The sequence below is a fragment of the Apis cerana genome, linkage group LG6 (genome assembly GCF_029169275.1).
Source record: "Apis cerana isolate GH-2021 linkage group LG6, AcerK_1.0, whole genome shotgun sequence".
Classification (NCBI taxonomy): domain Eukaryota; kingdom Metazoa; phylum Arthropoda; class Insecta; order Hymenoptera; family Apidae; genus Apis; species Apis cerana.
Window position 1 is genome coordinate 8,316,363 of NC_083857.1, and position 122,037 is coordinate 8,438,399.

Here is a 122,037-nt window from a genome sequence, read left to right on the forward strand (position 1 = left end):
ACTTTTTATCAGGAACTCGTTAAAACCCGTGCAACACTTCGTCGGGCTATTAATCTTTCGTAATTGATAACGATCTACGACCCATCGAAGAACCGGTGGATACATTTCTGCATACGATCTGTTTGTTCGAAGTTCATCGATCAGAATCGTGAAAAAAAAAAAAGAAAGGAATCGAAATCCTTATTCCCATCGTATCAACCAGTTTTGGATTTCGAAGCTGGATGGATGGATGGCCGGTGGATGGATGGATGGTTTCGCACGCATATTATGGTTCTTTCATTAGCAGTTGGGGGAGGGGGACGCTTGTCGACGATCGTACTCGAGCCGCTCGTTTTTCCACTTGAGTAAGGGGATTGATAACGAGAACGCTCTTGATATGTTGAATTGAAAGAGTAATGTAAGCGATATAACGGTTAGATAAGTGAACACTGTATAGGAAATTATTGCACCGATCAGAGAATTTATTAAATAAATACCAACGGGGAAGAGAAAGAGCCGATTTACTTTTTTATTTATCTAATCGCATGTAAAGTTGCAATATCTATCATTGCTTATCTTCGTTAATTCTTATTGCCTATACAAAGTATTGCATAATTGACGATTAAATTCAAATCCATTTATATATATATATGTGTGTGTGTGTGTGTATGTATGTATGTTTGTATATTTATACAAACGTCCGTAATAAAATTCCTTATAAAGATAAGGACCAATATCATAAAAACGCGATATCACTAGTAACACGTACGATTGGCTAATATCAACGCTTTCTAAAATGATTCATCTCCCACTCTTATTACCTATAATTTTTCGCGCCTGATAAATCTCATATCTTCGAATAAAACGTAACGGACATTGATAAATCAAGCTATATACGACTCTAATCCAAATGCACGTCCATTATAATAACCAACTGCGAGAAGAACCTTTAACCACCGAGAGCCGAGAGCTCATTACGTCCGATTTCACCGAGCCCCCCGCCTCCTTACCGACTCCTCGTATCCTTTGAACACAACGTTATCGATGAATCGTTCGACCATCGATACGATCGATATCCCATCCGATAATCGTTAGTAGCGTCTCGGACAGTTGGACCGCGATATCGTGAGAAACGCGTCCAACAGCCACGAGGAGCGGGAGAAGGAGGAGAGGGGAGAGGCTGGCTCGTTTTCGCTCGCGTGCGCTCGCGTTACTCCTTCCCCGTGGCGCGGCGGTAATTAAGGGAAGAGAAAGAAGGTTATTAACGAGATCGGCCGATAAGAGTGGACGGTTCGATCGAATTAACGATGTTACACCGACGTGCCGTGAACGTGCACGCGAGAGATCAAGCGGCCACGGGATAGGAACGAGTGAGACGGGGAGAGGCGAGTGCGACGAGGACAAAGAAGGCGAAGGCTTAGAACGCGATGAACGGAGAAAGAAAGAGAGGAAGAAGCGTGTGGACGTACATACGTGTGTGTGTGCACAGACGAGACCACCTACGTGTTAAACTTTCCTCCGTGCAAAAGTCGACACGAATCGGTTTACACGCACGGTATCGCGGCTAGTATTAATGCTTGCGTATGCTCGCGGCTCGGTGGTGCAGCAGGCTCGTTATCTGGCGCATAACGCCGCCGGTTCGCATGCAAATCGCAATGTGTGCAGCGAGAGAATTGCGCCCAGGATACGAGGCGGTGGCACTCATCGCACAGGAAAATATAGTAATCCACCGTGCCACCTGATAAATTGCGCCACGAAGGCAACGCTGTAATCGCCGGAGGGTGACCGGTGGACGTGGATAGGGGTGAGCGTGGGGGGCGGATGCATAGGGAGGGGGCAGGAAGGAGGAAATAATTAATGCCGCCACTTAGGTTACGGGCAAATTCGAGCGGAAAAGTCGGAGTCTGGAAAAAAAAGAAAGAAAAAGAAAAAGAAAAAAGAAAAAGGAGGACGCGAAATTAATAGGTCTGGAGCGGCAACACGCGTAAACACCGCGTGTCCGCGTGGAAAGATGCGGGATGAGATACGAATTAACGCGTCGCCTCCCTCTGCCTGAACGGGCGTCTTGAAACCTCTGTCCCGGATCCTGGAAAAACGATGCAATCAACCGGTGTTTGTTCCGTTTCGTTCTCCTTCTTTTCCTCATTTTTTGCCAAGAGATGGAGTGGAAGATGATGGAGCGGTGTCGTTACGTGCTTATATACGTTGTGTGGTATATCATCGAGTGTTTCTTTTTTTTTTTTTTGAAAGCGTTTCCCACGAATGAATTATGTTAATCGTGACGCGACATGCTTTTCCTTTCATTTACGTTACGAATTTTTTGAGTTGAAGTAATTAGAAGAGAGGCGAATTTGTTCGTTTTCCTTGATTCGTTTCTCGAAAACATTGGTATGGATACCAAACTCTTGAGCCCTTGTATCATATTTGTTCAAGATTATAAAAATTAAATAATAATAACTATTCGAATAACTATTTGCGTTTTATTATAATCTGAAAGTAACGATATAATTGAAAATGGTTGCTTTTTGTGGAAAAATGTGTTTGAATGTGTTTGCAAATAAACCTGCTGTTTCAAAGACTCGTTAACTGCATATATTTACGGATATTTATAAAGAAATGAGGAAACGTGTATTTCATTGACTGAAACATAAAAATCAACAAATCATGTTTCGCTCAATTACACTCACGATTCATATTTTGAATTATTAATTTATATGTTTTCAATCGCTGCAAACTATGTCAAGCCCGTGAACCAACATTTATTCAATTATTGTTCGAATGAAATTAGGAATTTTTAATAAATTAATAATAAAACTAATAAGTATTTAACAATTAATAATTATATTTATTACTGAATCTGTATAAACACGTGCATCTAATTTTTCCGTTAAAAGAGAGAAAAATGATATTTGTAGAATTAATTGTTGAAAAACAATAATTATTACCGATTTAAAATAAAAAAAAATATATATAAATATATTTTTTATAGATATATCAAAATCGTTTTTTCCCAATTTATATACGTGCACACATTTTATGTAATTGTGATAAATTCTTTTACTAACAAACCGTTTATATATAAATTCCAACTCCATTAATTTTCGCTAATTTTCATTTCATCGAACTCTCGCGTAAATTCAAAACACGATATCGAATAGAAATAAATATTGGCCCTCCCACGATTACACGAGAACTTTTTAATGGAAGAATTGATAAAATTTCAGATCAACGAAAAATGGTACAATTCCCCAACGAGATCTTGGATATCTCTATTAAGACGGGTAAAGGGTTGATAAAGACAAATCGGCTCGTCAGCCGCGTTTCTCCGTTAAACCTCGTTACAAGCGCATTCTCTCGCATACGTCATTTCTTCGCAATCGGATGCGCGACGCACAGACACTCCCGTAATGAATTCCTCTGGTGGCGGGACGTTAAGAAACGGTCGGAAAAACGGTCGCGAGTGCTGGAATGCTGAACGCGAAAGGGGATGATGGTATGAGAGGAGAGGAGAGGAGAGGAGAAAAGGATAGACGAACAGCAGAAAGTCTTGTCGCCTCGATGGAAATGAATTTTTCATTTCGCGCTAAACTCGCGAAACGGTTGGTGGCTTAAAGCGAAGATTAAAGGGCGGCAGCGTGAGCTTCTCCTTTTTCTACTTCATGAAGTATAAGAGGAAACGACGGGGGTGGTGCCGCCCCATTATTTTTCATTGCTCGCAAGCACGATCTTTTCCCATTTTCCCCTCGTTTCTTCCTTCCTTCTTTCCTTCCTTCCTTCCTTCCTTCCTCGTTTGCTTCTTACTCTTTTTATCCATCCCCCTCCTCCTTTTCCTTTGCGCTTTCCATAGACTTCATTGAGAAGTCCTGCTCAACCGTATCCTTAAACTTGTATTACCGGGTGAATTACGAAGAACGAAGCTGCCGCTGAAGAACACGATCCTCGTGGATTATTCAATCGGACCGCGCAATTTGTTTCGCTGGTTTGGTCGCCTCCCTTTCTCAATATCGCGGTCGTCGGCTTTCGAGGTAAAGGTACAGAAAGAGAGAGAGGAGAAAGGAGCGCGTGTTTGCCAGGTATTGTGCCAAGTCCAGCGGAAAACGCGTGGAATCGGTGTGCAACCTTTATGGGGCAGGAAAGTAACGTTAGATTCGATAAACATCGAGCGGAGAACGAGAATACAAACGTTTTCCCGTCGGCGGTTACGTTCCGCCGCCGGTGCTCGTGCTTCAAAGGAAGTTATTCGAGTCGCGCTAAAAGGACACGCAGTCTCGCGTACAATACGAGAAAAAAATATAACCGCGGGGAAAAATGCGGTCAACGAGTATCGTCGAACGAAAAACTCCGGTAAACAGTCGGGTACGGTGTTCAAGGCGAAAAGAAAAATCGCTTTTAGCAATAGCGCGCTTCTTTTTCTTTATTTTTAGATTAAAAGACGTTGGTCGTTTGAACGAGAGAAATACAGGGGCGACAACTCGCTAATTGAAATACCGACTGGGTAATCGGCGGATTCGTCGTTTATATTGGATGGTGGTTCGACCGCTATCGAACGATATCCATAAGCGTGGAATTACGGCGTTGTATTTCTCCGGAACTGGCTTTGCACACGTCCTTTCGCCAGATGCCGTCTTCCCGATATCGTCTTCCCTTTGACCGGAGTTATTACTTATACCACGAGGGTATCGGCGGTTTATTTTGTCGACGACGTAAGAGACGTCGGCGGCTGAGGTGAGCAAAAGGAACGACGAAAAGAGAGTAGTAGCAGTGCAAAGAGTGAAAGAGACAAGCCAAGTGAAAGAGTAAGAGAGTGGAGGAGGAACGGATGGAAGGGAGGGCGAAGGATCTCTCCGCAGATTAGAGCGCGAATCAATATTGGGCAGCGAGGCGAGGCTTTTATCGGCGCTGAAAGAAATCCCCTCGCTTCCTTCTTCGAGTGGGCACCGACTTGGAATGGAAACCAGTGGTAGAGAACCGGGCAAGGAAAAACGAAGGAGACGGAACGAGAGTATGGATAGAGAGATACGCGTATATAGGAGAGTAGTTCGGGGGACGGAGATGGAAAAAAGAGACAGAATGGAGAGTGACGGAAAGAGACACGAAAGATGAAGAGGGGAGCGACGATGGAGACGAAGGATAAGCACGAAGGGTATGAGGAGAACTGAAGAGCCCATGGAAGGAGGAACTCAGCGGAGAAAGGGAGAAGTAAGAGGACGAGGATTCCGTTCGAGCAACTTACCGGACTTCTACGTTCTCTCCACGGTCGAGGATTTACAGATTACGCGCTGGTAGACCGAGCTCCTGAGTGCGACCGAGAGAGAAACCTATCGAGAGTGGCGACGCGCGAACGAGCAAGGGAGAGAACGCGAGAATCGGCACGAGCGAGAAGGATGGTATAAAGGAATGACACGGAGAGGGAGTCAAGGACCATTCGGCGCGATGAGTGCGACGAAAACGGAGCTATCGAGTCCGCGCGGACTCGAACGGGTGCCGGTGACTCGACCAATCAGAGACTAGCGTTCTGACCAGCCGACCAATCCGATGGCGCTGCGAACATTACACGTTTATTATCACGCGGGAAAAAGAAATGACTGTTTATAAATAATTAGAGAGGTTTTAATTAACCCTCGGGAAGCTCTCGGACCGCCGGTATCCATCGCTGTTTTAATCGCTCGGTCGGTTTTACCATGGACGACGACACCGCCTCCGCCACCGCCAGCACCACCACCGTCTGTTCAATCTATCCCTACTCATAACGAAACCGCGTTATATTTGTAAAACTAAACCATCGATCGGCATCGGTCATTAAAGGCAACCCTTGTTCTCGTTTTCTTCGCTGCCAGACGTCTTGTGTCAAGGTGTCTTTGATGCATATGTACGCGTATACATGTATATACTTGCAACAGTATAGAGTATATTTACCTACACGATTTATCTTTTCCCACTTTCTTTTTTCTTTTCTCGATGACAAGAATTTTGCTTTTTTCCTTTCTTTTCGGTATCTGCGCGGTACACGTCGAAACGAAACATGGGAACGCACGCTATATTATTAGAAAATGTTGTGTTCTGGTCCTCTCTGAGCGTATACGTCGACTCGTGAATTCGTATGCACTATTTTCCCGTCAAAAATTCATCTGACCGTTTTTGACTGCATCACGTTATCCAACAGGCAATTGCCTTCCGATGGATAGAATCGCGGCCTCTAAAACCTTTCCAAAAGGCCTCCAATGGCGCGGACACGACAAAAGGGAAATCAAAGCATCGTCGAAGAGTTTTTACGATCGAACGCCCCGCTTTCGTGGCGAGGGGTTCTTCAGTTTAGCTTCCTCGCTGCTTTTGGCTGCCACCGTCTCGAATATTTTATTCTCCTCTCTCGTTCACCGTATCTTTTCCACGCTGGATAAAAGATGCTCCGTAAGATCCTTCTTCGGTTGGTTGGCCACGTTCGTGCAAATTCACATATACGCATACACATAGCGCTTACCACACACACACACATACACATACACACAACGCGTGCACATACACAGAGAATAAACTTTCGCACCTTCTTCTCTGTGAGTAAGATTTATCGGGAAGAAAGTTGCCACGACAAAGGGGTAAATGACTTTCGAATATCTCAGCTTTTCGAACGCGTCAGCTGTGAGTCAGAATCTCGAGCGTGAGGGCGCTGCGAGCGACGCCAACGATAGTTCCAACGATGTTCATAGAGCTTGTCCTATTTCGAAACGAGTCTTCCTAATCTGAGAAGAGTGGTTTCAAAGAGAAGGAGAGGTCGAGATTTTCATTCGAAAAGCATCACGTAATCCACACACGGTCTCGTCAACTCCATGAAATCGTCCAAGTTCACTCACGGTATTTCCTAGACGAATTTAACGACGACACATCAGAGAGTTCGTGTATGCGCTACCAACCGTTTGTACCACTAAAGAGGTCGCTGCGGAAACTCGATCTTTCCGGAAAGTTCTACGAGTTTGTTCGAAAGAATCATAAGATTTTCAACTGTTGTGTTATCGAAAATAGAATTTCCGATTGTTTTGCATTGTTCAATACTTGTTAAATGGATACTAAGTGATTTTGAAGAAAATTTGGTTAAAATTACTTTTCCTTATGTACCAGGTATGTAATATATGTAATATAATTTAGGTTATGTTGCAAATATATAGTATTCGATACAACAAATTTTTGAAATGAAAATTAATTAAAATCAGAATTAATTTTTATATTATAAATATGTTATAAATATATTATAAATATTTTATTATAAAAGATCGAGCGTTATTTTTGTTAATAAATTGTGCTTTGTGAAATTTTATAAAATATTTAAGAAGAAAATATTTAGAAAGAATTAGAAACGTTATAGTATCGAGATATAAAAATATCGTTATGAAGTACATTAAATTATGTTTTTAAACAAATATTACAAAGTTTATATTACGATCGACGTAAACCAACATCAATGACTCGTTATGTATTTCAAGAATAATTGTTTCGGTCACGTAACACGGTTGTTTTTCCTGTGCGAAGTAAACTCGCGAATTGCATAAACGTTTCTGTATACGGAATACTCGTATTTCGTGATTAGCATTGTATCGTGAGATACTTACATTTTAGGCGTTATTTAACTAATGTTATTTATCTATCTTGAAGAATATCATTTCTAATTCTTCAATATCAAACTTCTAAAATGAAGCTCTAATATCTAACCTCTTAGTATTTCACTAATTACCTTAACAAAGTATCGTTTATCGTTAATTAGTGATTAAATAGTCCTAAGTCAACAATTAACACGAAACAGTTTTGAAAGCTAAATTTAACACGTTCTTTCGAAAAATATCGATAAATATGTTACTTTTCTTTCTTTTTTTTTTTTTTTTTAAATATACAACATATTTACATATAGAAGTATTTACGAATAATTATAATTTCAAATCGATTTTCGGCGAATATAAATCATCGTCGGGAAAAATTTGTTTAAAATCGTATCCTCTAACATATTTAAAGATCATGAAAACTCACGTTAGATCGGCATATATAGATAGATCGATTTTATTTCTTATTATTATCATAATTACGAAGAATTAAATTGCGCAATACTCGTTTCTATAAACTTTCTGTAATACATGTAATATCAAATTTTTTAAAAATTCGAACAAAATTTTCATAAACGCGTATCACGATATCTTCTCTTTTAACGATTCCAATTATATACTCATTAGAGAGATTACACTTATATACCTTCGAAAACTTATCTAACACGCAACACACGTACAAACTTTATCGCTAATACGTTTGCGAACTCTAGCCAAAACTCGAGTTTAGAGTCCACGCTATCCAGTCACGCAATCGAACCCGTTCATCGACGTCTCCCGCGATCGTTGCCGCCGATGACAGGGGACGAACGGAGCGTACAAAATCCGTTTCCGGTCGAGCGGTTCCGCGAAATGATTTATTATGCCGTCGAGCGTGCACCGAGAGAGGAACCGAGCGGAGCGTGACCTGCGGTGAGCGCATTGTAGACACGGTGAATCGGCACCGAGAAGAATATGAACCTACCCCCCTCTATCTCTCCTCCCTCCCTCCCCTTCAAACCCTCCCCCAGGAAGCCCTCATTGTTTATTTTATTGGAACACCCCGGGTGAATAGGGACGGGCATCAGGGAGGGAGGGAGGAGGGGACCAAGACCGATGGAGCATAGAAAAGGGGGTAATTATATGGGCGCCACTCGGCGCACCAGCAATCACGCGATCGTAATCCATCCTTTCAGATAGAGGCGAGGCCGACGTGTCGGTAAGGGCCAGATGCGCATCGCTCGTGGTCCGCTTTTTATACGGCCTCGTTCGGGATCGTATTTACACGGCCGATCCTCGAGAGATCGACCCGACCCGATCCGCTCCGCTGCACGTATAATTGGCCACGATGTTAAATAGATCGCTCGACCAATTGCTTTTCCACCGTACTCCTGTCAGCGGCCTATCTCCAGAGAAAATTTTGTTATCCGTTGGTATCTTTTTTAGATTGATGACACGACCGTTTTATTAGATGTCTCCATTGTATCCGTAGAAAACACGTTTGCCTGCAGGGAAACGTGTCGTTATCGATATAATTTTAACTGATACAAGAATACAGGGGATTATGAGGTAGGCAAAAAAAAAAAAGAGAGAACTTTTTTTGAACGATAATACAAACGATAAGAAATTGAAACAATCGATATAAAATTCCTCGAAGATAATACGAATTGTATTCCAATATAGGATTAATTTATACATTTTCCCACGACAAATCCTCTTGGCCACTTGGTACACAGTGTGATTTCGATTCGAATGTGCAACAAGCGTCCGGTCGGGCGAGCACACGCTGTTTTTGGTCGCGCTGTCATCGATCCTCCTCCCCCACGTTATTCCAACGTTTGTCCATGGTGACAGGGAGGGGGGATGGGGGCGGGAGGAGGAGGTCAACGAAGTCGTCACCGCCGCCGCATTGAACGAGGCTTTTGCTTCCGGTCGGTGCGCCTTTTCCCCGACGGAATCGCGTTAACGAAGCGTGGAAAAACGGTTTATACCGGCGGACCGATGCGTCAGCGCGAATCCGATGTCGCCGTTATTAGCAAAGAACGAAAACGGCGGTGTCGCTACGGCGGGGAGGAGCGGGGCGCACAGAGGCGTGCGTGCCAGTCCCTATAAAAGGACGCGGGCACGGAACAAGCCGGTTAAATGGGGGTAGCGTTAGGGAGGGAAGTTACGTTGACGTTTCGGGGTGGCAACAGCGGCAGACTTCTCAATGAGTTCCTAAATCGAAAGGGCTTTCGCCCCTCGTTCGTTCACCCCCTGCGGCTCGGGATGGCACCCTCATATAGATGGTGGAGAGAATCGGCGTGTTTGGAGAGCGAGAGGGGCGGCGGTGGTAAAGAGGGAAGAAAATAACAGATTTCCCAGACGCGCCTCATTCGAACCCCCTTGCCACGTAGACTCTGCACCACCGGTGAGAGGCTGCCGCGAAGAGAGAGGAGAGAAGAAGAAGGAATTATTTTCCTCTTCCTCCATCTTTTCTCATTCCACGCTCGTCTTTCCACCATCTTCTAGGCCTTTCTGTTTTTTTTCTCTCTCTCTCTCTCAACTTACTCCGTAGAGTTGCTTCCTAACGAGAGGCAAGAAAGTTCTTACCCGACGATATCCTTCCCCCATCTTGGGCCGAGAAGAGCTCCCTCCGCCACCCGCGCTTCTTTCTTTCCTCTCTCTCTTTCTCTCTCTTCTCCCTCGTCTACTTTCTGCTCGCGTCCTGCTCCTTTGTCGTATGTATATAAGGGAAGCGATGGAAGTTCCTCGTGGGCAGCCCATTGCGTCGGGGAGGACCCTTCAACCCCGGGCCTCCGCTGCTGATTAAGGCATAAAAGGCATAAAAGGTGGAGGGATATATATATGTGTGTGTATGTGTGTGTGTATACATATATATATATATATGTATACACAGAGCCCCTGGTAAAAGTGAGGGGAAAAGAAATTTGTTCGCCCGAGGGGGATAGACTGTGCGGGGCGATGAAGAGACCCGGGGCAAATACAACGGGACGGGATACCTAATTGTAAGTACATTATACCTTCGGTCCGCGCGGGATTATACAGCTGCTTCTTTATTGCTGACAGTGGCGTCTTTTATCCGTAATCCCCGCTGCTTCGTTCCGATTATAGCTCCCGCGAATCCCCCCCTCGTTGTCCAGGCGACGAGCTCTCGTCCGTATCGCGAAAAAAAGTATATCCTTTTGTTTTTCTCGCGAATCGCATAAATCGCCAATTCCAAGGGCCGTTGTACGCTTTTCAATGTACGCCCTTGTCAGGGACTTTTTATCCCCCCTTGCTTGCGCGCCGCGATACTCAAGTCGGCTGACTTGGTATTTTCGCGGAAAATCAGGCTGCCTTTCTTCATCAACCTCATTCCCTCCCTCGTCCCTCCTCCTCTTCGCTTCATCGGTTCATTTTTGTAAGCTTTCTCTTTTTTCCTCCCCCCATCTTCCTTCCCCCGTTTCGTCATTCGTCGAGAAGAAAGATATCGGTTTACCCGGCATTCGTTGAAATTGGACGAGCGGTGATTAACGCGAGAAAGGGGAAGTAAGAAAAAAAAAGATCGAAAATAATGTGTCCTCGCGCGTCCCCTCTTCTCCCGGAATGGCTGACTCGGTTGAAAACTAGTCGAATCGATATTAATACATCGACGCGTCGAACACTCGTCGGAACGAATAAAGGAAAATACGGAGTGCATGGAGAAAGGGAGGGAGAGGTTACAGTGGATGAGGTTTTGCGGAGGAGGGAATCACGTAGGAACGATCTGCGCGACCCTTTTTATTTCACGATGGAATCCGACCGCAAGGCCAATCTGGCCGAAACCTCGTAATTTATCCGGGAAAGTATAGGGCTCCGTGAGGGGGAAATGGCGATAGTAGGATATCGTGTTTCGTCCATTTTCAATTGGACGATAATTGACATTTCCCTCGGTGGCACAGCGCAATATCGGGATCCGCCAATTTACTTAAAGCACCTAAATTAAGATCGCTGTTTCCCCGATGGAGGGAAGGGGGGAGGAACAAATTTTTTTCGAGCGCGCAGCTTTTTTCGCCCGATCAGCGAATAAAAATGCAATATCGTAAGATATACGCTTTCACGCAGAGCGGAAAGATAAAGTAAGAATAACTCGTTAACCTCGTTTCCAATTTCGAAGCCCGCGGAATAATGGTACTTTTGTATTATGCATTGAAATCGACACCTCGTTCCTGTATTTAAACGAGTTTTCAAAAATATCGTGTCGGATGAAAAGAAAACTAGGATGCGGTGTAGGATTATCTTCGATAATTTCAATATGTTCCATATTTTTAAAATTGTGCAACTGCGAGTAATTTTAAACACGTTTCAATTAATATTAAATTACATGGATAGATCTGTATAATTATGAGAGTCAAACTATTATATATTATTTAATCTTCACGCGTAATTATTAACTAATTATTATTCACGAGGAAAAGACCAATTAACTTATTTTTGTCAACGTTATTATTATTCATAAATCATTATCTATATGTTTATTCAAGATATATTATCAGATATAGATTTGCAGATTCAATTAATATATTATCCGTATCAATTTTTTACTTGTAAAAAAAGTTTCTGATCGAGGAAAGACGCGATTAACGAATTAAACAACTCGTAGAACAACAATTTAATCGTCAACGTGATCTCTAACTGAATTTCAGAAAAGATAAACGCAGAGAGCCCAAACACGCAGAGAAGAGGACGAACGAAGATAAAGGATACAATGAAAGAGGAGGAAAAAAGAAAAAGGCAAGAACTGGTGTCGCGAGGAGCAAGTCGTCGAGACGTCTTCATCGTTCCACGATTCGAAGCCGTTCGTCATTTCCGGTGGGCAAGACTCGCGGCTATCTCTTCGTCTCGCGAGTCGATCGTCGAATTTGTTTTGCAATCCCGGCGCCTCGTTTATCGTTGGTACACATCGTGTACCGTCCGAGAGATAGAAGACCTCGTTCCTCGAGGTCCAGGGTTTCGTCCGGTCGGCGAAAGGGAATGCATCGAACGGCCGGCTCCGGTCCCTTTTTCGCGTTTCCTGACCGGTATCTGCACGTGTAAGGACAGGGCAAAGCAGATAGCGGCGTGGCGAGCGTGTCGATCCGTTTATCGAGCCGTGTATTTACGCGCGGCGTGACTCGTAGACGCGCGTTCGCCAGATAACCGCGATAATATAGAAACGCCAATAATGAAATACGATAAGCCGGGCATAGAATTTGTATACGACGGCCCGTCGTGGATTAAAGAGCTGTTAGCATAATCTGAACGACTCTATACCTATGTCCCAACAAACAGGCGCACGGGGGCAATTAGAAACGCTTCTCGTTCGTCGTACACCGCTGCGTGTATATAATCCACGCACGCGGCCGTATACACTGGGAGTACACATCGAGAGGCATAGAACGGGCTCGATACAATGAAGATCGAGATACGTAAGTATTATGCGCGATTTGCTCGACCGGGATAAACCTTTCGCGCGTTTCCCCGCGAATAAATCACGCGACGATAGATTGACACGCGTTCAATTCTTTTGTTCCCTTTTCGAAATCGAAGATTCCACTCGCTCTCGTTGAACGTCGCTAATCGTCTCGTTTTACGCTTACATCGTGCTTGTCGCTGACTCGACGGGACCCTTCTTCCCTCACCCTTCCCGGTCCCTAGTCCGTATCCCCTCCCCTTTCCATCGTAGTTTTATCTCTGTCCGCCAGGGGGACGGGAACACGCGTCGTCGCAGGACTCAGGTAGGGAGCAAAGTCAATTTCGAGGCGAGATGCCACGGGGTTAATGGGTCTCCTTTGTCGTAAATTCGGGCTTTAGTGTGAAAGCTGCCTAAACCTACCTCCGTTGCTCCTTCCTCGCCAGAGGAGTCCCCTTCGCTTCGTGCCTCTGGGAGCCTTGTAACAAACAGGATACAGGTACTTGGGATTTTTTTTTGCTCTCTCTCTTTCTCTCTCTCTTTCTCCTCCATCCTACCTTCTCCCGTGCACGATTTTTCTTCCTTTTCTTTCACTTCTTCTCCCTTTTTTCCCATTCTGACTTACTCCCGTGTCGCTTGTCTTTGTCGCTCCTCCGAGACCGAGCTGTTCTCTTCCACCTTCCTCGAGCATCCTTTTTTCTCCACTCGATCTTCTTACGCGATCTCTCGTATACATCGCTCTCCGTCCTATCGTTTTCCCTCCTTCCAACCTTACCCGGGCCAGCACGGTCCTTTCTCTTTGTCACGCTTTAACGTCCTTTTCTTCTGTTTTCCAGCTATCTCTCTTCCGCCCCCTCCATCTGTCGGCATCGCCTGCCGCCACATCGTCGAGCGATTTATTATCCGACCGTTCCACCTCGGGCACCGTTCTGCTTAGCCGCTGTTTTTTATTCCTGGTGAATAAGGGGAGTGAGGGAGCCGGGATCAAGCCGGAGTGTGAGCGGTGGAGCGGAGTCAACGGGTGAGGGAAGGAACGGGAAACACGGCGGAAACTGGAGAACCAGAGGAGAGAGGAACTGGTGGAAAAGAAGATAAATCGCGACAGTTGCCAACCTAAGAAGTTTGATTATGTTGGCTCAGCCGAGGCTACGCTCGGTTAGATTTGTATTAAGCTCGCGCCCGCCCAGCGTCGACGGGAATATGCTTTATAAGCGTATCGTGGCGTGCTCGAGCGTTTCGAAATCTTAGATGGTCGAAAACAGGGGAAGAAAAACCTGGTGCGTAAAGAAAAAGTACGTAAAGTATACCCAACGTCCGATGCATTTTCTCGTCTCTCTGATGTTTCAGAGCTTCCTTACCATTTCAGTGTACGTCATTTTCAATATTATAATAATAACAAAATATTGTGTTATTGTAAATAGAAAAACTTTAAAGATAGTTCTTTATCATAAATCATTTTTTCTTTTTTCTTTTTTTATTTCCTTGCTTGAAAGATTGTTAACAGGTTCTTGTTTGATTTGCAGGTTATTAAAATCCAGAAAGAATGAGGAAATAGCAGAGAGATATGAGGTCATTTTTTTTCCTCATCAAAAATCCGCGGAATATCGTTTTTGTTAGGGGAGATTACGTTACAAGATAATTCAAAACATTTGTTACTAGTTACACATAGTTGTTGCGTGGGTGGTGTAGGTGTTTAGTCTGGGGAATGTTTAGATCCCTTCCATGGTTTCACTCTGTGAAGTGGAGTTTATGCGTAAACGATAGGGTCTTGACAGATCGTCTATTCCTGGTATACGAAAGTGTGAACACTTGAAAGCACTTCCCGTTTCTAAGATACGTGTTTTTAAGATTATAGAAACGAAAAAAAAAAAAAAACATACGTATCTTCAATTCGGTTACATATGTTTGTATTCAAATGTACAAATATTCTTTAAAAAATTCTTTTCTCAATCTATATCGAAGTAATCACTCTCTTTATCTTGTTTTTTTAATCAGCATAATAAATATTGACTTTGTGTTCATAAAAATAGTCCAGAAATAGATTCGAGATTCATTAAAATTTTTATCATCAGTTTCATTCTATTCACACTCGTACAATTTCCTTTTAAAATTTTATAATTTTTCGTTGATCTTAACCTTTTGCTTATAAATTATTACCATATCAAGATGTACACTGATATATCAATTTCTTTTATTTTTTTTTCTTCTATTTTTTTTCCACTTCAAAATTAATTTCAAGGAACATTCTCGTAAGCGTAATGAAAATTATCAATTCGATAAACGTCTTTGGCCATCGATGATCTAAGCGAACGCGTTAAACAAGGTTATGGTTCAATTCATGCTACATAAGCGTGCAGATACGCTTATACGCGCGCACACGTATGCAAATCGGTCTGGTTTCCAGTAAACTGGTGTATATCAGTTTCACAATTACGAAACAGGGAGGAATTGCTGGAAGATCAGTTTCCTAAATGAAACAAATTAGCGGCGTAATGGACGGCAAATGCGGCGGGACTACATTTTCACGGAGATCGTTTCACAGAAATACTGGTAGCTGTCGAGAACTTCGGAGATTAAGATAATTTTATTAACGCCGGCCTTTCGCTCTGGCTATGCTATTAGCGGAGAATGTTAATGGCCCGTTGTGTATCGATCGTGCGGAACGAACGATTTCACTCGGCTAGGTGAGCTAAAAATGTTTAATAGACACGAGTTATGTGTGTTTCTCTCGTCTAATGTGCTTTAATCGCGCCGATTAACGGATCTCGCCGATCGTGTCGACCTGTTTTCCATCGCCAACTAGAACTCTCTCGCGCAGAAGTGGGTTTAAAATTATCGTAATTTTATTATTATTATCTCAGGAAAGTATCTATCTCGTTGCGGGAAAGAATAATTTTGTTCTCACATTGATTTAATCGAACTTAGTAATTAAATCTCAAATTGAATTCCGCATTTGTTAACACAACGAGCGGTTATAATATTTCACTCGATTGTTAATCTATTTTATTTTCCAAGGGAAATTCTTAGATCTTATTATTTCCAGAATAGACGCTTTTTTAGAACGAACGGCTATTTAAAGATAACCTAGATTTTACTTCACGGCTTACGGTAAAATTGTTGAAATCGACTTTTGTCCGGTGCTTTTCGGCGCAAATACCCCACGCCTCGTCCCCGAAGAGCGGTACGCCGCGCAAAAACAAATGATCCGCCGCTTCCAGCCGCGATAAAAAACCGGCGTCTGGATTAAACGTGCCTCTTGAATAGAGACGTTTTTCTGTAATGGAAGGTTGGTAGCCCGTAAAGAGAATTCATCCACGACCGATCGAGCACCTGCCCGGGTGAGCGCGCGCGCAAGGGGCCCACAAAGGGCTGCCCGGAACTTGTGAAAATAATTCCTGCCTCCTCGAGGCTTGTGCATGGCTACGCGCCCCATTACAATGACGACGTGTACACTATATACGCGTTCCCCGGCCGCTTTTATTTCCTCCCGTCGTCGTTTTAAACGGGATCGAGGGCAGGTGTCTTTATTCTGAACGATCCTGTATGTCCTTGCCGGCTAGTTGCCATTTAACGCTTGGACAAAGCGCGATCCGGGTTACGGGCAGACAGGCGCGAACGTAATTGCCCGCTAATTATTTTCAAATTGAACGTGGAAAGTTTCGAGGAATTCGACTCGCGGAGAAGTTGTTTGCCTAGCCGAGCGCACTTTTCGATCCGCTACGAGCCTCCATCTCTCTCTCTTCTCGAGCAATGAGCTCGAGTAACGGATCGTTTTAATCGGTTGGCTTAGGTTCGTTGATGGTGCCTGATTGTTTGGTATGTTAATTGCGTTTTACGGGTGGGGAATTTGTGGCCTGTCAAAGGAATTTTAATCTCGTTGCTTGAAAGATACGAGTCATTGTTCGTAACATAACAAATTCGGAATTATATACATGTGTTAGGTCCAAAATGAAATTTCGATATACGTAAGTTCTATTTTATATACGTTGTCTACAAGACAATTGTGCGTTACGTATATTTCTTTAAAATGTGATATTTGACATGTCTCTTGTTTACAAATTTTTTTTGGATTTGTTTTAGATTTGTTTATTTACGGAAGAAGGATTACGAGGCTTTCGAAATGCGTATGCACTTAAGTGTAATAAATACACGTGGAAGGAAAATGTGCACGATCGCTTCGGGTCACCGGTCGAAACGCCCGAGCTCGTCTTCGAATTGACCGCACTCGATTCTAGAGTGGCGTACGAGTGGTTTGGTTCATGGATGGACGAGCACGTTTCATTGTGACCGGGCTATTTGCGAATTATCGCCCCTCAGCCACCGAAACTGCTCTCTTGCACTCTTAACCGTAACGACGGACTCGCAATTCGTTCGTAATGGCGACTCTCTATTAGATGCAGTTTAAGTCTGTTTCGCCGGGACAATTTAGCCGTCGAATTACCAACACGCCCGTAACGAGCCTGTGTGCCTATAAAAAATACTTTAACCACGTACTCGAGATTGTAATCCTCGATCCGTTGAATCCGAAGGATCTTAATCTAATGCTCGCCGCTGGCCTCTTATTCGTCGTTGAAATTTCTTTTCCTTCCTTATTTTTTTTTCTTTCCTTTTTTTTTATAACATTGATAAAAACAAGCAGTTATATAGTTGAGGGACTTGTAATGGGGAGAATTGTATAGCAATGCAGCGAGATAATGTTTTTGCCGATGTTTAATACAGCGAGCAATTCGAGCAGAATGATGAAATTCCCGCAACACGATCGAACTGGATTCTAGGCAATTTTTTTGCCAACGTAGACCGATTATGATATTTTGTGTTTATTCTTGGATTTTTTCTTCTTTCCATCCATTATTTTATTTTACGTTCAAGAAATAATTTTCTTCTGTAAAAATATATATATATAAATTTACATATTATTAACATATATTATAACGAATATTGGATTCTTTCATAATTGAATACATTTTCAAAATTGTTTCCTTAAAAATTTCCTGATGTAACGTGATATAAATAATTAATTATCCGTTAAGCAGATAATATTTTTATGACATTTAATATGTCGTGTTAGAATGAACTTGAACTTTCTCTTTTTGAAATTCGCGCACATTAACAACGAATTAGGCCGCATTTCCTTTGCAGCGGCGCGCGCATAAATTCGCGGTGCGCACAGGCGGGCTTCCTGTTGCGATGTTACGCGACTTCCACATGTTTATTGCCTACAGTCGCGGTCACAAAAACGTAGGGGAGAATTTGGTTAATTAAAACCGCGCAAGCGGCGTGGTCTCTCGCTCAGAGGAAGCACACTGCACCGCACCGGAAACGCGGCCGTCGGGACGCGTTCTCGTGTTAAAGCGTCCTCCCCCTGCTCTGACTCAGGAATTCAATTTTTAATTTCGCCCGTCACGGACGTGGCCGCTTTGTAATTTCGCGCTGTTTGAAATCGTGACGCGTGTTCGCGCCCTTCCACCACATCGACCACGAGAGATTCGCTTCTTCACCGCCACTTCCGTTAATGGAAATGTTTTCTTTGTTACAGATTTTTTCTAACGCGTGAAAAACAATAGATATTCGATTTACAAAAAATAAAAAATGAATAATATAAACCTGAAAGTGAACATTTTTGCAAATAATTTTAAAATTTTTTAAAAATAAATCGTGTTAAAATGTTTTTTTTTATTTGTTGGAGATACACGATAAATTAAGATTTCATCTTAACCTAAAAACTGCCAAGGTTAAATAATACGGAAATAAGAAAAAATAATGTAATGAGAATATAATATTGAAACAGTATATATAAGTATACGTATGCACTTCTGCGCTGTATTTATCGATATAAATATATTGGACACGCTTATAAGAAACCCCCCTTCGCATTACGATAAATGGCGATGATTTTCATTTGTTCATATGCCGATAATGAGACGACGCATCGCATTAAATTTCAAAAGCTAACTTTGCATTCTTTTTCGTTTTTCCCGCCCATTTAAGCTACCTCTACTCATGCTTCTTTCCTTTCGATATATTTTATCGACCGTGAACCAACTTCTCGCCAGTCGATCGAAATTAACGAACACTAGTATAGAGGTTAGATGGTGGTATGAGGTAAAAGAGGCTTGAAGTGGTTTTTGCACGATCGCGGGATCGTTAGTCTCGAAGCGAGAAAACGTGCATTAGTTTCTGGATTGTTAGACGGAATGGGAATATCTGTGCAATGAATTTACTGATTGCATGCTGAGACTTGATGTGTGTGTACGTGTAATTGAGAGTTTGTGAGACGATCGTGTAGGTGGATACGATGGAAGATTGTGGAAATATAAAGCTAAAGAAGTATAAAATACCATGTGCAGCTGTGATGTATTGGAATGTAAGAAAAATTGAGAGGTTAATGGTCAAGAAGGTTATGTTTGGTTAAAATCGAATTACGACAATATGGCGTGTTGCGATGTTTCGCGAGAAATGTGGTAAAATGAGAAGTTCAAACTTGTGCAATGTGTATAATTTTAAAAAATAACTAGAAATGAATCGGACAAAAATACCTAAACTTGACGATAGACCGGTGAATATTTTTTCGTTTTCTCTATTTATCTAATTAGCGAATCGCGCGTCAATCGTTAGATGAACGTGATCTTGCGAATTTTATCGACGACATAAATATTTGTCTTGGATAATTCCTCATTCCGACATCCCTAATTACCTTTGGCGTAATGCTTACACGTATGCCAGTCACGTACAAGTTATAAACATCGTGTACGCCTGCAGGTGACTGTAACAGCTCGAGATAATCAATCCGCGCGCTTGCATTCCACAGGACGAAGCCTCCCGGCCGTGTGCAAGTATCTCGCACATTAATGACTCATTATCGCTGTACCGTTATGGTCTTCGTCCGTGTTCGCGGCCAATGCGTTACAGGTCGCGGAAAATCTTTTCATAGGTGTACATCACGGTGCTGACAAACTCGAGTTCACCATGCGCATTAATCCAAATTTACCGGAACGTATACGCTTTGGATCCTTGGGAAAGATGACGTTGGAACGTTCGTGGTTGTAATTATGACGTGTTCATCTAAAAATGAATGAGTTAGATTAATTGTTGTGAATTCGTGAATTGAGATGATTTTTCACGGAGAAGTATCGAAAGCAGGTTCAGGAAAATATTTCTTCTACGCAGTTAGTAATAGAATCAACAAACAAAAGCGTTTAAACAACTATGCGTTTGTACATACCTTGCCATTAATACCACCGACGCAATGTTTATAAATCGTAAATCAAATAGGAACACACCAATTCATATTTATGTACATACATCGAACAGCATGAAATCCAGTTAATAGTCAAACTACACACGAACTCCACAAATTTCTTAATCAATTTTCCTGAAAATAAATAATTATATAAGAGTCTCCGCATTTCCAATTTATTTTTTCACGAAAAAAAAATCATCTCGTTGTACGATTTTTATCGCTTACACCCTACATAGGGTTACACGCAATCAAGTCAAGTTTATTAGAACCGCGACAGGCGAAATTTCGTGTATCCAGATCGTAAACGAACACGATCTTTACCGATATTTTCTTTCTTTCTCTTTTCCTTTCTTTTTACGATACTTTTCCAAATGGGAATAGCTGAGTGTTCGTCTCTAATCTTGCTTATTTAAGACTGTAATACAGCTGGTAAACGTTATCGGGACAAAATAAAAAGAAAAAGGGAAAAAGAAAGAGAGAGAGAGAGAGGTTAATATTTGCGGGAACGATAATGACAAGCGCGCGCGTGAAAGTACAAGGTACTCATTCAATCGTCGATCGTTACGTAACGCGGGTGAATTCATTTTCGTCCAAGCGTGTCCGTAATTTTGAGCGCGAAACGCGTTTCCCCGTATTGCAAAGCGAAACGTGTAATTCGCAGGCGTTACATCGTTTATAGCGATGATTAAAATGCCCGCCTCGAATTCTCGCTCGCCCCTTATCCGATCGCTTGATCGTAAGGCTCGTTATTTGCTCGGTCTCGCTTGCGTAATGCGCTACCTAGCACGGCAATTCAAGGAGGTGGATATTGCATTCGGTATAGTGTCAACTCTTCAAAATATAAAGGTTTGTAAAAGGATGTAAAAATAAAAAATTTATGTTAAATAATTCATGCTTTCATAATTATAATGTTTATAACTTCATTGTTTTACAAGGAATAAAAGTTCTTACAGCACTGTACAAAGTATTATACAACGTACGATGTTTCGAATAATTAACAACGTTCAAAATATTATAAACAGTGTTTTCAATTTGAACAATAGAATGTATAAACAATATTGTCAGAAATTTCGAACTAAAATTGCAATCATCCTTTTGAAAGAATGATAGACATATTTTAGTTAAAATTATTTACAGCAACAAAATTAATAAAAACGACAGCTAAAGATATAATTACTCTTTTGTTATAATTGTTATAATTTCTGAATACTTGTAGCATCGTAAAATTAATAAATTTGAATAAGTTATACGTATAATACTATCAAGTATAAAATTTTCAAGCAACATTTCTATTTATTATTCTTATTAAAAATTGATTAATAAAAATAACAATTATTAATAATGCTTGTTATTATAATTATTTGTTATTATAAAAACTCTTTCAAAATATTTTTCTTGTTTTATCTTACTTTATTGAATATATCATAAAACTCGATTTTTCAAAAATAAAGCTATTAATGTCACAAATTATTATTGTATATATCATCAATACGGTATAAAAAAAGAAATGCTATAATCTCAGTAATATATATATATATATATATATATATATATATATATAAATTTCTACATCAACCATATTTTGCAAAAAATGCACGTTGTATAATACGTTATACGCATACGCAACTTTCGCTAATAAAGTGTTAAGTAACCGTCGAATTATTTATGTCATCCAACGGCTTCGTAGAACGCGGCATCCTTTTCTGGCATCTCTCAAAGATTCAGTGAAGGTATGGAATCTCCACGTTCGGTTCCGTTCTCATTAACAGTTTCCTTGAGTCAGGATCCTCGTATAAGGTATCTGCACAAGTAACGAACGCGAGAGGGCCATACGGGAATGAAAATCACTGCCATGTCCCGTATTCACGGATTTCGAAATAATATGCAAATCCGACCGACACGTATAACCGTGGTATAGACCGGGGTTGCATATGCATGCCTTTATCTCGTAGCTGCGCACACGTATATGCGCATGGTCGACCGTATTAGAGGGCGCTCGTACACTCTTGACGAATCTTTGTCGAAGATTCGCAAGTTCAAATCCACGTATATGAATATTTCAATTCTCCGTGAAATTCAGTGAACCTTGAAACTGTAGTGCAATGTACCGTAAACAAAGAGGAGATTGATAGACAAAAAGAAGACAGAGAAGAGAGAGAACGAAAAGCGATGAATCGAGGCAAAGATTCGTGTGGTATGGCGTGAAATCGATCTCCGGGGAGGTTATGGAAGTTTTCAAGCTTATCGATCTTTTCATGTTTGCAACACTCGATGAAATCGAACGATCGTTTTTGTCGTTCGTCAGATCACTGGTTGACATGAGAGTATTGTGTATACGAATGAACGATGTGGGGAATCTATCCTCGGGACGGGTTAGATTCGACTTGGGGAGCTCGGGATTTTTGCGGTTCGTCGAAACTCGATGGATTTCGAACGACGAGTAATATGCGAAAATCGTTGAGCTACGCGGCACGCGTTGCGCGCGTCAGAATCCACGGAATTCGTAAAGACATCCCGAGACCGACGAAGAGGCGATAACTCTCGCGCACTTCCGATTCGTTGACGTTTAACAATCTTTTAGGTGGGAAAGGGACAAAGCTTATATGTGTTTTGTGGTAGAATTGTAATATAGGTTATGTATGCGTTGCTGTGGTCAGAATATTAGAGGAGATAGTGATAATATTGAAACCCTGTTGCATAATAATTTACCAATTAATATTTGTGAATTAACAAGTTATAGGTTAAGTAGATTTCTTTTTGATAATTTTATGATTACATTACCTAATGTTTTGTAAATTTTCTTGTAAAATTTTTTATTTTATTAACGAAGTTTTTATTGCTGTGCAATGCAATTTAATTATATATTATATAATTATTTAATTATATGATTTATAAAATATTACAAATATTTTTGATATATAAAAGTTTTTTATATTTTTAAACTTTTATATATAAATCTTGCCTTGATTTAAGTATTTTATTATAAAAATTGTTTTAAAAACCGAATAAGATTCTAGATATATTATCACTTTCTCCTCTATCAAAAAAAATAATTTTAATTTGGAAATGTTAATTCTAATATGGATAGATAATGATGTTACAGTAGATATAAGATAATTAATGCATGAACGGGTTGAAAAGAGATTTTACCTTATATTATCCTTACTTCAAATTACTTTTTTCAACATTTAATATCTTCAATATTATAATTTAGCATTAATAATGTTTATTAAAAAATTCATTAAGAATTTACTAAATTTATATTTTAAAAATATATCGATATCACAAAGAAAACATTTTCTATTATTAAATTATTCTCGAATTTCATAATTATATTATACAAAAAAAAGAAAATTCGATCATGAATTAAGAAATAATTTTTACAATTTCTTTCACATTTTGTGTACATGTTACATGTACAGAATTAGTGATAAAAAGTATATATATACACTATAAAATAATCTATAAATAAAGTTTATAAATAAAGAAACCCTGTTTTTCCCATCAAATATCGTTTATTTCTTGATATTTTTTTTTTATATTTGTTTTTGTTTAAATTCGATAATTTTTGATAAGATCGGAATATTGCATCGGTCTGGCAACAAAACAGCTGTTATTTATTTCGCGTTGGTTTGAACGGCGCGCGAGAAAAAGATCAAATATCGCGGACACTTCGTGTCGGTGGTTTATTGTTAGTCAAATGATCGAGGGCGGCGAACTGATACGCGTTCGATAGCAATTTGTATCTACCCAGAGAGTTATTGCGCAGTGCGCGGCCGAATCAGCTCGAAATTGATGTGCAAGTACACACAAACCCGTGTTGCCTACGTTGTTTGTTTTTAATTTTCCTCCTCAAATACGTGAGTTGCCGTCGCGCCACACGATTTCTACGAGAAATTTGCCGATGCATTTTATCGCGTCTTACCGGTTCGTTACATCGAATCCCGTATCGATTAAAATCACAAGGAAAATGAAACGAAACGTTACGGAATAAGGAAATAAACGGGGAAAGAAATTTTGAGACGGTTCTTGGGTAAATTCTTGGCAAAAATCGCAAATTCGACAGAACGTTGGAAAGAAAGATCAAAAGAGGAAGGAAAAATTCCGTTCCTCCATTGCGTTTAATCTCAAATCTGTAATGTGTCTTCAAAATGACTCCTCGCATTAATTGCTGTAGACTTTTTTCAATTGAATAATTTATCCTTCATAGTAAATATTTATAATTTTATAAAAAGCCAATTGCAGTAAAGAAAAATATGCATTTTTTACGATTTTTTTTATGATTAATTATTCATTATATATAATTATATATAATTATATAATATATATATTATGAAAATTGAATAATAATTATTTAATAATAAAATTGAGTAATAATTATTTAATAATTATTTATTAGTATTTCAATATTATAAGAATTCTAACTGAAGTATTATATAACACTTTAATTTTCGCGCGGTTTACTCAATAAGGAACCATATTATTTCAACCAATTAGAACATCGCTAGAGTCTAGCGATTAGACGAATCGGAAAATATGGCGTCAGTCTATTGTCGAAAATCGCGGTGAAATACGTTACGCCGAAACATGTGCATAATTACATGAAATTGATATTAAAATTTATAATTTATATATTTCCAGTGCAATTATTTTATTAATGTGTGTGTGTTTAATCATTTATTAAGTAAAAATATACCAAAATTAAATAGTTTTTGAACTTCTTTTTTTTTCTTTTTTTTCGTTTCACATTGCTCTTCAATTTGATGTGTGTAGTGTAATTTATATACAAGTTTTGTGTCCAAATTTAATTCAATCGTTGTTTTATTTTAATATTCTTTTAATTTTATACATTTTTTTACGGTTTTAATCTTTATTTGTGTAAATTATCGTTTGATTATTCGAATGACTTCGAAGACGTAATAGGTTATGCATGGTTATGCATAGTTATGCATGATTATGCGTAATTATACATGATAATTAAGAGATAATCCATAATTTTTTTAAAAATATCGTAAGATTTTATTTATTTTAACAAAAAAATGTAATTATAAATTCGGTGATAATTATAATAAAAAGAATAGATCTTTATAATCTTTTATTTTAAATATATCTTTACACGTGTTCTCTATATTGCGTCTGTTCTATTCGAATGTTCGATGTATACTGGATTTCTGTATTTGTTTTGATGACACACTCGAGTCGATAATATTTCTTACAATAATTCTTACTAAGAAATTCGTGTTTATATACATTCGACGTGTTACGATTGTGCCGTCGACAAATTTTGTTTTGAATTTGTAACTGTAAGGTGAAATCGTCGTGCGAGGCGTCACTTTATCGTTGAAAGTCGTAGCGATCGGATCGCTTTCGGTACGCGAGTAATCTATTGCGTATTACGTTATTTTCATATTGCGTATTACGTTATTTTTATAGATTTTTTTTACTTTTTTTAAATATATTATTATTTAATTAATACGCGTTTATTCAATAATTAGTTGAATATATTATAATTTTTTGTATATTTTTTTAATAATTTTTTCTTCATTTTTTCTTATTTTAGGTTATTTTAGGTTAGAATTGTTGGTAGTTCGTATCATGAGTTTCTAAAATGAAATTTTTGCGTAATTATTTTTTTGTTTTAACACATTCGGTTCTAATTTTATATTTAAATATATTTTATATATTTATTTAATTATTTTTTTATGGAAATTAATAGCTAATTAATGAAATAACTTTTCAATATGGTCAATCAGATAATTTACTTTCAAAAATTTTTGTGATCGCGATTACAATAGAGTCAGTGTTTGCTTCGTAACAGTATTTTTTAATGTTTTTAATGTATAATTGTTCTAGTTAAAATTAATTATATGTTTTTTGTAAAATTCGAGTCAGTGTTCGTCGATTAGATATAACTTAAACAATTATGTCGATAGTTTTTTATTTTTTCTTAAATATTCGTTTTCGATACATATTAGAATCAGTGTTTCAAGAAAATGAAGCGATCATCTGCTCGAAAAGGTAATTATCTTATACGTTATATCAGTTTTTAGTTATTCTTACGTCAAAATTATTAAATTTTCAATTTTTTATATTTAAGTTTTTATATTAGAATTATTTTTATCATTATTAATAGAATTTCAAATTTTTAAAAAAAATTTTTAAATTAATAGTGTTAAATTATAATGTTCCATGTTTTGTTACAGATACTTCCCAGTTTCTTCATCTGCGATTACGTCTTGATTTTTTCTAGACCATAGCAGCATGATGATGTCCTTCGCATCTAACGGTGAGTCATACATATATTTTTATTCTTCCAGTCATTCAATCATATAAGATGGAAAACCCGAATCGATTTAAATGACTGGTTGTAATAAATATAGAACATAATGATTCGTAAAGAATATAAAGATAGATGTTTCTTATACGTATGAATATTTTTATTAAATCTTTTCTTGCACATAAAATTTCTGATTAAATATTAACAAAAATTCTCTTTCATATTTCATTTCTTGTTTCACAATAAGTTATGATTTGAAATATAAAAATAATAAAATAATATTAACTTTTATGTGCAAGAAACGAGGCAAATTTCAAAATCAAATCGATAAGTCTTAAATACTATTTTTTTTTTATTTTTTCAAAAACAAACTTTAACGATCAAACCGCTTAATGATTATTTTGTAATATTGCAATTATTTCATTTCGCATTTACTTTTATCGTTGATATTTTTTTTCTTTCTTTTTAATAAACGTGAATAAATTTCTCCGTTCGTTATAAATCAAAAATCGAGAATGAGAATTAAAGGGAGAGGGGAGGGGGGGAAAGCGTAGGAAGGAAACGAAAAAACGCAGAACCGATACGGTTTCGAGCGGATCGCAGCCACTCGATGCGATACACGTTAGGAAGCAATGATTGCCGCTACTGCGAATCACCGCGGCTGCCATTGTCACGTTCTAGAGTCCTTTAACATCCTCTTCAGAGCGGAAGGGTGCTTGGCATTATGTGTAGGCAGCCGCGTCGAGTGCACTCGAGGATTCGTTTGCTCGGAAAAAATTCATTTGCGGCCGTGGCCCCCCCTCTCGTCCGCGCTTCCGCCCTCGACTCCCAACCCTCCACAAGTTTTCAAGCTTCGAACTCGTCAAGTTCGAGCACTCCCGCCTAAATGCGGCTCAGCGACGTCGGCTGATGTGCTTGAAATATTAATAAAAAAAAAAGAGAGAGAGAGAGAAAGACAGATAGACAGACAGACAGAGTAACAAAGAACGGAATTCGCCGCGAAAATACGTCTTGCCTTTCTAGGCAAATGATTCTTTAATTGTTTTTAAAATAAACGATTGATTCATCGTTTATTACGTGGGCTTTTTCATTCGACGTTAATTTTGGACTTTGTTTCGTATTTGTAAAAATTTCTTTTTTCTCGCTTCCCTTGGATTTTTTTTTATTACACGTTTTTGTTGGCGAAATATAAAAAGGAACACGAGAATAATCGATAAAATCACGATCTTCGTATTCCTCTTATTCGCGAAAATAAAATTGTTATTATAAAACGGATAACGTAATAACGTTTTTTTAAGCGAAATTTTTGTAAATGAAAAATAACAAAAATAATCACGCTTTTTTTATTAAGAATATTTTCATTTTTCCCCTCTCGAGAAGAAATTGTTTGAAAAATACGTAACTACGTAAAGTTGGGTGAAAAAGTTTGTAGTTTGTACGTAGGGAAAAATATTCGTTCGAAAAGAAGATCTTATCGACCGTAGCATCCCCCAAAGGCTTATAAGCGTTCTCAAAAAGAAGTTTTCAAAGAGTTAAAACGCCTAATAGTTTGCTTGCCGGCATGCATATTTGAACCCTCTGGCCTCGGCCAAGGTAGAATAAATCTCGTCGTTCCTATAATTGAGAAACTTTTCCTCCCAACGATTAGGTACAAGTTCCTTCATCTGTTATTCAGTTTATACCCGGCGCATGGATTACATCGTACTCTGTAGATAGCGGATATACTTGGCAGACATAACACGTAAGCAAAGGCGTGTACAAGAGAGAAAGGGGCGAGCAGTTTCTCCAGAGGAGGTTCGCTTAATTAGAATTTAGTTAGACGAGAGGGTGGTTCTCGTTCCTCTCTCGCCCTATCTTTCCCCTCTGTTGGCGCCGCGTTAACTGTACAAGATTATTCCCAGATAAACTAATTAGGTATCTTAAATCTGTGTAGATCCGTGTACAGTCCGACCAGACATCGACGCGTTTTGCACGGAACAGAAATCCGGGTATCCCGATCTCTCGTGATCACGGGTCCGATCCAGACGTTTCTTTATCGTCTCTTTACGCTCTTTCGACCCTTTTCCAAGGATAGATAACACGGGGCAATTAGCACGAAAACCGGTTCATTACGACTAATTATATCCTCGACGTCGTTCGTCATAATTGGAGATCGAGCGAGATCGTCGTCGAAATGAAAAGAAGAGGATCGAGATGGGCAAAGGGAGGGGGGGAAAAAAGAAAAGAAAAGAAAAGAGAGGAAATAGGAAGAGAGGGGAGAAAAACGTTGAAAAAACGAGAAATAAGAAAAAAAGAGGAGGGGCAAAGATGAAACGGATAAAAACACGGAGAGCAGCAGACCTCTTGGTGCATTCCGGTCGCGATTGGATCTTGGAACCGATTCGGCTCCCTTTCTCGCGGCGCCACTCGTTTCAATTAGGTTAACGGTAATAAAAGAAGAAGCCGTCTCTCTTTCCACGGTGTCTCCACTGTGTCTCCACGGCGCGCGGCGAGATCCAAAAGGGTGCAAAAATTTATCCCTCTTTCCCTAATTTCTTTAATTAGTGCGCGGAAGTCGCGGCAGCCACGGTAAGATACGGCGTATCTAACCGAGCGAAACGTTTTCAACCCTCGAGACGAGAGCAAAGCCACCCTCGAGCCTTTCTTGCGATCCACCTCTAGCCCCACCCTTGCCTCCACGTTCATACCACCCTCAGCCCTCCTTTCTCGCGTCTCTCTCTCTCTTTCCTCGCCCCCCGACGGCTCTACCTCTTCCTGCCACCAGCTTCCCCCTCCTTCCACTTCGCTCCCCCACGTCGTCGATCCGGTTTCTCGACACCTCATCCCCTCCTCGCCGCTCGACGTGACTGGAGGTATCAATCTCACCCCCGTTCTCGACCCCTGGAAACGCCGTGTTGCCACTTCATTACCTCGTGCACCATAGTGGCAAAGTGAGGGCTGGGAGGGCGAGGGAGAGGTACAGTCTAGCTGGAAAATAAATCGCATCGACCGCGGCTGAATCTCGGCTCTCCTCTCTTCCCTTTCCCTCTTTCTCTCTACACGTTTCTTCCCTCGTTCTTTTTCTTCTCGTTCACGGAATCCTGCCTCGATTCGCCTCGATTCGACGCATTTACGGGGAGACAATCGAGCGGCGTGGCGAGGACGAGGAATCCTGATACGGACGGTGAATTATTCAGAAGAATTTTCGTTCGATATGGTATCGGCCGATCGGAATGTCGCGCACGACGACGGATACCCGTCGCGATAAAACGCGCGCTGCCCGCCAGCTATTGTAAAAGTAAATAGGAAACGGACGAACGAGGCGGCCGGAAGTTGCATACGACGGCCGAACGCTCGGAATTTCGTGGCAAAATATCGCCTCTGGATTGTGCTTGTTTTCGCCGTTTTCTTCTCGCGGATATGACGAAAAAAAATCCCGTCTTCTGCGTCTTGTCGCGATATAATACTTTTATCTCTTCTTCCAAAAATCATCTCTCTTTTTTCTTCCTTATTCCTTCTTCTTTTTTTCTTTCTCTCTCTCTTTCTCTCTCGTTCCTTTTCATCAAATATCCCCGCGTTTTATTGCGTTCCCCGTGAACGTTCATTAACGAGAGCCTTTTACGTTCGACGAGCTCGTTTTTCCGCCGTTATCGACGCGACAAGCGTTGGTCGGAATCCACTCGAATCGATCGAATTAATTCAGTCGGCCGATTTCAATTTAATGCGAACGCGGGCGCGCGATCTCGTAAAATTTAAGGACACGACTCGAAACGGGTGAATTAGTCAATATTGTCGGCGGGCACGGGTATGGATCGTTCCTATCGGAAGAGGCGGTGCAATAATACACTCTCGAAGCGGTATACGCGCCGATAAACGCGGATTCGAGTAATAAAAAGAAGAAAGGGGGACGGGGGGAGCGTTAGGAAAATATGTACGCGTAGACACACGTGCATGAACCGAGAGACGTCGTTAAATCGTCGTTCGAGGCGATCCATTGGCCAGGTTTATCGAGTTCCGCCCTATATATACTCCATTTCCTCTCGTATCCTTTCGTATTTTTCTTTTTTTTTTCACGCTGCTACCGATAATCAACGGATAAATTATTGTTTAAAAAGCTCGATTTCCATCCCGTCGAAACGGAATAATCTCGAAAATTTCCCCATTCTTCCTTCGTTTCGCTCGGATAATCGTTTCCTTTCTAATCGAATGAATAATACAGCTATATGGATAAATTTTTCCAAAGGTATTCGTTCATCTCGCAACTTAAATAGTATTCACCGTATCGCACGTCGATTAATTATCCCAGGAAAAAAAGGAGATGATGTTACTCCTTTACGCTTCGAAGAATAATCTTGAAATTATCCAACATCGTCGCGCTACAAAATCGCGCACAAAAGATCGGGACTCTCGGATCGAAAGGAATTATCGCGATACACCCTTCTCCCCGCAGCCAGCCAGTTCCCAGTTTACTTTTTAATTAAAGTTCGCGTCTCCGGTTTATTATTACTATAACCACCCACCAGAAGCGACGGATCAACAACGACCCATTGCCTAATATACCCCTTCCCCCCTCCCTTCCTTTCCCGTCGAGGAAAGTAATTTACCGTTAATTATCATTCGTGCTCGTGCCGTTTTCCGAGAGGCCGATTCTTGCCCCTTGCTCCCCTCCCTTCCCCTTTCGCTTCGCCACGTATTTTCTTTCGCCTTCGAAGGAGGGGGCTTTCGGTTATGCCTGCCGTGGAAATTAATGAGTCGAGGCACGAACGGAAGCTCGAAAGCTTGTCCCGCTCGAACCCTCGCTCGTTCAACCGACGGAGGGGAGGGGGGCGCCAATCGTCGGGCAATTTGTCGCGCTGCGGCCATTTCCGCTTTCCAGATGGGGAGGGGAGAGGTGGCGTCCCCATCCCCCGTGTATGGTCGCGCTTGGGTCGGATACATATCTGCTGCGGAGAGAAGGAGAGCGTAGGGGGAGGGCGAGGGTGCAATAAAATTCAGGGGATCGCGTTGCGTTGGGTGGGCACTGCGACTCGAGAGTACGTGCTCGAGGGTGCGCATCGACCCCGGCTCGAGTTGTAATGTTTACATTTGATATTAATTTCCCCGATGTTTGCCGGATCGTTCGAAACGCCCGATTCGTTGCGTTATTTTAATTAATTATTTTAATGGATCGCGCCGTTAATGAGGGGCCACGTGGACGGTATATAACAGGTTTTTGCGCGCGGGGATTCTTTTAAATTGATTTTTCGTAAATCTACCGATATCGAGTCGAACGTGCCACCCCGTGGATTCGTTACCTTGGAATTAGATTACGCTCGTGTATATATATATTGTCAGGTTTGTAAGCATATAATAGAATTTTAACGAAACGAAGAGACGTTTTTAGAAAATAGACGTTACAATAATCGGTAGGTAAATTTTTAGAATTTTAAACTCCGAACATATAGCTTATCGGAGAAATTGCAATTGTGATTATAAAATTACCTCATAAAGTCACGTTTTTCGATTACTTTCGCAATGTCTCGAACGTTTCGAACGATTTCACGTAACCTGACACTTTTTCGGATACCACTATAAATACATCTATACTCATGGATCCACCCCTGCCCTCGGTTCCCCTCGAGAAACACTTGCGTCCAATCGCTCCTCTTTCGTTACGGGAAGCAAGGAAGAGAAAAGGAAGGAGGATAGAAAAGAGCAAACGCGACGAGGGAGAGAAGTCAGCGTTCATACAAAATAGAAAGTGAATCTCCATCCCTTGGACGTCCCCTGCCAGCCAAAGGGGGAGGAAGAAAATCAAATGTATAGCGCGACCAGTTCACGTATCCATTACCTTCCTCGGCCCCCCTCCGCATCCGCAAACACGTGGCCCTTTTCCACTCCCCGTGATACGCGCACACCCTTGATGCGCGCTCCCCTCGGCGGATCCCTACTCCCCGCGGCAGCCAATCGCATTAAATGGAACGAGAGGGGTGGTCGTCGAGTCATGTTTTCTTAATTCCATAGTGACGCCACGTAAAGCCGTAGGCGCACCAGACTCACCGTGCACTTTCCGCGATCGAAATCGCGCCTCGCGTGTTCCAATGAATTTTTAATTCCGACCTTTATCGCCGGATCGGCTTCAGAGAACGAGAGAAAGAAAGAGAGAGAGGCTATCGGCCGCCTATCGTCGATCATCATCCTTGAGCTCGTATTATACACCCGAGCCCGGCCAGTTTGAATTTTTTCCCCCCCTCCCTCGAGGCGATGATCCGCCTCGCGACTTTGGATCTCGTTCGGGATTTGCAACGCGTATTATCGTAAATTTTTAACTAGGACGTGGTTTTCTTGATGATATAAACACGTGGCTTTTTTTTAGGGAGAATCGATTTTATTCGGATCAGTTTTTTGAGAAGCGAATATCACGAATTCAGTAAATTTAATTTTGAAAAATCTTTATCGTCCGATCTTTATAATTATATCGTTGGATTTATTTCGATATAGAAGGAACACATCGATTTGAAAAACAAATCCGTCGATCGAGAAAGAAAGAAACGCGAACTCGGATACCCATCTTCTTCTCGCCCCGTCCCGTTCGAGGGTGGATCTTGGAAACGAGGGCGAAGTTCATTATCCACTGTCACTGAGAGGGGAGGGAGAAGCAGTGATCCTTGCCACGAAGGCGGCCAGCTTGACAGTAATTAATAATCGTCGCGCGACGTGGTTGGTTTGCTGGTTGGCTGGTTGGCTGACTGTCGGTGTTCACGGAGGTTAAATTCCGGGGGTTAGAGGGTGAGGTGGAGAAGTAAGGTGGCGGTCGAGAGTCGCGCTAGTTGCGCAGAGAGAGATAGACAGACAGGCAGATAGAGAGAGAGAGAGAGTGTAGCACGAGTTAGACTAGTGAGGGGTTAGAACAAGGGGTTCTAGAGGGAGGGGATGAGCCTGATGAGGCTGTTGATACAATCACGCGGGCGCAGCCGGGGAGAATAAGAGAGAGGGAGAGAGTTGAAGCGTTGCTCTGCTCTCCTCTCCTCTCGTAGCAACGAGAAACCGTAAGCGTGGAAGCCGAGTAGGGTTGGCGCGGTGGCCTATTACCAACCCTTGCCAACATCCGGCAAGCCGACATTACCCCCCCAAGCCCGCGCCTGAGCGCGGCGTTAACCGTGTGTATGTTCAACACGCGATCTCGTGTCACTCCCTACTCCCATCGGTGGACTTGCACACGTATACACACGCACACGTATTATATGCATATATACGTACGTATATACGAGCGTCGTAGCGTGGATGTAGGCGCGTGAAGGAGGAAGAGCGATGGTGAACGGGGAAAGAGAAAGAGAGAGAGAGAGATGTATACACGTGGAATGGGATAACAGACGAGGCACAGACGGAAATGCACAGTGGGGGTGGGTATGAGTGGTGTGGTATACAGTGGCAGGCCGCGTCGGTACTTTCTCTCTCTCTCTCTCTCCCTCGCGCGCGAGATACTGGATCACCCAGCCCTCCCCGTTCCGCGCGCGTAGAACTCGAACATGCTGTCACAGAGGCGTCGAGCACCTGTTTCCTCGAAATTGACACGTTGCCATCCCACGGCCGACACGCCCACCATCGACGTCCACGTCAACCGAGTGAATCGCGATCATCCCCTGTCGGCGATCCATCCTGCTCGTCGTCGTCCTCGTTGTCCTGCTCGTTGTTGTTGTCGTCGACCTCGTCGTCGTCATTGCCCGTCCGCGCCCGTCCGTCCTTTGATCGTGTCCGTCGGTTACAGCGCGGTTTCCGCTGTCGTGTTATGAGCTTTCGAACGGTAAACAAAAATCCTCCCCCTCCCCGCGTCGTTTGCTATTTTCATTCCTCTTTTTATTTTCCTTTCCTCCACCTCCCCCCGACGCGTCCACTTTTTCGTCACTTTTCCCTTCGCGAGAAAATATTATATATCTTGAAAAAACGTGCGCGTATTCTCTTTCTCGCTCTCTCTCTCCCTTTTTTATCGTCTCCTGTTTTTTTCCCGGCCAAGCGGAACCAGATGGAGGAGGGAGGAGAGGATTTGACAGGTGGAGGGGAAGATAGGATCGTTAACGACACCGCGCGATACAACGATAAGTCCCCCCGTCCCTATGCAAATGGTCGTAATTACAAGCGACGAGCGGGCTGCTCGGTTATCATTTTAACGTTTAATTGCTCGATCCCGCGCGACAAATAAATACGTGTACGCCACGGCGGACAGTGGTTGGTGGTGGTGGTCGCTTCGGTAATTATCGTGATCCGAGGTCCTCTGTTTATCGCGGCACGGAGCTTCTTCGAAAATGAATTTCCGGACGGTGTTGGCTGCGCACGGCCATTAATTTGGGATTCGAGCCTACGGTTCGTTCCTACGGACGCGCAATAATTATGCAAATAGACGACGGAACGGCCGCGCGATTGTTTCGTCCGATTCGAGGGGGAGTCGCCCGAATAAGCCGGCGGAGGACACCGGTTTGATAATTTATCTCGCTTCTCGAGGCGGAGGGAAAGAGAGAGGGAGCCGCGTCTTTTCGCGGCGCGCGTGCGTTTGATAAATTCCCGTTAAATAATGCGACCACCCGATCGCGAGTAATTTAATTTGCGAGATAATATCCTCGCATTAACGAGGCCGTCAAAGCGGAAACAGTCGGAGATCCGGGGCTGGCATTTTCGACGCGTCGGGCGGAGAGAGAGAGGGAGGGAGGGAGAGAATCAAACCCATCCCGGTCACGTTCCGTCATAGTCATCGTCGAACGACGCTCGTGTCTCCCCCTCGTCACGAAAGCGATAGAAGTTGGAAAAACGGGCTCGCTAGAGGGAGAGGGAGGGGTTAACGATCGTGTTGAGGTCAGTCGATAAAAATAAAGCGTGTCGCCCCGCGCTCTCTAAAATTAACGACGTGTGGACGTGGAATATGCCAACGGGGCTATGAAACTTTTATGGGGGAGTAAACCTGGATATTCGAAGCGCTCTCTCTTTCTCTCTCTCTCTCTCTCTATCCCTCGTCGAGTGTGCCGTGTGGATCGTCGACTGGGAGGTTGGGGTGGGATGGGAAATCGCGAAACCAACGAGCATCGCGAGACTTCTCGTTTCCAGGTCCTTTTCTTCTCCTCCCTCTCCTCCTTCTCTTCTGTCACGATATCGCGGGGAATTGATGCGACGTTCGAGAAACAAGGGTTTGTGTCATCGATCTTCCCTGAGAATTCTTTATCGTTAATGCGGTTGTAAGAATTTTTTCACGGGTGTCTTCTACTTTTTTCTTTCTTCCATTTTTTTTTTCGCACGTTTTTCGCTTCGTTCGTAACAATAATAATGGAAATTGTAAGACGAATAATGGAGGAGATAATAATTTTGTAATTATATATTTTGTTTCTTTTTTTTTTTTGGATCGTTAAAATGGGACTTTTTTTCAATTCCGTACGGTTGTGTAAAAATTAGAAAAAAAATTCACTTGTACGTTTTCTATCTATTTCTATTGTTGTATATTAACGATAATCAATCTTTCATCAATTCGATCAACCAATTCAACTTTGACATCGCCCTCCTGTAAAAAGTAGAAAATAGGATCGACAATGTTGGTGGAAGCGTCAAAATTTCGAATATCATGTTTACCATGGAATGATTTGTCATCGTTGCAGATCGCAATCAGGTGGAGCAAACGAAGAGGGTAAATTCAATAGGGGTTAGGTTATTTGTACTTGCTCCCCTTGCGGCTGCTGAACAGATGTAGTTACCGTCGCGTGTAATCATGCAGGTTTTCTGCATGGCTTGTCGCGAGCTCGTGAAAGATTAGTGGAAATGCCGATGGAAAAATCGAATTGATGTTTGAAGGCACAGATATACAACGATGGGCAATACACGAGAACGTATAACGAGAAGATTAATATCAATTATCGTGACTAGATTCGATGGATCTGGAGTCTAGCTACGATTGTTACGATTAAAATTAAGTCAATTTCGAGGGATTAATTCGGGTTAATCGCTAAATTCTGATTATACGTTAATTACAATTTTTATAAAATATTTCGTTTAATTAGGATTATAGGATAGGATTTTATGGGCAATTTCTTTGTTAACGTGAATTTTTAATGAATGCTTTATATGCATACGATCAGGAGTAATCTCTGTTTTCGCAATCGTGTCATTATTTTGATTCTTATAAACACGTATAAACGGGGCGTTCAATTTTTTTGTATTTCAATTTCAATTTTGTTCCCCTTTCTAGGATAAATTTAATTTAGAAGATCTCTTCATAAAAAGAAGCTTTTATTTTTTTTTTTAATTCACGGGATCGCTAATTCGTTTTGATTTATAAATTTGTTTAAAAATGCTCATATTTCTTTTTTTTCGATCACTATATCAAAGAGGAAAAGTGGATCGCGCGACAAAATTTTTCGTTTCAATATATTGCGAAACATTAAAATTCGAAAGTTTGAAAATTTATAACAAAATATTTTAATAATAAATACGAGTATCTTCCCTTAAGGTGTTTATTTTTGGAAAGAAAATTTACCACTTTTCTAATTCTAGTAGATTTTTATAGCTTATCATTTTTATATTTAATCTTTCGCAATAAAATTATTCTTATACGAATTTTGACTTCTTCTTACAAATTACACGAAACGAAGAAACAAAAGCAATCGGTTATACATCGTTCTACGATCTGTCCTCACGCAATCCCTATTACGCAAGAGAAAAAACTTGGCGATTACAAAACGTCTCTGGATATTCCCGACACACGACCAACAACCATCTTCCTCGAATCTTGCCTTCGCAGCAATCCGATCTTCCCCAATACGACTTGGGGAATATAACCCGGATTCCATCGTGAAACGAGTTGGACGATTCCCTGTCGAGAGATCCCTGTGACCGCGATCAATCGACCGAACCGAAGACGAACGAAATTTCGTGAAAACGTTGAACACGAGATACGTAACGAGATACAAGATTCTTTTGTCTTAAAGCAAACTTTTTACAAATATCTCATTTTGGATCTTTCATCTTCGATCCAAAAATCCGAGAAAATTTTTTTCCTCGCCCAAATTAATACAGAATTCCTTCCGCTCTTGAATCACAGAGAATCACGTTAACAGTGGAAAAGGAACATCCTTCGTCTCTTCTTTTCTTCCTTTTAAATACCCCGATGATTCTTTTCTTAATCTCTCCAATTCCGTGAACGAGAAAGAGACGAAACACAACGCTGCGACTATCCCTCGTAAATTTCACGAGTCCTTTCCCCGCTTGAATTTTCCACCACGTCGAATATTATCCCGTTATCGGCCTCGAGGTTGGCTCATCGAGGTAGCACATGTTTGGCCGAAATCGGGCCGTAAAACGGCTGTAAAGCCGCCTCCTCCTCCGTATAAGGCTTTTCACGGGTATCAATTCTCGCGGAGGACGATGCTTCTCTCGAAGCTTGGAGCGGAAACGGGTAGGATGCCATTGGGACGCGCGGTCTGGGCCGGCGAGCGCGATAAATCAATCCGGCAGACCATAATCAACGTCGCCGGTGGGTTTGCTTTAATCGTTGATACACGATTGTTCGATATTCCTGTCTCTCTCGTCCCGTCTCGTTTCAACAGCGCGATGATTTTCTCTCGTTCCCTCCCTCGTCGTAGCTTTTCTCGCTCGAGATTGTATAGGGCGAATTTGCATGACACGCACGCGAGAATGCGAAGCGAGCGGCGCCACTGATTGAGAATTAACATAACTGCTACAATTATTGGCAAATTGGTATAACTCGTTTGCGGACCGTGCAACGTATGCGGACGATCGTCTCTTCGGCCCGTCCGCGTCGTGTACAACGCGTTTCAGACGCGATGTTCATCGAAGATGGAGTAAGTTTTTGCGTTCGATTTTAATAAGAAAGGTATTAAACGTTACTTTTCGTTCTAGGATTTCATCGTTTTAACAAGATCTTCGATAAATAGAGAAACCTGTGTAGAGTTTAATCGAATTATTTTAAGAGAAGCTCGCCATCTGGATTACACTAATTTAAAAATTTCAAAAACAAATTTACCATGTCGTTCGAGTTCTCAAGATAACAGGGGCGATAAAGGAAGCTCCTAAAATCGAAAACCATAAAGCCGGTAGTATACATATCCAATTTAAAATCGTGCCATTCACGATTATTTCCATTTAAGAATCGTCAGAATGGATAATTTGGAATTCGGATCCTTCGTTACCACCCTCGAGCTTTGACGCGACCTATATGACGCCACGGGGGTTGGCCGCGAACGATTATGCGGGCAGATCGCAGCGCAAAGTCTTGCACCACGCGAAGCGGAAATGGAACATCGTCGACGAGCGGTCGGGCGGAAAGCGTTATCGACAGGGTGGCTGGGTCGGCCTCGATCCGTGGGCCGGGGTCGAAAGGCGGGCACGAAGAAGAAGATGAAGATAAGATATATCGGCTGGAACTCGGGGCTCGCGTGCTCGTTCCTTTCTTTCTTCCCTACGTGGGCCGTAGATTACCATCGGGGAGATACCGTAGTCGCGTGGGCGTGGAACGCGCGAAATTTTTACTCTCCCTTTCCCTCCCGCCCGATGATCCGCCGACCCTAGCCCCCTCGGCTGTCCGCCGGCCACGGTCGAGGCGAGGGGGCGGCAAACAACTTTCGATATCGGCGTAACGAAGTGAAATAAATCGCGACTACGGAAAGCAATAAAAATGGAGGGGAGAGAGAGAGGGAGAGTGGTTGGATCGAGAGCACCGTTGGTGAACGGCCCCGTGATTTATCGCTAGGCGACGAAGAGGGAGGGTGGGGAAAGAAAGAGAGGAAAAGAAAAAAGAGAGGAGGAGGGGGAAGAGAGGAGAGGAGTATAGGTATAGTATCCGGGCTGAGGCAAAGAGTCGAACGTCTGGAGGCGGTGGGAAGGAGGGAGGGTGAGAAACGATCGAGAAAAGAGGATCACAAGTGGCGCGGAAGGGGCGCGTTCGATTCGAAAGTAGAAACGCGGCGCGGCGCGGCCACGAGTAAAAGAGGCAGGCAAGGCGTTCTGAAAACTTAATTACCTGTGTAGGCTCTATCAATTAATTTTCCTCGATTTTCCTGCCCTTCTTCCTCGCCCTCGTCGATCCGCTAACGCAGCTACCGCCACCCCACGCCTCTACCCACCCTGCCGCCACCCGTGTAATTCCGTCGGCATTATTCCCGGCACGTCTGCCGACGGTCGGAAGGGGAGGGGGAACCACTCCCGTTTCCTTCTTCCTCCTCCGCCCGTCCTTTCTCCCTTCCTCTTCAATCTTCTTTCTCACCGCTACTTTCCTTCTCCCCTTCTCCCGCCCCTATATATTTTCCAACCCCTCCCCCTCGCCCCGCTAAAGGCGGGACCTTTGTTCCTCATTTACTTTTTATCACGACGGCACCAGCAACCTCGGCCATTCCGCAAATCCCCTCCAACCGGCCTCGTTTGCTCGCTCTTTCGCTCCTCTCCAAACCAACCTCCTCCTCTCCTTTATTTTCTTTTCTCCCTTCTCCTTCTCTCCTTCCTTCCTTCCTTCCTTCCTTCTTTCTTTCCTCCTTTTTTATCCCGCTTGCTCTTTTCTCTTCTCCCTTTTTTTCCCTTTTTTGTTTCTTTTTTAATCTCACACCACTTCGTCCCTCCACTCACCCCCCGATTCTGGTATACCTTCTGATCTCGCTCCGACAACTTTCGCAGCCACACACTGTGTCCCTCCACTTCTCTCTCTCTCTCTCTTCGCTTCTCTTCAAACGCGTAGCGTTGTACCCTCGCGCGTATAATCGTGTCGAAACAGCGGTATACGCGTAGCAGCCGCGAACATATATGTATAGATAGATATGTATGTATAGCGTTGTTCCTCGGCTTCATCACCATTCCGCCCGTCCCTTTGCCGAGCCGACCTTTATTTCCCTGAAATCTCCCGGGATTTCAGAGATCGCGCCTCTTCCCCCGGCGCGAGAAGAGAGAATATTACGAGATTGCGTCGCGTGCTTCTTTCGCGACATCTCTTCCCTTCCCCTCTTCTTTTCCCTCCACAAGATCCTCATCCCAGAGAAATAACAAGCGTAGCCAGCCTCCCGTGTATATTACAGGATGAAATTGTTGGGGAGGAGGTATCGCGGAGTGTTGTCGAATCGGCGCGCTTATCGAAGTTCCGCGAAGATAGAGGGATTCTCCTCCTCCTCCTCCTCGGCTGGTATTTTTTCAACGGGTAGAGGGTTTGTTCGTCTGCTTTCCGTTTCCCCTGTCTCTCCCTTTGTATCGGTTCTTTCTTTTTTTGTAATCGGGGCTACGCACGGTTTGATTCGAAGATGAATGTTATTGTCCGTTCCGTGGACGGAGTAATGGGGGAGAGAGAGAGAGAGAGGGGTTGTTGTATTTTTGTAGATCTCGATAGATTTCCTTTGACGAGGCGTGAAATCCCCTTGGAGGGATGGTTTTTTTTTCTTTCGGATCCGTAGAAGTGGATGGATTAATGGAGCGGATATGTGTATGGATGAAATTGATCCTTTGCGAGTTTTTCTTTTCAAGCGTGACGAGACGTTTGGAAAGGAGAAGAATGAAATTCTGACGGAGAGATATTGGGACCTATTTAACTTCTCAGCGGATTTATTATTGCAAAGTATAGTTCTCGGTAACATTGGATAAATACATCGATTTTTCCTTCGTCGCGATAATACTCTCCCCGTATAAATAGAGTCGCGATTTGTTACCAGTTGCGTAAAAGAATTGCGTCGTCCATTAATCGTTGGACTGCTTTCGCGATTAAATTAGAACGAAAACGAATCGAAATGATTTCGTGGAGCTGGAATCGCCCTCTACCTCAAGCTAGAAATATCTAAAATATCATCAACGATGTTTCAGATTCTCAGAAATGGAATATAAATTTTGATCGAACACGAATCAACGACTGCACCCTCCTCCCTAAACGCTTATAATCGCTAATTCGATCGTGGTTCATCCTCCCCCTAAATCGGTAGGAAGACAAGCGGAAATACGATATACGAAAACAAGAGCGCGTGGAGCGGGGCACGATCGAGGGTGCTTCTCGTACGTACGTAAGCTCGCGAGCGCATGCGAGATCGTTAATACCCAGCTCGGTGTCACGAGGCGCTTGGATGGGCGCCGCGAGAGAAGCGCGGACGCGTCGGAGGTGTCGGTGTCGTGGAGTCGGCGCGGGTGTTGGTGGCGACGATGCAGCAGGCAAACTGCGAGACCATCGACATCGGGTGGCTGCGGTGTGGTCGTGCGCCGTATTACGCCGTACACCACCCTATCCCCGTCTTACTCGCTCCCAGCCCTGCTGAAACTTTCAGTAATTACTGTAATTAGTCCAATTAACAGACTCGCTCGGGCGGCGGCCCCTCCGGCTCTCTTTGACCCCACCTTTCCCTCATATCTTCCTCGCCTACCATTCCATACTACGGAGCCGCGTGAACGACAACCAACCAACCAACCAACCAACCAACCAACCAACCAACCCACCTATCCACCCCTCTCTCGCCCTCGTGTTTGCCAGACGATGCGGCTTTCGAGCAACCGCCCCACGCTATTACTGCTATACGATACACTCTCTCTCTCTCCCCCCCTGCGCCCTCTGTGCAACCGTGTGTACACGTTTGAACGCGTTACCGTCAACCATCCCCCTCCTCCGTTGTACATCCGTCGCGATTCTCGCTCTCCTCTCTTCGTCCCACCGCTTCGTTCGCTCTTCGACCCTTCGACTTTGCGCGCGTTAACGCAACAACGTTGGCTCGAGTGACTCGGGCCACTCGTAATCCAACCAGCGGATTCGCCAACGATGCTCGTACGCCCTCGATGTACAGCACGGTGTATACAGAACGCGTTCTCGAGCGAGTTGGCTGACAGTCGGGGGCCGCGCGACTAAGCGATTTTCACAGGACGATGCGTGTGTGCGTGTGTGTGTGCTACGATTTGATTATGCCCGCGATTTTAATTCGTATCCGGCTGGATCGAACAAGATTTAGATTTAGATCTGGATTTATTGGATCTATTTCGAACGAATTTGACGATCGCTCGTTCTCGCGGGAGGGAAAAATTGCAGTTGTCCGTATAGTAGTAAAGATTAAGCAACTTAATTAACAAACTTGTTTGATTATTCTCTATTTTCATATGGCGGTATTTTTTACGGGGGATACCACGCTTCGAATCCTTACAAGAGCGAGAAGTCGACACGGCACGCGATCATTTCACCGCGAAATTGCAGTTTCCGCGGCCAGTTTCCGAATCGCTGGCTTCGAGAGGAGCGATGGATCGATTACCCGCCATGTCGGCTACACGCTTTGGCCCGCGATAACGCTATAAATATGTAACGCGACGTGCGGTCGTCGATGTAATAGTGTTATCACTGTAAATAACGTAATTGCGTACAGTTTCGCGTTGTTAATTAAATTGTTCCCATTGAAATGCAAAACACTGTTGCAAACAGTTATTACCGCGGAAGTCTTTGACGGTTTTAACCCCGATGGAATTACGTAAGTGATAATGCAATTATCTAACAATTTTAGCGATATAGCGGTCGCAATTATCCGACCACGGTCTCGCGCGTCTATATATTTGATCGCAATTACGATCGCATAAATTTAACCAATCTACGTATATATATATGTATAAATATCTTATATATAAATATATACATATATATACGTAGGATATTTTACAAATAAGTGGAGAGTTCTTCGATTCGAGACCGTTTTCGTCTATTCTTCTTTCATCGAATATTTATCGACACTTTTCTTTTTTTGAAGAATTAACTTTTGTTTCGAATTTTATCAACGGCAAATCGCGACGATTAAATTGAGAACGATCATCTGATCGTTAATCCAAACTTCGTAAATATTTTCATAGATCATTGGTTCCCATTCGACGGATAGACGGAGGGATGATCGCCGACGATCAAACGTCGATCGATCGAACGACGATTTTTCGCTTCGACGAGCTTATTCTGCCTCGACGGAGCACATGGACGTTTCAACCGCCACGCGTAAATGGACGTTGGTTCGTTTTTTTTTTTCGCGACCGGAAAACGTCCTCGCGATTTTGCAATTTCGCGGCCAACTATCTCGCGTTACCGAGATCGATTTCATCGGCGCACCGATGTTCGGCCCCGATATTAAATTTCAATGATCGCCTACGCGATAATCCGCACGACCAGACGGGATTACAATCCTTATTAAAACCGTAAATATCGAAACGATCGCTCGGAAAATTAACACCCACGATTAATCCTCCCGCGTCGCTTCGTCGTTGCTCGAGTTGAAACGAGATCGAAAGCGAAAAAATTACTCCAACGATCATCATTCCGTATATACATAAAACGGGTAAAATTTCCATTAGTAGAATTTGAAATATTTTTTATAACACGTGGCGGCGGTGGCCGAACAAAAGTTTGCAAACTGTAACCGGTACCGGCGAGAGGTGATGGAATAATTGTCAGTTCCGTATTCCGTTATGAAAGGAATACACGCGTATCAATTTTTCGCCAATTTTTATTGTTCCCGGATCATGTATGTTCGAACACGGTTGCGTATCAAAGCAAATGTTGGATATAACCGTGAGCTCGCAAACACGTATCGATTCGCTTTTCAACAGAGCGATACATATTCATGTAATAATACGGACATAACCGACCGATCGACCGACTGACCAACATCGCCGGACTTTTAACCTACAATCTCTGTGCAACGTATATTTTTATATATTCAACGATTACCAACCCACGCCGTACATATTATCGAAAACGCTGTCAACCAAATATATTCGTTCCTCGCTAATTTAATTTAATCACTCGCGAAACCAAACCTGCCAAAAATCCATCCAACCCCGGTAATTACCGAATTACCGCCGACTATTCGCCGCAATCGGCGCCCTTTCTCCTCCTCCCCTCTTTCTCCCCGCGGGAAAAAGAGAAGAAAAGAGATCCGCGCGTCGATTATTCTCGAGCCAGCCGCGCCCCTCCCCCGTGGCATTGTGCCGGTCCTCGGCTCGAAGGGGGCGCGCGAAAGGGGGAAGAGCGGCGGGAAGAAGAACGAGGAGGGAGGAGAGAAGTGGATGAGGTCGCGTTGCCATTAACACCTCCGCCGGTGGCGCAGTGTACTTCAAACAAATTAAGTGCGGCCGTAATTGCGTTACGGCCGCGACGCCGAGGAGTCTCCCTCTCTCTCTCCCTCCCTCCCTCTCTTTCCCTTTCGAGAGAGTCTCGCCAACCACCCGTCCCCCAGCGATATGACGCCGGTGATAAACAAGGCTGGCTGGCTCTGCTCTGAGAAAGGGAGGCGCCGCCACCGAGGATGAAAGGTTGCACCAAGGTGGAATTTGTCGCGATGCAAGCCTTTGAGCGTTGAAACGGCTTCGAGGTTATTTCCATCCGCCGTTCCTCTTCCATCCCTCCTCCCTCGCGAGGAGGGAGGATCGCTTTCTGGAAATTTGTGCTCGTGTTTCGAGCAAGCTACGCGCTTGTTTACGCTCGTGGATCCGAATGTTGGGGTGGATTGTGTTCGTTGCTTCTTCTCCTTTTTAGTTTATTTTATTTTATTTTCTTCGGGAAGGAAGGAGGGTTGTGGAAAGTTTGAAAATTCGCGATTATTCGAGAGATAATGCTCCTTTCTTTCTTTCTTTCTTCTTTTCCAAGATTCGAAAGTCTCCCCTTCTTTGATCGTTCTTCCCTTTTTTTTTTTCAATTTTTCCTTCCTTTAAAAGGGAAGAAAGCTGGAAAATTCGATACAATTTATTGTTATTATCGGTGTTCCACTTGTATCTTTTTTAATTCTATTCTCATTTTTTGGAAAGGACGATAGATAATAGGAAATTTTCTTATATTTCTCTTTTAATCTTCTTCTTTTTTCTTTTTTCCAAGCAACGGATAGGAAAGATAATTTCGAACAACAAAATTTGAAAATCCGCGATTATGCAAACTACTCGTTCCCCCTTTCCCCTTCTCTTTCCCTTATTTTTCTTTAATCTATCCTTCGTATCTTGGTTTACAAGCGAGGGAAAAATTTCGAAAAATCTTGGAAATGATCGAAACGCAGAATACCACTTTTCGCACGCTTTTTTCGTCACTTTCACTCGGTTTCATTATCGGGCGCGAAATAACAGGCAGGATTTAATAATTGGACAATTTCATTTGAATTTAGAACGAGTAGAAGAGTTTGAGGGCTTACGTTGGTGTGCGCGCGAATTAGCGAATCCGCGCGGTTTAATTCGAAGCGAGGGGAAGGATTGAAAATTTTTCGCGTATCTATCCCCCCATGGAGAGGGAAGGGGGACGAATTCTAAAGAACATAACGTGGTTATCTTTCGTTTAAACGCGCATCGAAATTTTGGAAGAGCGCGAATCGTCGTTGTGTGGAGTTTTTTTTTTTTTCTTTCTTTCTCTCGAATGAATTATGGAACTCATTAAGAGATTCATGGAATTTCATTCTGGAATAATGGATTTTTCACGTGGATTTTTTTGTTTCTACGTTTTAATTAAATTCACTATTTTTCCCCTGCCCCCCGTTTCTATCCTTTATGAAGTAAAGATTTGGAGGAGGGAGGGAAAATAGACGGAAACGATTCGATGATAGGATAGTTTTTAATGTAAAAATTTTATTACGATCGTTAAAGATTTATTGTGATAATTTTATCGCTTCACATACGGAATGGCAATTCCGTAAATGTAGTTAATATTTAAACAGATACAAGCATATAAATCTTGTGGCAAAACGAATGAACAAAATCAAAGGAATTGTTTCGATGTTATTTTTGTTGGCTTTACGATTCTCTCTCTCTCTCTCTCTTTTTTTTTTTTGCCGTCAATCATGCCCGTTTCTTTCTCCATACATTTATCCTCGAACACGGAAAAATCGCATCGCATAAATCTTTTTTAATTCTCTGCTTCATTAAATCGCGATAAATTCTTTGCCGCGTTATTTCGCAAATTTTTGTTTCAATTCTACGGAATAATATTAAAATAATATCGAGTGTTAAAAAAAATGTTGCGTTCGCGTTGCAAGGATGAACGAAAAATCCTCCTAAATGTTCCTCCGAAGAGAAAATCCGAAAGTTAATTTCTTCGTTAATTCCATCCACTTTTTCCCGGATCAAATTTCGAGAAATTTCAACAAACAAATTTCAACGAACAAGAATCAAAGCGCGATCAGGCACGATGCTTTGAAGGAACGAGTCGCTTTGCTCTATCAACGGAACATCGAAACTGTAACACCGAGCGTAGTCCCTAGTCGGGACTGCTTTCAGATTTTTTTTTTTTTTTTTTATAGAGACAAAACTTTTCACTCGGGTTGCTCTCTCGCCGCTTCTCATCAACGTTGAAACGTCCTTTGAAAAAGTATCGGCAAACCAGTTTCGCGAAACTACGCCCTAACGTCCGATCCTGTCAAACGTGCGCCATTCTAACCGGAGAGCCGAGCACGGCACAATTCCACGATATATGTATATATACATACGGTAAAATTAGTTAAAATTAAAATAAATATATATAGTATCGAGAGGAAAGAATTCACTGGAGATAAAAAATTATACGTCTAACTTGTACCAGGGTTGAAATTTTCAATACTTTTGGTATATTTTTTTTTTCTTCTTGCTAGAAAAATAACGAAAATTTAAAAAGTAGTCTGTTACGAAACGTAACTACCTGCTAATTTAATTCTCTCATCGAAATATTTATCAAAATTTCTACGTGAATACTTTCACTTTCCCCATTTTGCCCACAATTCGCCTATATCACGCGCGTGCATAACAGACAAAATCCGATCTTTAAATTTCATCGAACGCGGTGGAAAAAAAATACACGCACACATATCCACGCCATTTCAACGTTAACGCGTCAAAACGATGAAAGCTGATGATCGACGCTCGAGATATACGTTACGAGGTACATAAGTTTTAGGCGGGAATCGCGGATTTAACGCGATCGACGGTTGAAACCGCAGCCCCCTGATATTCGTAAAATATAGGCTCGGTCCAATTCCGTGCCGCGTGAATTCACGTGATGCCAGCTCATTCCGAATTCCCCGAATACGCGCACGGTGGCATTCGAAAAGGGGGAACGAAAGAAAGGTTCTCCAGACTCGCGTCGTGGTGGTTGCCTGCTACTCCTCCTCTGGAATGAGAGGGAGAGAAGAGGTATAAAGAAGAGAGGGAGGATGGTATTGGGGGAGAGACGTAAGGATGGAGGGGGTATAAGAAGAAATCCGCGAGGCTCGCTCGTATATTTTAATCAGGACCCTCTGGCTCCACACCATCCCCTAAACTCCCTTTCTCTTTCTCCTTTCTTTATCTCCGTCTCGTCTCCCACTCTCCCGCGCCCTTTGTCCAATTGCTCTTCGTGAAGGGAGAGGGAGAGAGAGGGAGTTATGAGAGGGAAGAGGTGGTGTAGTAGGTACCTAGGAGGAAGAAAAAACGCGGGCTCACCGGGCCGGATAAAAAGAGCTGAATAACTCCGGGATAAAAGCCGAATAAATCTTCTTATTATGCTCCGTACCCGTGTCTGTTCGAGCCTAACCCAACCATTTCGCCTAAGGCTCGTTCACACGTCTCTCGTTCCCCTTTTCTCTCGCGCGTTACCCTCCTCTTCTCCTCGGCTTGTCTTGCTCCTTTCATGCTCCCTTCAACGATAACCCCCTCCTTCTCTTTCTCTCTTTCTTCTTCCTCTTCCTCTTTTTCCTCCTTCTCGTTGTCTCGCGCACTTTGCACGCCCCGTTGTCCTTTCCTCTTCGCGCCAACCCTCGAGCGACCGCGACATACAAGAAATACTCCTCGTTCTCCTTCTCGCCAACGTTCCTCCGAATCCGGCTAACGAGAACACGTTGTTAGGAGGAGGGGGAGGTAAAGAGCTGAATTTTTACGCTAGCTCGATTTTCTTTTTTTATTTTCCACCTGTCGTCGGGTTCATCGAACGATCGCACGAGAATATCGTAAATCGATGTGTAATTATAATTAATTTTGTATCGAGACGTTTGGATGATGCACTGCGGTTAGTTTTCATCTTCAGCTCGAGAATGGTAGAATAGCGAGATTATTCGAAGACTTATCTTATATACAAGTCTCTTTGGTATATATGTATACACGTATATACGTACATACGTATATGTATAATATATATACATATATATCGGATGACGCGATAAATCGTAAATCGTATTTAGGTAATACGAATATCTGCGATGACATGGACATCCGCCAATTCGGATATTTGCCGATACGCGGGTAACCATATTATGAATATCCAACGGCGTTAATATTCGCATAGTAGCGCGAGCACACACGCGTGCACATTGCTGTGTACATGGATATTTGGTGGGCACTGTCCAATATGAAATGCTGTTACACCTTTGCCGTAATGATTATGCGCTTATTTCTGTGCGAATGATACCTATGTTGATATCGTTCAACATCTTGTGAAATTTGGTTAATGGAAAGATAATGATCTTGTTGTTCGAATGAAACGTTGAATGAAAAGAAAAAAGGAATCGTGATGCAAATAATGGGGGAGACGCGTGTTTGTCAAATGAATTTTCCGGATTAATTTATCCGTCGTTCTTCCTATTTATAATATTCGGTCAGAAATATTTGATCACACGTCGAGTGGAATAAATATTTATTTCTATAAATCATCGATACGCACACAATACGTTTCATTCGATCATTTTTAATGGTCCAATTTTCGTGCTAATATTTATTTCATTTTTGTTTCATCGCGATTTCGAAAGAGTCATTTTTTTTTTTTTTTTTTTAATAGGAGAAACGAAAAGAATCAATCCCATTTGATCGAGTTTAATCGAATGAAAGAAATAAATTTTATTCGACGACGACACTTCGAAAACGGACAAAGTATCGCGTTAAAATTGGAATTAGAATATCTTCCTAGAAGATCGATATTCTGCAATTTATCTTCTTTTTTTAAAATTAATTCTGAATTTGTATCGTATCGTTCTCTTTCCTCGCAAAATATTTCGAATTATCAAAGTTTCGCCTTTCAAAACACGTAGCAAACTTTCGACTCTTGTTTTTAACAATCTTATTCCACGTTCTCTTTCGCGTTCTAACCGAGACTTGATCGATAAAAATATTGCTCTTTTGTCAATTGAAAAACCTCTCACACCGCCTTCAAACGAATTGTGAATTTATGCGGAAAAATTGTTGGAATTAAACCTGAGAAAATCAAGCGATATTTGCCAACGCAAATGTATCCCGGTGAAAAACTATTCCCACCGGATATTTTCAGAATACATTTCGTCGATTAAAACTGATCGTATAATAAAATTGAATTTTTTTTTTTTTCATTTTTTTTTTTTTTTTCGAAAATTACACCACTGTGTCGGATATACAGGAACAAATAAAACGTACTTCAATATTAAAAATAAATTCCGCGTATTCCATAAAATATACATATGTTGCTTTTCAAATTGACGTTAAATATAAAAACACGGGAAAAACGAAGGGAAAAATCGATTTTTATCCGATGCACCTTACGAAATAATCTCTTTCGCGCCAAGATTTCGCGTGTCGATTTCAAATATTAGCCGCGAATTCGAAGGGAGGAAAGAAAGAAAAGAAAAGAAAAGAAAAGAAAACGACACGATCCCGAAGCGGGGAATCGCTCACGTCGTAAGTTTACGCGTTCGACCGAGAATTCGTTGTTCGAAAATATCCCGGAAAAAGTTTGGAAAGCGAGAGGAGAGAAATACCCCGGAAGGAAATTCAATCGTTGGAGATTTGGGCGGGGTTGGATCGGGGTGGAGAAGTTCTAAATGCGAGGCGACATGAAAATACCGGTAGAGACGTATGGAAACGCGATTGCGGCTTTGAAAAGAAACGTCAAATTGAACTCTCTCCGCGATATATAATACACTCTCTCTCCCTTCGTCGTATTTTACATTCGAGCGATGAAAAGGAACGGGGTTTTTCCATCCCCTCCACTTCCTTGCCCACCACTCTCCCCGATATTCTTCCCTCCCCTTCTTCCTCCCTTCTGTAATAAATAAATATTTATTATTTTTTTCTATTCCTTTCCCTCCCCCTTCTTCTTTTTTTTTTTTTTTTTAATAATTCACAATTTAAATCTGTTGCGTTTCAAATCAATTTATTTTTCAATCGCGGCTTTAAGAGCGAGGGAACAATGCACTCCCCCGGAAATAATTCTCCGTTTAATTACGAGTGGCGCGGAAACACCGCGCGTGTTTTATTTAAAATAAAACGAGCGACGGAGGGAGGGAGAGGTAACGAAAAAAAAAAGAGGAAAGGAAAAAATAGAAACAATAACAACAACAACAACAACAACAACAACAACTGAAACAACTGAAACAAATAAATAAACACGACGTTGGCTGGCTCAAATTGCTTCGTTCTAGGCGAAATCGTTCAAGGGCCGAGAGGAGGGGAGAAAGTGCGTTGGAAAGTGTAGGTACGGAAGTATGGTCGGGGGTGGGGGTAAAAAACGAAGCGGGTCGAAAATATAAATTCACAAAGTTGCTCTCCAACGGTCTTTTCTAACTAAATTATTCCGTAACGAGCGTTCGAGGTATATAAAACGGGCGGCGAAATCATTATGACCGGTTCTGAAAATTATTTTCGGATATTCGCGAATCATTCACCGTTACATGTATATGTACGTATATCGGTTGTATATTATAATAATTGAAATTAAACGGCTGGCGTTGGTTGGCGGAGACAACCGCTCGGCGAATTCCAGGAACCCACCACCCTCCTCCTCCTCCTCCGCTTTCCTCCAGAACGACGATGGATGGGGCGACGATGTATTGGGGCGACGGTGGCGTCACGATCATCGTTTTAATACCATTAAACCCCGTGTTCCATCGCCTCGCGCTTCCCACAGTGCTTGACCGGCCGTCGCTCGAACGGGTGGACGAGAAGGAAGGAGAGGGGAGGAAGGGGGACCCGGTTTCGAAGCGAAGGGGAGGATATCCCGATAGGGGATAGGGCACTAATAATCGTACGATGTACGCGCGGCACGTTTCATTTAGCAAATTGGCAATAAATGGCGATGGCCATCGCGCGGAGCTCACCCTATAAACGCGATCCTACCCCATCTTTCTTCCCTTTTCACCCTCGATATCCTGCCTCTCTCGTTCCTCCCCATCTCCGTATCTCCCTCCTTCTCCACCTCCCATTCTTCTTCGCTTATCCTTTCGTATCTCTATCCTCGTTCCAGGCTATATATTCCTCTCTCCCCCGTTTCTTTTCTTGTCTCTCCCCTTTTTTTTTATCCCCCTTGCTCCTCCCACCCCGGCGTGTCAACTCTCGACGAATTAAGTTCGAGGAGGGAGGAGGGTTTCGTGGAGAGTTTATGGGGTTAGGTTACCGATTTCGACCCCTGCTCAACAGAGATTGCTATCTATACACCCACGATGGAACGTATCATCCCCTATCCATCCGTACAGCACGCCATATGCGTGTGCTCGGTTTTTCCAAGTGTTTTGGGGGCGCACGTGGGCACAACCCACCACCACCATTACCACCACCGTTATACATACTGGTTTTTCGACGTACACGTTATGAACGTGCGCGATATTACACGTGCACACGCGATCGTCAAGCCCAAAGCCATAAACGTAAACAAGGGTTGTTAGGGCTGGCCTTTTGTAAGAGGGGCAAGGGGGGCAAGAGCCGGCACTTACAATCGGGACTAAATATTTTGCGCCCTTCGACAAGTAGGCGAGGGGGAGGGGATCGTAGGGGTCGAAGCTTAAATTGATTCGACGTTCCTCCACGGGCGGTGTGCGGAGGGTGCGCGAAGGCCATTTGGCCGAAGGACGTCTCCTTTCGTGGCAATGGTGCTAATGATACGCTTTTGTGCGGGCCGATTTGTATAAAAGGGTGAAGTGGGCAGGGAGAGGGGAGTGTGCTCTGCGCGATACGCGTTTTGGATACGTGGTGGTATAAGGGGGTGAAGGTGTACGTGCTTGAAAAGAAGTGGGTTGATCGTTTGGACGATATACGTAATTTTGTGACGACAAAAATTCCCGTCGTCGAGATTAAACGACGAGCAATAATGTTATTATTCAACTCGTAAGTTTTACAGTATTGCTTGGAAATGTACAAATCTCGAATATTATTCGCGATACAGGTTGGTCACGGATTGTATTTGCCAGGGATTTTGAATTTTAATTTTTTACAGGTTGCGCGTGTCATTTGACGTGTGTATCTGTAGCTAACGTTTTATTTCTCTTGCAATATTTGTTGTATCATAAATTGGTATGCTCGAAAGCACATGCTTAAAAAGCTACCACTAAAAAAAAATAATAATAAAACTTTAGATGATGCATATAATTAATAAAGCAATGTCAGTCATCTAACGTTCCTCTTCAATTTGCGTAACATCAAGCGAGTGTACTCGATCTATATCTTAGATATCCGCGTTTTTAAAATCGCGACATTACAATAATGATAAATTGTTTGTAGTCGAAAAGGGAATTTTTCGTCCAAAAAACTCCTTGATCATCACCCAACAAAACTCTCTCTTCTCTGATATTAAAAGAAAGCAGATTCATATTTATCGAAAGCGATAATTCACAGTAATTCGGAGTACGACAATTAAATTAATCGATCAGTTCGGAATTTTCGCCCCGACTAAAGATATCCCACCGATATATTAACTCCCCTGTATACGTATCATTGGAGGTCCGAGTGTCCACAAATATAGCATTAACACCGCACGCCGCACGTGTGTACATAGGGTGCGGGCGCGGAGATGCTCGATCGCAAGGATTAATCTTTCGATGGTAGTTTCCGGCCCGTGGAATTGAAACGGTCGCGCGCCACGTACAAATCGCGCCGCTCTTAATATTAAAGCGGTATTGATCGTCGACAATTAATTAGCCAGCCCGTCGAGCTCTGGTGGCGGTTGAATCGTAATGGCGCAATCTGATACCACGCCGCGGTCCCGTCGCCCGTTTGTCGACGCTCCAAGAGAGAGAGGGGGTCGAGGGAAGGAGGGAGGGAGGGAGGGAGTTTGGAAAGAGGGGCGGAAAAGAAAAGAGGGAAAAAAAAAGCACTGTTGATTTACGCGTTCGGTTAAACCAACCAAATTACTTTGTACAATCAACACGGGGCGGCGCGGCAACGGGCGTCGGTGTAAAGCAAATTAGCCGCGCCCGAATATTGACATTTTTATCTGAATGGCATAGCTGTTGATTTCGGCCGCGCGTTCATTACGCTCGGCCCCCTTGACCGCCGCCACCCCACCCCACGCGCCAACTGCCCACACGGCGTGCCGTCGTCCACGATGATGATGATGATGAAAACGGCCGATAGGATTTTAAAATCGTCGCGGACCATTTCGAGTGGAGGGATAAAATAAATTTAGGGGCGGGAACTCGAGGTGGCTCGATTGTTTTTCGAATCTGTTTTTTCAGGGGAATGTTTTGTTTCGCTGCTTAACTATCACTGTGTGGCGGAGGATAATGGAGGCTGAATTAAGAAAAAAGACAAAGATTCGACGGGTGTAGCTGAACGGTATTGCGAGTGGAAATGAATTAAGTAATGGAGAGTGATCGATCGTGAAAACGAGTGGAGGGGAACGAAATGTGCGATGGTTGTATCTTTGGGAGATCGAAAGGCGCAACAAGGTACTGCTTGCTTGATTTAGCAAGATCGTGATTCATAATTTAGACAGGATAGATCTCTTCGTAATGTAATTTTTAGACTTCAAAGGAGGGCTTCTGGAAGAAAAAAAAACGGAATTATCGAAATTATCAGTTTGCAACTCGCCGATATTATTGGGGTTAAATTATTGTACAAAATGATGCGCCTACTACCGATAATGATAAATTAAGAAAAAAGAAATGATATTGATATATAGAATTGATTCGATTAAATTGTGATAAAAGGAATATATTATATTATATTTATAATATCAACGTGACATAAATGCAATCCGAATATCGGTATACACATATTTGTTCTAGATGACATTCAATAATATAATTTGTTTTCTATCCTTCTATCCTTCGCGCATCATTTATTACGGTAAAAAATATATATGTATATTTTTTTTATTAAATTGTACATCAAGCCTGTCAGAGAGTATTCCAATGAACACCGATTTTCCGTAGTAATCGAGCGGAAATAATCCCGCGCAAAAAAATAATGTCTTGAAAAAATAAATTTCGTTGCGTTTACGTGTAGAGCGTAAAAAAAGGGGGAGAATAAATTATATACAAAAACAATGAACTTGTATATGCAAATAACGGTATAACAATAATCATTAATCGTAATCAAGCTAACGTAGAAACCGTTATTATTCACACGAACCGAATTAACCTACTTACTATCTTTCCATTGAAACGTCATGCATCTTTTTTTTTTTTTTTTTTTTCCTCGGTCGATGCATCGATCCTTCCCGCCCTCCCCTCATCAATTTCACCATTTTCGTCACACGATAACCACGCTCAATGCTCGCCACCCATTTTTCACCATAATTACTTTCAATTACAGATAACGTTAACGTAGAGCGCGCGGGCGTACCGATTAAATACAGTGAAAGCGCGGCTCGCTTAACGACCGAACGACATGCACGTTGAATTGTTAACAAAAACCAACAAACGGATAACAACCCGACGCCCGATAAATCTCCCCAGAAACAACATCACGAGATCGAGCACGAGTTTCCAAAAACTGGAAGGAAAAAGAAAAACCTTTTAACCTTTCAATTCTATCGGATATCGAGAACCTTTTTTTTTTTTTTTTCCAACTTTGATACTTCGAGTCGATTAGCAGCTTTATGGAATTCGATACATTATTATAAATCCATAGAGCGTGAAATTATCCACGATGGGGATACAACTCGCTCGAAAAATGCTCGAATTTCCACCCCTTAACTCTCCTCTCCTCTCTTCGGGGACGTGTGGCAAATTCGTCTCCTCTTCCTGTCCCTCTTTGCACGACACAAGGAGGACGAGGCCGATGACTGGCGTTAGCCAAGGGTTGACGGAGCGTGGAGATGGGGCGTAGTGACGAGGCAAAGAGGGGAGGGGGCGCAGCGAGGGCCGAGAGGGTGCCATTACATTAATCCCGAAAGTCCCGACGAGCGCTCTCTCGAGCTCCTCGGGGCGTAAAGTGTCACGAAAGTGTCACAGCTCCGACGCCCTCCGCAAGGTACACACCCGTGTGTACACCGACGACCCGTGGTGGAGAAGAAGCGAACTCTGAAACCAGCCTCGACGACGGTGACGGTGGTGGGTGTAACACGAGGAGTACACGCGCTTCGCGTGCGCAGAGGATGTGCGAAGGATTAATAATTGGACGGAGAAAAAGAGAGAGGAAGGGGAGGGTTGTGTCCTCTCCATCCTGAAATTCGTCCTTTCCAGGAAGATGAAAGGATTGGTGGGTGAATAGTTGGGTGATTTTTTTTCTTTCTCTCTTTTCCACGAAACGGGTGGTTCTGGAACAGAACTGGAGGGGGCAAAGTTGTTAGGGGGACGCCCATCCCCATACGAGAAAGAGGTTTCAAAGCAAATACGGAGAGCTGGACAAAAAGTTGTCCGCCCTGTCAAAACTGTGGTTAGCCGGTGCTGTGGACAGCCGACTCCTGCCACCCTCCCCTCGAGGGTGGTGTTGCGCCGTGTTGGATAGATTCGGATAGAATCGGCAGGGGAGGGGGAGGGCTTGGCGATTAATGGAAAACGATCGTGAAATTGTAATTAACGAAAATTCAACGGACGGGGTAAATAGAACGGATTATTGGATTTATTAATTGAAGGGGTGCGTCGCGCGTGCAACTTTTCTGCCCCCCTCCTTTATGAGGAAGAGGACGTTACGAGAGAGAGGTTTCGAAGGAGGTTTTTTCCCAACCCTCCTTTTTTTTCCCCTACTAAAGAAAAAAGGGTAGAATCGTGGAAGCTCGACAACACACGATCGAACGAGACGCGTCTTTATTACACGCGTAATTAAAGGTTTGAGGCGAGGAGGAAGTCGCGTTTTCCTGAACTGTTTTTTTTTTTTTTTAGCACGAACGAAGGCTCGATGGAGTCGTAGGACACCGGTCTATCGGCGCGCCCCTATGAAAAATTTAAAGGGAGAAAGCGGTTCATAGCCACGTGAATGTTTAATACGCGACACGGCGGAAGATAAAGGTCGAGTAATTTCGAGTTGTATTATCGGTTAAATGTTGCAAGGCGCACGTGTTAAAACGGTTTGCGGTTCTATAGCGGGGAATGTGCACGGGGAGATAGCCGTCTGCCGCCTATTTCCCCTCCCTCCGTCTTTCCCCCCTCTCCATCCTCCGTGCTATTTCTATCTGTATAATATTCGCGGTGGACGTGGCACGAACGACCGGTGCAATCGTGGATGATAGGCCTTTGTACGGGTCTAACTTTTATTCCGCGGGTAACTTTGAAGGAGAAAAAGTATAGCGGGCTGGCAGAGTAAAATACAGTTATTAACGTGTTGCAGTTGGAGGTGAATATATATATGTATATGTATATATATATACACACGTGGAATAAGAGAGCGCGCATGGCGGTGTTTCTTATCAACCCTCCTTTATGCGGGTTGTGTAACGATGATTGCGTGTTGTTTTTTCTTTTTTCCTTCCTTTTTTTCACGAATTCTAATGGAAAATTTATTCGTGCGTTGTAAAAAATAGTGTGGGCGATTGTGCGCGTAGAAGTAAGGAGAAATTGATTTCAAATCGACGAATGAAAATATTTTACTACTAGTATTTTACGTGGAATAAAAAAAAAGATGAATAAATAAATCTTATCATTAATATATATATATATATTAATTTATAGAGGAAAAATGCAACGCGCGCGCAAAATAAATTTATCTTTTTCGTGAAATAAATTCGAAAAATTTGCAAACAGTTGCAATTTAATTAAAATGATAAGAATAATAATTGATGTTATTATTATTATTATTTTTATTTTTTCGAAATTAATTTTCGTTCTATTTATAATTATGACGCATTATTAATTAATAACGCGTGCACACCGTGTAGGGGCCGATGGCCAATGGTTAAAATTAATTTATGACCCGTGGGGGTCAAGATTCGTGAATTTTTAAATATCGATACAACGAACCGATTGTAATCAGGGTAATGAAAAACGGACATACAGCGTATATACAGTTGTTTGTTTTAAAATGCTTTCAATAGAAAATTGATGATGAGAATTTTCATCGGAACGAACTCGGTAATTGCAAAACACTCGATAACTGCAAACACGTAGGATTTATTTACTTACGAGAATTAATGAGAAGTTTGTGCTCGGCGCACAAACGAGCTTGTGATTTACACTATTCCGCATGAATATTTAATTCGTCTCTAATTGTGCACGACAACGGCGAGATGTTGCGTTAACGAAATTTCCAAAGGAGGAATTCGATATCGAGCCATTAATTTCTTAGTTTTTAATTATTGTTTCCCTGTTAATGTTCCCTGTTAATGTTTAAATAATGATCGAACTTGTGCGTAAATATAAGCGAAATCATTAACGTATCTGTACATTTTGCATTTTGTTTCAAGATAAAGGGTGAAAAAAAGTTTGAAACGGCTTGTTTCTATCGTTCTTATTATATTTATGATAGAAATAGAATATTTGTAAGAATAATTTCAAATTTTCAAATAATTATGATATTCAACGATAATCTCGAATTTAACTGCACGAAATAATTACAACGCGTATTCTCTGTCCGATGAAATTCGATTTAAAAGAAAAATCAATGTGGTGGACCATGGCAAAAATGTGTAGATTCTTTAAAAAAAATTGTAACGAGAAATGAAAAGACGGAACACGATATTCCAATACGTGGAATATTACGTAGATCACCGTTCCGGGCAATCGATATGAACGCAACTATATATATCCAAGAAGGCGAGAAAAAATAAAGGGGATCGATACTCGAACATTACCCGAGTAAATAATTACTGGAATGAGACTGAAACCTGGGCAGAGATCGACAAACTAGATTCAAAGCGAAGGGAGAGGATACGAGAGAGAAAACTAATCAATGTTCTTGGAGAATCGAAAAAGCAAAAATCACTTTTTTTTTCGCCGGCAACTCGAGCGTGACGCGAAATTGAAAAAGAGGGAACACAAAAACCCGTGCGTCGGGCGCATTTATCTTTCTCGTCTATCGGCCACGAGGTGCGTTAGATAACGTCCGTTTCCCCCGATGGAAATGACTTCAATACGGCAGACATCCGGTTGACGTGGATGTGTGGACGCGCGCGCGACATGTGCGCAGAAGCGCGCGTGCAAATGAAGCGCCGCTTCCGAACGGCTGGCACAAAGCTCCGTGCGTGCGATGGGCTTCGCGAAAAAAAGAAGAAAGAAAGAAAGAAAGAAAAAGGGGAAAGGGCCAGCTAATCGGCGGCAATTCGAGCCACTGAATCGAGACGACGTGGAAAAAAATTCCGACCGAATTGCTTCGTTTATTAAGGTGTCGGTCGTTGGAAGATTAGGAAAGTATGCAGTTGAAATAGTACGAGGAGGAGGCGTGAGTATCTTGAATTTATGTTTGCCAAGCATCAGTGGATATCGATTTGGAAAACGGAAAGTTTCTTATTATCGCGAGGAATTTATTCGCGTGCATCTAGAAAATCTCGTTTCATTTTTCTCCTCTTCGATTTTAACAGAGTTAACGGGGTTAAGAACGGGTTAATAACGAATATCCACTTGTCGTTCTCTGGGATCCCGTTAAGAAAAAAAAGGAAAAAAATCAGTAGCGACTCGTTTTCGTTCCTTTGACGCGTAGTATATATATATATGTATATACATAAGAGTCACGGAATACACACCTAATGCGCATCTTTTTGTCCGGGCTACAAATCTCTCTCTTTCTCTCCGTCGTCCTTTTTCCACGGCAGAAATCATACGGGTGAAATATTACCGGTGTCTACTCCTTTGAAAGGAACTTCGTTCTCGGCTCACGCGAGACTTCCCTTTTTACGGACAATGGAGAAGGCGATACGACACCAAAGCGGCGAAAGAGCAAGCGACGAATAAGCCGACGCTAAACATATCAGAGTGTCCCGATGTCCATTTTTCAAGAAAAACTGCATCGAAAGTTATTATTCGATTTCGAGAAAAATGACTTCTTTCGTCAACTCTTGAAAAAATTCATTGTCGAACACTTACCTTTAACGGTTCCTAATTTCCCCCGCCCGTGAGATTCGTGATATTCGATATAAAAGCGAGCGCTTTGGAGTGAAATTTATTGTTAGACTCGTGTTTAGAGAGCGAGCATTCGATACGAGTGAAATTTATCATGATACTTTGGATCTTGATGCGAAAAATAAGTGGAGAGAGAGAGAGTTTTACTCGACGTTAATACTGATGGATATCGGCCAACATCATCTTATTTACCGTTTTAGATAGAATTATGAAAAATTGATACCATTTAATACGACAAAACGTCGCACCGTCACGTCTCCGGATATATACGTTTATAATAACAAACGGGGGGACGTAATGTTCGTTGCAATCTCTCCGCGATGCCGATTTTAATTTCCACGGATGTTATTAAAATACAATCGCGATACGAGGAAAAATCATTTGTTCAAAATACTGCAACTATTTTCTCTACCTCTTTGCATGTATTCTATTCACGCATATATATATTTATTGCGTACAATTTCGACCAAACGATCGCACATAATATCGGAAAGAATGGACGAATGGTTAACGCCCGCCTGATCGCTTCCTCCTCCTCCTCTTCCGTTAAACTCGAGCGCCCCCCTCCCTGCATTCGTCGACGTTGAAACGCGATACCAGACGCGAAAACGTTGCAATTGCCGGTAATTGCTCGGCAATTATGTCTATCGGGAATGAACTGGAAGGCCGGCCACGACGAAGATAGTTGTAATCGGCAGCCGCGTGGGCGAGGCGCGGCTCGTTATTCGAAAATTGTTTTCGGATACGACGATTTTAAGCGTTGTTACGCGCGCCTCGTTGATGGCGTATTACGCAAACGGAATTTGAATACTGTTTTAACCCCCCCTCCCTGATGAATAAGGGGGAACGAGCGACGACGTCATTGTTTTTTATGTAACGACATCGATTAACGGCGGCGAGCGGCCGCGATTGGATCGTGCCAGAAGCCGCAGAAATTTCCGTGAAAATTGAAACAAGGGACGCGCCATGGGACACCGTTCCGCTCGATCGATGACAAAACCTTTTTCAACGATATCGAGGGCATCAATCTGCGTAACGACCTTGTTTCTCGATCTGGAATTACAGGTTTGATGGAGCGTAGGTGCAGGGGGGAGCAGGATATACATCGAGGGGTGGATTCCGGAGACCGAAGCAAATATAAATGTCCATTACAATTTTTAACAAGACAGGGTGCGGATTATTCAAATTTATTTATCCTTTTGGATATTACATTTAAATTTTGCGTAAATGTATAAATTTAACAATGAAATTTTCTTTGTATATGTATATTTGTTACAAGTTTGTTTGTCCCTGGGCGCAACGCGATAGCGATATCCGACGTTGGACACATATCGAAATCGTAGGATCATTGGCTAACACGTATTCGGATTATGGGACTCGAACCGACATCAATCCTTGGATGTTGAACCTTGTCGAGCATTAGCCTGCGGTTGTCAAATTTCACTTGACACGGAACTACAGGAACGAGTAGGGGTCCCGCCTATCGTGAATCACCAATCGTTCACTATTGGCGAACACCGTCGAGTCTTGGACATCGAAAGGAAATAAATTTATTCAAAGTCCAAACATCGAGGAGAAGTGCACGAGTTAAAAATCGAGAAACCGATTCTTCGAATTACTTCTCGTTAATGCAGCATGATATTCCAGCTCTTTCAAGATCGAAAGATTACCTATATATATATATATATATAACGTAAAAAAAAAAAAAGCATCCGAACGTGACACTTATCACTTGCGAATCTCCATTCATAGAGAAATGCGTGGCAGTGGCGCGTGCGTCCGAACGATTGCGCGAATAAACGGCGAATTGGTGCGTGTCACGCGTAATATAGCGTGAAATAATTTCCTCCGGCTCTTACGTTTCCATTGTTCCCCGAGGCGAAATGTGCGCGAGGCGTTCGCATTGCCATCGCGAATCAACGGAATGAGTCACGCCTCGATTGCACGCGATCCCGTCTGAAACCGAGCGTGCACGGCTTCGGAGAGAGAGATATCGGGTGTGGATTTGAACGCAACGCCGTGTGAATTTGGCAACCGCGGAGGAAGGACGTAGGGTTTTTTAATCGGCGGAAATGTAACTCTTTAAATGGTTTGCGAAAAGGATGCGGCGAGAAGAAGGAGCGATGAAGATAAGAAGATATGAAAACGATATGGGTAAAGCGAACTGCTCGTTAGAACTATTGGTCGAGTGGTAATTGCACGTTTAAGAGGTTTATGTAATTGTTACGTTCCACCATCGAATAAATGCGCTCTTGCGAAACGCGGAAAGTGGAGGGAATGGTTTTAAGCCTGTTTAATCGTGGACTGAGGTCCTATCGACGAAATTTAAAATTGTTGACGGATGTGTTTTTACTCACTTTTACACGTTGAAATACGCGTAAATAATACTAATAATAGACGTAATAGCAATTAATCATTCGTAAGAATTTAACGATAATTAAACGAGTATTTAATCAACGAAGTCAAACGACGGTAGAGAATATTCAAAAACTGAAGAATCGTGGGCGACTTTGAAATCTGATTCCCTGATATTATTATTACTATTACACTCGATGGAATTATTACGCGAGAAAGTAATAATTGTGGTGTGGAAAGTGAGTGGCGCAGCCTCGTAAAAAGCGTGGAGTGGTGGAAAAAAGTGGATCGGCGGAGGGAAGAAAAGTTTATCACTTAACCCGCGAACGCTGTCGGCCGATTCGGGCGGGCGGGAATGTCACGGGTCGCGGCCGACCCGTGTCGGCAATTATAGCGCGGCGCAGCTGCGCTTTCAGACAGAACTTCTGATAGTTTAATGAGCCACGTCGGAAAACTTTTAAACGGCCGAGCAACGTTATATACCCGGCGGCCAGCAACAGACACTGGGGCTTAGGCTCGAACTCGAATCCCAGGGTTGTGCAGGTTCAACAACCCTCCGGGGCTATTATGGATAATGCATAACAGGCGCGTGTGTATACACACCTGCAGTGTGTAGATCGGAGAAGAAAACAGCTGCGTGAACCTCGAGTTGTTTGACCTTTTATTCGACGAATTCATTAATAGAGTTGAAAGTTATTCGTAGGATTGGTACAAAGCGACATGTTTCTTAACGTTTCTCAACTTGCATCTTTAAATTTTCTTTTTTCTTTTTCAAATAGGTTAATCTCCTCCATGTAACGTTGTTCGTCCCTAAAAGTAACGAAATTATGTGAAACACGGGGGGATGTTCACCCCCGTAATACGTAGAACGCGGGATTAGCCAGCATTGCACGATAACGAAGACGCTATGGGGATAGAAAGTTTCGTAAGCTCGAGAGCTCAACTTCGAACGACCTTGGCCCACCGACGATAAGGTCAAGCGACTCCCTTTTACCTCGCTCCTTGCTCCTCGCCACCTCGACATACCTCGAGCGAGGATGTTGGTGGCATCCCGTCGAAACGCGATATCGTCTTCCACGGATTTCTTTTTCTTTTTATCTCTGCCTCGTCGTCCTTTTATATCCATCTCGGCTACTGTTACCCGCGAAAATTAGCAATTTGCTTGCGGGTGTAAACCGTTAACGAGCAACAGCAGGGGCGTAGAACGCGATACCACATTTCCAACCCCGCTTTGTCATCACCCTGGAGCACCCTTAACGCAACACTCCGCGTCGCAACTGCGTTATACTTTTTTCCCCCCTCTTCCTCCAACGTCACGACTCGAGGTAACTCGAGTACACTCTCGAGCACGTGATCGCTCGATAAAGCTCGGAAGATTCTTGGAACGGAACGATGGAGGAGAGGGATAGAGGATAGTGGATAGAGCGACATCGTTCGATAAAGAAGCGAAATAGGGGGAGGAGGGAGAGTGAAGAAGCGGGGAAGACACGACAGGCTGGTGGAATAAATGGGCGGGCGAGAGGGCGAGCTCTGTCGTGTGGAAAAGTCATAAAAGTTTGAATGAAAAGTGACTCGGTTCTCCATGACTTCTTAACAACGGTCGCGATTTATTCATAGGCATGGCCGCGGCGCAGACGTGTAACCAGAGGTGCATATACGGACGACGACGAGTCCATGCGAAAACTTTCCGCCGTGCTACGAAATATTTGATGGTGGCGTGGAAGGGGGGTAGTTTTTTTCTTCTTATCGATCGTCCACACATTTTTGTCGCGCCATTAATACCATCGGACAAAAAGGGGCCGTGGTCGTTTCGTTCGACCGGTCGTCGTCGTCGTCGCTCGATTTAACCGCGGGCCAGATTAAAAAGTTATATTAACTCTGGAAACTTGAGGATGACGTGTCGGGACCTGGCTCTGAAATCCGGCCACATCGGCCGCGTACGTTTCGTTTTCTGCCGGTCGATCCATTATGAAATATGTATAATGGATCCATCCTTCTCTGGAACGGGACAAGACAATTATCACACTCGACAAGATTTATCGTGCCGAAATTCATACCGTTTCTTTTCCTAAATTACGATTATTGAATTCTTCTTCCTCCAACTCGAGTCGTCGAGTGTAATATTCTTGTTTACCCGTAAAAAAAAAAAGAAAGAAAGAAAGAAAAAAAGAAACGCCTTTGATCTACGAACGAGCAATCCCGGGCCCCTTTGTTTACCGGTTCCGTGCCTCCCCTTTTATCGGCTTCCGATATTCAAATGGTATTTTTCCCCGAAAAATTCCGCGCACCAGGGGAAAGGGGGGAACCCTCGGCAAGATTAAGAAGGGATAGAAAATATCTCGAGACACGTTACACGTAGGTTGAAAGAGAGAGAGGGGGTAGGATCTCCCTCGAGGAGGTAGGGTTGGGTGTCCTCTTAAAAAACATCCCCCTTTCAGAGCCCCCGTCGAGATTCTTGGGACGGTGTGAAAGCCACTGTCGTGAAACCGCACACTTAATTTGCCTTGCAAAATTCAGTCCCTCTTTTTCTGCTCGCCTTCCCCTCCCCCTCTATCCTCGTCCCCCGTTCTCCGATCCTTGGACGATCTCTCTTCGCGATCTCCTCTTCCCTTCCCCCTCTCCTTTCCCTCTGTCTCTGTTTCCCGACTCGTCGGAAAAGATGGCAGGCTCGCACGAAGAAGCGCGTTCCGAAGAAGAGGGACGAAACGAAGGGGCGAGCAGGGGAGCGGAGCGGAGAAAAGGTTTCGACGTAAGAGGAGGAGGAGAGGGAGGGAAAAAAAGGCCGCGTGGATCTCTCCTCGGCGGTGGTAGAAAAGTGTGCTTAAAATATTAACGCCGGGGGCGGTCCGCGCGAGCTAGGGGTGCAGGGGTTCTTTGTTCCACGGCGATGGAGGGTCTCGACAGAAGGAGGTGTGTGTGTGTGTGCGTATGCGCGTGTGTGTAGCGTGAAAGAGGGCCGCGCAAACAGCCTGGAGCAGTGACGTTCAGCTCTGTTGGCAAACCACCCTGTTGGCTCGACCCTATCTCCTCCCTCTCCCCATTCCGCCAAGCGTTCTCCAAGCTCGACGTCGCGCAAAATAATATATGAAATATGCGCCGCGTCGAGCTTTTCCGCCGTACGTCCCAAACTTTCTTCCCTCTCCTTCCCTTGGCCGAGGTATGAGGGGTGTGAAGCCGAGGCTCGAGTGGCGAGCTACCCACCCGTAGGGGAGGAAACGAGGGACGCTAATGAAAAACCTTGAATTTTCCATGAAGGAATTACGACTCTCTCTCTCTCTTTCTCTCCCTCGTTTCGCTAACCTTCGCCCCTTTCTCGCTTCTTTTGCGCCCGCTGTCGTGTCGACGAAACCACTCCCCTTCGCCTCTCCCCCTTACGGCTGTACTCTCCACGGCTGTACAGGATTATTTTCACAGTCACCCCTCTCCTCTCTCTCTTTCTCTCTCTCTCGTCGTCGAGGTAGAGTAGGAGATCCGGAGAAGCGGCGGATAGTTAGGAACAAATTAGGATTCTCCCGTGAAACCCTCCCCTCCCCTCAACCTCTTCGGTTTCCGATGACTCCATACGCGCGGGGCGCGAGGTGAATTTCAATTTCTGGCCGGTAACTGTGGCGTGTACGGGGGAAAGGGAGGGGGAGACAGGTCTTATCGAGATTAGAGCCCGATTTTCATGGTGAACGACGCGCGTTACAATGCCGAGTTTGTCCGATGATCGAGGGGGAGGGGAAGAGGGGCCGCTTTAGTCGGCGTCGGATAATGGCCTGATTCGGAATTCCGCGGTTGCCTCGGGTGTTAATACGAAAGAGGAAATTGATAACGAATCCTCTCCTCCCAGGAAAAATTTATTCCCATGAATCGAGTATGGAAATTTGAATTGTATCGGAGAAACGTATGTACGAATTTGTTCTTTTGACGGTAAGACGAGATACGGTAATTTGTATTATTTTTTTTTTTTTTATAGTATTAGAAAATGTGCTAGAGGATCATTTGGGAAGAGCCGAATCCCGATTCGAGGTCGAGCTTCGAGGGGAGGGGAATCGATGAACGAACGAACGTAGTAGTTGGTTTATTAAATTTCCTCGAAGAAGGTTCGCCACTATCCTCGGAATAAAAGCAGCGGGGCCGACGTATACCGGCGGCGTTCCGCGCTCGCGGTCGTCGAATTGAATATTGCAAACGGAACCTTTTCTCGAAAAACCGATACAAGGGGATCCGAGCGATTCCCCACCCCCTAGCTACTCCAAAGACGGGAAGCTTGTACGGGGGTGGTCCGTAACACCGGAAAGAATTTCCTTTGGTATGGTCGGGAGCGAGAAGCAACAACCACGCTCGAGCAAGAAGAAGAGGAAGAAGTAGAAGAAGAAGAAGAAGGAGGAGGAGGAGAAGGAACACGGTAGAAAGAAAATAAAGAAAGAAGGGTTTCAAGCTCGATAAACATTGCGTGTAGCTTGAACTGTCGTCGCCGCGATGCCCGTAGCCTGTTCGTACATACACACACATATACACACACATGGCGAGTAGCATATTCGCACATAGGAGGGAAAGCACACAATCGAATCCAGTGACGCAAAGCACACACGTGCGGTTTACGTGCTTGCACACACCGCCACAGAGAGTGACGTGGTCTCGCACAGACGCGGACACTCTCTCCCGGCCGGGCACAGCACGAAATATTTGAGTTGCTTGGCAAACACGTAAATGTAAACGCCGCGTTTACATTCTCGTTTACTTTTCACCCCCTCTGCTTCCCTCCTCCTCGGGCTGTACGACCGAGCAACCTCCTCGACGACAACCGCGCCACGGTTTCCTAGGATAGGCCAAGCGCGGAGCAGAGGCCGGACGAGGGGAGGAAAAGGTGGTGGAGGAGAGGAAGGAAGAGGGAATAGAGACGACTCGACCCCCCGTCCTCGTGTTGAATGTATACCGTGGTGATGACGGCAACGATGTGGCGGAGACACAGCGTGAAGAGAAGAAGGTGGCGCGTAGAGGGACCACGCGAGAGGAGAAACGAAGGTACGGCGATGGAGTCAGGAGCGAAGGTTGAGGCGGAGGTGGCGGATCGCGACGCCACTGGCGGGGAACTCGAGTCGACTAACCGTCAGGTAAATATTGACCGAGCGGGATATTGCTCCCGATGCCTGTTTGTTTATTTCAATACCCGTGACCGATGGGCTTGACAGGGGGAGGAGGGGCTCGCTGTGTGCACAGGGTGAAGGGAGACGGACACACGTACACGCGCACACGCGCGCACTTTCGCGGTCTACGCGCCTTCTATGTTTTTGTGCACGGGAATAGAACAGGACGGGTGTATACAGTCGGTCGCAAAAATCTTCCTACGATCTTGCGCGCGAGATTTTTTACGGTTTTTCGGGGATGATAATTGTGTTTTTTCCTCTCTCTTTTCCTCTTTGTTAACTTTCGAAAGTTTCGAAAGTTTCGATATTTCTATCATTTTTTTTTTTTTAAGTATTTATCACGAATTAGTTGAATTAAATGTATTTCCAAAGTGAAATATATCCATAAATCCACCCTCGTTTAAATATACACGATCGTTTAGATTCTAAACAATAGTCTGTTAATCGTTGTTCTGTTGATTCTCAGTCGAAATTATATTAAAAATACGAAGGAAAAATTTGAAATTTTTCTGACTGACTGTATATGGTGTGTATACGTATATATTGACCGTTTGGATTGCACGTTTTGCGTGTATCACATGCGGATGCACACGGTTAGAGGTGGAGATAACTTGGTATATCTGGATGGCGTGTATAGAAACGCCTCGGTTCGAGGGAAAGAAACGCGTTGCACGGTTTCCCCGGTGTCCACATACTGAGTCCATTTATATCCAAGTGATATATCCACTCTCGAGGCTTTCTTGAGAACCGTCCAGACCACGACGACAACGTCGATAAGCATCGGGACAACTCTCTCAGTCTCTGTCGTTCCATCCTATCGTTCTTTCGACGATACGGTGTTGCTTCCCGCGAATCCTACCTTTTTCTTTTGGGAATAACGGTGAACGGTGCTGCACACCGCAAAAAGCGGAGAAGAAGCTCTAGATTCGATATTCTGCGGTAGAACACGCAGACGGAACACATCGATCGTTATCACGAGGAAGGAAATCGATTCGATATGAATAAGCTGGTTGTTTTTTTTTTTTTCTTTTTTTTTACTTGCTTGTGCGATTCTATACCTAAGATTTTCTATTTGCATATATCAATATTTCTTAATATGTTCTTTTTTTTTTTTTGATAATTAGTTAATAATTTCCTCGCAAGAATTAATTCTACTGCGAAAAAAAGAAACAAAACTCTCTCGTACAATTACAGATGCAAACACGAGCCGTATGGGTTAAACCACTCGTCTCGCGAAAAAACTGCAATTTTATTCCGCGATGACATACCAATCTTCCGACCTAACAGCGTGGTTAACAAAACGTACGAAATTAATTAAAACGTTCGCCAATCCCTCCCTCTCCTTCTCGGTAGGAGATTCTTGTTTTCCGCTAAACGAAACCCGCGGTTTAAGCCGCGGCACGGTAATTCGCGCCATTAAAAACGGTATAAACTTCTTCCACCACGCTGCGGGAAGGGCTGTTGTTGCTGTTGTTAACCGCGATGCGATGCTCCTTTTTTTCGCTCGCCCCCTCTCCCCCTTTCCAGTTTCTTTTTCAACCGTTATGCCGGTCGGTATAATCGTCGCCTCACCACCGCGTCACCGCGTTTATCGACACCGCAATCTTCCGCTCGGGATATCGTTGCATAATTCGCGCGCCGCGAATATCATTATCGCGAAAGCTGAGAAGCGGCAGAATTTCAATGAAATTCGCGTTACGTGAACGCCACGCGTGTTGGCGCAGGTTAGGTTAGGTTAGGTTAGGTTAGCTAGTACCAGCTTTCGTGCGCGATCACGATCGTCGCCTTTTACCTTCTTCCCCCCTTTTTCTTTTTTCTCCCTTTTCTCCCTCTTTTCTGCTTTATACGTTTTCCCCGTACGTAACGGTAATAATATTCAGCCGCACTCGCTAAATAGCCGGTTACAACTATCGCGATAACCATCTTATTACCCGAACGATTTACTCCGTTGTAGCGGATGTTTCGAAGCTTCGGAACGAAAAAGGCCGCGCATGCGCCGTCTTTACGACTCGCGAACGTCCGTATAATAACGGTAATGAACGTTCTCTTTTTCCGAGGCGCGGAACCTCGCGCTCTCGCGCAGCAGCCTCACCCTAAAAATTCCTATCTCTCGATCTGAACTGCGGTAACCGCGGGCCTCTTTCACCTTCGCCATATAAACCATAATGTGCACGCGACGCGCGCTCGTTTGACGCGAGGGGAATGTCATTTGTGTGGCGTTAAACGGCCGTTTCCCTCGTAGAAAGGCGATAAAGGTCTCGTTTTCGCGTGTTCCGGACATTTCTGACCGATTAAACGAACCGAATTAGGAAAGGATATATATATATAAATGTGCGTGCAATTTCTTATTAATTATCGTTGCATAAATTGAATTATACGCTGTCCGACTTTGTCGATCTCTAGTTTATTACGTATAATTTATAACCTTCTAAACGAGCTCGGGAATGAATGTTATTAACGAGGCTGATATAAATTTTTTTCCACCTCTGTAATAACGTTCTTTAACAACTGTATCGCGCAAGAGATTTTCTCCGGATAATTGATACCCGATAACGATTAATATTTCGATACTCGATTATTTTACCGGTCGAAATGTTTCTTGGAAGCATCGGCTGACAAGAACGATTCGATTCGAATATTTCCAAGATTCGTTCCGCAAGATTTATCGAGGAGCGAGAAATAAGACGAAAAAGAAAGGCAAACTAGCGAAACCACACGTATCCCGATGTGTGTGAAGCGAACGCAATCCAGAAACCGCAAGGTGATTGTCAGGTGAAAATGAACACGTCTCTTCATAGGCCGTACATGTTGCGCCGACACCGGGGCATCGAATAATCGTTTACACGCGAGCCGCGATCGAGTGACCCTACGCGTTGCAGGGACGCGTGTGTGCACGCGCGTAGGCGTCGATACACCTTCCGAACACGCGCGCATGGAACGCAACAACGCCACGTAGTAGGTGTACCACTACCACGCCGTAATAGCGGTCCACGTGGCGTGGCAGACAGCCTGTCCGCGGACGCACGTGTTCCTCGGCACGTTGTCGGCGATGGTAGACACGCGTACACCTTGTAAACCCGGTCGGCGTCGACCCAACAGAAACAATTAAGCTTAATTAATAACTGCTAATCCGTTCACCCCCGACCCCAACCTCAACGTCCACGTAACGGATCGCGGCTCGTCCCTGTGTACAATCACCTATACAGTCGCTCGCAAAAGTGTTTGCGCCCAACTTTCTTATAACCAATACTCGGGAAATTAATCCCGATTTCGACGAAACTTTAGTTGGAGTGGATAGAGCATCGTGGGATTTTTGGAGAAAGGGGAAAAAGGAATCACGACGCAGTTGGAAAATATTTTCTACGATTCAGGGAACGCAGTACTGCAACTGTTGTAGTTGTTGTCATCACCTCGAATAAATATTTCTCAACCCAGTTCACTTAATTGTTATGAACAATTTGAATTCACGTTGGACGACAGAGATATTTTCATTCGTACGAAAAAACGTTATTATCTTTCGTTCGATCGACGAATCAACGCCGTTAACTCCTTGCTCGCCTTCATCCACCGAGTTATTTCGAGATATATTTCCTTATATAATAATTAGAAGCGGCGAAACGGTTGACTAACTCGATTAAAGTCGCGGTGAGGCACGATACACGAAGACTTTTGCGACCGACTGTAGATACGTATCGACACGAGCGGCCGCAACAAAGCAGGACCGTCGTATATACACACGCACGAACACGTATGCACCGTTCGATCGACGGGTATGCAATCTCGTTAATTACCTCGTCGATTCGTTTTTGCGCCATCTATCGACTTTCGCAACGTAAGAGCCGCTTCCGATACGATCGGCGCGCGGAATTACCGGAATAAGCCGGCTGTTGCGTAAGGATCGTCGATTTTAGAGGGGCGGGGGAGGGGGGAGGGAAGGCTCCCCGACGGTAAAAGCATTTTGCGGTCGCGCGCGAAATTAATGCTGTTTGCGGTCGAACAAGCCGGCATGGGTACGCTGATGTTGCTCGCAGGTGAAATTAATGAGATTTGCTTTTACCCTCCTTTTTTTTTCTCGCGATAGGGGAATTTTGTTTTCTTCTCTCTCTCTCTTTTTTTTTTAATTGCGTCTCAGTCTGAACGATGTAGGATAACGATTGGACATCGTCGTTTCTTCGAATGTGAACGCGTTGTCGTAAATCATTTGTCCTTTTTTCTCTCTCTCTCTCTATTTCGACGCATATCTTAAGAATGTTTTTAGAAATCTTCGAGTCGGAAGATTGGAAAAGGATATCCATGAAATTTGCTTCTTCCTCCTAAGTATTAAACGATGTTGAAAGGATGAATAGGTGAAAAAAAAAAAAAAAAAAGAGAGAAAAAAAAAAAATTAACCGCTTATGCAACCGTCCAATTATTTTTCTTCCTCCGCGTGAATTTATCTCTTATCGAAGATAAATCGTTCTTTCAATTTCGATTTAATTACATCTCTCGTAACACGTTTTACGACCGAGTGTGTTAAGCCGAGAAGAAAAAAATTATTTACAAAAAAAGAAAAAAGAAAGAAAGACGTTCGTCTAATTGAGTTTAAATTAAAAGAAGAAGAAAAAAAGGAAATGATATCAACGTTGGATCGTTTAAAAATATATCTGCAGAAGAAAAAGAAGCGGATTATTTTAATGAATTTTTTATAATATATATTATAATAGATAGGTATCGTATCATTTTTCTTTTTGCACGTATAATTAGAAAAGATATTATTACGATTTCTGCTATTATTAATCACGTTCGTATATGCATTATTTAATTGACAACGAAAATACGGATTTGATTATCGAATAATCAAATCTCTCAATTAATTTACATTCACGTTACGTTTACATTTTTTTTTTTTTTAATAAAGTTAATTTCTGAATCGCAGACCAATCAAGGCTACAGACCAGTCGAGCGAATCCTCCTTTTGCATACCGTTTCACGCGCGATATCGCCACGTGCATCCAAAAACAAGATCGAATCCAGAAGCGAGAATTCTCGGTAATGAAATAGCTAGCGCGAAGAACCGTGCTGATCTAATGTCTGTTAACGTTACGCGAAACAGCAACGCGAGTAACTCGCTTTATCTAAACTTTTGTCTCGCCTTGTATATCCGATCCCTCGATTTGCTTTTCGCGGTGCAAACAGCCTATCGAGTTCGTTCCGTGTAATCGACTTATGATTAGACTGCGTCTAATTTATTCGCGCGTTGACACGCGATTATTGAAACGTGTTCGACGGAGAAATGATACAAACTTTTTTCTCTCTCTCTCGAGAAACGTATAAATTTCGATATAAATTACATCCAAATCCCTCTATCGCGTAAAGCTTCCGTTTATAATTCAATTATATTGTACGATATATTTAATTTGTGTTTTATTCGATCGCGTTTCTTTGCAAGAGTATAATTATATATTCCAACTTATATTTCGATAAAATCTTTGCAATCCATTAATCGCTCACCCGATTTCCCGACAACCGATATCAATCTCTATAAAATGAGCGAGAATCGTATCGATTCGTTGATAAAGAAAGGAGAGAGGGGGAGGGAAGTCTGGATGGAAACAACGGTAAAATCATTTAAGAATTCAACGCCTCGTTTTGTTCCTGCTCGAAACTCAACAACCCCTTAATCAACCAACCAACGAACCAATATCGATACACTTTTATCCGACTCGCGTAAAAGCCACGAAACGTGATAAAGAAGAAAAAAAATCACAACCAGGATCCATTGAAGCCAATCTCCGAGCCAAGACCTCGACTTCGATCAATTCCGTTTTCGGGCGAAAACAAACGAACAAACCGTTCTTTCGCGCCGTTTGCTTGCAAATATACAAATGCTCCAGGCCAATTACGATCAAACCAATTCTCCTCCCCCCCTCTTTTCAAAATTCAAAAACCTCTCGTGGCAAAATGGACCGACCCAACAGCCGAGAGGCTAAGCTGCCGATTTCACGCACGGCCAATCTACGGATTGCACCTCTCTCTCTCTCTCTCTCTCGAGAACGACAAGTCGAAACAGGGTAAATGGACCAGGTGGAGGGATACACGGCCAAAAGACAGGTGGTGGAGCGTCACTGTCGAACACTTGATTACGTCAGTTAAGCGGTCGCGGCTCAATTCCGGCTACGAGCTAACCAACCCCCTTTCCGAAACTACCCTTTGTCCGTGATCGTCTCTATTCCCTCCCCACCACGTTCCTCCAAAGCCAACGTGACCCCCAATGCTGTACACCGTGTAGCATACCTTAATCTTTCCATCGGGACGAACGTTTGCTACGAAAAGATGCAGTTGGATAAAAAAAGAGGAAAGATTTTTGGACGACTCGCAAAAAGGATCCGTATAATTCCCGTTCAAAGGAAAATTTGTTTAACGAGGAGAGGTCCTTTCTTTTAAATACTGCTACCATGGTAAAAATTGCGCGACAATGGAAACGATAAATCGAATCTTGATAAATTATTGGAAATAAGATGTACTATTCTACTCTAGAACTCGACGCGGAGAATCAGGCTCGCAAAGATCGGGGCGGCGAATGTATCAACACCTCGTACGCGCACACAAGTGCGATATTCAGCTGCGAGGAGGCAGCGTATATCCAGCGGTAATACATAATCGCGCACGACCGGTACAACACCAGTCAGTAGCTCTGACACGAGTCGGTAATCGGTCCATTCGGGTTCCAACAGCGAGCGAGCGCTACCTCGTCGAAGCCTCCTCCTCGGTTCGAGGCACTAAACGTAATTAAACGGATAGTTTCCGCATTAGCCGCGATTGGATAATCATTCATCGATTATCTCGGCAATGCGGGGTGACAGACAATGCCTCTCGCGTTATTCCTCGCTCAGAGTTGGCTCACGGCTGTGCGCGCAACGTGTGGGCGTTGTTGCGTTAATGCTACGTAAAACGCGCTTCCCCTTTTTCTCCTCTCCCCTCTTTCACTTGCTCCACTCTCTTAACTCCGTAACGAGTTGGCTCCGATTGGACACGTTGTAATCGTTAAAATAAGGGAAATTGGGAGATATTTAGGAGAAGATCGATATTTACGTTATTTAATTGGAGGATTTAAAAGTCGAACGGAATCTCGCGCCCTGCGCAGAGGATGCAAAGAAGAAGAGGTTCACGGTTGGACGAGACGCAGCTGTTCACCGACACCAGGCCCCTCCGGTATCACGGATCACGGGCGACCGAGGTGATTTATCTGGCAGAAATTACCGATAATTATTTCTCTCCCCCTCGCCCAGTGCTGGCCACGAACCACGCCGCCAGTTCCGAGTGAAACGTCGTCCCCGTTGACGTTGATTACACCGCAGCGCGAGGGAATAGGCGGCCAAGTCGAAGGCCAAGATCGGAGATATCCCGAGAGGGGTTGCTTGTTCTTCGATAATGCGGCCCCGGTTTACGTGGCACGAATACCGAGGGAGAGGGGTTCCTTTCCTTCACGATGGAGATTATTTAAGACGCCTCGACGCGTGAATCAACCGCTCGATCAATTGCCACGCTCGCTTCACCTGTCACCTACGTTTTCGGAGCAGGAAAGAAATATGACGAAACTCTCTCTGTCTCTCTGTGTTTCGAGGGGTGATTGGTAAATCTTCTTTTTTCAACGGATTGCTCCCCTCTTCGGAGGATCAGGAGGCAACTCGAGTGATTTATTCGTTCCACAATGTCATCCTTCAAATACATCCTAGTCGAGCAAAAATCATTGCTCGAGTCGGTTGAAAAAATAAATAAGAAATAAGAACGTTTCTCCCGAATTCCTGTACGCGATAACGTTCGACTTGGTTTGGAAAATACTGAAATTACCGTGTCGCGATACTCTCCTCCTAGAAATTTTCAAATTCGAGCATCACGACGAACCAAACCTGTGATCCCTTAAATCCCAGAAATCAAGCTCTATCGTTCAAATTACTACGTGCGTATCGCGTACCAAGATTACGCATCGCAATCCGGTAATAACACAATTTTCCATAATTCCACATTTCCATGCGCCATAATTCATCGTTCCACCATCACAATTATCAGCCCGAAACGCGCATACATTTCATTACACCGAGCATCGCCATTACCGAGCCACATACGTTTCGTTACACGGCCATCATCAATCCCGAGCGCGTATAAAAAGAAGAAAAAAAGAGAACTCGTCGCAGAACACGTCTACGATTCTCTTGGAGAATCCTTCTTTCCTTTACAGAGGATGATCCTCCTCCAAAAACGCCAAGATCCGACGAGCGTTTCTCGAGAAACGAACACTTCAAACTGAAACGTAGAACAATTCTCCATTTATTCGAGATTAATTTCCTTTAATAATAATAATAGTAACAAGCGGCTTTTATTCCACAAGATTCTCGTTAAAGAGCCCTCCTCTAATTTCTTCGAAATTAACTCGAGTTTAGAAAGAAGAGCGTTATTTGTTATAACTCGACCGAGCCCAACCGCTGGCCCATCTCGCGCCAACAATCGGACGCGAGAAACGAAGGAACGAAGGAGGCTCGCGTGCAAAAGTGATCGCGTGCGGTGCGTGGCGTGAGTACGTGCGTGCGAAAAACGGCGCTGGAATCGGCTCGAGCAGCCGGAGGGGAGGGTTATGCAAAAGCTCGGCTGTCGATGGCCGCCGCTGGTGAATTATGTAAGGAGGACGACGACGGGGCTCACGACTCTTTAATTAATACGACTTCTCGTGACGATTCCCGGCAAGGGAGGGAATCGGGCCGGCCTTTAACAGCGATTCGCTGTTCGAATTCCACGGGTTCCTGCACGCAACGCATGCAGGGAATACATTTTCGAGGCCCGAAGATCGCTTTTATCGGTTCGCGAGATGGGGTTTTTTAACCCGTTTTACCGGGAACTTGGAGAAACTTGTGAGAAAATGAGTATAGTACAGGTACTGGGACTGGAGGGGGCTTGGTTTCGGGGAAGAAGGGAGAATTAGAGGGGAGTTGGAAGTTATCTCTCCGTGGTATTCAATCCTTTTTTCTCGTAGATTTTTCTGTATCGAAGGAAAAAATATTGCGAATCGTTCCAGGAATAAAAATTTCCTTTCGAACAGAGCGCATCTTTTGCATCAACGTATAAGCACTTTATATAACGAATATATTATATTTTCAGATAGAACGGAGAAAGCAATTTGAAAGTGCGATTTTTCTTTTCTTACACCCGAAACATTTTCACAATCGTTCACACTTTCCTTTGAAACACGAGATTTCGATTTCCCGCGTTCGAGACGGGGAGGGCGGTCTTATAAAATCGTTAAACTGGTTAGCCGGGGGGGAGGAGGAGTGTAACTCACAGTCGGTACACGTGGAAAATGAAGTGGAAAGCCCGTAATATCGGAACAAGCTGCGCGCACCCCGGTAAATAAGAAGCAAGCAAACCGCACGATTTCTTTTTTTACCCCCGCCTCCCTGCGATGTTGCACACGTTCCAACTGTTTTTCCTTCTCCTCCTTCTTCCCTTACCCGTCATATACAGGACGATTCATGAATTCACGTAGCGTTTTCGCAGAGCAAGGAAACGAATTTGTATACGAAATAAAATATATCCTATACCTAAAATGTTGACGATGCAACGATGAACTCTTGCATCCGATATGAAGGTGGATCAGAGTCGTTTTATTTTTTTAACCGATATATTGTGTTTCGTAAAAAATGTTCTTTCCGTACTTTCACGAAATTTGTATTCCATGCATTGGATAAATTTGGAATACGTTCGAAAATCCAAGGTTCGTATCATCCATGATTCAAGGATTAAAGTATACGTTTAATTATTATTATTACACATCTACACGCTTACTTCATCGTTTCTTCACTTATGAATCGTCCTGTACAACTACGACGAAACGTTCTCGCGTGAGAAAATGCTCGAGGGTTGGTAAAGAGACGCGGAACGGGTCGTGGAGAGTGGAGAATGAAGTTGATCGGAAACGTCGAAAAGTTACCTTCCTCCATCTCCTTCCCTCTTTCTTTCTCTACTACTTACTTCCTCCTCCTCCTCGCAAACATTTTGTCCCTCTCTTTTCCTTCCTTCCTTCCTTCCTCTTTTTTCACCTCCTCCTCCTCCGCGACTTGGAACTCGAAACGACCATTCTTCCTGCAGGCCGATTTCACTTAATTCGAGAGGAGTGTTCACGAAGGAGTTTCGCGGAAAGGGAGAAAAAGGAAAAGAAAAAAAGGAGGAGAAAGAGAGAGACCTTAGAGTCCTCTCGTCCGCTCGACGTTTACCTGGAGACGGGACATAATTACGTCGCTAATCGCGTAAATGAATTCTTTCCCGCGTGCCGGATTTCGAGAGCTACCCGTGTGAAATCTCGGCGACGGGTCGTGAGGATTTCACGTTTGTCGGAATTTATTTCGGGGAATAAGAGGCCAGAGATTAAATTTCGATTCCAAGAATTTGCTCGTATTCTTCGTTACGCGTATTCTTCGTTCTCCATGCGTGTGCAACAGTCGTTTTTTTTCCTTTTTTTTTCCTGTATTGTTTGGATGTAATTAGACAAGTATCTTGATTATGAGCGTGAAACGGAGAGAGAGAGAAGGAGGGAAAATTATTGTTGCGTTTTTTTGCAATTTCGTTGCATTACATTTGATCGTTGCGAGAAAAGAAAAAAGGACGAAAATGAGATTTTAATTGGAACAGAGGGAAAGGATGATTTTCCCCCAACAGTCACAAAGCTAAGCCAATATCTTCCGATAACTTCGATTAAACGCTTCGTAAACGGATGGACGTTTTTAAAAAATATTCTTCTTTGCTTTACGAATCCCCGCAACTTATCCTGTAATATAACGGACAGTGCGCTATTTGTCAACCTACCTGAGAATATTTCCAACAATCGGAGATATATTTGACTGATCCGTATACGTATACGCCATTCCACGTCTCGATGATTTCCTATTTCCCCCAAATTCTCCCCATTCGCAGCACTATACTTAAATTTCTTTCCAGATGTGAATCTTCCACGTCCCCTAACCCATTCAAAGCGATATTAAATATACACATATCTGCGGATTCATCTTTCGCTCCCGTATACATTCCCTTGCTTTAAACACCCACAAATGTTGGACGAGCACGCGTTTCGAGTGGCGGGATCCGTTCGTGGGAAGGGAAGAGTCGGAAGAGAGGGTGTAAGGATTTGTCGAAGTTGAGGAGGAGAAGGATAAGGGTGGAAAGAAAAAGGGATTCGAAGGGTGGCTCAGGCGTTATAACGAATTCTTTTCGAATTCCATTATCGTCGCACGCTCCAATTATTCTCGTCGTTTCCGAGGAATGATTTATCTCTCCCCTATTGTTCCCGCCCTTCCTTTAGGATAGGAAAGCGGGCAGACTGTGGTCGTGTTTCGAATCAATTAACTTCGTGACGTCGGTCAATGCTAGCTGCGTCCCCGCCTGTCCGCGTGATCGTTCCTCTCCCCACGAAGGAGCTTATTGACTTATTAAGGCCTTCTTGCCGGAATTCGATTGTCTACGAGCGGCCAACAACGCGGAGCGGGGGAAAAAAAATTTCTGGGGAATTTTTTGGGAAAATGGCTCGAAACGATAAACAAAAATCGCACGTTTTCGTTTTAATGAGAGATTTTCTACGCGGGAGGAGGGGATGGAAATTTAATAATAATAAAATAATCACATTAAAAGATTGGAAGAGTAGAGTTTGCGGAATAAATCAAATATCCGTGAATTTATTTTATATTATAGAATTTTTTATCGAGCATTACGCTCGTTTAATATAAATACCTTTTAATTTGATTAATTCGTATTCGGATACCGAATCGATAATTCGCTCGTCGAGAATCGACGAAAAGGAATTATTGTAACTCGAAACTTTTACGCGAGAGGAAACTTGTATACTTGTCCTTTTTTTTAGTAATTGTACGGATGTTTACCTTTTAGGTAAACGACGAAAGGAAGAAAGAGGAGGAGATTAATTTGTTATTGCCGTAACGGAACACAAATACTTTCTATATCTACTCGATATCTCGTCCCGATGAAAATTCCCTTACACGGCCTACTACTCCAAATAAGTTTCCACACACCTGTACAATTATCTTTTTTCTTTTTTTCCTTCCCTCCTCGCGACTTTCTCCGCCGACATTATCGATCGGTCGCGGCATTTATTCTCGAAAATCGGTCGAGGAACGGGCGAATATTCTGCCCGAATAAAAGCGAGAAACGATTCGAAATACGATCGTCGTCCGGCCAAACAAACGTGCTTTTCGTGGCGCGCGCTTATCGCGGGCAAAACGGTTTCATACGGAAAGGAAATATTATTGCCGTGCATTATCGATAATTACTGTCGGCTCACTTACGGAACGGCCTTTAAAATGAAACTGACATTTATTAAACGGAATCGCCGCAGCGGTTGCGCCCGATCGATTACAATCGTAATGAACGGATACAAACGGCCGGCAGAACGTACCGAAAGATCGGAATGGCCGCGTGTACAACAACGCTTCGGTTTATATCGCATTTGTGGCCCGGCTCGTCCGTTGCTATCCCGCTTCTAATTCGACCAAAACGGTTTAAATTATTGCAGGACGGCCGACATTTCGCGGTAACCGTGCTCCACGATCGTTCACGATTTTTCAATCGCCAAGATGTCATTTTGATTGATCGATACCTTGCCAATGAAGTTTTATAAAATTTCAAGTATTAGAAGGAACCAAGGAATGATTATCGAACGGTTTTAAAATTCTCGGTTCAAGTTTTCGCGCCGGCAAAATTCGTAGAATTCGTAGAATTTTAACGTAATAGGGTGTAACGTGAATATTTAAGATTCTATAAATTCATGTTCCTCGAATCCTGTTCAACAATCGATGAATATCACCCGTCTCCAAAGAGACGCGTTGTAAAATATTTGAAATACAAGCGTACAAATATCCTACGATTCCTGCGAAATTTATTACATCAATGAAAGGCGAACGTAAGAATCGTTTTTTCTCGCCCGCCATTTATCTCGTGAAGAAATGTATACGTGTGTTAAGATCAAGTTGAACGTGATGAATTTACAATTTTCGATCTACGTGGCGAGTAACCACGCACGCCTCATTTGTGTTTCTAATATTTTTCTTCCATTTCGATCGAGGGATATCGGCTGGGCGAGTAATAACGTGCACGATCGTATGGAAACGTCAAGAGATAATAATTGCCATCAGGAATGGCCCAACTAAAGGGGAAACACTGTGCGCTTTCCGAAATGGATCGGCCAATTACTCGTGAGTTCTTGTCTATCTCCCTTTTTTTCCCCCCTCCCTCTCTTTCTCTCTTCATGTTTTCCTTTCATTTCCATTTCGAAAGCTCTCTCTCTCTCTCTTTATCTCCCTCTCTCGTTCTCTCTCTCGAGAGTTGGCTCGCTCTTTTAACACGTTCGGTTCGAACGTGTGCCGGTAATTGGAAATTTCGCGCATATCCCCCTCTCGCTCGCTTCTCTCTGGCCCGGTTCACGTGTTCGCCACCGCGGATTTAATCCGCGAAACGTGTGTACAAATCGCACGGAAGAAAAAACCGGAAACGCCAGTTGACCGAATGAACGAGCACCGCTCGAAACAGTTTTACAGGAGCAATTTGTCCGGGACTTCTATAGGGAAAACTATATTTAAAAGTCATTAGCGTGCAGGGCTCTCTGTAGGCAGGAGGACCCACCACCACCGCCCATTCTCGTCTGTGTTCCATTAAAAATATTGCACCAGTTTGCGAAGTCCTCCGGTAATACACACGAACGCGTTTCGTATTGTTCTCAAATACGAAATTAGCTTACGTCGAAATCTCCCGTGAATTGAGCTGTCTCTTTTTTTTTTTTTTTTTTTTCGAAACGACAACACTGCGAATCAAGTTCGTCGTCGTATTGAAAACTCGTGTTTGTTCCCGTTTCTTGACAATCTTTCGATATTCTTGTTCTTCTGTGCTATATATTTAAAAACTGCGTGCATACCAATATCTACGTGTTATTTTAAACTTTAATCTAACGGTTAATTTTACATTTGTAATAATTTATTTATATATTCCGTAATGCGTGTATATATATATTTAAATTAAACTAGAGATGTTTTAATAAATTTATCGTGATGCGAGAATGGATAATTTTCCAGAATGTTGGCTAGCCTTGGCTGGTTACATATCACGTGTAATTGGCGTTTCCTGAAATGAATATGAAATATTCATTTTCTTATATCTTGTTGGAAGTTATCGTAATCATAATTACTTGATAATTTCTGTTATCGGCATTGAATAGTTAAATATACACCGACAATTAAACGAATGCACTCAACGATATTGCCAGTAGATATTATTGCAATTATCTACAAGGCTTAGAGACTTTGTCGATTGCGTAATATATTTTTCAAGAAAATATTAAAAGTAAGTCAGAAATTTTCATTTTCAACGGATCAATCTTCTTTTCAAATATCGTCCACGTCGAATATCCTAGCTCTTTTGTTAAATTAATAATAATATAAATTAATAAACGGCTCTAACAATATTTCAACAAGTTTTAATATTTCTAAAAATTACGATTCGTAACACATTTTATCTTGTAACAGATTATATAGCTTTTAGCTTGTAAATATGGCGTAAAAAAAAAAAAAAAATGTAATAAAAGATGTAATAAAAGGAAATTCTCTTTCCTTTAATGTAGATATTCAATGCAGTTATATTTTAGTGGCATAAAAACGAATCTTAAGTCAATGTTTTGCCCCTTAAGGTATTTTCCAAGAAAATTTTTCCTTCTTGTATTCAGGTAAACCTTACCATTCAGGTAAAGTAGTCGATTACTTTTATTGTGTGGTCGTTCGTGCGGTACGATGATTACAATGACCCATCGACCATCATTTACGACCGACGAATACAATTCTTTACTTTAAAATACAAAGAGGATTTTCTTTTCAGGTAGCCAACAGTAAAAATTCCTTCCAATGTAACGTGTTTGAGAGAAGGCTACACTCAAATCGAAAATTTAAAGATAAGAAGATTTCGAATGACTTTAACGAGCAAACATGTTGGAAGTCGTTTCGTTATTTCACATATTTCTACAATCTTTCTGAATAATTTTGATAGATATAAAAAAAAAAAAAAAAAAAAAAGGTCAATTCAATGACGAATTACATTTCTAATTTGTTTTTATGTTAAATAATTATGCTTGTATTCTTTGATCGTATCGTAAATTTATTTGAATTATATTTACGAAATTTAGAAACGAATATTTTTATCTTTCATCCATTCGGGTATCTTGTACTCGTATCTCTTTCTCATATGATGATTGAAATTTTTATGTTAATGCCATTTATATTTTATTGGTAAACACACAAAAATTAGCATTTACAAAATCTGTTTCCCTTTTAAGCATTAATTCTCTATTTACGATTAATTTATCGAATTTACAAAAGGTACCGAAGGATGTTTTAATGAGTATAGACAACTTAATTAGTTACTAAGTTACTAAGTAAGATATCTAAATTTAAACGTCAATTAAGCAATTCGACGAATATTCTCTACAATCTACAACTCAACCCAAGCCAACTTTCGGATCTTCGTCGAATTTCAAGCTATATATTTACACATTCCATCCTACAAAATTCAACTTTCCTAACAAGTTAATCCTCGTCCGATATTCCGTTACAAGGTTCTTCCTCGGCTAATTTCCATTCTCGCCTGCCACCATAAAAACGAAAAATAGAGGAAACGAAAAAGAATACAAAATATCAAAAAAAAAAAAAAAAAAGAAAAAAGAAAGAAAGAAAGAAACGAAGAAGACGGAAAGAAAGGATCGAGAGGAATCAAGGCCAGTACGGTTCAGGTTTCGGGGCGCGAACGACGATCATTAATAATATCCGTGGCTCGCGTCTCCATTTTACGCCGCTGACAATGGACAACTGTGTAACAATAATGTTCCGGGCTCCCCGTGTATGACCACGAGGGACGTCGGCGTGTGGTGGCGGCGCGGCCGCATCGTTCCGTAGAGACCCTAGGCGGACAGAGACGCAACGAATCCATCGAAATGAGCGCGACAGAGGCGAGAGAATTGGCGAGAGAGAAAGCTCGAATCGGGGGGAGGGGGCTGACGGAGAGGGACGGAAGAAAGGGGTGGGAGGACGGGCTGGCATGGACCATCTAGCCGCGCCGCAGTCAAGTAATGAAATTTGACTGGAAATTAACCACCGTGGTGTACGCGCACACGTCGCTCCCGGTCTCGGAAGTGGCGCGTACACGTATCCGGTCGCGCGTGTGTTTGTGCGCGCCGGCTCCCCCCACCCTTTGATCGCGATACGAGCCCGCGACGCGCATGCGCGCACCGCCAAACAACGCCGAACCGCGGCACGGTCCGCACGTACAAGATATTACGAGAGTCGCGGCCCATCATCGGGGGAAAATAATGGCCAACCGTTTCGTGATAACGATGAGTTAGCGTTACACCTCGCTTGTGTATACGTATATCACGCTGCCTCCCCTCCCCGCGCTTCTCCTGCCGGTCATTGTCTCTCGCCCCACGCTCCTCTTTCTCTCTCTCTCTCTCTCTCTCTTTCTCTTTCGTTTCCGCGTTACGTTACGCCGCCTCTTTCGGGCTCATTGGCGTTTCTGCACACCCCGGCTGTTTTGTTTCCACCGTTCGGCGTAAATGATCGGTGTGTGCACCGCCCCTCCACGCTTCTTACGCCGCGTCACGATGCGGTGAAATTAATTTGTATTACGTGTCGGGATACGTTAAACGGATATTCCGAATCTATTTCTTGCAACGTTCTTGTGTATTTAGCGGTCGGAGCGATTAAATCGTAATAGAAACGTGTCTGTTTCGAGTCGACAACTATACGGTATTACGGTTTTCTTGGCGGTAGAAAGGTAATGAGTTTTTTTTTTTTTTTTTTTTAAGAATTATTTACAGATTGGATTTGTTTGCTTAATGAGTAACGGAGGAAGTAATTTTTTAATATATGCCTTCGAGTGAATTAGTGCAGGAAAGTGAAACGGTATTTCTTTAAAAAAAAAAGAAAAAACGCAACGATAAACGAAATTATACATGTTGCGTTGATATCGATATTCAAACGAAACGAATCAAATGCGAAAACGACAGTTGGCGGTTTCGAAAGGATAAAATCAATTGGAACGAACAAGTATTATAACGAATGTTACAATACGTGTAACATTTCTATTGTAAGAACTAAATAAGAACAATCAGTTTTCCGTGCTAATCATTGCTCGCCATTAGCGAAACACGTGTACGTGAAAATAAATTCTCAGGAAAGAGAAACTTTCTCGGCCATTAATAAACAAAGAGGGAAAGAAAGGAAAAAACGTGAAACCGTTGTTACCTTAATTCGTTCGCGGGGAGAGAAAAAAAAGGACTAATCGAATCGCATGGAAGTTATAACGAAAGCGAGCAGGAAAAATGACGTGCACACGTTGAAGCTACGTAATTATCGTTATTTACCGCGGATTGCGTGGCCCGGCACGCCACCGCTAATCCGGCAGCAACAGTTGTTGAAACGACAGTAATAGTGGCGCGCGATCGATAGGCGGTTTATCGTGCAGTTTGAGCGGCGCCATGCATTATTGAAATACGAGCCGACCGAAAGATTTCATGCGTAGGCGTGAATGCATCGAGCAAAACCTCGCCGGTGTCGTTCGCTTCGTCGATATATCATACGGAAAGAGGAAAGATCTATAATATACCGTACCGAAAAATCGAAATCAAAGAACGAAACATCTTGATCGCAGCGAGTCACAAGATCGAAGATACTCGATTTCCTAACCTTCTTTGGCGTATTCGATTCCTTGTCTTCTTTTAAATGACACTGCAAAACGTACATAGTCGTATATAACTTTTGAATTATTAATAAAGGATATCAATCAAATTAATTTGATATCGTTATATATACTCTATAATAACGTAATTATCATCTAATCGAACAAATCGTTTTCGATTCTAATTCTCTTTTATAAATACCAAAACATTAAGCCTGAATAAATAAACACAACGAAATCTATACATGACAGAAATATAATAACGAAGAAGAATAAAAAATATACATACGAATGCGTTCAATTCTGGAATAGAGGATACCCAAAAACTAATAATAATAATTAGCCTAACCTTTTTACGTCTCGATCGTTTATTAAAAATGGGCTAGATAGGTTGACACTTGTGTATCTGCGAACTGGAATTAACTGGAGTTTTCAATGGATCGAAAATCCAGCAGCCCAGCTATCTGGTCTTACGGAAACTTTACAACTCACTCACTTACCGGACGTCTCGCGGCTAATCCGATCGGAGACACGGCGAATTATCTGTGAAACGAAGCGAGTCGATCGACGGGGCCCAGATTGCCCCGATATCTGGATTCGATTCGCGGTAATAAGACGTCTCCGGGCAAAAATCCGTCAACCGTGGTGGAAGCTGGCCAGTCGTCGCGACCGATCGATCCGCTCGATATCGAACGTTCTTTGATAACTAGTCTTATTCGAATGTGTGTGTATATATGTATATATAAAATTCGTGCTTTCGAAGATTCGAATTGGAAAGGAATTGTCCAAGTATATTTTCGACTACTGTATTAGAATCGAGAGAGAAGGGAAGAATCGTCAGAAATTTTCAGATGAAATGTTTGCTTCGCGAAATGGCGAAGAAATTGTTGGCCAAAGTGCGATATTAGCAGGAGCGCTCTTATAAGAATAGATACGCGATGTATACATAAATATACAATTATGTATATATAGTTCGAGCGTGTACAAAGATGAATTGAAAAAGGGGGAGGAGAAGAATAAATTTCAACGCTCCGTTGTCGAGTGGATCACGTTTGAAAACTTGTCAAACAGAAATAACGATTGATTCCTTATTTAGAATATATGAACGAACAACGGGCCACACTACGAGAAATATATTTGATAAATATCCAAAAAATCTAAATCCATCTCTACCAAGAACTTTGCCCATTCGTGCACGAGGAATTTAATCAACCCTTGTTTCGCAATCTCAACCTTTTTCCCCCGAACGAGATCAAAAGTGTGCACGGATTTACAGATTCTTTCTCTGATCGGACACCGACCGGTCGATTCGCGGCGACGATAATTTCGATACGCGAGGGATCGAGGAGGGTGCGCGGTTAAATGGGAAAGGTAAATAAAACGGTCGAACGCGGAGCGGAACGATAACTCAGCCCCGGGTGTAGCGGCGAGTTACACGGTGTAATAATGAAATGGCGAGAGCGCGAGAGAGAAGACAGAGTGGGGGTGGAGTAGCGGGATGGACAGACGCGGCGCTTTGAAATTAATAATAATGTTATCGGGAGGGGTAACAAAAAGCTTTTTAATCCCGATATAATGACGCGCGTATTAACGCGCGCCGTTTTCGACCTTTTATCGCGACAAAAACGCGCTCCGATCGCCGCGCTTTTAATCGGGATTATTGCTCTATTTCCGCGGCGCCGTCCTTCGCGGGAGGGAGGAGGAGGAGGAGGAGGAGGAGGATCGAATGAATAATCGAATTGGGTTAATCCATATTTACCGGGATCAAAAACTCGGGGATTATCGGAAAGTAATTTTCGTCGACCGAATCCTCTCCGTTGACAAAGGGGACCAGGTACCGTTTTTCTCGAGCCGCCGTCGTTTTAAGGATCGGTGTTCTCCTTGGGGAGCATCGAGGAGGAGCATCGATCGAGGATGGAAAAAAAAGATGCTCCGGTTGCCTATTAGTCGAAACTTTGTATTGTCATTTCTTTCTCCTTTTACGTTTATTCCTTCGTTTGTTCGTCTTTTTAATCATCGTCGTTTTGCTCCTTGGTCAAGAAATTGCAGGGAAACGTTATAAAGATTGGTGCAATGATGCAACTGTGTATATATCGATGTGTATATACATATATAGGTTGTTTTTTGCGGAGTGAGATTGTTCTTAATCGACGAGTCGATCGAAGAAATTTGAGGTTATGTTTATTCGAGGTTATGACGACAAGGGGGATATACGTAATACACGCGTAGGTAAATGGTCTTTAATATTTCAAATGTGCGGTTCGTTCGATGTTGCTATATTAGTAATAAAGGATTATTAAGCTATAATCATTGCGGAGAATAACCTTGTTAGATATGCCTGGAAAATAAGGATGAAAGAATCTCGTATTCGTTCCGAGAATCGATACGGTAAAATTAGAATTTCCAGCGATGCGATATAAAAAAAGAAAAGCAACATCCGCTACGAGAGGAGAAGAACCCGAGTTGTTGCTGGAAGATCCAATCATATCTGATCGAAACTAGCTCACTCGCTCTCACCCGCAAGTGGCCGGAAACCGAAATTATCCTTCCACGTTATAATTTCTCCATCTAGCGACGTGGTTTCTGCTAAACACGGGAAACGTAAAAGTAGATCGTTCGAGCAAAGAAGAACTCGGGCGCGCTTTCTAAGCGGACCGGTTGGAAGGAAGAGGGGAAGAAGGAATGTGAGAAGAAAAGAAAGAAAGAAAGAAAGAAAAAAGAGGGAAAGGAAAGAATTCGCAGACGCGTTTTACCCCTGCCCCGGGAAACGATTCGAGATTTTTATTGGCCTGGTCGAAGTTCGTCGGCGAGTTTTAGCCAAGTTTTACGCCGTTCTCCGCTCGGCTTGCGATCGCTCCAACGACTTCGTGGAAAACGAATGGACGAACGGCGAGGAGTTTCCGGCGCGCGAAACGAGGCGTAAATGTAAACGAGCAATCGACTCGTTTCACCCGGTTACCGACGAATAATTCGCCCGCGCAGCGAGCGAGGGGTATCTGGCGCGGAGCAACCGTTTCCTTCGCGCGTAACGCGATACACCGTGGATACAAGAAGGCCAAGAAACCTTCTCGCTATGCATATTTATTCGTTACGAGTTTGGGATTGGCCGCGAGCGTGTAATTGCCAGGAGGGCGAAATTTTTCTCGTTTTATTTTGTTTAAGAGAACCGCGGTTGGTGGGGGGGGAAAGAGAGGAGGAGGAAGAGGAATCGAGATCAACGAACGTTTAAAGAAATTTACGATACGTATATTGCTGTATTTTTGGTTCGCATCGAAAGTACAAAAGAATGATGACTTGGGGAAGAAATATCGTAATAAGATCGTAGAATCAGTTGCGGAGTGTTTCAATATCGTCTTACTAGGATTATAAAAAATATACGTTTTGGAATGGCGTGGAAAGTACCGCGTCAAGGATGATTCAAGACTTTTAAACGGAAGTGATACACGCGTGAACGATACACTCGATCACGTTCGTTTTGCGGATTAGTTTATTCGGATTACCGATCGAATTGCTCGAAGCAGATTACCAGATGCAGATGCAGATACGGATCAGTATTATATCTGTTCTAAATTTCAACAATTTCGTAGACACGCTATACACTGATGATCCCTGTTTAATATTTTCAAAGTGTGATGAATCATGCGTGTGTCTTTGGATCGGGTTTTTATTTTTCCTTGCCTTGTACGTGAAATAAAAATACTTAATGAAATTTATAGTAATAAAATATGATAAAATTTCAGCGAAAATGTGTTTGAGAGCGGTAGAAAAATTTTGTCTGCGCTTCGTGATTAACTCTCTATTAGGGTGCGAGGTTAAATCATTAAAAAAGCATTAACTACGTAGTCGAGAGAACATTTAATCATATATTGCAGTTTTCAAGCATTACACTGCCATTACTTTAATACTAATTGCATCGTTTATTACGATGTCATTTGGAAATTGTTTAAAACTATAGTTAGTTCGTTATTGTGGATAAAATTTTTAATTGATTTCGAAAATTTTAAATTACTCGATAAAAGTTTTGAAAAGGATTGATGCAAGTCCTAACGAATAATCTTGCGACAAACGATATTTCACTGATACAGATTTATTATATCGTTTTTAATATCTCGTGGCATTCTTGTAAACTTTTCCAAGCACTTTCGAATGTCCAAGAAAATTCCACGTACTCGATCGCATTGTTACAAACTGGCAGCTCGTACGTATCGCTGCTCTAAATTGAATGGCAGTAATTGTAACGCGCAACTACGTAATACAACCGGCCTTTGAAAAGGCCGTAACCCAACTAACAGAAGAACTTGGAGATTGGCTAAAAGTACATCGAGGTGTAACCACTTCATTCCACTACAATTCTTCAAACCAACCACCACATCACCATTCTAATCGCAAACAACACACAACGGGGTCGCGTTGAGAAAACGTTCTTCCATCCTCCCTCTTTCATTGCACAAAAGTGCAAGCAACGAGCGTGTTCGCTAGCGCCAAGATGGCGCCGTTTTTTCTCCTTTTTCTTTTCCTTTTTTCTTTTTTTTTTTTCCCCGACTTTCAGCCACCGCGTCTCTCCACACCGCGAATCGACGTTTCCACCCTTCTTTTTTACGATCCCGTCACCCGTGCACACAGGTGTACACCGTACCCAATACTCTTTCTCTCCCGCCGGTTCCGACGTCGGAAAAAGAGAGGAAAAGCGGAATGAAAAGGGAGGAGGTGGGTAGGGGAGGTGGCGGTGGATGGTTAAAGGGTACGAGCAGAAAACCGACGAAGATGGGGAAAGAGGCGAAAAAGAGGAGGCGGCGGGGGAGGAGAGACAAGGGTGGGAGGGAGAAAGAAAAGGTGGAAAAAAGCGAGGCGGAAGGCATGGCTGCGGCGGCGACGGGATGGGACGGGATTGGGGGTGGGGAGGCGGGAAGTGAGAGTTTGGAGGGGTGGGTGGAGGCAGGGTAGAGGAAGTACAGGCTGTTTTATTATGCAAAAGCTTTCTCGGCAGTTGGGTCGTTCTGGCTCCGCGCCGTTGCACCAGCATCGAGTCGGAGGCGGCGGCGGCGGTGGCGGCGGCGGGATACAGCTAGGTGGAGGAGGGTTGGAAAAAGCCTCCGCCCCCGAATCGCGTAAATACCGGCAGCCATTTTGCGATAAACTTTTTTTCGGCTGGTCCGCGCCGCGCGCCCACGCCACGCCACGGGCACCGCCGCCGCCGCCACCGCCATCGCCATCGCCATCGCCGCCACGGCAAACCGCGGCGGCCAACACGCGCGCGCGCATGCATGCACGTGCACGCACACGGTGGAAAAGTTTGGACACGCTCTCGAAAAAAGGGGAGTCAAGGGGCGGCCGTGCACCGCCGCGATATTCTACGCCCGCGGAGGCCGCGGACGGGAGTTTTCGTTGAGCACGGTGGAACAGACGGAGGGTGGGCGTGGAAATGGAGAGAAAAAGAGAGGATAAGGAGAGGGTGAACAATTAATCTTTCGCCGAGGGTTTTTCCAGTGGCGCTCAATCGTGCGTGCACCTTTCCGCGGTATATCGTGTTTTTTAATAAACCGCCCTGGGTAATTATCGATACGGCGGCTCGATTCTTCTCTTTCTTCTTTTATATTCTCCCGTGTGTATATATGTTTCTTCTCTTTTTTTCCCCCCTTCTTCCCTTCCTCGAGTTTATTTCCTTTTCACCAGCCCTACTACTCGCGCTACTCATCCTTTTACGCGCGACCGTTGTTCCCTCTGCTCCTTGGACGGAAATGAATATTAACGAGCCACTTTCGCAGCGATCGCGTAATGGTAAGATCTGATCTTCGGGAAGGGGCGCATTTGTTAAGCTAATTTAATTTAAGGGAAATATTTCGTTGCGTAACTTTACGGATAAATCGCGTGGATGAATTATGGCGCACGGAACAATTAGGAAATCACGTTCCTAACGCGTTGCGCGAGAACGAAATTAAATAACCGGGTGAGGAAATTATCGTTTTATTATCATGATTAAAAATATCGGCGAGGGATAAACAATCGTTAAAATACGTTCGTGTCAAATTAAAATCTACGATCTCTCAGGAACGCGTTAAGGAAAAGACACGGTGAGAGAGAGAATAGGGTATCATTTTAGAAAGATACACCATACATGTATATATATATATATATATATATATATATACTTACACACCACATGTTTCTTTATCGTCATCATGTAACGCATACCGTTTCTGCTTTTATAGTTCCAGACTGTTCCTTCGTTGCTCCCCGAACGGCCCTTACACGACAAAAAGTACGGGGAGTAGTTACGGCGACCGGTGAACAGCACCTTACGCCAACGTCAACGTTGCCTCCGTTCCGTGAATCGGCCGTTCCCGGCTAACGTCCTTGGGCTTCTAATATTTACACGCTCGCAGCGCGAGCCACCACGCTGATATTCCCAACGTTGACGATAAAGCCAACGGCGTAAAGAACTGAATTGAATTTTGCGTGCAAACAGGATCAGTCGCCTTAGAGTGTAAATAATGGCGGGGCAGCGTTGTGACGCGAGCTTTCCCCGAGATACTGCCCCCTTTCATGGAACCAGTAATTCGACGTTATCTGCGGATGTCCCTTTATGAGCGACGTCGCGCGTTGCGGTTTAACTTCCATTCATGTAATTCGATCGTTTCGAGAAGCCTGAGTGTATATAATATAGCCTGTGCACCGACGTGAATAAAAATAAAAAAGAAAAAAAAAAGAAAGAAAAAGAGAGAGAGAAGAAGAAAAAAAAAAAGAAAGAATGAAAGAAAGAAAGAAGTACAAGAAGCGTTTGGAGAAGGCTCTGACGACACGGAGTAAAAAAGGGCGTAAAAACTTACGAGCACGATAGTTGTTTTTCACCTATACGACTAAGGCAAAAAAAAAAAAAAGGACACGGTGTAAGAGGTTGGAATAAAAGACGCGTGAAAGAAACAAGACACGCAAGTACTGCAAATCGAGAGAAAGAAACGTAGTGTAAAAGAAAAAAAAAAAAAAAAATGTTGCGGTGCTGCACGCCGCCGGTTAGCCCCTGGGCTTGAAAGTCTATTGTCCTCGGTTCATTACACATTTTCAGAAGTGTCCTGGCGAAGGACAGTGGGTGGAGGGACCAGTCGCTGACCAGATGCATGACAACGAAACTGAAATATCAGATTTCACTGACGTTGCGTCTTTTTACCATAGTGCGTTTTTCGCGAGCAACGGCCACCAAAGGCAGAGTGGAAAAAAGAAGAACGGAGGGAAAAAAAGGGAAAAACATTTTACAAAACGTTGTTCTCCGTCCCAGGGAAGCAGGCAGAGGGGGAGGGAGTGGGATTTTCAGCTCCGATAATAGTCACTTTTGGGGTAACCGAGCGAATCCATTGAATCACCGATCGCCAAGTAAGTGGAACGGTTATTTCGTATTTTGAATGGCCCGTGATTAGAATAGTTAGCGAGCGGGGAATAACCGACCGGTACCGGAACCGATTCGATACCGAGCGCGTCCATGACGTATACGTACACGTACGTACATCGAAAAACCGGGATCGATCGGTTACGAGTCTAAATACAAATTCTTTCTGCCACCACGATTTCACGGTTGGAATTAACCACGGACGATACGTTTAACAAACATCGCGGATCGGTAAGCATCGTATAGAAGAAGGCAACACGGTGTTGGGCGAAGATGAGAGAAGGGGATGGGTGGTGGCGTCCAGTGAGCCCCTAATTTCCATCGTACCCGATTCATTACCGACTACGCGGGGGAGGAGGGTGACGAGGTGGAGAAAGAGAAGCGAGCAGGAGGAGGAGGAGGAGGAGAAGGTGGTGGTGGTGGTAGTGGGACGAGAGACAGTGGGAGCGAGAAGAGAATGAGAGGGGGGGTAGGACGGTGGCGGCGCATTATTACGAGGCCGAATTACCTAATTTCGCTGGTCGTTACGTTGTTTCGACGAGCCGGAGCCCCCCGGGTCTGGAGAGGGGCGTAGAGCCCTCACGGTGGCGGGTCCTTCTGGCACCGAGGTTCGCGTTAAACCACCCCATTTGAGCGTTTTCCACCCCGACGACCTTACCATCGGGGTGGCCCGACTATAAGTCCCCCTTGCATCTCCTGCTTGCAGTCCGCGCGGATCCCTCGGCCAATCCAGACACACCTTGCCCCGACTTATCCAATAGCCGCTGCTTGTTCTTAAGCAAAGAACCCCTCTTTCTACACACCGCTAGCCAGCTTTTAAAAACAGCCAATGAGACGGCGACTCGGACCAATCAGCGCCGCGCACGAAGGCCCGCGCGTTTCGTACCTTCTGTACGTGGCAATTGACGTCCGCTCGTTGAATCCACGCGGAGTAGTCGGAGCACTGTGAAAAGGTGGTGGTAGGCCGCTCTGCGGCGGTCGAGTAGGGGGCAAAACTATTGGCCACCCACGCCTGCCTTGCTCGCTCGCTCGCTCGTTCACTCTCTCTCGCACTCTCTTATCCTGTCTCTGCTACCTCGAGGGAGAGAAAAACAGGGATAGAGATGGATAGAGGGGAAGAGGAAGAAGGAAAGGGAGCGCAGAGAGGGGCCCCACTCGTCAGGCTCTCTTCGCTGAGCTTTTTTCGCTCGACAGGGGCGGATGGACAAACGGAGAGTCCTTCCAGACTTCTGTCCTCCCTAGGGGTGCGCTATTACGGCATAACAAAGTCCGGTCGTGTCGCGTATATCGGATCGTACGTCAATATACCGCCGAACCAGCAGCCTTTCGCCTCCCCCCTTCCTTCCTTCCCTCCTATCCTGCGCACAATCGGCCTCTTCTGCGCTGAAATCGAGTGCGTCTGTGATACGTTAGAAGTCGTGCGCTGGCATAACGGGGGAGGCAAGGTGCCTCGCCATTGTTCTCCAGCCACTTTTTAACAAGGGGAGTTGCCGTACCGTACGTATACACATATATACACGTATATACATATTTTTATATATATATATATATATATATGTATGTACATCGTTCTTTCGTACGAACCGATTAGAGGAACGCTGTCAAAACTTATCGAGGACAGCGGATGAGTGGATAACTGGTGGGGGAGACTGGTGTCGGAGTAGTAGGAGCGACCCTCGACGAATTTGGGTCGTGTCACGAGGGTGATGCAGACAACGTAAGACACGCTCACACGACTATCGACCCTGATTTCGCGAATTTCAGATTTCTCCTTGACGATGCTCGGCCCGATTACATCTCCTCTAATCGTTTTCTACGGTGACCCGTGTCGACGTTGGAACGATCCGGTAATTACGGGAAACACCATGCGCCACGTATAACCTAACTTCATGCGCCGCACGGTTTATGAAGTCATTAATCACCGTTGACGACGCGCATTAACCCGTAATTATTCCACCTTTTTTTCTTCTTCTCCTCCTCCTCCTCTTTCTTCCCTCTCCCCCTTTTTCGGCGAGAAACTCATTATTCGGCGCGTTCTTAAAATTCATCGTCGTGATCACAGTCATCGTATCGTGGTATGCTGAAAGACAGCGCGACAAGGATATACCGACGGGGGATATCACGACGATAACGATCGCCTTTGGAACAACCGGATTTTCCGCGCGAACTTTCAAGGACCGCGTTTCAATCTCGCGGCAAGAAACTGCTTAACGAAAGAGAGGCTCTCCTCGAAGCCTCGGTTATCGCGAATATCATTGCCGATCGATTTCTCGATATACAAGCGATATAACGAAAATACATCGTAACCGGTGGACGATATTTTCGCGTTAACCGACCGCGGATAATCGTCGTTTTTTTCTCGCGCCGCCGTGTAAAAGCGGGATTGGAAAAACGAACGGTCGTGTTGGAACAAAAAGAGAGAGGAAGGAGGAAAGGAAAAAAAGTCGTTTTCATCGTTATTACGACTTTGAGTTAAATGTCGCCTCGCGAAATGCTGCTGACAAACTGCGACGCGCGTTCCACATCGCGAGAGACGAAATGCGTACATATAACGCAAGACTCTCCCCCTAAGCATTTCATTTCGCATGCTAGTTTCGAGGCTTAATGTCGCTTAACGACTTTCCACCGATGCGACATGTCACACTAAAACGCGCTCTTCGTTAATTTACCGGTAAACGGGTTTCGCGATACACCGCCGCGCAGATTCGATTAGTAAACAAGGTCGCCAGTCAAACGCGCACGCATGCCAAGTATTAACTGTTAACCAGAAGCATTAAACTATCGGTGTCTCCTTCGAGAGGAGGGGGAGAGGAGTATATGTTATTTACGACCGTTTCATTTTTTTCTTTTTTTTTTTTTTATTATTCAGGGGACAAAAATTTGAAAGAAAATCTATGCAAATACCATTCGCGATAAATTATCCCCGGTTGGGGGACAAAATTTAAAAATTTTTTTTCACACTGGCAAGTCCGAGTGGGTCGGACCTTGTTGTTCAGCGTATTTGTTATCTGACTTGTGCTCTAAATTTAGAATTTTATTATCAGAAAATATTATTTCGAAATCGATCGGTCGAGCGACGTTGATATTTTTTCGTATTCAAACCTTCTGTCGTGAATGATATTTAATACAAACGATGACCCGAATTAGTAAAAAAAATTACTATTGATACAGAATAATGTATACTTTGTCGTTATATATCGAGAATTGTTATTGTTTGTATTTTTCTCGAATGATAATCTCGAAGCGAGTTTAAATCATTTGAAACGAACGAGTCGAATTATATTTCATTTGAGTTAAAAAATTACGGGAATCGTAGAAAAATCGTATTTGAAACATCACGAGGCGAAGCATAAATTACGTTAATCGAAGAAATTGTTACTTTGTAATAACGAAGGAAAAAGAAAAAAAAAAGAACAATCAAAGCTTTTCACGGAAATCGAATAAATTTTTCCATTTTCCAACGAAATATTTGATAAACAAATGTTTTTCAAAAATATCTCTATTCATTGAACAGATTCAAAAATTAATCTCCTTAAAACGGAATATTTTATGCTTTCCATTCGCGAGTTCACAAGAGGAATTTTCCACAAAGAGACCCAAACCAGACTCTGGCAAATTAATCGTCGGAATGGTGATACTACTTGTTGTCGCGTTTAAACTTGATTCACTGAAACCACGAAGAATAAAAAAAAAAGGAAGAAAAAAAAATGGGATTCCAGGGAGACACGTGATGCTCACCGAAAGGAGAATGAGCGAAGGGTAGTTGTGGAAGACGAGAGAACGGACAGTCTGATTGCTCTTCCCTTTCACCGTGGTGCCTATGCACGAACGCGCATGGACGCGTGTGTGTACGCTCACCCTTTGCTCTGGATGCACACGTCGCGAGCTGTTTCGACGATATTAAAGGGATCTCGCCGAACATTTCCTGCGCGGAGGAACCGCGAACAACTTACTCCTCGCCGTCTTTCCATCCCTTTCCCCCAACGCTTCTCCCTCCCTTCCCTCTTTCCACCTTCGCACCCTCTTATTCCTTCCATCTCCTCTCCCCCCGTTTCCGCGTTTCACCGTAGAAACCAATACGGCGAATACGTATACACACATATATATATATATATACACACGCAGGGCGATCCGTGATAGAGCGAGAGCAAGAGGAGGAGTCAGAGGTGGGGAAGATGGAAGATGGAAGACGAAGACGGCAACTGGAGGCCACTGAAACCAGCTGCATTCCCGGCCATTAGAACTCCGCACGGTAGTGAAAATTTACTGTCGTAACCCAGTCCTAATGCACTGTGCGCCGCCGCCGCGCACTGCTCCACACCGCACGGTTATGGACGTTCCCCGTTGCGGAGTTGTTCCAACCGGGCCCTCGCGCGTCTCTGTGCCGCGACACGGACACGGTCGTGCACGTGCACGTATACGTACGCGCGCGCAAAGTAGAGAGAGAGAGAGAGGGAGAGAGATAGCCCGAGTGAGAGAGGACGGCATTCGAGACGAGAGAGAAGCTTCGTTGTGTGCCCGCCGTGTGCCTGTAGGTATCTACCACTCTCGAGTAGTTCTACCAAGAGCCGGTGGTGTCATGCAGCAATGTTATCTGCCACCCCGCCTGATGAGAAGGAGAGGCAGAGAGGGAGAGGGACAGAGATCGCGGAGACGAGGTCGAGGAAGGAGAGGCGGCGAGTGTCTGTGCCTCGCGGTAATGGCTTATAGCCAGGACCGTAGCGGTCGTACGAAACCCCGTACCCTCTCGAGGCATCTCGCTCGTGTCGAGCGGATTCTTTCTTCTTCCCTCTCGAATCGAAAGGACCGAGCGTCAGTTGGCCCTTGATTGATCCCTTAGAACGAATTTCGAGAGACGCGTATTTCGTCCAATATATTCCAAGTCGGTGGAAAATACTGGAAAAAAGAGAAAGAGGAGAGGGACGGGTGGGGCGCGAAGGGAGGATTAGAATTTATGCCCGCTCTCCTCTCCTGCGAAAATCCTGACGTGCGCCCCCCCTCTCGGATTCTTTCACAAATTTCTATTTTCTCCGGAATTCGGACCATCCCTCTCCCCTCCCCTCCCGCGACAAATTACATCTTTCCACAGATTACGTCGGAGGTGCCGTTTAACGGTCACACTCAACGGGGGAAGATTTACGAGCGGCCGGAGCGAGCGGAACGGAGCGCGCCGTTCGAGAACGGCGATCATGAAACTAAAATTAGTCGGGTGGTACCGAAGGAAAGTGTTTGCGTTTCCATCGGGAGGGAAGGGGGACGCCAAGGTCCTCCTCCTCCTCCCGAGGAGCCGCCGTCTGTTGCTCGGCTTTCCTCCGCCGTGAGACTTGGGTCCTGCCTGGAAACGTCTGTCGAGAGTCGGTCGTAAATAAGGCGAGCGAAGGGGGGCCGCCACCGCCGTTTCCCTCCTGGGCTTCCTTCTTTTCAGAGGACAGAGCAGTGGCCCTAAATCATCGCCACGCCGGGGGGTGTGCTCGTCCCCTTCGATCAGCCAAGAAAAAATTAGCCCAACTCGCAGACCCCGCTCCGATTTCCACCGAAACTTCCTCTCCCTTCTCTCTCTCTCTCTCTCTCTTTCTCCTTTCCATTCCTCGACCCGCTTCTCCTCGCCACTATGCAATATCAATTTCACGCGTTAACCCCAGGTTCCCCACCAGGCAGGAGGCTGTAACACGAGGTCGAGAGCCGAGGAATTTTTTTTCTTCTCTTTTTCTTTTTTTTTTTCGTTACTCGTGGTCGCAGCACGGCCCTGAATGAAACGAGCGCGAGATCACGAGAGATCGCGAGAGAGCCGGGCGAAAGTCGCTCTCGTGATACGATAAATCCCTCGGTGTTCCGTGCGAATTGTAGAGACACGACCGCGACACGGACGTCGACCGATCGTTTGTCGCGGTTAAGATATATATATATATATATATATATATGTGCATACGACTTTTCGTGCGGGACAGGATACCGTATGCAAGTGCGCATGCGCGTGTGTGTGTACATCTAGCGGGACCAACTAGCGGAATAGGAGCGCTCGAAACGACACGAGCCGTGCTTTACGCTCCGTTCCGCGTATCATCGTTACATCACATTAGGAATGGATGTAATAAAGTGCAAACAGAAGTCTCACCGGAAACCGTGTCGCGCTTTACATAATACGCTTGGGCGCCATTTATTTCACGCGATGCGTAACGGATTATTAATTCGTTCGAGTCGTAACGATTCGCCGGTCAAATATGAGGATATTTCTAGATTCAACATTGTTCCGAATCGCGGCTGCACAATGACGATCCGATGATTCGTGTTAAAGATCGCGCGTACTTTTTATCCTCACCCTTCGTCTCTCCAAAAAACTTGGACTCTTTTCTTATTATTCCAAGTATCGTTAACCGTGGTTATCGGGCGAACGCGGCCGTAAACCTTTATCTGATATCATTAATTCCAAAACAAATTCCATAAAACAAGAATCCCGGCTCGCTCAAACAGCCAAGATCCGCCGAGATCCCCTTTTAATGCCTCTTTAATCTCTCTCTTTAAGAGAGGCTCGTCGAATTCCCTTTTCTAATCGTTCGCCTCGAGCCTCGTCGTGAGTTGCCAGATTGTCTGTTCGGTCGGGGGCCGAAGCGACTTGGTACGGCCCTGCGGAAGCGCGCGTGAGCGAAGGGAGGGGAGAAAGCTACTAGATTCATAGTAACCGAAGCCACGAAGGTGGCGTTTATTAGCGACCGACGGAAAGTTAGCTGACCGTCGAGATCGTCTCGATTGCGCGCCAGCTACGCGACCAGCAACAACACGGGTACCGTTGCTGCTATATACGTATCGCTCGTCGAGCTCTCCGAGCTGCAACGATGTACAACCGCCACCGTTACTGCTGGCAACAGTCGCTAAACTCGAAACGGCTCCAAATGCCTCGTTCCTTCCTCGTCCTCTTCCCTCCTGTCTCACTCGCGCTCGACTCGATGTTACGTCCCGTTCCTTTCCCCCCTCCTCTCTCGTTATATCTCGGCGCACAGAGTGTCTTTGGTCGAGGATATGAGTATCCTTTTTTCGGAGAGGAAGGGAAAATTTGTTCGGAAAAAGAATCGCGAAAATAATCCGAATCGAATCGTTTCGTATCTTCCGTTTGTATCGCTCGATATTTTCTCCTGAGAGATTAAAATGTACAAATACGTGTATATATATATATATGGGACGAGCTTTTCTTCCCCTCGTATTCTGTTTCTCTCTGTTGCGCACGTATCCACTTATTCGGCGTGATACACGCGTACATAACGCCAGGTATACGTAGGTTTGCGGGATCGGGATGGGACCCGGGATTAGCGTTAAGTCAGCGTTAAGTACGGCCACTGGGCCGAGATTATCGTATCTGGCCGCTATTAGCGCCGATATTGAAATCGTCTCTCGGGAAGCTGGCTCGGCAACACGCTCTGCGTCGCTCGGATTGGTTTGGATCCCGATGGTATACAAAGGGGAGGAAGAGGAGGAGGAGGAGGAGGAGGGTTTCTGCTAATCGAAGAAGCCTAGGGAAAATGGCCGGATTATGAAGAGATTGTTGGGGATCGGTGATATGTTTAAACGCTACCGTTAAATAATTGTAATCTTCCTTGGAAAGGTAGGGGGTTGGGACGCGTTGTTGGTGCGTGGATTTTGGGTGAAATTTGGGAGGGTTTGTTGTTGGGGCGATTGAACGATTGAATGGGCGGTTTGCTTTTGAAGGTGATCTAATTTCGAGAGCGATCGAATGGAAGTGAAAGCTCGTTGGGAGGACGGGTGTGTTGCTTGAATTTTTGAATGCGTTAATTTCTCTCTCTCTCTCTCTCTTTTTGTTTCTCGAGTCGTTCGAGGTAAAAGAAAAGAATCATTTCGCTTCGTTTATGGACATTTTAAAGAATGTGAAAATATTTTGACACGCGTATCGAACGTGCCTGTGATAAATTATGCGACCGTTCGTCGAATCAAATTGGTTGAAATAAAAATATATTCGAAGAGGAGAGAAAATGTGACGTGTTGCGTCGTCAACGATGTAATTGCTTAAATTCTCATTGGTTAATTAAATTTTCACTGACTAAAGAATAAGTGGGTAATAAATTATGTTTAATTATAAATACGTAATGCATTTGATACGCTATTGTAAAAGTATTTTAAGATTAATTTTAAGGAACGTATTTCAAAGTTCACGTCTCTATTTCAGTCTTGTCTAACAACTTGTCAGTTCATTATTCATATATATATATATATAATATATATGAAAATATATATATATATATAAGCTCAAACATTCGATTCTCACGAAGTGAAACTAAAAAATGCAAACTCCTTCAATGAAAATTTCAATATATCGAGAAGAATGCCTCTCACAATTAGCTTCAACAGTCGATTCGTTTCGCCTATTCCGTTTTTAGGACATGGAAATATTAGCGAGTATGATGTAAGCGTATGTAAAAATATTTCTTAAAAATTGAACGAGGCAATATACGATAATAACCATGAAACTCGTAGGAACGAGAATTATTTGAATAGAAAAGTCATACGGAGAAATGCGTATCGAATACGATTACTCGGTACGAAACTTTTACTTATCTAAGTACCACTTACCGACCAAGAAACCTGTTCAGAAAATAATATATATTGATCGATTAACATTAAATTTTATACGTATAAAGGTTAGTGTCTTCCAATTGAAAATTTTATAAACAGTTGTCAAATAATTATTGAAAGAATATTTAATGGTTCGATGATTGTTAAAAGTAACACGCGAAATATCATTTATGAAATATTTCTTTTAAAAATTATTAATTTTCCACGCGTTGTCGTTTTTCTCTTCTTCTTTTTCTCTTTCATTTTTGTTTTAAATCTAACTACGCGTAGATGCGATAATAACCATTACGCGTTTCGCACTAAGCAAAAAATAAGGGAGAAGAGAAGGAATACAATTTTTTCGTTTTCAAGAAAATCGAGTTTGAAATTTGCTCGGGAAACTCGCGCACTCGACCAATTCTCGATCAAACGCGTTTCAAAGTGGCTGCAAAGGTCTTTCCTTTCAAATTCGATTTTTTTCGAAAACGAAGCCTCGAATGAAAAAATTTTATTCTACATTTTTTACTTATTTTTGTTTGTAGAATAATCTTCTATCCGTGTTTATTCAATTGGAAGCTAGCCAAGTGCTAGATGGATATTCAAATTCGATTTTCTTAAAAGGGGGCGACTGAAAAAAAAAATTCCCTTTTCCCTTTATTTTCCCCTCCAAGTAATACCAATTGTAATATCCCTTTCGTTCGATCAACGAAGAAACAGAAATTACGGCAAAAAAGAAAAAAATCTCGCCATTCCATCTCCTCTAAAACTTTCTTCCGAGAAGAAAAGAACCAACGATGAGAATCGAAAAGGATGATCGATGCAAGAAGAAAATCGCAAAAAAGATTAGAGGAGAAGTATAGAAAGAAAAGGAAAAAAGGAGGCGGTGTAAAATGAATCTTAACGAAACGAAGCGAAAGGGGGGAGACGGAGAAGGATGGTTAACCGGCATAGAAAGGCCAAGATCGGGTTCACGTCCGATTTATGAATCCGACAGTCATCGCACGAGATCGTCCCGTGCAACGCGGCTCTTTGAAACGACGGCGGGATCGGCTAATATAATGACGTCGTTCCGCGTGTCAAGTGCGGAGGAATGGCGCTCCCTCGCGCTCTCTCCTACACCCATACTCGCGCGCCAGGAATCTAATAGTGGTGGTGGTGGTAGTGGTGGTGGTAGTAGATCGGCCTGTACGCGTCGCTCGGACCTCTCACCGTGTAATGATCCTCGTACGATCGTGGGTATTAACACGATGAACTCGGTGTAGTTAATCACCGAAACGCGTCGGATCTTATCCGAGTCGTTGGAGGCTTGGCTGGCTGGTTGGTTCGATCGAGCCGTGCCGGCTCGGTGGAAAAGAGTGTTTTACACGCCGATAAAAGGAGCAAAGGGAGGAGTAATAATAAGGAGGGGGGGAGGAGGAATTCAAGGTGGCTCGAAAATTGACGCGCGCTCGATTAATTCCGCGACGCTTACGAGTTTAATCGGCCGGCCATCAGACTTCTCGTTTCGAGGACGCTGTTTTATAGGACGGGGAGGGAAGAGGGGAAGAGGGGAGAGAGGCAGGTTTGCGAAGGAAGGCAAAGATCGAAATTGCTCGTCGCGTTGTCGTTCATCGACCTGCTGCTCGTCGCCGTTCGCTGACTGATTTCTCGATGTTTAAAAAAGTATTAAAGAAAAAGAGGAAAAAGAGGAAGGGAGGGGAAGAAATGGTTCGAACGAGGCACCGGCGGCAGCCGGTTTCAATGCACGCGCTTCGATATAACTCGATTCTCGCCTCGTTCCGGATCTTCGGATCGGCTCGCTCCTCAAAACGCTCAATTATCTCTCTCGGCGGGGAATGGGGATGGCGCGAGACGAGGCGATTAACGATCGGTTGGCGTTTCAGCAATTAACACGAGCCGATAGTCGTGGTGGAGCGAACACCACGGACAAAGTGCACGGTGTATACGCGCAGTTCGCATCCTATGGCGTTCTGAATTATTCTTTATTCGCGTAACCAATCGAAGATTAAACAAAATTACACGTACGAATATCTACAAATTCGTATATATATATATATGCATAATCGCATTTTTCGATATCGATTAGATATGCGCTCGGCCAAATACATGGAGAGGAACGTTTACACGCCGTGACAGGAGAAAGGAAGAAAGAGCGAAGAAACGAGCTTAATTAAACGCTAGATTTTTCTACCTCCTCTCTGCCCGTCGGCCCGAGTTCTAATCGCCCGATGCGCCCCTCTAATCAGCGGATCGTGTCTCTTCCCTTCCCCTCCCCCGCCCTCTCCACCCAGATGTTTCCCAACCAAGCAAACAAACGCCGCTCCGCCTTCGTTTCGTTTCACGGGGAATTCCCCGTGTATACAGGCGCGGCGACGCGTCTATCCTTCCCTCCACGATCCTCTCCCACGGGGAGAGGAGCCGTGGAACGAAACAATCTGTGAACAAGCTACTACACGTAGCTTCTCGATGTATCTCGACGATTAGATTCAGGCGAATCCAGGTAGTAGCGGGTTTCAGTTTGTACCGGATAAAGGCGACGCGGCAAACTCACGACTGGACTCGTGGAAACCAACGGGAAAGCCTTAATTAAGAGTCTCTCGCTATTCTTTCTCTCCTTTCTGTATTTTTCTTTTATATATATATATATAGAGTCTTCTCGCTCGATTTTTGCCCCGATTTCCCCCGTTTACCGTGTTTACTCTCGCCAGCTGTTTCCTTACAATCTCGTGTCTCTCGATCCTCCTCCCCCGCCCCTTTTTGCGCCAGATAGTTTCAATTGATTCGGTGTCTCGCGTTTGCAGATGTTGCGAGCTGTTTGCGGCAGATTTGATGGACTCGAGGATCGATCGATGGAGAGAGGGAGGGAGAGAGGGAAGTTTGCTCGGTCGTTTTGATTGTTCGGCGAGTTGTTTCATTTAGATGATGAGACGTGCGGTTTATCTTTCTGACAGGGGAGTTTCGACGCATGATGCGATTAGTTTCTAATATAGTTTGAAAGTAACGCAAAGGGAGGAAATTTGAATAAAAATTTTATAATATCTTCGTGTTCGAATATTTTCTCGGAAGACGAAAACAAAATTATTTTCACTCGAGCATTTTATAAATGTTTTTTAAAATTGAAAAAAAAAAGAACGTTCCCCTTGCGCAAAGGATTACACCTTTTCGTCTCGTCGAAATACGAATTCCAATATCGACTCGATCGCCCCTTCTAACCCCTCTCTCGCTTTCTTTCTCTTTCCAACTCCGCTATAAGGGTATAATGGACACACACCGCACGAAGAGTAATTGCTCGAGAATAAATTTTCACCGCCGCACAAACGTATATAATACTCCCCTCACGAGAATTTATAGATTTTTACACTGTTGAGAAGTGTCTTCCCGGATTTTCGTGGTTTTCGTTTCCACCGCAATTTCGTCTTCCCCCCCAACCAACAACGGAGAAAAACGTAAGAGAAAAATCTGGGAACGGCGAAACAAGAATTCTCTCGTATTTCGGATTCCAGGGAGGAGATATCTAAAAAGCTAATATAAGTCGCGGTGGATAAACGCTATCTCGTCGTCACGGTCGAAGGGAACGGGGAGAGGGGAGGGGGGAAAAAACGGAAAGAGAAAAAAGAGCGAAGGAGAAATCTTTTTTTCGTGTCCAAGGGGACACCGGCGACAAAAAGAGAAAAGAAAGACGAAAAGTCGAGTTGGTGAGCAGGCAGGGGGGGACAGGAGTAGAGACAGGAAGGTAAAAAGAAAACGAGAATAGCGAAGGTGGGGAGAAGACGGGGGGAAAGGGGGTCGGTCGCCGTCGTCGAGACCACTTCGACCGCTCCTTTTGTCCCCGAAGGCGCGAGATATCTCTCTTTATCCGGATTAAGAGGCGAAAGGGGTCAAGACTCGGGGATTAATAATTTGTCCGGGGCCGAGAGGGGCGGGTCGCGCGATCGCTTGGACGTATCTGAGAGGAGGACGGCTCGTGTCATTCTGTCACGTCCCCTCCCCCCCATCCACGTACCCTTTTCTCGAGGCGAGCCAATCGGTTGCTTACCCGTCCCGGCATTTTGTCAACGCCGAAAATCGCGACCGAGAATCGGTTGCAAGAAAAGAGGAGAGAGAGAAACGAGCGTGTTGTAGAAGCGGTGGAAGTTGAGAAGAGGAGTGGAGTGGGGGCCGCAAGGGGCAGAAATACGACGAGGCGGAGCAGCAGATAAACGACGTATCGAGCACGCCTGTTGAGAGAGCGTTTTCGCTCGATAAACAGAATAATTTGATGTCGTCGTGGTCGTGGTCGGCACGATTGATAAAACCGGACCGCGTCGATGGAAACGCGGGCCGGAGAGGAGCCTCCGGACCAGTGTTCGCCTCGAGATAATACGCGCTTGTTGCCGCGATACCCGCTCGCTGATAATTTATAAGCACGAGCGCACGCGCACACGCCATCCGCGGGGGAGAGAGAGAGAGTTGTTTAGGCGGTTATTGTGCGGAGCTTTGTCCGAGCAGGGAAAAACGAGGAGAAATTTTGAAATAGACATCGGATCTCGCCAACAATTTCGAGTCGAGCATTTTGATGCTTTGAAATTTTTCCTTGTTGCGCGTTATCCGCGTAAGGGATCGCGTAAAAGTAAGGATGAATTATAGAAATAAATAAAATAACAAAATTTTAAATCGTTGAAATAGAATCGTGATCCGTCGTGGCGAAGCGAATTCGCGAATGCGGGAGTGTAAATAATTATATTTAACAAGTAACGTGAAGAATGAGAACGGAAGAGGAAATTTATTGGCTACCATTAGAGGATGAGTCATTGCTTCGCCAGTTCTTGATAAACGCTTTGGTCAATGATATTCATAGTATCTTGGTTAAACAGTATATTCGACTTTTGTAATTTTGAATCGAGTCCAAGTACTCGAGAATAACTCTTGTCAAATTATCTGCTGTGCGATTAATGCGATTATAGTGCGTTGTAATATTTCTAATGTTTTTCAATATTAAAATTTACTGTAAAAACAGGTTGAAATATTAGAATCGTACGTCGATAATTGCAATTTCCTCCGATAAATTGTTACTTGTTATTTAGTTCTTAGTTGCCTCGGTTCGTTTAAATTCACACGAAAATATCTTATAAACGTGTTCCTTTTCTATCGGTGCTAAGAGCTCGATTTGCCCGATTGCGAACTACTGAATTATATCTACTGATTTAAAATGACATATCAAACAATGAAGTGAAATTTTGTAACACACGGCGTAAATAAATTTCAGACTATTAATAATTCAAAACCATGATTGTATTATAATTTATTTCCAGACGAGTTTAATATAAATAATATAATATAACCGGTCCAGTAAAATTTCTCTAAAATTATATATTAAAGAAACATAATGCAAATATCGTTGAATTTAAATATTTCACCATACAATTTGATTAACCCATTAATATCAATCTCTTTTTTTTTTTCGCCGAAAAATTTTTTAAAACACACACAGTACGAATGTTTTTATTTTTCGATGGATTTAATCCAGATATGGATTTATATTAAAATACCAAATATATATTTTTCCTCCGTTTTAAACAAAAATAATTCTCACGTAAAAATTATAATCAATATTTCTTTTTACGCTCGATTGAAAATCGAAACTGAAAACGAAATGGATCAAGTGCGAAAAAAAAAACGCAGCTTGATCCCGCGAAATCTATTCGATCCGAATTTGTTGTACCGTACAGATCGAACGAACATCGTGACGAGGAACACGCGTTTTGCAAGAAGCGTAGTAGATGTAGTACTTTTAACGCGGTGGCTCCGATCCAAGAGCGCCAAGCATATTTGCAATTTGTCACATTCAAGGGTTCCGATGAGAATGGGAATAACAGAGTGTGCGCGGAACAAGATTCGAGGAGATTCGTGAGTTTAAATAAATTCGACGATTTCACATACGTTGCTCAAGATCGTTTTCTCTTTCGCTGTTTCAGTTTCTCGTAGTCATCGATGACGCGTTTAGAAGAGTCATAAGGAAGAGCTAGACAACTTGTAACAATACCAGTCTCCAAAATAATGTGCTCGAAGACGCAAACACGTCAATTAAGTTGATTTCACAGTTACGAAACGAGACATGGGAAAAAGGTTTGCATTTAAATTGCTATTACAAACAATTTTTTTTTCCAGACAGGCTGTAATGAATGAATGGGTTATTAAATTTGTTACCTTTCGTTCTTTACTAGAGGTTGTAAAATAAAATAAAAAAAATAAAAAAAAAATCGTACGATTTTTATTTAAAAAAATAAAATAGCAATAATAAAGATAATTGGAGATTGGAATAAATAAATTCGTTTTATTTTATTTCATAGGTATCGATTTACAAAAATTGCGCAGTTTTCATTAAAAAAATAAAATAAACAATAAAAATAATTAGAAATTAAAACAAATAAACTTTTCTTTTATTTCATATCGGTTTACAAGAAAAAAAAAACGTGTACGATTTTCATTTAAAAATAATTATTCGAAATTAAAAAATAAATATGCTAATTTTGAAATAAGCAGTATTATGATTTTTCGTAAAAATTTTATTCGCATTTACGCATCGGACGTATGACCGGTGGTGGATTAAAAACAATTTGCCAAAAGGATCTACAAAGACCCGTATCTATACCATAAATCTCCTCTATTATATATTTAATCGTTTCCTTTCAAATTTCCTGTGCTCTTCTAATCTTTTAAATCCGAATTTAGGACGAGGAACAAACATTTTAACGATAAGCTTCGCTGTTGCCACCGCTGCTACTACTTAGGTCGTCCTTCGCTTCGGAAACTTTTAAGAAGCTGAAGAAGAATATTCGCAAATGGAGTACTCAAGTTCCAGTTTGCGGTCAGTACGCTCATATTATACAGCCGTGATCTTTGTAGATTACAAACGAAAGTCTTTTCTCTTAGCGGCGTTCCGGCGATGTTAAACTTTTGTGGGCCAGCAGCCGTCCATTACGGTGATAACATTGCAGCCATCAACCTTACCACTGCTTACCACTCCCCATCTCTCGAAGAAGAAGAAGAAACTGCTTTTAATCTTCAAAGAGGATTCTTTTAACCCTTTGTACATAAGTAGATTTCTCCTTCCTTATGAAACGAAACTTGTCATAATTTCTTGGTGTTTCTCAAACTTAAATAAATACGAATCTTTATTTATATCGTTCGATGGGAACGAAGCATATGACAACTTGGCTTAATAATGATAATTCGGCATACGAATGAAGAATTGTTGAAAGTACAACAGGTAAGTGAAATTTCAACAGGAAAAACTTACCTATCCCCTTTTCAATTTTCAAGAAACTATTCACCGCTCGTAACCCTAATTTGAACCTCATTTCTAAATCCTTATACCTCGTACTCGAATAACTCGTATATAATAGTCAGTAAATAATTTAAATTTTAAGTACGAATAAATAACTCGAATAACTCAGGTAGTGCAGAAACTTTCAACTGAAAAGGAAGAAAGACGGAGAAGAAAACCTGGCTAATCGGCAATACGATCGGGCCGATCGTAAAGCGAAAGGAAAGGCTTTCGCCCTGAAACGTAGTCACCTGTAATCTGCCTGTAAACGGTTTAAAGTACGCTAATTCTCCTCTACCTCGGGAAAACATCTCCCCAGACCAAGCCTCTTAGGAAACGCTCGTTAGGCTTGCCTTGTAAGCGGCCGGTATACCTGCGTGCCGCGTTTCACCTCCTCGTTGATTCGATCTCTCCAGATCCCGGCGAGAACACGTGAGAATCGAAAGTCGCAGAAACGGACCGCGACCGTTTGAAAACGGATGATGCAACGTTGCTCTCCGCGCAAGCGCAGTGGCGGTGGTGGGGGCGGTTCGACACGCGTCTAATACCGATTATACCGCGTTTAACACGAGCGTCTTCCGTTTCGACCACGCAACGAATAGAAACGCGGCGGTTTCAAGCGCATGGTCGTCGTTAAGAGAACGAACGTGTTTCTCGGACGAATCGCCCGCTCGCGTGTATTTAATCGGATCGTCGGTGAACGCCCGATCCAGACCGGACGCTCCGTATCAATCGGCCTCGCGTGAATGCTACTACTACTGCTATTACCACTGCTACCGTCACTGCAGGTAATGATATCGTAGGGCGGGGACGAAGGATTTCGCGTTTGTGTATCTATAGGTATGTATAATGTACCAGAGGGGTGATATTAGGAGGGAGGAAGGGAGGGAAAGGGCTCGTTATGGTCGGTTTTGGGGCAGGATATGGTTTGAGAGTAGTGTATTTAAGAGCCGTCGTACGTGTTTAATATACGGGAAGCGTGGATGTTACGTTATCATCAAGATCGACGTGTAGTTGTAACCTTGATAATTTGCAGAGAGATCTTCTCTTCATATTTTGAATGGTAAATAAATCTTACGCGTGTGCATTATGTGTTATCTTGTTTCTTTTTTTTTTTTTTTTTTTGAAAATAACTTTACTCGTGGAAGGGAAAATTTGTTCGAAATGATTCGAAGATAAGAAAATGAATGTAAGATAATGGAAATATCTTGTAGTTAATCGGATTTATCGAACGTGCAAGAAGAAATGTGTTTATCGAACATTTATTTGCATTATCATTAGCAAAACTTAGCAACAACAATGTAATAAAATAAACAAAAATGTAATAAAGAATTGTTAATTTTTGTTAGCATGACGAGAAAAGTGCTCGTTAAATAATGACTAATAGGTTAAAGAATTTAATCTTAATGTTCAAACAGGTACGTGATTTGACATTATATCGTGTGTTTCCCAAAGATATCCACAATATAACAAAACAATCGTTTGTTGGAACAACATGGAGTAGCCAAATATCATGTTCCGAAATATACGTTAACGAAAAAAAAAAAGACATGTGTTTCAATTAACGGTAACCTCAATAAACTGTGAATAAATTTTTTTCACCAGTTTTACATTTTCAGAACGCAACTGTACTAATGGATACTACATTCGTCATTCGAGAATATGGTTGTTAACACAAAGAGTAATCGTATAAGACCGATAAAATTACAATTCACCATTGTTGGATCAATTATAAACATGCATTACTATAGAATATGAATGTCGATTATTATAAATGCTTGTTTTACAAGAAATCTATCGATCGAAAAAATAATCCCGTTTAATCTTAGATTTAAAAAAAAAAAAAAAAAAAAAAAAAGGAAAAAATGAATAAATTAAAAATCGAAAAATTTAAATTAGAAATAAAATATTAACGAAGTGTTTCGAAAAATAAAAGGCAACTCCGGATGGAGTGGTCAACGAATAATTTTACACTCGCTACAAACAGCCGCGCTATGCCAGAGAATCGGAACTAATCTGTGCACGGTTTTATCATCGTGGCGTGGAACGCTCTCTAAAAACCTAGTCGAAAAACCACACGTTATATGGTAATACCGGTGAATACTCGGGGAATTTTGTACCCAGCTCTCTTACTATCCCCCCCCCCCCTCTCCCTCCCTTCCTCTTTCTCCGTACTTTCTCACCTGCCTACACGGCAGAGTACACGGCGGTACCCTTAGCAGGGACCATTGTGTATACGCATCGTGTATTCACAGCTCCGCGAGACAAAAGAGACTACCTCCTTGCGTGGTTCGGGAACGACTGGCCCGGGTGAGAGATGAGACTACGTATATAGTAGTCAAGCGTGGATTCGTAACTCGCGATTTGATTGGTCGGTGGAGCACGCCGATTGGTCCGTTCTTGCGCCCTTTCGACACCAACTCCACGCGGACTGAATCGTCTCTCCTCGTCCTACTTATCACGAACAGATTGCCGTTTCCGTTCCGCTTATACCGCAACCTTATTCCTTCCTTGTTTCTCTATCGTTGAGATATTTGAACGTCATCGTCGCACTCGTGACAGATACGATAGCAACCACGGCCGGCTGTTCTCGAGTCTCTCATTCTCCTTCTCGCAGTCTTTCCTTGCCTCTCGGCTCTTCAATCCTTCTTTCTCTTTCATCCTTCTCACCCTTTTCTCTCCCATCCCGTCTCCCTTCATCGCTCGCGCTCGCTGATTTCTCTCTCCGTCCCACGAAAACAGTCTCTCAGCAGCAAAGCAGCGAGATCCCCCGGACGAGATATGAATTCACGTTCCTCCTTTTATATTCCACGCTCGCCTGCCCTCCATTTTGCTTGCTCGAGTCCCTTGTCTGCCTCGCCGATCTGCGACTACCGTATGTGTCGGCTGCACGGCTATCTCACAGGCTTCTCTTCCATCTTTCTCCTTTTTTTCCCTCCCCCCTCTTTCTCACTCTCCTTCGATCTTCTCTCGCTATATACGCGAATGATCGTGTTGTTCCGACGTCGTCGTACTCGTCTTCGTCGTCGTCGTCGTCGTCTCCGTTGTCTTCGCCGCCGCTGCTATCGTCGTCGTCGTCGTCGTCGTCATCGTCGTCAAGTTCTCTTCGGTCGCCGACGTGCTGCTTTGTGCAATACACGCGTATATATCTACTACGAATATATATATATATATATACACACGTTTGAACCAGCGCAATGTGTGCGCATTGTACATGATATTCGAAGCTACGCATAGGACGTGGTCAATGGAGAAGATACAGAGTGGAACTGAATTGTTTGCTCCATATGTGACGTAAGCAAGAGAGAGATAGTAAAATATGAAGAAAAAGAAATAGCAAATAAAAAACGTCAGCAAAAGGAGGAGGGAAAAGGAGGAGAAACGAAGCGTTAAATATTAAAAACAATCCATCAATTAGCGTTAATGCCTGTGCATTAAGCGAGCTGCTCTCTTCTCATTCTCTACGGAGACACGTGTTCGCGTGTAAACGTGTGATACTACTGTCTTCGCCGCGTGTCTACACAGATAGATATGTATATGTACATATACATACAGCGACGCTACTGGTAGGTATTCATTTCGGTTCGTTAGGCGCGGCCCGCTGTCGTATAGGCGTTACGCAGTGTACATACGTCGTGTGCAAGGTATACATATGTAAAGTGTACACACGTGCGGTTACACTACGCCTCGCTCTTCGTCTGTGTGTATACACATATTCAATCGTGTGTATATGTACACTTATATATATATATGTATATATATATGTATGTATATATATATATATATATATATATATCTCATGAGCATATATAAGCACACGTGCGAATTCACACAGAGATCTGGCCATCGGTTGCCGATGATTCGCATCGTAGAAGCATTTCCTCTCGTTGGGTAGCCACCTCGTAAACGACCGGCCGATCATTCGAACGGAAATAGTGAATCGAGCCCGTAAGCCTGAATCAAGTTCCCACTTGTTTTCCTTTCTTGGATGAATCCGCACTTCTTTTTGGACTGTATATCTAAATGAATCGAAGGGAAACGGAAATCTTGCATAGTTGGCATATGGTTACCATGCATCCATGTTCATTGCTGTACGTATTCTTAACACGTTTGAACATATGCGTGAATTATTGCATATTTATTTTTTATTTTCTATTTTTTTTTATTACATAAATTTTGAAAATATTTTCATGATCCTCTCTAATAAGTCTGTTTTGAATCAAAATTTGGGTTGATATTTTAGTTTTAAATATCTACTGTAAATATGTATATAGTCTACAATTTGGAACTTGTAAATTATAATCAATGTTATTTATTAGTATATAAATTATTATGCAAGGAGATTGATATATTGTATAAGAGGATTCATTTCATCTAGAAAAACAAGTTGAATTTAAATTACCTACTCATCCAACTTCACCTAAATCATATCATTATAAATGCGGAAGATCTTGGTATTTGGTCTGTCATCGTGTTCGTTCAAAAAGGGATTAATTTTTGATTGCGAGATAAAGTTAGTCAAATTTTATTTCGAATAATGAATAAAGTTTTAAAATTCATTTGTATGTAATGAATCATGAATTTTATTCAGGAAATTATTCATGAATAAATTTGTAACATTATCGAAAGAAATTCATGATAAATATAAGCATTAGAAATAAAACCATTTTGTATTTATGGATAGAAACCCGAAGGAATGCCATAAGGTAAGGAAAATATTTGAAATAATAAATAATAACTCACAATAAGTCAACAATGATTTGTAATGATGACATTTACTGATTTATTTTTTAAAAAAAAATTATTTAAAATCTTTAATAATACAATTTATTCAATAATAATATATTTTTTTTTTATAATATATATTTCTGTACAAAGAATCACGTTATGTGGTTGTGGCTTATACCATCTTTTCCTTCCTTGTATAACGGAAATCTCGAACGTAAGTATAAAGTTGTTCGACTGGAACACAAACTTAACCTGTTAACTGTTAAAGGCAAGTTAACTCCTTATTCGACTTGCTATTATTTTAAACTTAATAATTTATTTTCTAAGGATTCTTTGTTTTTAATGCATCGTTATATTTTCATAGATATGTGTATATGTGTATACACATATGTGTATATTGTGCAGTATATTATATTTACGTTTATTTTTATACTTACACTTATACTTTTATGCTCTGCAAAATTGAAGAAATTACTTAATTAAAAATAACTTTTATATTTATATTTATACTTTTTTATATCTTTTTTTTTTTTTTGCAAAGAATAAGAGGTCGATTTAACTAAAATTAATCCGTCTTTGTTAATTTTTCATTCCGTGTTAAAAAGAGTTTCTGTCTAAAAGACGACCTAGTTAACAAGTTAAGAAAAGGAGCGCTGACAAAGGATAATCAAGAGCGAATTCAGCGCTTTCAGAAGAAACCGAGCTTAAAAAGCAGTAGAGTACTAGCCACAATTACGTCGATTCCTTTTCTTTTATATAAAAAAAAAAGAGAGAGATAAGGAAAAAAGGTACAACTTTTAAACATTAAAAATTTGAAATCTGACCAACTTCGTCTTTAAATCTTGACGAAATAAATCGAGAATTTTCATACTGTTTTATTATGAAATTAATTCATTTAAATACGATCCTTAGACATACTGAATTCATACAAAGGGATCTTTTATGCGTTAATTTTAGATAAAAATTTTTCTTAAATCTTATTTGATAAGATATTTTCAAATCGAAGCTTTTGATCAATTTCATCTAAACAATTTACATTAGATATTCTTAAAAAATTGAGGTTAGGTCATAAAATAGATCAAACATAAAACAATTTTTAATGTTTAAGAAATTGCATGAAGAAAATTTTTCAAACAATTTAAGCTAGATATTAAATTATTAAAACCATCAAACTCTTCAATTAAAATATAAATCGATAAAAACGATTTATAATACGTACCCGCATGCACATTCGAAACTCAATTCCAGTGGCGAGTAATCTCGAAAAATGGGTCTTAAAACACGAATAGCTCGTTACGTGGAACCCTTCTGCCTCTTGATATTTTCTCACATTACAAGTGACCGATACACTTTCATTTATCGTGGAGCCTGTTATACGTTATGTTGCTTCTTATAGGTTAGGTTGTCGTAACCGCACAGGCCTTGTGGAAGGACCTCGTTAAGATCACCAATGGTATTTAGACTCGCCAACTAAATGGTCCATTGGAATCGCATTAATATCGAATCACGACGACCGGTATAATTAACTCGTCTCTTATTTATCCGATCAGTCCGTATCACCGTTCGCGTAAAACTGCCTGTCAAACGTGGCCGCCAATGAACCTGTCTTGTGTCGTACTGCCCAGATAATCCGGTAAGACGGTTAGTCGGTATGTTGGTCACTTTTAATCGGTATCATCCTGTATCGCCAACTCATATTGTTTTTTATTTCGCCATTTTTATGGGAAGAAATATGTGATTGCGATACATGAGATATTGAGGTTAAATATATTAATTGAAAAATTTTTTAAACCAATAGTATCATTATTTCTTTTTAACACAGTCCTATCTAAAATAATTTTTCAATTATTTTAACCGATCTTACGATTACAAAATTTATAGAACGGAAATAAAAATTTTAAAAAAACCACTCGTTGTAACTATTTTGACTTCTAGGTCGTACGACAACGAATCATCTTATAAATCCAAATCTCTTGAAATTCTATTTCTATCCGCCATATATATTCTTCTTTACCATCGTACAGAAAAAGGAAATAATCAATATAGACATCTTCAGTGTAAAAAGCGAACGAATTAATAAAAGACTCTGGAACGAAACGAGAGTGGGGAAAAAAGGAGGAGGGGAGAGCAAGTAGCCTACGGTGAATCGAATAAAAAAGTAAAGGAAAGGAGGAAGGTGTGGGAAAGAACGAGATGGAGTATAGGATACTTTGTGCCTCGAGCGTGGCCAGTGCAACGACATGCATCGGCCGCAGCAAGGGCGACATTATCGCCGGTTGCACACACCGCGCGGCTGCGGATGGTGCGGTATGGTGGTTAGGGGCGGTTAGGGCAGTGCACCACAAGGGTGGTCAAACCGCAAACGAGACCACCGTCCTGGCTATCTGCTATCTGGATAACCACCGCCGCCGCCGATGCCCTCCGCCTCCGCGTTCGCCTCGTGCACACCTCCGAAATGAGAGAGAGATAGAGAGAGGATAAGCGAAAGAGACAAAGACAGTCCCCCTCGTTGCACCACTGGACCCTCATCGTCGAACCAACGATACTCGTCGACGTTATACTCGCTTATCTCGCTAATTTCGTGCCGATCGATCATCGAAACGCTCGTAAGAACGCGTTAACGAGCTGTCGCGCCTGTGCTTTAGTCTCCTCTTCCTTTTTCCTCCCCCGCTTCTTTCATCTTTTTTATTTTCTCTTTTTCTTTCCCTCTGTTTTTTACCGCTACGCGTGTGCACCGAGTGTTTTTTTTTTTTGTTTCTTCTCCTTTTTCTTTTGGATGTATTTCGTTGTTGGAACAGGGTAGAGAAAAGAGGTAGCTTTGGTCGCGCGAGACAAGAAAATATTCACTCGCGTCCGTGTGAACGGGATGTTCGAGGAGTTGATACGTGGAGCGTTAACGATCTTCTTGGGTGGCGCAGTAATTACTTCGTGCCGAAGCTTTCGAGAATTAAAAAGCTTTTTAAAGATGTGACGAAAGTAAGAACGAAAGGGATTCGTTTTGTATTGCAATGTTATTTTATATCTGTTGACGATATAGTACGTACGGAGATGATCATTATACGTACGTTCGAAAATGGATTGTTTTTTTTTTAGAAAAATATAGGTGTTAATGGTGAATGGTTTAATAACACACAAAGATAATTATATTATTCAGCGAATATTTATTTTTCGTAGAATCTCTTCTGCACTTAATTCAATTAGAATGAAGTATTATCATTGAAAGTGTGCGCGAATAAACGATAGAAAAATAATTTATAAAAATAATAAAACACTTTTAAATTATATTTATATTAATCCCGTTGAAAAAACTGTGATAATTTTTATCCCAAACAGAAAAAAAATAACCTTCGTTCGCTTTAATTAAAACAACAACGAACATAACCTCCAATCTCAAACTCTATCGTTCGATCTATCGAGCGTCAGAAAAATAATCCATGACAACGAAGCGTGTCGTCGAACAAGAAACATCGTTACACAATTCTCACTTCGATCGATTACGTAAATCACGATTCTGTTTAACTCGACAAGAGCTCGATATGCACCTTTAATCGACCAGAGTTAATCATCGATCGTCCATATGCCATCCTTAAAACGCCACCATCCAGCGAGTTCCAGATATCTACATTACATATACACACCATGATTCAGTAGCCTACAAGTCATCCTTCGTATTCACTTTAAGGCTGCTTTTGATTTCACGCGAGAGAACGCCTTTGGGAAACCGCGGTGTACGCGACGGTGTCGCAATTTTTCAACTGGAACGAAAAAAGCAGCGTGGTGGCAGCAGCAGCGGCAGTGGTTGGCGAGTTTTTTGCGGCTGGGCGGCGATCGTAGACACGAGAAGAGAACGAATAAATTGAATAGTCCCGGGTGGGGAGGTGGTTTCTTTGTGTAAGGCGCGAGGATAAAAATCTCCGGTCGCCGTGTGCAATTACCTTGGCATGTAATTGCACCGATTCACTCAGCTGCACCGCGGCAAACCTGCACGATAAATTCCTCCTTCTTCGCCTTTCTTTCTATGCTCTCTCTCTTCCTCCGTTCTTATTTCTTTTTTCCCTGTCTCGTTTCGTTTACGGCCCGGCTACCGAGAAATTTAAGCGCACCACGGCTCATCGGCTAAAGGGGCGCCTGTATATTTATGCGGCGCACAGAGGGAGAGTGTAGCGACGTTTTATGTCGGTACACATGTTTAGTTGCGTTTACGATTCTTCGAGCCAGCTGCCGTTTTACGTGAATCCCCAGATCGTTTCCTCGTCTTTTCGAGCGCGTGTTTGCGAGCTGTAAGTAAAACTGCTTTCCTTTGCCGATTTTAATCTCCGAATCTAACCTCTAATTGATACAGTCAAGAGCTGCTCATTTTAGATTTTGCTCGAGTATATCATTGTTGTTCGTTAGGTATGACTTTCGTGCTCCCCTTTTGTATAATTACTTCTTTATCTTTTATTTATAAAATGAAAACCAGTTAATGATAAAAAAACACTGATACCGACTATAACGATGATGAATATTGGGCGTTTCAACGTCGATGTAATGGCTATTATTTTGTAATATTCGCAAGATATTATTAGATGTAATTGAGCAATAAAATAACTACAAGTATATATAATTTACGATTTATACGATGACGTGTTGTGTAATTATTACTCGCGCCGTAATTGCATCGAAAATATAATTCGTTACATTTTATTTTCGAAAACGATCCAAGAATCGAGAAACGAGGTTAGGAACGGGTTGCGAGAGATGTAAAATGGCGCGTAGAAATTATCTCGTTTCGTGTGTGCGCCGTGTGGATTGCTCGTTAAACGATTCGTCGTCGTTGGTATTGAAAACGTAAAAAAGCGGAAGTCGAAAATCCATTGTGCCCTGGCTGGTGGTAAACGAAGAGAAACGAAATTTCAGCGTTATGGACACGCAAGGATCGCAATATCGAGGTGTGCTCGTGCGCGTTGTTCCGACACGCGCAAACACACGCGCGCGCACACGGTTTCGCGGGTGCAGCAATTTTTGTCGTTGCATTAACACGGTGGAAAAACAACCGCCATCGGCGGGCTCGGCTACGTTTTCATGGGCGTGTGTCACCTCAGCTTTTCGCGGTTTACACGCTGCTCTGGGCAACTGCGCGCGCGTGTTTGTGCACGCGTCGTTCAACACGCGTGTGAACGGGCTCGATCAACCGGCGATATTTGATTTCTGTAACCGAAAAATCGAGAGATTACTTGGAAACTTTTAAACTGACGCAAGCTAGAAAACCGCTGAAACACCGGTATACGCGTGTAGATCCACGGGTATGGATTGTGTAATCTCTGTTTTTTTCATGTTGCGACTCTTTTTCTAACGATTCGGCGCATAGATACGTGTGTACACCCGTTTCCCTTTCTTTGTCACGTATTTTACGCGTACAACGGACAAAAAGGACGCGTTGGTACACGTGGATAAATTTGACGCGGTAAGTTTTTACTTTTAGATACACGCGCAAGTTTGAATTTAACTAATGTGCCTTTTACATCCCGTTACCTTTGTATCTAATCGCGTTATTAGACACAAAGTGTATTTTATATCAGTTGGAACAGAATATAAAAGCTAGAATACGTAAAAAAAGGAAGAAAAAAGGAAATTTAAAAAATAATGGTCAATTATTCTTCAATAATCCTTTACGAAACGTTATATAATCATCCGAAGATACATAATACGGCCGAAGGCGTAGAATTAAGAAGGTAAGAATTAAATCGAATTCGGAAATAATTTATCACGCACGAAACAAAGATTGGAACGAAAGTTGAAAAGAAATCCTGAGGGTGCAGCGGGTTAATCGATTCCACGATGGAAGGCGATCCTTAAAAGGTCAACTCGCTCAGATCATACAAAAAAAAGAGAGAGAGAGGCAGTGTCTTTGACTTCCTCGGGACCGCTTCGTGATCGGTTCGCAGAAAACCGTTTCTTTCTCTCTTTTTTCCCCACTCGACCTCTCGACTCGACTCGAATCCCCGACGATCTCTAATGCATGCAAATCACCGTGAATCCCAAGATCTTCCAGCTTTCTCTGGCGCCGCGCGAGATTACATATCACTCGCCTCTTCGCGCGGCATTTTCCAAGAAACGATTTTCTTCGCCAATCGGTTCGACCAAGTGCTATAAAACAGGAAGAAAAGAAAGAAAAAAAGAAAAAAAAGAAGAACTAAAAGAGAAAAAACCGGGAAAGAGATAAAAAGATTGGAAACGAAGTGAACGTACACACACACATATATATATATATGTATGTCCGTAATCACACTTTACACCGAGATAAACGTAGACAAAATTTCCACGGACTTGGAACGGCAAAATTCACTCGATGTTTCAACGCGTGTCTCGATTCCGCAACACCGGAGACCGGTAATTTTCTCCCGCATCAAGCTTTTCACGCGGAGGCGCGCGCATATTCCCGCCGCTCTCTCTCGTGTTTGCAGATATCACAGAGCCCCTGTCCTGGTGAGATTGCGGCCATGAAGGGGGACGAGGAAGACGGAGGATGGAAACAAGGTTGGACAGAGACGACGCGCCGTCGAAAAGGGTGCGTCGTTGTAGGTGAAACAAGTAACACGAGAGAGTAACAACGAGAGTAAGAACGGGAGGAGTGGCATGCAAAAGGAGGAGTAGGATAAAGCTCGAGTGGGTTATGAAGTGGGTGGTGGAGAAAAGCGGCGGAGCTAGGGAGGGGGAGGGGGAAACTAGTGCTAGTTCGTTAGCGGTTGAGGGAGAGGGATGGATATACAAAGCGGCGAGAGAGGCGGATGGAATAGCGAAGGTATAAGGGATGAACGGTGCGCGAGGAGCGGGACAAAGAGGGCTAGAGAGATGGAAGGAGGAAGAGACACGTTGGCGCGTTTATTAGTGTCCAATTGTGAAAGGAGAGAGAGAGGGAGAGAGGCGCGGGGTAACGCGAAAGCGAGCGCGTGAACTCGCTCATTTGCGTGCCTGTTAATTTGCCACGTTTGTGTGAGCACCGTGCCGTGCCGCGGCACGCACAACCGAGCCACGCCGATGGACAGAGAGAAAATTAGCGCTTTGAGTGTGGGTGCCTGACCGCCTGCCAGCTCGGACATTGGGGCTTCTCCGTGTCGCGGCTGGTGTACGTGCGCGTATAGGTACCACAACGCTTGGGTGGTCCCCTGCGGTACGTTGGATAAAAATCGGCCGACATTCGACGCCTGCTATTTTTTTCCCCCTCCCCGCTTTTTTTCCTCCTTTTATTTCTTGTATTTTTTCTTTTTTTTTGAGCTACCAACGACGAAAACGCCACTAAACTAATGTTTTCTAACTTTTTTTTTTTTTGGAGCTGACTCTTCCCGTAATATATTTGACTTAACGAGGTTCTTCGTACGAAATTTCTAACGTTATCCGTCTTTATCATTATCGTTTGCGTTTATTTTTTTCGTATCGCGGACGAAACCTTCGGTAAATATCGATTTTTTTTATTGTATTTTTATTGTATTTGTGCACGAGCAAGGAATAGCTTGTTTTTTTTTTTTTAAATTTACAATTTTAAAATTCTGATAAAAGTAAACGCGCAACTCGTACATTGCACTTTACGGTACAACATGAATATTCATACGTGTTATTCATATGGTATCACATTATATGGAGCGATGAATAAAATAACGATAAAAATCTCTTTGAATGTAAAATTGACTTCGAATAACGTTAAAAAAAATGCCGAACAACAACAGTCCTTAGAATTTTACTCGTGGATAAAGATTTTGCACAAATTCATCGCGTTTCTAACGATCAACCGTAATCGATCAATCGTGAATCTCTATCGAATCCTCACTCTACAAAACTGGTTCCTAAGAGTCGAAAAATTTTCCATCTTCCCGGTGGTCTCGAACGAGGAGCGTTCGACAAAGGAGCGTGAAGATACCTGAACCATGGAACGTGAAAAACCTGGAAACGAGTTTCCCTCGATTTTACGGTGACGGTCAGCCGCCCGATTCGAGACCGAGGCGGGGAACCGAGCGATGGAAGGCGTGACGACATGGTACACGAGCGTAAAACGTAGACGGGTTTCCGCGAAATTGAACATCGACGTGGCAGCGTAACAGAGCAGAGGCTCGGATAAGCTCAAGTTACCGCTAACGATCCCGAATGATAGCGGTCCGCTTATTACGCCGTTGCCTATCCGTTTTTACGCGTAAAATGGAGATTACACGGTGTCCAGGCACGATCACGATCGATCAAGTCGTCGCGCCGCTGTGTATCCGTTTCTGGAAACACGCGATGCAATACGGTCCCGCTTGACGAGCACGCTGGACGGCTGCCGTTCCACGCGGAAAATGGCGTTTCTAACGAAATAAAACGATCGTAGGTAGGCCCTCTCACGGACCGATTGAACGGGCACCGGTCGATTAAGTCGTTACGCCGCGTTTGACACGATCGAACGGGCACAGACTCTCCGCACTCGTTAATCCTCTTACCGCAGAACAAACTCTACCCGGTGTAAACGATTAAAGCGATGACGCAAAGGAGAGGAAACCAGTCAGAGGCGTTGAGTAGCGGTACGGGCACGCCACAACAGCCTTCTATATTTCCTAATAAAACGGCCAGGAACGAGAGAGCGAGCGGGCGGCCGCGGGAATAAATAAAGCTGCGACCGGCTGTTCGCTTCCCCGTTTACCGAATTAACCGTAATAACCGATGCATTTAGCCGCGACATTCAAAACTTGTGCACGAAATACCATCGGCTACCCCCACTCCCGCTATATCCCCTCCACGCGAGGAGCGGTCGACTGGCCCTCCCCCACCACTTTTAACAGCGCCACCGGCGGAACTCCATCCGTCCTGCCGCGCCGCATATCATTACCATGCAAATACGCTTGGCGTGCGGCAAAGCCCGTGTAAAATCGCTCAACCCCTTTTCCTCGCGCTTCGCTTCATCCATCCCACTGCCCGTCCTCGTTCCTCGTACGGCGTCACCCTCTTTCCCACTCGTCCCTCCTCCCACGCAGTGTCCACTCCACCGTTCCCACTTCGCACCAGCTACCCAGTCACATATGCAAAACGTGCCACTATTATAATAACATTACGCCGATGAACCTTCCATTGAATATGCGCTCCACGATCGTGGATTGCATCGCTAATTATCTACCGGGTGGCGTGATTCGCACGGGGCTCGACCGATCACGATTTTGCCACGCGCCCTTTCTTCCCCTCCTCGTTTTTCCTTCGCGTCATCGGTGATCATCGATGATCCTCTCTCTCTCTTCTCTTCCTCTCTTTTTTTTTTCATATTCGTTTC

The 122,037-nt window shown here is 43.1% G+C and overlaps 2 long non-coding RNA genes across 6 annotated transcripts; both read left to right on the plus strand.

The window, feature by feature from the left end:
* The first annotated feature begins 3,297 nt into the window (after positions 1-3,297).
* LOC107993830 (uncharacterized) lies at positions 3,298-20,358 on the plus strand. Its single transcript, XR_009830451.1, has 4 exons — positions 3,298-7,092; positions 12,212-13,456; positions 13,794-16,922; positions 17,038-20,358. It is a non-coding gene; the product is annotated as an uncharacterized LOC107993830 (long non-coding RNA).
* Positions 20,359-24,666: 4,308 nt separating this feature from the next.
* LOC108003186 (uncharacterized) lies at positions 24,667-109,558 on the plus strand. 5 transcript variants are annotated; one of them, XR_009830108.1, is made up of 6 exons: positions 24,726-26,215; positions 26,401-26,483; positions 90,999-92,157; positions 106,687-106,837; positions 107,444-107,981; positions 108,169-109,400. It is a non-coding gene; the product is annotated as an uncharacterized LOC108003186 (long non-coding RNA). The 5 variants fall into 5 exon arrangements; XR_009830111.1 differs by lacking the exon at positions 108,169-109,400 and adding an exon at positions 96,296-96,422 and having other exon boundaries at positions 24,737-26,215; positions 107,444-107,893; XR_009830107.1 differs by lacking the exon at positions 108,169-109,400 and having other exon boundaries at positions 24,739-26,215; positions 107,444-107,579; positions 107,645-107,893.
* The last annotated feature ends 12,479 nt before the right edge of the window (positions 109,559-122,037 follow it).